This window comes from Halichoerus grypus, chromosome 11 (genome assembly GCF_964656455.1).
Source record: "Halichoerus grypus chromosome 11, mHalGry1.hap1.1, whole genome shotgun sequence".
NCBI lineage: Eukaryota > Metazoa > Chordata > Mammalia > Carnivora > Phocidae > Halichoerus > Halichoerus grypus.
Genome location: NC_135722.1, coordinates 111,535,058 through 111,679,236, shown reverse-complemented (window position 1 = coordinate 111,679,236; position 144,179 = coordinate 111,535,058). Strand labels below are relative to the sequence as shown.

Sequence of the window (144,179 nt, the reverse complement as noted above, 5' to 3'; positions counted from 1 at the left end):
CCACACATATATGGTCTTAACTTATGACACAGGAGCAGAAAATATACAATGGGGAAAGGACTGTCTCTTCAGTTAACGGTACTGGGAAAACTGGACACTAAATGCAGAAGAATGGAACTGGATCACTTTCTTACACCACACACAAAAATTTTAAATGGATGAATGACTTGAATATAAGACCTGAATCCATAGGGTCCCTGGGTGGCTCAGTCAGTTAAACATCTGCCTTCAGCTCAGGTCATAATCCTAGAGTCCCGGGATGGAGCCCCACATCGGGCTCCCTGCTCAGCGGGGATCCTGCTGCTATCTCTCTCTTTGTCAAATAAATAAATAAAATCTTAAAAAAAAAAAAAAAAAAAGACCTGAATCCATAAACCTCCTTCTTCTTTTTTTCTTTCTTAACATATATTGCATTATTTGTTTCAGAGGTACAGATCTGAGATTCAACAGTCTTGCACAATTCACAGCACTTACCAGAACACATACCCTCCCCAGTGTCCATCACCCAGTCACCCCATCCCTCCCACCCCACCCCCCACTCCAGCAACCCTCAGTTTGTTTCCTGAGATTAAGAATTCCTCGTATCAGTGAGGTCATATGATACATGTCTTTCTCTGTTTGACTTATTTCGCTCAGCATAATACCCTCCAGTTCCATCCACGTCGTTGCAAATGGCAAGATCTCATTCCTTTAGATGGCTGCATAATATTCCATTGTATATATATACCACATCTTCTCTATCCATTCATCTGTTGATGGACATCTTGGCTCTTTCCACAGTTTGGCTATTGTGGACATTGCTGCTATAAACATTGGGGTGCACGTACCCTTTCGGGTCCCTACTTTTGTATCTTTGGGGTAAATACCCAGTAGTGCAATTGCTGAATCATATGGTCAAGCTCAACTTTTAAAACGTAAAAGACTACTTTGAATCATTTTGAATCTTTCCTCTGCCCTCATTGTAACTCTTTGGATGAAAAGACTAATCAATTATGAAACATCACCTTTGACAAATGACAAGACATCATCCAAGTCTGTATCTGATGACAAAAAACCACTTAACTCTTGAACAACAGTTCAATAAACAGTTGCATAACAGTTGAATAAACACTGTTAGATGAAGGAACAAATGATATGTTAAAAACACACAAAGAGTAAATCTCATCTTCCCTTTCTAATACAAGTGATTTCCTAGGAAACAGATGTTCAAAATAAATTTGTAAGCAATAAATGAACAGAGAAAATGGGATCCACTGCAGTGTTCTACCTGCAGGGAAATTAAGTAACTCTTGCACCAAATCCAGAATGCTGAGAGCTACTCTCTGGCTCAACTAGAGGAAAGAGAAAAGCCCAGGAGGTTTTGGGTTAATGAGAGGTTTAACCTCCAATCCTGACCTGGATGTGACATTGAGCCAATTGTACCTGCTGCTTCCTCTGAACGCTGACGTCCTGTGACAAGTTTCATTATTGACTCAGATGCTGGTGTTCAAAACATCGGGTCTCGTGGAGCACAGTGCGAGCAGAGAGGTGCTGTCAGGTGGGGATGAGAAGGCACCTCCGACCTATAGTCTGCACACCTGCTTCAGTTTCTGGAAGAAGGGGAAACACATATTATTTCTTAAGTAGTAATTATCTTCATTCTAGTGTAGACCAATGACATTGTCTCTTTTGGAAAAGCGAAATTATTCTTCGAATAAACCGTCAACTCATCTGTTCCTCATGCAGCTTGAGTGGGGTCTGGTTACTGCAGCCTCCATTCCTCCACCTGGAAGACCCTCCTACACGGTGCTGACAGCCCTTGACCACCAACCCCGGAGACACAGGGCACATTGCTGAGTTGGTGGACGGCTCTCGGGGTTGTTACTGCCACACCTGTGCCTACGGGAACAGAGACCACAGCTCTCCACTGCCTCCTGAGGAACAAGCCACACTGTCACACCTTCCTGCGCCTCTCCAACTGCAGCTCACCAGTGCTTTCAGGGGCAGCAAGCTGCACTCTCACACCTTCCTGTTCTGTGGCTCACTGCCGCTCAGCACTGCCTCCAGGGGCAGGAAGCTGCATTTCATCCCTTCCACCGTCTCACACTGCAGCTCAGCACTGCCTCCATGGCAGCAAGCTGCACTGCCATGTCTTCCAGCGTCTCTAGCATTGTAGCTCACCACCGCCTCCAGTGGTGGCAAGCTGCACTGGCTCTTCCAGTGTTTCTTGGGACGTAGCTCACGACTGCTTCCATTGGTGACAATCTGCTCTGCACGTCTTCTAGTGTCTCTCTCACACAGCAGCTCACCACTGCCTCCAGTGGCGAAAAGGTGCAGCTCACGTCTTACAGCGTCTCTAGCACTGCAGGTCAATGCTGCCTCCAGTGGCGCCTGGTTGAACCGCCTCATCTTCTAGTCTCCCGCACTGCAGCTCAAAACTTCCTCCAGTGGCAGCAATCTGCACTGGCACTTCTAGCGTGACTCCCACTGCATCTCAGCACTGTCTCCACTGGCCGGATGCTGCACTGCCTCAGCTTTCAGGGTCTCTCGTGCTGCAGTTCAGCACTGCCTCCAGTGTTGTCTAGCTGCACTGCAACGTCTTCCAGCATGTCTCCCAATGCAGCCAACCACTACCTCCAGTGGCAAGAAGCTGTACTGGATGTCTTCCAGCGACTCTCGCACTGCCTCCAGTGGGGGAAAGCTGCATTGCCATGGCACCCAGTGGTAAGCCCACTGCAGCTGACCACTGCCTCCAGTGGCAGCATTCAGTACTGGCACTGCCAGCCTTGCTGGCACTTCAGCTGAGCACTACCTCCAGTGGCGGGAAGCTGCACTGCCTTGGCTTCCAGGGTCTCTCGCACTGCAGTTCAGCACTGCCTCCAGTGGAGGACAGCTGCACTGCAACGTCTTCCAGCATCTCTCACACTTCAGCTCACCCCCACCTCCAGTGGCGGCTGGCTGCACTGCCCCATCTTCCTCCATATGTCGCACTGTAGCTCACCAATGCCTCCAGTGGAGGGATGCTGCACTATCACTTCCAGTGTTTCTCCCACTGCAGCTCACGACTGCCTCCACTGGGGGTATGCTGCACTGCCACGTCTTCCACCGTCTCTCGCACTGAAGCTCGACCTTGCCTCCAAGGATATGAGAGGCAATGGCACTTCCAGCATAGCTCCTATGCAGCTCACGACTGTCTCCAGTGGACGAAAGCTGCACTGCACATCTTCCTGTGTCTCTCTCACTGCAGCTCACAACTGCCTCCAATGGTGGCAGAGTGCACTGCCCCGTCTTCCACTGTATCTCGCCCTGTAGCTCACCACTGCCTCCAGTGGCCGCAACTGCACTGTACGTCTTACAGCGTCTCTCACACTGCAGCTCACCACTGCATACAGTGGATGGAAGCTGCACTGCACATCTTCCAGCATCTCTTGCACTACAGCCCATCACTGCATCCACTGGCGGCAGGCTGCACTGCTCGGTCTTCCACAGCATCTCGCACCGCAGCTCACCTCTGCCTCCAGTGGCGGCAATTTGCACTGCACATCTTCTGGCGTCTCTCGCACTGCGGCTCACTCCTGCCTCCAGTGGCGGCTGGCTGCACTGGCACATATTCTAGCATCTCTTACACTGCACCAAACTACTGCCACCAGAGAGGGCAAGCTACACTATCATGTCTTCCATGGTCACTTGCACTGCAGCTCAGCACTGCCTCCTGTGGCGGCAAGCTGCACTGCCACGGCTTGCAGCTGCTCTCACACTGCAGCTCACCACTGCCTCCAGTGGCAGTAGGCTGCACTGTCACTTCTATGTCTCACGCACTGCAGCTCACGACTGCCTCCATTGGTGGCAACTGCACTGTACGTCTTGCAGAGTCTCTTGCACTGTAGCTCACCACTGCCTCCAGTGGCGTAAATCTGCACTGGCACGTCTTCCAGCGTTTCTGTCACTGCAGCTCACAACTTACTCCAGTGGTGGCAATCTGCACTGCATGCCTTCAGGAGTCTCTGCACTGCAGCTCACCACTGCCTCCAATGGCAGCAAGCTGCCCTGGTACTTCCAGCGTTTCTCAGAATGCACCTCATCACTGCCTCCAGTGGTGGCAAGCTGCATTGGCACATCATCCAGTGTCTCTCGCACTGCTCAGCACTCCTCCAATGGCGGAAAACTGCAGTGTCTCGTCTTCCACCTTCTCTCGCACTGCAGCTCTGCACTGCCTCCAGTGGCAGCAAGCTCTACTGAGACGTCTTCCAGCCTCTCTCTGACTGCAGCTCACCACTGCCTCCTGTGGCAGCAAACTGCACTGCCCTGTCTATCAGCGTTTCTCGCTCTGCAGCTCACCACTGCCTCCAGTGAAGGCAATATGCATTGGCAGGTCATCCAGCGTCTCTCACACTGCAGCTCACCACTGCCTCTTATGGAAGGGAGGTACACTGTCACACCTCACTGCTGTTGTGATGGATGACAGCTCACTACTGCTCCTACAGCAGCAAGCTACACTGTCACCGCTTCCTACACTGGCCGAGTGCAGCTCACCCCTGCTTCCTGTAGAGCAAGCTGCACTGGCACGTCTTCCATTGTCTCTTGCACTGCAGCTCACCACTGCCTGCAGTGGCCCCAATCTGCACTGACACGACTTCCTTTTCAGTGCCCTACTGCAGTTCACAACTGCCTCCAGTTGGGGCAAGCTGCACTGTCACTACTACCTTTCAGTGGCCGAGTGCAGCTTACCACTGCCACCTATGTCAGCAAGCTGCTCTGTCACAACTTCTGGCATCTCTCCCTACTACCTCTCACCTCCACCTCCCAATGGTGCCAAGCTGTACTGCCGCAGCTTCCTGTGTCTCTCTCAACTACAGCTCATGACTGTCTCCTGTGGCAGCAAGCTGCACAATCATGGCATCCTGCCTCTGTGGCCAACTGTAGCTCAGCACTGCCTCCTGTGGGGTTGGGGTGGGTGGGACCACAGGCCAAAGCTGCCCAGTTTGGCTGGGGTAGGTAGAACTCTGACTTAAGGCTCAACTCCTGTCTAACTTATTGTAGTGCTCTTCACAGATAAAGTGCCATTTTCTGTGAGCCCTGATGTGGGAATAGTTGAGAATTTCCATTGTGATTCCCTCTCTGACCCTTAGTATATGTAGCAAAGTTACATTTAATTTTTAAACAATGAGGGACTTCCGGTTTTCTTTTCGTTATAACTATGGCTCAATTCCCCTGTGGTCTAAGAATATAATCTAGTTAATTTCAGGTTTTTAAAATTTGTAGACCTAATTCATAGTGCAACATATCGTCTATTTGTGTACATATTCTATGACCACTTGAAAAGAACATATTCCACACTTACTATGTAATGTTCCAAATATGTCAGTTAGGTCACATTTGTTACCAATGTTTTGTCTGCTTTTTCTCTCAGATATTGAGAAAGGTGTATTAAAATCTTCAAACGTTGCTACTCTATTTAACACTGTATTGGAGAATCTACCAAGTGTTATAAGGCAAGCAAACAAAAAGTATAAGGATTGAAAGGGTGGGGAAATGTGACTATTCACAGATAATAGGCTTGTATACATAGAAAATCCAAAATAGTTTATAAATACACTAGTAGAATTAAAAATGGAATTTAGAAATTTGAGATGAATCATAGCTTAAAATTAGTTTCTGGAAGAAAATGCAGAAAATGTCAATCTTGGGGTAGGACACAAAGTGCACTGACCATTTAAAAGGATTCAGTGGTACCTCATAAAATGTGACATTTCTGCTGATCTCATGACCATTAAGAAAATGAAAAGGCAAGCCACAGAATGGGAAGATTTACAATACACACACTGACAAAGACTTGTCAACAAAGAATTCCTACACATCAACCATAAAAAGAGAGTATTTTAAAACGAATACTTCACAAAAGATTTAATGATGGCCAATAAGAACAGGAAAGGTTGCTCAACAGTTTTATTTTCTGGGAAATCCAAATTAAAACCACAATGAGATACCATCACACCCATACAAGAATGCCTAAATTAGACTGACCATAGCAAGTGTTAATGAGGATGTTGAGCAACAGGAACAGTTATATTAACCAGGGTTCTCCAGAGACAGAAAACCCAAGAAACACCTATGCAGAGTTAGAGATTCAGCTCCTGCCTGAGAGCTCCAGTTTGTGGCCTCACAGCCTGCCCTAGGGATTTCTGACTCCCAGCCATCCCCAACATTCCACAAGCCAATCCCCTGCAATGGATCTCTTAATATCTGTCTCCTAGTGGCTCCATTTCTCTGACTGACACTGCCTATAGATCTACTCACAGAATCTTGTCCCTAGAATTGAGATGAGCTGCCTAAAGAGATAGAGCACTGGCTCTTGGGTGTCTGAATTCAGTTGAGTTTGGCAGGTACTGTTCTGGGCGGGAGGGCAGAACAGGCTTTGGAACCAGGCCACCAGCCAGCTGGGTGATTTTGGACATGTCACAACTCTTCTCTAAGCCTCAGTGTTCTCATATGTAGACAGGCTTATTCACAGTCCCTGGTTCAGGAGGCCCTTGGGGTGAAGATTAAATGTGGCTGTGGCCACACAACTGCATGACACTCTGCCCAGAGCTGCCAGTTTGAATGTTTACTAAAAGTTGTGTCAGTGATCAAGTGACAGTCAACATGGTGTGATGGGAGAATAGTCAACAAGTGGGATCTCATTTAGTGCCACTCTGTCAAGGGCCTGAAAGAAGCCTGGGGGTAGCAGACATCACTCAAGGAGGTCACTGGGGGTAATGCTGGGGGCTGATTTATTGTTGACCCCTCTCCTTGAATTTACTTCTTGGAAAATATATTTCCCCATAGTCTGAACGTGTCAGGCACTGCTCAAGATGCTGAGGACATGTGGTGAAAGGTCTGATGACAGTAGACAGGAAAGGATGAACTGAGAGAGACAGCATGTCCCATGGATATGAGTGTGGGGAAGCAGGTCCAAAGTGGGGTGGTAAGGGGTCAGGTAGGTTGCACAGGAAGGTCATTTGAACCAGGCTTGGAGCCAGGGAGAAAGGCTTGGTGATAGCTAGGCAGAGAGCACTCAGAAAGGAGGGGAAGGAAATGTCCCTTGGGACTCCTGGGGGGACGGTGTCTGCAGCAGGGCCAGGAAAGACAGAGGCACAAATGCCATCAGGCAGGAAACAGACCTCAGTATTGGGGCAAGGGCCCAGAGGGGATTATCACAACTCTACATTTTTCAGCAAGCCATGGAAAATCATCAGCCTGCTGGAACAAAGGAGTGAAATTATCCAACCTACATCTTAAAGAAGGCCCTCAAGGAAGCAGGGAGACTGGTGTGAGTCCATTGCACTTAGACCTTCATGGCCAGTATCAGGGTAGTAGCATCCCAGGTTGCAGGGAGAAGTCCTCAGATTTCTGATGTATTTGATGACAAACCAAAAGAGATTTTCTTTTTTTTTTTTTTTTTTAAGATTTTTTATTTATTTGACAGAGAGAGACACAGCGAGAGAGGGAACACAAGCAGGGGGAGTGGGAGAGGGAGAAGCAGGCTACCCACGGAGCAGGGAGCCCAATGAGGGGCTCGATCCCAGGACCCTGGGACCATGACCTAAGCTGAAGGCAGACGCTTAACGACTGAGCCACCCAGGTGCCCCAAAGCAAAAGAGATTTTCATGTTGACCACTGTGGGCTCTGAAGAAGAGCAGTGTGGCATGTGTCCACGGTGTTGTTCTAGGAAACCAGAAGGATGGTGTCACACTGAGGAGATGGGAAGCCTCTGAGAGGGATTGGGTGGTGGCATGCAGCATCGTCTGGGTGAAATTTGAGATGCTCACTGGACACATAAATGTAGGCATCAATTAAACAGTCGACTAGGACTTTAGAGTTCAGGGAACCAGTGATTCCAGATAATCATTCATTTGTCCAAACCTCAGAATGTCCAGCACCAAGAGTGAACCATCGGGGTGAACCCCAGGTTATGATGGGTCAATATGGGCTCATCAGTTGTAACAAAGTTACCATCTGGGGAGGCTACATGGATCCATGAACTTAGATTTTGAACACTCATTTGCATAAAACAATGAGGTAAAGAAATTCCCTTGAGAGTTGTCAGGCAAAAGTTTGGATGACATATGCAAGACAGAGACATCTTAATGGCTCTGGCATTTAAAGTCTTCCATCAAAGGGTCTTCCCTGCCCAGTCATCTGAAGTCATGGCCCTCCAAAGATCCTTCTTCCTACCTCCCATCTCATCCATTTTCCAGTGTATATATGATGGGGTTGACCATGGGAGTGACCATGGCGTAGAAGAGAGAAATGAACTTGCCCTGATCCTGGGATTAGTTGTTGCTGGGCTGGAGGAAGGTAGAGATGGTCATGCCATAGAACAGGGAGAACACTGTGAGCTGGAACACACATGTCCCAAACACTTTCGTCTGCCCTGCAGCTGACTTGCTTCTTAGGACTGCCCTGACAATCGACCATAGGAGATGATTTAACACCACAGGAATGAAAAGAAAGATCATGCTGAAAAAGAAGATCTCTGACTCATACACATTGGTGCCAACACAGACAAGCTTGAACATCCGGGGGACCTCACAAAAGAGGTGGGTCTATTTAATTTCTCCCACAAAGTGGTAAAAGGAAGATGAGCACTGTCTCAAATGAGGAGTTGGCAAAACCAGTGGACCATGATGCAGAAGCCAGCAGGGCACAGAGACAGGGGTGCATGATCACTATGTAGTGCAGGGGCCTGAAGATAGCTGAGTAGCAGTCAAATCCCATGACCCCTAAGAGAATGCATTCTGTGCCTCCCAATCCAAGAAAGAGGAATGGATGAGCTACACAGCCACTGAAGGAAATAGAATTCTCTGCTCCCCTGAGATGAACCAGGAACTATGGAACAATGCTGGTCATGTAATACAAGTCCAGAAAGCTTAGGTCAGAAAGGAAAAAGTACATGAGATGTGGATCCAAGTGGGACAATGCAATGATGGTTGTGTTTCCCAACTAAGTGAACATATAGAAGATCAGAAGAACCAAAAAGAGGACTAACTCCAGTTGAGGCCACTCAGATAAATCTAGCATGATAAAATCAGTGAAAAAAAAAATAGCCATTTTTCTGTTCCATCCTCTGTTAGCACATGTCTCCTGTCAAGACCAAGCATTTAGGGATTTTTAAAAGATATCTTCTGTGGAATATATATACAATGGAATGTTACTCAGCCATCAAAAAGAATGAAATCTTGCCATTTGCAACAACGTGGATGGAACTAGAAGGTATTATGCTAAGCAAAGTAAGTCAGTCAGAGAAAAACAAATACCATATGATTTCACTCATAAGTAGAATTTAAGAAACAAAACAGATGAACATAGGAGAAGGAAAAATAAAGTAAAATAAAACAGAGAGGGAAGCAAACCATTAGACTCTTAACTCTAGGAAACAAACTGAGGGTTGCTGGAAGGGAGGTGGTTGGGATGAGGTAACTGGGTAATGGGCATTAAGGAGGGCACTTGAAGTAATGAGCACAAGGTAGTATATGCAACTGTTGAATCACTAAATTCTACCTTAGAAACTAATAATACAGTATATGTTAATTAAATTGAATTTAAATTAAAAATTAAGAAAAGAGAAAGGACCCTAATTAATAAAATCATGAATAAAAGAGGAGAGATCACAACTAATGCCAAAGAAATACAAACAAATTTAAGAACATATTATGAGCAACTATATGCCAAAAAATTAGGCAATCTGGAAGAAATGGATGCATTCCTAGAGACGTATAAACTACCAAAACTGAAACAAGAAGAAACAGAAAATCTGAACAGACCCATAACCAGCAAAGAAATTGAAGTAGTAATAAAAAATCTGAGTCCAGGACCAGATGGCTTCCCAGGGGAATTCTACCAAACATTTAAGGAAGAAATAATACCTATTCTACTGAAGCTGTTTCCAAAAATAGAAATAGAAGGAAAAGCTGGTGGCATCACGATTCTGGACTTCAAGCCGTATTACAAAGCTGTAATCATCAAGATACTATGGTATTGGCACAAAAACAGACACATAGATAGGTGGAACAGAATGGACCCTCAACTCTATGGGTCAACTCATCTTCGACAAAGCAGGAAAGAATATTCAATGGAAAAAAGACAGTCTCTTCAACAAGTGGTGTTAGGAAAATTGGACAGCCACATGCAGAAGAATGAAACTGGACCATTTTCTTACATCACAAAGGAAAATAAACTCAAAATGAATGAAAGAACTAAATGTGAGACAGGAGTCCATCAAAGTCCCAGAGGAGAACACAGGCAAAAACCTCTTTGATCTCAGCCACAGCAACTTCTTGCTAGACACATCTCCAAAGGCAAGGGAAACAAAAGCAAAAATGAACTATTGGGACTTCATCAAGATAAAAAGCTTTTGCACAGCAAAGGAAACAGTCAACAAAACGAAAAGGCAACAGACAGAATGGGAGAAGAGATTTGCAAATGTCTAATCAGATAAAGAGCTAGTATCTAAAATCTACAAAGAACTTATCAAACTCAACACCTAAACCACAAAAAATCCAGTCAAGAAATGGGCAAAAGACATGAACAGACACTTCTCCAAAGAAGATACACAAATGGCCAACAGACACATGAAGAAATGCTCAACATCACATCATCAGGGAAACGCAAATCAAAACCACAATGAGATACCACCTCACACCAGTCAGAATGACTAACATCAACAACACAGGAAACAACAGGTGTTGGAGAGAATGTGGAGAAAGGGGAACCCTCTTACATTGTTGGTGGGAATGCAAACTGGTATAGCCACTGTGGAGAACAGTATGGAGGTTCCTCCAAAAGTTAAAAATAGAACTACCGTATGACCCAGGAATTGCACTACTAGGTGTTTATCCAAAGGATACAAAAATACTGATTCGAAGGGACACATGCTCCTCAATGTTTATAGCAGCATTATCAACAATAGCCAAACTATGGAAAGAGACCAAATGTCCATAAACTGATGAATGGATAAAGAATACACACGCGCGCGCGCGTGCGCGTGCACAATGGAATATTACTCAGCCATCAAAAAGAATGAAATCTTGCCGTTTGTAATGACATGGATGGAACTAGAGTATATTCTGCTAAGTGAAATAAGTCAGGCAGAGAAAGACAAATATCATATGATTTCACTCATATGTAGAATTTCAGAAACAAAACAGATGAACATAGGGGAAAGGAAGGGAAACTAACATAAGATAAACACAGACATGGAGGCAAACCATAAGGGAGTCTTAACTATAGAGAACAAACTGAGGGTTTCTGGAAGGGAGGTGGGTCAGAGAATGGGCTAAATGGGTGATGGGCATTAAAGAGGGCACCTGGTGTGATGAGCCCTGGGTGTTATATACAAATGATGAATCACTAAATTCTACTCCTGAAACCAATACTATGCTATATGTTAACTAACTTGAATTTAAGTAAAATCTTGGGAGAAAAAATAAAATAATAAATAAAATAAAATAAAATAAAATAATAAATCTGTTGATATTTATGTATTTAGATGTTCCAAAGAAGTTGGGTGCATAGATATTTACAATTGCTATATTCTTTTCTTTTTAATGTTTCAAGTTTTTATTTATTTATTTTAAAGTTTTATTTATTTGAGAGAGAGAGAACAGAGGGAGAGGGAGAAGCAGACTCCCTGCTGAGCGGGGAGCCAGATGCACGGCTCAATCCCAGGACCCTGAGATCATGACCTGAGCCAAAGGCAGACACTTAACCAACTGAGCCACCCAGGCGCCCCCTCAAGTTTTTATTTAAATTCGAGTTAGTTAGCATATAACATAATATTAGTCTCAGGAGTAGAATTTAGTGATTCATTACTTACATATAACACCCAGTGTACAACTGTTACATCCTCTCATTAGATTGACCTCTTTATCATTATGAAATAACCTTTGTCTCTTGCTACAGTCTTTGTCTTAGAAGTCTATTTTGTCTAAGTATTGCTATCTTGGCTATTTTTTTTAAAACTTCAATTTTCATGGAGTATCTTTTTCAATACCTTCCTTCTCAATCTCTACATGTACTAGGTCTGAGTTTCTTGTAGGCAGCATATAGATGGATCTTTTTCATCCATTCAGTCCTGCTATGTCTTTTAATTGGAGCATTTAGACCATTTATATTTAAAGTAATTATTGACAAGTATGTACTTATGGTCACTTTGTTCATTTCTTCTGCTTGTTCTTGTAGTTTTTCTCTGTTCCTTACTGTTTCTCATATTCTCTTTTCCTGGTGACTGGTGACATTCTTTTGGGTTATGCTTGGCTTTTTTTCTCTCTGTTTTGTCTATCTGTCATGGGTTTGATTTTGTGGTGACCATGAGATTCATATGGAACATCCCAACTATACGACACTCCATATTAAGTTGCTGGTCACTTAAGTTTGAACCCATTCTAAAAGGACTTCATTTCTACTCCCCCTTCATGTTTTATGTATATGTTGTATTTTGCATATTTTTATTTTCTGAGTCCCTTAACCTAATTTTTAGATAATTGATTTTAACACATACATCTTTTAACCTTCATACTAATTGATCTACCACTTTTCCTGTATGTTTGCTTTTACTCAGTGAAATTTTTTCTTTAATAATTTTTTTACTTCTTTTTATGTTTTTTTTTTTTTTTTCTCCACTTGAAGAAGTCCCTTCAACATTTCTTTGTAAGGCCAGGTCAGTGGTGGTGAACTCCTTTAACTTTTGTTTTTCTGGGAAGCTCTTTATTTCTTGTTCAACTCTAGGGGCACCTGGGTGGCTCAGTTGGTTGCGCATCCAACTCTTCCTTTTTTAAGAGAATAAGATGTTTTATTTTATTGTATTATGTTCAGTTAACCATCATATAGTACATCATTAGTTTTTGATGTAGTGTTCAATGATTCAATAGTTGTGTATAACACTCAGTTGAGCATCCGACTCTTGATCTCAGCTCAGGACTTGATCTCAGGGTTGTGAGTTCAAGCCCCATTTTGGGCGTGGAGCCTACTTAAAAAAAAAAAAAATTCTCCTTCAATTCTAAATGACAGCCTTGCTGAATAGAGTATTCTTGGTTGTAGGGTTCTTGTTGTTGGTTTTTTTTTCCCTTTCAGCACTTTGAATACATGATGTTACTCCCTCCTCACCTGCAAGTTTATGCTGAAAATTAGCTGATAGCTGCATTGGCTTTTCCTTGCAGGCTAACCCTATCCCTAACCCTAAGCATACCATTTGCAACAGCTGGGATGGAGCTAGAGAGAATGACTCTGAGTGAAAACCTAACACTAATCCACACCATCAGCCACTCCCAGAACCTGAACCCTAAGCCTGACCCTCACCCTAACCCTCAACTCAGGCCTCTGGGGAAACTGCCACGCTCTTGGCAGAAAGACTCCTAACAGCTCAGGGGTCTTAACTCTAACCCTAGCCATAGGTCTGGCACTACCCCGCTTCAAACCCTAAGTCTGAGGAAACAGGGATTTGAGACACCTCACCAATGTCAGATGAGTCAGCCAGGAGGACAGAAGGAATCTGTACTTTAACCACCAGGATAGCGCTAGAGAGAATGATACTGAAGGAAAACCTAAACCTAACCCACATAATCAGCCTCCCCCGGAACCCAAACCATAAGCCTGACCCTCACCCTAACCCTCACCCTCCACACAGCCCTTTGGGGAACTCTCTACGCTGATGGCAGATAGGACCCTAAGATCTTTCTGGCCCTACTCAGGCCTGAATCCTAGGTCTGAGGAAGCAATAGGTTTGGAACACATGACCGACACAGGCCCCTACCAGCCCCCAGGACCCTAACCCTAAGCCTACCTGGGCCCAAACCCTAGGTCTTAGGAAAGTACAGATTTGGGACACCTGATAGACACCAGACACATCAGCCAGGGGACACCAGAAGGACTTCAGACCCCTGCATGGCCTCAGGGAGGAGGGAGCCCACACCAGGGTAACCTTTCTGAAGTAGCAGGTGGATCCTGGTAGACAGTCTGTTCCCAGTTGGACTGGCTGCCTGATGGGGTCCCCGGCCTCTCCAGCACAGGAGGCTGCCAGGTGTCCTTCTGGAGGGTAGGCCAACCATCCCTCTCAAACTTCGCTGCCGAGGCAGCCCAGAATCTTACAGCTCTGCCTTCTGGGGCAACAGGCGTGATTTTGTGAGATATGGCCTGGATTGTGCAGGCGTCAAGCATGTCTGGGAGTCAGCTCCAAGGCCGAGGTTCTGCATTCAGCTGCCCTCGTAAAGTCCAGGGCATCCAAGGACTGCGGTGGCCGTGATGCACAGTTGGCTTGCTGAGCTGGCCTCCAACTGGGCATGCGCTGATGGTCACTGCCACACCACATTGCTTGCAGGGGCTCTGGTGGGCAGCTGGGGTCAGACCAGTCCCCCAGGGGCCTGCTCAGGGGCGGGGCTCTAACTACACTCCCCTGTTTCAAGTCCAGACCTGCCCTGGGGCCAGCCCTGTCTCAGCTGGCCTCTGGCTATGCATCAGCCTTCAGCCCCTCTGCCACCCAGCCTTGATCTGCAAATTTGTTCCTGGCTGTCGAGCTGGGACCAGTCCCCCAAACATGCCCAGCCCCAGGGCGCAGAATGCTTCTCTTTCAAAATTCTTTCAAGGAGTCCCCTGAACGTGGCCACACACTGTCCCCTTGTGGAGTGGGTGCCTGATGTGACTCCCAGCTTCTAAAAGAGCAAAGGCTTTCCAAGATCTGTGCTGGGGACAGACTAGCCCCCTGACAGCCTGCTCAGGAGCCTGGGCTCAAACCTACGGTCCCTCATTTCAAGAGCAGCCTCATTTGGAGCCTGGGCTGAGACTGCACCACGGGCCTTCGCTCTCCTACCCTCTGCCTTGGCATGTGCGGCGGCGGGTCCCCAGACAGCCTGGCTCAGCCCATGCAGAGGCAGTCAGCCACCCTGTCACCCTGCAGGTTTTGACCAGTTCTCTCGTTACCTGTTGGCGTGGGGACGGTCACCCACATAAGCACAACCCAAGGGTGGGGAGAGTGCTTCATTCCCTCAAACTCTTTCAAATAAGGCAGCTTGAAACTGGCCTCAAAAAGTGTCTCTCTGCTGTGTATGCAGACTGACCCCCAGGGGCCCCGCCTGCCAAGGCTTCCAGATTCCTGCAGGTCAGCCTTCAGGGCAGAGATGGACACGTGTGAGGTTTCTGCTTGGAGTCAGGCAGATGCCTGCCGCACCCCGTCGCTGGCTACTGTGGCCCAGCCTGTCCCCACGGCTGCCCTGGTCCCTGCGTCCCTGCCCTGTGCCGCCGGCTCCCGTGCCATCCTCACTGAGTCAGCCCATCCCGTGGGGCCGGTCCTGGAGAGCCCCCCAGCGGGAGAGAGCCCCCGCCCAGAAAATCTTGCTGAGGCTCCATTTGCAATCAGGGACCATCAGTCCCCGTTCATCCCAGCTGCCTGAGGGGGTCAGGGTTTTCCCAAACATCCAACCTGTGTCCAGTGGGGGCATACACTGACCATCCCTCGCCTCCCTGTCCCGGCCAGGCAGTCCCAATTTCTCCAGCTCTGCCTTGTGGGAGCCTCTGTGTGGGCGCAGAGTCAGTCAAGCACGTCACCATGACCTGGGCCCTGGGCCCCCCCTACGGCCGCCCTGGTGCGGGTCCTGCCTGGGCTGCTAGCTCCCTTTGACCCAGTCAGCTGGCCCTGGGGTTCCAGGACTCTTCCACCCTGTGGCTGTGGGCTGACCCACGACCACCTGCGGAGGCTCCAGGCTGTAAGGACCCTACCCCCTGGAACTCTTTCAGAGCTGGCAGCCATCACTCACCCTGGAGACAGGCTGCCTGATGCATTCCCGGCCTTCTCCAGAACACGAGGCCCCCAGGGGCTGCTTCTGGCTGGCCCCCCGGTCCAGGAGCCTGGCCCCAACCGGGCAGGATCGATCCAAGTCCTAAGCGGTGACCAGTGGGCCCAGTGGTGCAGGTTCAGGCTTCAGAAAAGGCAGATGCCTTGAATCCCCCAGTAGTCGTCTCTTGGACACTGCCCTGCTCCAGGGCCCGGCTCCCTGACCTGCCCCACTGCCCGCACACGGTCAGCAGCCTAGGAGCAGGCCCCAGGCTGCAGGGGTCTGACCTAACCCACCCACCTACAGAGCTTCCAGGGTGCAGGGGGCACCCACTCTGAATGGCCTTCTGGGCTTCCTCTGACACGAAGGACGGTCGGTCCCTTTGGGGACTGGCGCTTTCTGTGGGGCCTGAGGCTGCTTCAGCAGTCAAGGCCTCTCGAGGGTGTCTCCTTAGAGGGGACCCCTGACCTCCCATGGGGCCCCATCAGGCCAGACCCCCCGCCCCAGGTCTGTCTTCAGGACAGATACACCTGTGGAGCTGGAGGTTTGGAGTTAGGCAGAACCCAGCTGCGCCCAGGGGCCTCCTTCTGTGGCTCGGGGTCTCCCGACAGCTGCCGTGTTGCAGGACCTGGGCCCCCAGCCTGTGTGTCCTGCCGGCTTGCTCTGGCCCTGTCAGGCGGCCTTGGGTAGCTCCGGGCCTGTGGGGGCCAGCGCTCACCCCCCGCAGGGCTGATGGGCCCAGTGAGCACCTGCAGCGAACATCTCCCGGCGGGGGCAGCTCTCAACAGCCATGCACACAGGCTGCTGACAGGGTGCCGGCCTTTTCCAGAATTCGGGATTCCCAGCTGATTCCTGGGGCTGGCTACCCACGGGTCAGGAGCTCCGAGCAATGTACACCGTGCTCCCCTCCAGGTAGAGGTGGTCATAGGAACAGAACGTTGTGCTCAGAACGTCTCTGCCTTTCGAGGCACCAGCCCACCGCTGTCCTGGCTAGAACTCCCACTGTGACAATAGGTTGTGCCCATCTGCAGCAGAGGACCGCCCCGACCACCCACTGTCTCCAGAAATAAGGGCACCACTAGGCCCCGGAGAGTATGTCGATCCTTCAAACGTCACCGCCTGTCTTGCTGGAGCATCGCTGTGGCCTGTGGACAGGGAGCGGGGAAATGACGGTGGAGTCTGGGCCCGTGTGTCCGACTGACGCCGTCCACCACCCGGATGGAACAAACACACCAGCAGCCAGTGCGGACAAGGCCGGGGGTGCTCCCGCACGAGCCGGGCCCTGTAACCCACTACACCGGCAGCTGGGCTGATCTACAGGGATGAACCCGACGGCTTGGATCATGGGACGCCGAGGGGCAATGATCATCAAGAAGCCCTTCCAGGGTCAAGATACGCGGAATGACATTTCGGTCCAAACCCATCGCTGTTTTCATATCCGGGATCCTACGGCTCTGAGCTCCTGGCCATCGGGCGCAGATGCCCCGGCCGAAGCATGAGGCACCTGACTCCTCAGGACATACAGCAGGGCAGGGGCACGGACAGGGTGGCCAAGGCAGTGCCTGGTGGGGTGGCGTCTTAGCATGGATGCCCGTGGCGCTTGAAGTAACAGCACGCCCTGCGTGTTCGCAACAACGCCCAAGGCAACTGCCCGAGAAACCCTGCGCCATCCAGTGGGGCCCCCCACCGGGACGAGATGGGCAAAATGATCACACTAGCCGGCCCCCTCCTCTGAGTGTGTGGTGGTTTGTGTAGACACTGCACGTGGCCTAACCCGAGCTGGCCCTGTCGCCGTGGAACTAGGCTTGCAAACATGAGGCCGCCAGAGAAGGTGAGATCAGGTGTGGGTTTGCTTACTGAACAGACCGTGATCAAAGAGACCGTGATCACATTCCAAAGATCATAATGTGCAAGATCGGGGGAAAGAACATGGCGGTGAGTGGAGGATCCGTCTTCCCTGTAACCCTCAAGCAGCAGGGTTGGTGGAAAGAAAAATGGCGTATCACTAACAGGAAAACCACCTTGGCTGGGTGGACCACAGTACTGTCCAGTTTCATACTTGGGAAGCCAAGCAGAATGGCTTGTTGCCCCACATGCCAGATGGGGAGCCCCTGCTGTCGCCCCCAGTACTGAACGGGTACAGAAGTTACGGGACAGGGCCACTGCCCTGAATCTTACCCAAGATCAGCGTGTAATGCTGCAGAGAACAGCAAGCCCCTTCACACCTCAGAAAGGAGTGTGTACTGGAATTTGCAATGGGACGTCCTGCCAGCAGATTAGCCTGGATCACTTCAACATGCTCCAGAAAAAACAAGCCATCGACCCAAACACTCTCTGAGGTGACAGCTTGAAATGGTGAAAGTCAGTCCCCACTGGGACAGTCGGCCAGCCTGATGATGGAGTCCCAGACTTCCAGGAGTCAGGGCTCCAACGGGTCTGTTATTAGATCCGAGGGGGCACCTGCACCCCAGTGTTTATGGCAGCGAAGTCCACAACAACCAAACTATGGAGCGAGCCCAGATGTCCCCTGACAGATGAATAGATAAAGAAGATGTGGTTCATGTCTACAATGGAATATTACTCACCCATCAGAAAGAATGACATATTGACATCTGCAATGACGAGGATGGAGCTAGAGGGTATGATTAAAGTGAAATAAGTCAGTCAGAGAAAGACAAATACCATAATGATTTCACTCATATGTGCAATTTAAGAAACAAAACAGAGGAGCATGGGGGAAGGAAGGGAAAAATAAAATAAGATGAAATCAGAGAGGGAGACAAACCATGAGAGACTATGGACCCCGGGAAACAGACTGCGGGGGGCTGGAGGGCGGTGGGGGGGCTGGGGTCACCAGGGGACGGGCACGAAGGAGGGTGCATGACTGAATGAGCACTGGGTGTCGTGTGCAAAGGATGAACCACTAGATTCTACCTCTGAAACTAATAGTACTCTATATGTTAATTAAATTGAATTTAAATAAAAATCTGGAAAAGGAAAAACACGTATCTGTCAGAGAAGACCACACCAGCGGGCACACAGGCCGCCCCCACTCTCCAGCATCACCTTCCAGGGTGAGGCGGGGGCTCAGACTCAGGCAGAGGCCTTGGACTGACAGGTCTGCCTTCTGGCTGACCCGACCCCGCACATGCAGGGCTCACGCACAGGCAGGAGGCAGCCAGCTGGCTCTCCCTTCGTGGCCGTGCCACCATTCCCAAACCGCCCTGAACCCCCGAGAATCTTCCGGAGGCGGCCGCTTGACTGTGGCAGCCCTCAGTCCCCATGAGGCCCGCCTGCCCGGAGTGGTCCCTGATTCAGTGCGGGGGCTCCCCAGCCAGCAGCCCCCAGCAGGTGCCCTCCGATCGGCCTTCACGGAGAATACGTGCCTCCGTGTCAACAAAGGCCTGGAAGGAGGCTGATTCCGGCCGGGCGCCCCATGTAGCCTCCTGCTGTGACCCAGCCTCTTCCTCCCGTGGCGCTGTCCCAAGCCCCCTGGCCTGAAGACAGCCCACTCTGGGCTGCAGGGGGCTCTCCAGACCCGTGGAGCTCCCGGTCTACCCCGGAGCACCTGCACGGGCAGTTTGGGGCATGCCCACAGCGGGACAGGCTTTCTGAAACCGTCGATCCAACCTGGTCACAGTCAGTTCTCGGTTGAACTGCCTGCCTGAGGGGTTCCAGGCCTCCCCGGTGTCTTTCTGGACAGTAGCTCAACCGTTCACCCACACCTCCCTGCCAGGGCCGCCCAGAAGGCTCCAGCTGCGCCTTCAGGGGAGAAATGGGTAATTGTGGGCGATGTGGCTGGGATTCTGCTGATGCCAGGCCCCAGTTCTGCATAGAACTTCCCCTTTACTGTCAAGGCCGGACTTGCAGCCACCCGCCCCCCAATATGTGCAGGGGGCCTCCCGTCACCCCACTCCCAGCCCTCAGCTTCGCCTGTCATTTCCCGTGTGGCATAGGGGAACTCAACCCTGCCTACCAGAGGGTGGACAGTGCTTACTCTCTGGGATTCTTTCCAAGCCAGCAGCTGGAAACCAGCCACACACAGACCCCTTGTGGACGGTGTAGACAGCAAAATGCCGTCTCTCACGAGAGGCAGGGACCTGGGTCAACCAATGACCGGAGCCGTTCAGATACCGCAGCTACGAGATATCGCCTGGACCCCGGACTGATATCGAGCAGAGACCCGAAACTGCTTCAATCCCTTCAAAAAGGGCAGGATCAGACTCTTCAGAACCGACCCCTCCATGTCTGAGCACTTCAAACAGGCGGCTGCCCCCGAAGGCTCTGCCCCATTATCTCCGAAGCGAGAGTCTTCCCTGCTTGAACATCAGCAGCAGTGGGTGCCCAGAGCTGACCCGGACCGAGGCCTTATCCCAGTGCACCCCACAGACTGACGTTCACTTCCGACCTCCCTGTCATGTACCCCCCCGCCCCATTATCTTGTTTGTTGTGTGGTTTGTCTCACATCCTGCTCTGTGTGCCGTGTAAGAAGCCAAATTTAATCACGTGCTGAAACGTCACTGAGTTTGGAATCCTGACCCTGCTTTGTACTTGTGATTAACTTTGCTTTAGGAATGAATAAAGCTGACATTGTGGAAAGACACCGTGCGCTCATGACAGACAGGATGCCCAAGTGGGTCACCCAGGGATCCCTCAACACCCAAGGCTCCCGGGGTCTGTGTTTGGAGGGTCACCGGACCATCCACACCGGCCTGTCCCCGCCGTGCCGACCAGATTCCATCCAGCTGTGCCATCAGGGCAAATACGCTCATTCCTGGGGTTTATTGATTAAAATGAGACAGATTCGTCCTACCCTAACCACCCACAGCCGGGGCGCCAGCCCTGGTCCCAAGTCCCTGGCTGCCCCGGGCGGTGCGGCTCCTGCCCACCCCTCCCACCGGCCAGGGGCTTGCAGGCTGCCCGCGTAGAGAACGAGGCAGAGGAAATGCAGACAAAACGAAATGTGCGGGTTAACGTGCAGCCCACTGACAAGTACTTGAGGCCGGCAAAGCATAAGCTTCCTCCAGGAACTCCGAATCGTCATGTTAATGCCTCGCTAGAGGGGAAAACAGCCTTAGCTTGACAAAAGCCTGGCCTCTGGTATCCTGAGAGTCTTCTTTAGCATTTGTTAATTCCCCCAACTCCCAAGTGTATGATCAATTGCCCCTCACAATCCCAGTGCAGCCCTTTCTGCCCCTGGGTCCTGTCCCTCGAGCTATAATAAAAACACTTTTTTGCACCAAACACGTCTCAAGAATTCTTTCTTGACCATCGGTCTGAACCCCCACTTCTCCACATCCCTGGGGCTCAGCCGATCTCAAACCACACAAACACCCTCCGGGCTAGAAGCCTTCCCTCCAAAACGTGTCTGAGGCGACAGTCAGTCCCCTCTCTGACTGGCTGCCCGCCTGATGGGGTCCTGGGCTTACGCGGAACGCAGGCTCCGGATGTCTCTCAGTGCAGGGCCCTGGTAGCCGTACGGCCCCAGCTGGCCAGGGCAGTCCACGCTCCTCCAGCTTTCCCTGCGGGTGTGAAACTGGGCACATGTGTGTTGTCTTGGGCTGGAATGAGGCAGAGGTCTTGGACCACCGTCATCCAGGCTCTCCGCACACTTAACCCTCTTCGGGGTCCCAGGCTCCCCACACCTACGTGGCTCACAGATGTGCACTAGGCTCCCCTCTACCCGTTTCTGAGAAGCCAGCTCTCAGTCTGTGCAGTCCCCGCCCTCGGGAACCACCTGGATGGGCCCCTGCAGGTACAGGTCCCACCCCAGAGACTCTTCCAGAAGCCGCAGCACTCAGTCCCCATTTACCTGCCTGCCAGGGGAGGTCCTCAGCTTCTCCACAACCAAGGCTCCCAGGGGTCTTTTGTGGGAGGGTTTCATAAGGGAAATCTGTGTCTTAGGATGACCAACAGCCAGCAAAGGAGTCCCAGCCCCTGCCCCGGGGGCTCTTCCGGGTTCTTCTCCCTGCTCTGCTTCCCGTGTGCGGGCCAATCCGGGTTCCTCTCCCTGCCCCGCTTCCCGTGGCACCAAAAGTGCCGAGTATGCAGACGTGGAAGTGTATAAATTACCCCCTTTGTTTGTGTTTGGGGCTCAGACCTTTGGAGATCACTCTCCTCTGAACCCGCCGGCATTAAATAAACCTGTCCTCCAAGATCTCTGAGTGCCGCTTGGTTCTTCTTTCGGGCGATCCAGTCCAGGTTCCCTAGCAGGTTCACCCACCAGCAGGCCCTCAGGGAGAATCTGTGTCAACTAAGACCTCCAACATGGCCAATTCCAGGTACCCCAGATAGCCTCCTCCTGTGCCCCGGCCCCTTCCTACCGCTGCCCCAGGCCCCGAGCTATCCTGAGCTGGCTGGCCTGGAGATGTGCCTTCTACCCCTCGCCAGCCCACGTTCGGCTCCAGGGGACACGCCAGCCTCTTGGAGTGCGGGTCAACCCCCGAGCCCCTGAAGGCCTCAGGGTGGAGGGAGCACACACAACCCTCATGAACGGGCAAATTGAACCTGGCTGACACGGTCGGGCTGGAGGCCTCGCCAGCAGAAGCGGCTCCCAGGGGACCCTCTCCGCCAAGGCAATCCAGACGGCTCCCGCTCTGCCTTCAGGGAGGACATGAGTGAGATGTGGGAGATGGTGTGGATTGTGCAAATGCCCTGTACGCCAGGCGCCCAGTGCCAGGCTTGGGCGCTGCCTATATTTGGCCCCTTTGAAGTCTGGGCCGGCGGACTCTGGGGCGCTCAGGCCTCCACATCCACCGTCCCGTCCGCCGGCCGTCCGCTGTCTTCTGCCCACTTGTGCAGCCGCGTTTCCATGAGGCCAGCTCTGCCTTCTTCCACCTCCTCCAGGACCGTCGCTGTCTGGCTTGCTGACCTGCAGCCCTCCGAAAGCATGTGCACTCGAGACCTGTAAATCAGCTCGCAAGAAAAGGCTGGTGTATCTTCTACTACTTCTTGCATGAAGGGTAACTTTCTCATTAACGAAGTATAAAGTCCTGAAGCAAATGAAGCTGTTCGCCCCTAAGAGGGGGTGGAAATTAACCAGGAGCTACCCAGGGCCTGCACAACGCCAACATCACAGGGGTGTGACGTCCGCCAAGAACTGGGATGTAAGCACACGGCAGATAGACTCAGCCTGATACAAACGAGCCGAGGCTTCATTTTTCCACCTTGTGGATGGTTCCTTGTGGGCAGTTCTTCTCAAGTTTGTAAAGCTCTCTAGAATGAATAAGTTAAAGTAGGCCTCGTGGAACCAGCTCGTATTAATTAAATCTGTTCTTTTTTTTTTTTTAAGATTTTATTTATTATTTTGTTCAAATATGTTTTTATTTTTCAAGGATGATAAATATGTGACATGAAGGCCGACTCCCCGTGTCGCTGGCAAGTACCGTTAATCATCCGTCATTCTTTCCTGCTGACCCAGGCTTCAGAATCCTGCCGAACACACCGCTGCAGACGCTTTGTCCCACCAGGTCAGAGAAATGTACGTGGAAACCTGAATTTGATTAGATTGTATGAGGTCTCAGAAGCGGTGGTATAAGACCACGTAGAAAAGTGATTCAAGAGGGCGCCTGGGTGGCTCAGATGGTTAAGCGTCTGCCTTCGGCTCAGGTCACGATCCCAGGGTCCTGGGATCGAGTCCCGCATCGGGCTCCCTGCTAGGCGGGGAGCCTGCTTCTCCCTCTGCCGCTGCCTCTCTCTATCTCTATCTCTCTCTCTGACTCTCATGAATAAATAAATAAAACCAAAAAAGTTAAAAAAAAAAAAGAAAGAAAAGTGATTCAAGAGACCCATCTTTTCTCTACAGCCGCTAAAATTGGCTGAATGTGGATATTTGCGGAGTCTAAGGTGTATGAGCTCATTTCATTCTTACAAAAACCCTATGCAGGTGATAATCTTAGTTTTCTTTTTTCTTATCTGTAGAATCGGTACTAAGGCCCAGAAAGGTTAAGAAACTTAGGGAAGAACACAGCTGGTAACTGTCAGAGCTGACGTTCAGGCCCACATATTCTGGCTTAGATCTTGTACCCTGAACTACCAGGCTGAAAATAACATACAGCGACTAGAAAAAGTTGGAATCATTGAAGAAGGAAGGAAGGAAGGAACGAGGGAATGAAGGAAGGAGAAACAAAACAAAATCAGTATTTATAAACATAATGTTTTTTCTAGGATCAAAACTATGCTTTGAAAAATGTATTTGACCATATATGTATATATTGGATATGCATTTTATGGATATCTATTATATACCATGACAAACTATATAGATGACTATGTGTATATATACATTCCTCTGCATATTAACAAATCATAACACCAATATGACATGTTAACAATTTTTGAAATATAAGAAAATACAAAATTTGACCTTTTCCAATTATTCCGCAGGATAGTCCATGTTCTGAAGAAGAGGGAAGGGTAAATGTCAGGTGGTGAAACCGCAGCATACTGAAAAGGTTAAGGCAGAGAAGCAGAGCGTTACGATGGTTCTTTTAGTCTGAGACATGATACTAAGTAAACTTATTTTATTCTGAAATTGTTCTTGTGATGATATGAAAGTCTATTTTCATGGACAGTGATTAGGAGAAAAATGCAGGACAGTGGAGTTCAAGACTCACCTCCCAAATGTCATCATCAAAGTTTTTTTTTTTTAAGATTTTATTTATTTATTTGACAGAGAGAGAGAGCGAGAGAGGGAACACAAGCAGGGGGAGTGGGAGAGGGAGAAGCAGGCTTCCCGCTGAGCAGGGAGCCCGATGTGGGGCTCGATCCCAGGACCCCGGGATCGTGACCTGAGCCAAAGGCAGACGCTTAACGACTGAGCCACCCAGGCACCACCAAAGTTTTTTCTAATGATTTAGAAAAAAATTCATAATGTTCTGTGCATTTCCTTGAGGACACGCCTGTCTGCCTGCTTCTACACTTTGTTCCTACTGTTCATTGGTGGACAATGACAAAAGCTACAGCTTGCAGAGTAGGCATTATGAACAGAAGAAAGGTGAAAATTTTTTAGATTCCATCTCATGGTTTTTACTTCAATATTCTAGATAACATCATACTTAGGGTATAACTATTATGAACATATGATCTCCTTAGCAGGTGTAACACCCCTTCACACTGAATAAGGTGGCTCTTCAATATGTCATTTTCACAAGAGTCTGGAAAAGCATGAATCAATACCCCTGTGATCCACTTACACTGGATAAACCGATTATCCAGCAAATGGCATAAGTGAAAAAAATAAACTATCATATAGTTGGTCAGTGTCTCTAGTTATTTTCTCAAATATACTGTTAAGTAACAAGAATTCAACTGGGTAAATCTTAAAGATCTAATTGGCTTTATGAATCAATTCACCCATCAGGCACCATCCCACCTACCAAGTAGAGGGGAGCCCCAAAGAGCTCACAAAAGGAAAGGTTTTTTTTTTTTTTTTAAAGATTTTATTTATTTATTTGACAGAGAGAGAGCACAAGTAGGCAGAGCGGCAGACAGAGGGAGAAGGAGAAGCAGGCTCCCCACTGACCAGGGAGCCCGATGGAGGGCTCGATCCCAGGACCCTGGGATCATGACCTGAGCCGAAGGCAGACGCTTAACGACTGAGCCACCCAGGCGCCCCTGAAAGGAAAGGTTTTTAAAAGTAGAATGGGAGTGGGAAAAAGGAAATCATGAGCAAAGAATCCATTGTTTTAGGAAGGTTGCCCTCGAAAGCGGGACGGAAGGAGACCATCAGTCAGTGTCCTAGGGCTGACCAGGGAATTCCCATGCTGACCCTGGAGCACCGAAAGTGCAGTTAAGTTAACAGGAAGTCTCGTGTGCTGATGTGGGGCCTCAACTAAGTGACACCATTTGGGGCCTACGGTTTTCTTTTTAACAGTGCAAAAATCGCTACAAAAACTGGTTCCAAAATAAGAGCTTTTTATAATTTGTGACCAGGTGTTACCATCAAATTCATGCTGGGAAAATGTTTGAAAAAGTGTCTGAAAACTTTTATGGCTGTAGCTATAATATACACAGAGTGAAAAAGAAAATTCAAGCAATCATTCTAATGAATCAAGAAAAAAAATATTTTGCCTTCATTCCAGTTCTTTCCGAGAGTTCATGGTGTATCTCTCAGCTTGGCTAGTCACACATAAAAGTAAAGACTTAGACTATGAGTCAAGATTTTGTACAAGAACAGATGTTTAGATGCATTTTCAACTTCCATCCATGTTAGGACGCTGGGCTGTCTGCCTACCCAACTTTGATTAACTGGCTCAGGTAGAAACTCATTAGATAGGTTTCGGGAGAACAACGCAGAGGTCTGGGCTGGGAATTCATATTCTCTTCTGCTTCTCCGGTGACTCAATCTGCTCGCTCTCCATCGAAGGGCAGAGACTCAGTCGTATAGGATCCCACCTCCAGCACCATCAGTCACGCTGCGGGGACGGCAGGTGTGACTTTCATAAACCCCACCTGGCACACGACGATGACGAAGGAGAATTTCAGAGTGAAGAAGGAGGTCCTATCTGCTTGTTAGAATCAGAACAGATGCAGTTCACACTTAACTGTGGCACCCGGAGAAACAGCTCCTCCTTGGCCTCGATGCTGGCAGACTGGGTCCAGGGACACAGAGGTGTCCTGCAGGACCAGTCAAGAGGGTCCCTGGCTGTGTGCGGGATAGAAATCATGCGTGAGCCAGCAGGAGGTGAGTGCAGAGTTTAGTGAGGGTATAGAGAGAGGGCAGGTACAGAGAGCGTCCGGGAGACTCAGAAAGGAAAGGAGAGAGTCTCGTCTTTGCTCAGGGTCTGGGGTTTTTACTGAGGATTGTGGTCTGGTGGACCTGTCCTTTCAGGCATCCACAAACTGGTCAGAACAAAGACAAGAGCCCAGGTGTCCATCCTAAGTCATTTATTCCCTGAAGCCGTGGTCTTGGCGTTGAGATGTCTCGCTCTGGATATCTGGCTCTGACGGACTGGAATACGTGTATGATAGTTTCGGCCGGTCATTCTCACCTGGTCCTTCCTTAGATCGTATCTGTCCTAGAGAATCATTAACTCCTTGTCCCTTACAAGGAGGACGTGCACTATTAGCCTTCTGAGGCCTGGGTCGAGTGGGGGTGCAGGTCCTTGCAAGAATAGAAGCAGGAAAAGGAGCAAAGAGCAGGTTTTCATGGAGTCCTTCAGTTTCCCAACCTCAGTCTGAAACTGGTAATTGGTCCAGACAGTGATTCTGTTGGTCAGTTGGTTGGTTGGTCTGTCTGGTTGACAAATACTACCATGCAGTCTTTCCACTTTAAATGTTTGGTTAGATTTTACTATTCGCATGGTGATAAGAACTATTGTCAGTTTCCATCCTGGAACAGTCCCGGATGGGTACGATGGACTGCCAAACCTGTTCTCACCAAGTCACAGCCACCGAATTTACCGTTTCCTTCTGAAGGACTTCGTGTCCCATATTCACGCCCAGCTCTTGGCCTTGCTCACACTGCCTCCACCCTTCATACACATCCCCATCTGTTGTTCTTGTTTTTTTTTAATATGCAATCCTCTCAAAGCCAGACCTCCTCTGGACCCACAGCCTCCATGAGTAACACTGCTGTCTGTCTCTGCATCAGGCAGGTTATGGAATGTAGGGTTTTCAGGTACAGCCCACTTTTCTGCACCTAGAGATTGAAATGTGAGCTTTACAAGACAACCGTGCTCCAACATCGTCTGTGGAGACCACAGGGAAGTGTGAAGCATCTGTTGTGAGGCAGGCCTGGGTTCTGTTCCTGGCTCTGACCCTCTCTGAGCAAGTTACTTAGCTTCTAAAGGCTCCAGTTTTTATGGAAGGAGCCAAGATGTCCTTCAACAGACGAATGGATAAAGAAGATGTGGTTCATATATACAAGGGAAGAGTACCCAGCCATCAGAAAGGATGAACACTTACCATTTGCATCAACGTGGATGGTACTGGAGGGGATTATGCGAGTGAAATAAGTCAGTCAGAGAAAGACAATTATCATATGGTTTCACTCATATGTAGAACATAAGGAATAGCATGGAGGACCACAGGGGAAGGGAGGGAAAACTGAACGGGAAGAAATCAGAGAGGGAGACAAACCATGAGAGACTCTGGACCCTGGGAAACAAACTGAGGGTTACAGAAGGGAGGGGGGTGGGGGGATGGGGTAGCCGGGTTATGGGCATTAAGGAGGGCACGTGATGTGATGAGCACTGGGTGTTGTAGGCAACTGATGGATCACTGACCTCTACCTCTGAAACCAATAATACATGATATGTTACTTAATTGGATTTAAATTTAAAAGAATAATAGAGGCTCCAATTTTCTCATTTCTAAAATGAGAGTCTTAACAGTGTTTACCTCAAACAGTTGTTATAAGCATAGAGTAAGCTTGAATTCAGTTCTTCATGGAAAGCACCTATCATGTGCCTGGCACACGGTAGAGGCTCAGTGAACACTGAGCAACACAACAACAGTTGTGTTAAGTCCCGTTTCTTTATTTGCTTGCAAGCTCCTTGAGGTCAGACATTCATTTTTCATTCTTCTCAGTCCCTGGGAAAGTTTTAAGCAGACAGTAGTAGGTTCTGGTAATTCATCGGCTATGCCTAGTAGAATCATACTGAATTTGGATTATTTCTCAGCTTCGGCGTAAGGAGCATGGCAGAGAGTAAAACTAGGCCTGGACCTACAAACACAGGGACTTGGTTTTGTTCAGTGGGAGCAGGTTTGCCAGGAGGCGTGACTGTGGCCTTGGCCCTCACGGAGGACCCGCGTGGTCACAGACGTCACTGGGCTGCCCTCCTTATGGAGCCCCAGCCTCCAGAAAGCACCAAATCTGAGAAGAGAAATACGACAAACAGAACAAGTTGGATCAATACATTTCAACCAAGGAATCACTTTATTTTTAAAGGTTAGGCTGACTGCAACATGAATACAGGATTTACAGCCAACGGTCTTGAGACTCACGGAGGGTAGTCACGCTCAGGACCATCTTTGACAGACAATATGCCTTTAATTAAGCTCTTGTTGCCATTTTTAAAGCCTTTCTTAACATAACGGTTGGTTTCTCTTTTCATGTCCAAATCGAAAAGAAATTAGAAAAGGGGCCAACTCAGCTGCACTTTGAGGAGAATCCACTGACTTGAGGACATATTGATTTGGCAGAGTCACGGGACAGCACCTGATGGTGGTGTTTTTACTGGGAGAGCCAGAATCATGCCTGTTGCACTTCCTAAAACCTGTATCTCGTCAGGCCAGCCCGACCTAAAGACACTGGGGAATCTGAGTATGTTTTCTTGATTCTCTGGAGTCGAGCCCATTTGCGGCCAGAGCGCCCCTTGGCACGGAGGGCAACGTCTTGCTCGGCACGCTACACAGACTTTGTGGATGTTGGGTTATTTTAATGTGCTGACAGAGCCTTTGGTAGGAGGTTGGTTTTTACAACTTCTGATTCAAATATTATCACAAAACATTTGAAAGCACACCTTTACTGTATTACCAAGTAACTTCTCAATAAACAATACACACAAATACAAAATCACTGAATATAAAATCTCAGATGTATTTTCTGATCTGGTTACATAAAGCTTCTTTGATTTAAATTTAGCCAAAGTTGGGGTTAACTAGACTTTTGTGACCATTTTATCTCTAGAATGAAGTTAAAAATTTGTATTTGAAGCCTCCCTTTATTGAGTTTAAAGCAACACTTCCCGTTAATGCCCAGCGTCATTTAAATGTTGGCAGTTTGTCAGGTCGAACAGATGAATGTTCATTTCTCTCTGTGTTGTTTTAGATATTGCGTCAAATCATCAGTAAGAACACCCGCAAATGCGTACAAATGCAGATTCCTGTTCGATATATTTTGACAGGAGGGGAGAACATACTGGAGTGACAGGTAAGTATTTGCAAGTTCCCTCCACACTTCTTTTTCTTTATACTCGACGCCAAATGTGGGAATTCCCCTGTAAATGCCCTCAGAAATGGCACAAAACTATGCTATCATTGGACCAAATCACCGCAATCATTTGTGACTTTGATACTTCTCCAATAAAGGGTTCTTATTTGGTCAATAATCTTTAAGTCACAGTAAAAAAAAAAAAAAAAGAAACCATAAGATAAGAGGTTTCGAGAGTCTGTATTGGCTGCAAAAGAAAACAGGACAAGCATCTCATACGCACTCATGTGTGAGCGCAGAAACACACATGCGCATGCACACAAACTAAACCATGTTTCCGGAGCTCAGTAGAGGAAGCACTTTTTCACTGTTAAGTGTAACATTTTCAGTGAGATGAGTCAGGAAGTTCAGGAAAGATTCAATCGCATTTTGCACAGATATTACCAATCATAGTCTGTGGGGGCCAAGCAGAGTAGATGATTAAACAGCATTCTCCAAATAGCCATAGATCACCTTTCCCTAGGTTTCAGGGCTGGAAGTCACCATCAGGGGACCCATAAAGCAGGCAAGAAGTTACCTGAAGTGACCTTCAAGAGAAATGCTGCACGGAGAGTGTCCCCAAGCAGACACGACACAGAATCACATCATCACAATAGTTATACCCAAGAAGGCAGTTATAAAAACAAGTGTCAAACAACCAGGCACAATTCCCATCATAATCTGCAAACTTTAGCCTGAACAATGAAATTCAATGACCAAAAATATTAAATATTAGGGTTTCGGATGATGGGATGATCCAAGTTATCTTTGGACATTTTCTTGTTTAAAAGGTGGTCACACTGTCACTTAAAAAAATAAATTGGAAGATAATATGGCTTCAAGTGGACAAATAAATACGATTTTTAAAGGAAGTCTTTGCATTATCTATTGCTTTCCTCTTGATTTGGTTCCATTGATAATTTCTCCTCAAGTTTTCTAATAAGTTCTGCTAGGTCTTCTGAATTCTGAGTTTTTTCTTCAAGGAGTTCATAGCGGAGGCTTGAGATGTCCTGTTTAATTTCCTTCAGTTCCCCTTTGAAAAACAAGAATGATAGGGAGTCAACTGTAAATACAGATGCAGAGAAACTAGGGATGCTGAAACAGAATGAAACCAGTCCTAATTCCACACACATCTGTCGTTTGAATCCTTTCAAAGGAAACTTCCTAATGGGGCAGGTTTCTATTTCCTCAGCTAAGCTTTTGGTGAATGAAAAGATTATAGAGAAAGAATGGTAATGCATGTCCCAAAGTAAAAAGGAGGCACTAGTGGCGCATGTCTGTAGGAGCCGGGGGCAGCAGCCTTCTCCTCCCAAGCCCTTCCTCCTCCCTCCCAGGTGCCCCCAGAAGCGAGGGTTACTTCCGTAGCAAGTGCCGTCTGCCCTGGCTGTGGAGAATGAGCCCATGTCCCCACACTCTTCACACTGACGGCTGGGGGACCTTGTCCTCTTCCCCCTGGAGGGTCGCTCTCCCACCCCATTCCCTCCAGCTTCCCTGCAGCTCGGCCTCAGGCCCCACACCCTCACCCATCCCCGTTCGACTCACCTTCATTCACTTCGTCACTCTCTCTATCTACCTGGGCTTGTAGTACGTATCTTTTAATGAGCCTCTTCATAATTTTCTAGACCAAGAAAGGAGAAATCCACCTCAGTTTTATGTTTATGACAAATCTCTCATTTGTAATAAGTGAGTCTTTCCTTCCTCAGGACTTCAGAAGTGATCCCTAACAAAGATTCAGATGATTTATCTGGCAGGGAATGCATACTATCACCAGATTATTAAAGCAATTTTTACATTACTGGAGCTAATGACTCAGAGATTAATTCCTGAGAAAAGAATAGTTTTAGAGCAAACATCTACTCCTTGATGTTCATTGCTTGTACTTTATTTGCAGAGTATTAGAGAAAAACACAGCCTTTCAGTTGGGGAGGTTAAAGGTGTGGATAATACCGCATGTGGAAACTGGAAATTAAGCAAATACACACTCATTTACGTTCTTTGACCTCCCTTACCAAGAAATGTAATCAGTTTTGGTTTTATATTTGCTAGTAATTCAGGAATGGCTAGTTTCAGTGTAACAAAGTTTCTCCGGTGAGAATGTTGCATTCACCCTACACGTTTCATGAAGAGTAGCAGGCTCAGTACCGTGGGCCGGAAGTCCTGGGTGGATCCACGGTTAAGCCAAATATGACTCTCTAAACCCCAAATTAAATGGTGGACAGGAAAATATCACTTTCAAGAACTTATTCTAAGGATGTAATTGGGGGCATGGACAAGTATGTTGATAGTAGTACTACTTATTTTTTTAAAAGATTTTATTCATTTCTTTGAGACAAAGAGAGCGCAAATGAGAGAGCACAAGCCAGGGAGGGGGGCGGCAGAGAGAGAGGGAGAAGCAGGCCCCCTGCGGAGCAGGGAGCCCGATGCGGGGCTCGATCCCAGGACCCCGAGATCATGACCTGAGCCGAAGGCAGACGCTTAATGACTGAGCCACCCAGGCGCCCCATTAGTACTACTTATAATAGTAGAAAAAACCCTTCAATGTCCATCAATAGGAAATTATTTTAATAAATTATCATATATTTGTACAAAGGAATACTATATATCCATTAAAATTAATATGAATATATGTTTTGTGACGTGAAAAACTGTTATTTATTCTCATTTATATAATATTACATATACATGTAAATAATATTGAATTATATGTAAAATTATACATATACATATAAATCACCTGGCAGAAAGTAAGTAGTCCTTAAATCTCAGTGGTAGGGTCTGAGGTACATTTTACTCTCTTCTGTTATGTTTTTTCGTGAGAATAGACTCTTTACAATGAACATGTAGACTCTAAGCTCTGAGATGCCAAGACTTCATCTATTTTATTTACTTACGTATCTCCAGTACTTAGCATATATGTGAATTCATACATTATTTTGATATTGAGAAAAACAACATAATAGGTTATTTTCATTTAAAGAATCACATAGTTTGGGATTTTAAATATTACAAATAATTAGCCTTAGTTCTTTAAGAAAAATATCATGCTTACCTGATATTGTCTGGGAGGATTATTGAAACTGTTTAACTGGAAATCTTCTGAGCTCCTCACACTTGATTGTTTACTATGCCCAAGCTGTAATTTGAAAAGAATTAGAAATTCTTCTTTTTCTTTTAAATAATGTGATGATATTTATTAGTTACATATAGGAATTTATTCATTACATATGTACATTTTCATTTAATTTGCTTGACAGTCTGTCTTCCAAGATAAATCACAGGTGCCTGAATGTGCTCAGCCTCTTGATGGCTATTCAAGGCTGTCTGAGGAGCCTCCTCGACTTCATGACGATCAATCGTGTTGCCATGAGAATGACACTTTACCCTTACCACAGGTACGTCTCTGATAGAGGGAGAGGCAAACGAGCTGAGAAAGTAATGGTGGTGATCTCAGAAGTCCATTGATAAGGGAGCATCAGGCCAGCAGAAATGACCACAGCATCCACACCTGCAGTAGGGTGTGATGGGGGTCCCGGGGTAACACCAGGGTAAGACTTTGTTCAGATGCCAAGAAGTAACTAATGACTGTATTTGAATTTCAGGATCTGCATAGTATCACATTTGGGCAGTACTTTTCAAAAAATCTATTTGCTTGAACAGGCAATTAACAAAGATCTAAAGCAATCTGTAATAAAGGTTGTAAAGGACCATATTACAATGCTAAGAGAATGATTAAAGAAACTATGGCATTTTGTAAAAAGAAAAACTGGTTTTAAAAAGAAATAAGTAGGAGAACCTGAGCAAAACACAGCAGCTCCATTTTTTTTTTTTTTTTTTTGCTTGTTTTCGGCTGCACAACTATTTTGCAGAGGACAAGAAACTCCAAGACCATCTTCAAAGACAGGCATGGTTTATATTTCCCAATGACATCTAAGTTGCTCTAAGTAAAGCTCATTGAGAACTAAATCCTTAACTTCAATGCTTTGATGTTTTAAATGGCCACATGCTGAAATAAAGTAGCTCGGCACACATTCACCCACTGAACAGGTACACACTGACTGAGTGTTTATAGGTAGATGCTGTGCTATAGGGTCTGGGTATTCAATGGAGAACAAAACAGTTATGATCTAGCCAAGTTATAATAATAGAAAAACATATAGTAAGGCTGGTAAGGCCCATAAAGCGCAATATGCAATTCTGAAAATATTCTGTAGACAGCACGCCTTTCCCCGTAGCTGTTTTTGCTTTCCTTTCGACCTCTCTAAAAGTGTCAGCAAAATATCCATATTCTTTTACTTTATATTCACTTCAAAAAACATGAAGATATAATTATATCATTGGCCAAATTAAGCAAAGAGAGGCAGCATGGGTTCTCTGAACGAGCTCCTGACATAAAGCTGAAGGCTGAACTCGCTCTGTCACAGGCTGCTGGGGAGTGGCAGAAGACACGCCAGAACTTTCTGCGCTCGATCCGACAAGAAAGGGAGTCAGGGGACACCTGTGCTCCTTCAAGTCCTACTGATCTATGAATTCATGAAATGAACGCAAACTTCAACTATATTTTTAGTAATGTAATTTTTAATATTTATTTTTAAAAATGTAGTTATTCTCTTATTTTTTTTAAGATTTTATTTATTTATTTGAGACAGAGAGAATGAGAGAGAGAGCACATGAGAGGGGGGAGGGTCAGAGGGAGAAGCAGGCTCCTTGCTGAGCAGGGAGCCCGATGCGGGACTTGATCCAGGGACTCCAGGATCATGACCTGAGCCGAAGGCAGTCGCTTAACCAACTGAGCCACCCAGGCGCCCTATTCCCTTATTTTTATGATGATACAGTTCTTCCTGGTTTTCACTGTGATTTACGCCGTAAGGGCATCATCATGAAATGGGATGACTAGATTCAAGCTCAGTTTCATCCCCCACTGGTTGTGATAAAGCATGGAGGGTGAGGACAGGTTCCTAGAGGAAAAGGATCCAGACAGGGGGACTCTTGGTGCATCATGCCTCTGATTTATTTACCACCTATTCATGAATGCACAGCTTCATGATTGCAAATCATTTCTTCTTTCGTTGGAGGCCATTAGTACATCCAAAAGGTGTTCATGGAAACAGGAAAGTGAAAAATTATGTTTCTTTGGGATTTTTTTGAAGATGTATGTGTGGACCTTAAAACTCAATATGCCAACCATCCCCAATTAAGGCAGCTCACAACACTGCATGCCTATAGAGATCATCTTTTTTTTGGTGGGGGGGGTGGGGCATGCTTAAAAGTGTATTAACATCACCGAGGCCCTCGTTCATTTACTCTTTTCTAATTTAAGGCCTTTGTGTTTGCTGTTCCCAGTTCCTGAAACACCCTTTGCCTGGCTGGCTGATTTGCTCTGCCTCACTCTTTGGGATTTAGCTTCAAACATAAGCTCCTCAGAGAGCCTTTTCCTGCCCACCCCATGAAAAAGAGATCTTGAGCAAGCTACGACTTCTGTATCCTTTACAATGTTTCACAACTGACAGTTACTTTATTCACTGGCTTGTCTACATCCTGCTAGGCTCTAATGAAGGAGGGATTTTGTTTACCTCATCCCAGTGTCCCCAGAGCAAGCACCGCCCGACAGAGGGCAAGTGCTGAAAAAGCAGTGGATGGTGAAAGCAAGAAGAGCTTCTGGGTCCCTGACGGGCCCACTCGCTTTCTAGACCCCTTGCTCTACAAGACAAGTACAATCCAGGTTCATAAACCAGGGGGTGGCAGCTCAGCAACAAGGTAAAGATACATCTGAAACACGAAGAATGAATTTAGGGCAGGAGGCTGGTGCCCTACCCTGGACGGCTTGGAAGAGGTAAGAGTGGTAGCAAAGCCAGAAAGTGGTATTCTGTTCACCGGAGAATGTGTATGCTTGTAGATTTTCCAGAGTGTAGATGTCAAGGTGTCCGTGACCACAGCTACCGTGCATTCATACGGTTTCAGCACGACACACAGCGTCCCGCCCCCACCCCCCCAACAGGGCATGCACTCCACGGGCAGAGTCCGGAGTTTCTCAACTGCAACAGTTCTGACACTCTGGGCTGGATGATTCTTCATTGTGGAGGCTTCCTGTGCCTCGTAGAATGTTTAGCAGCATCCCCGGCCTCTACCCGCTAGATGCCTGTAACAGCTCCCCTCTCTGGTTGCAACAGCCACAGTGTCCCCAGGAATTACGAATGCATCCTGAGGCGCTGGTAGTGAGGGATCCAGACCACCCCTGGCTGGGAACCACGGGTGGCATTCAATGGTCTATGACTAAGCAGTTACAAATTCATTCGGATCGTTTTTATGTGACTAGCTCTTCTCTAAACCTGAAATATGAAATTGGATGCAAATATAACAAAAAATTCTAATCAGTGTCTAACACATAGATATTTAACACATAGGTATCTATCTAACACATAGGTATTTAATAAATATGTGTCAGACGATTCTAGGAAAGAAATCGTACATGGGGAGAAACTCCCTCGCGGTGCCGGGAAGCTGCATGACCCCCTGGGGGCAGGACGCGGCGTCTACAGCTACCCAAGGAGCTGCTGCCTATTCTCTGCATTTATACCCAGTTCCTGCCTTCTTCATGCTTTCTTTCGCCCCTTTCCCAGGAGTTAGCTTGATGCAAGCATTTAGCCTGAGGACGGGAACGAGGCGAGGAGCTCAAACCGTGCAGACACCCTGTGCCGTCGGCAGGGATGCAGATAGGAGACAGCGCGCCCGTGCGTCGGTGCTTCCGGAGCTCCTGCTCCAGAATCCAGTAGATGTGAATTCGATTCTGGCTCCGTCATTTGTCTGAAATGCGACTCTGCGCCAGGAACTTCAGCCCTATATCCTCAGGTTGCTAATGCATAAAACGGGGGAAATAGTTTTCCCTCCCTCCTCGTGGTAATTCAAGAGATAAGTTGTGTAGAACACACAGCTGGTACACAGCCAGTGCTCGACGAGGCTAACAGCCAGCACGGCTGTGGGAGGTAAGTATCCCCTACCCACTGTGTGGGCTCACGCCTGCTTCACGCACGGCTGTGGGAGGTAAGTATCCCCTACCCACTGTGTGGGCTCACGCCTGCTTCACGCACGGCTGTGGGAGGTAAGTATCTCCTACCCACTGTGTGGGCTCACGCCTGCTTCACGCACGGCTGTGGGAGGTAAGTATCTCCTACCCACTGTGTGGGCTCACGCCTGCTTCACGCACGGCTGTGGGAGGTAAATATCCCCTACCCACTGTGTGGGCTCACGCCTGCTTCACGCACGGCTGTGGGAGGTAAGTATCCCCTACCCACTGTGTGGGCTCACGCCTGCTTCACGCACGGCTGTGGGAGGTAAGTATCCCCTACCCACTGTGTGGGCTCACGCCTGCTTCACGCACGGCTGTGGGAGGTAAGTATCCCCTACCCACTGTGTGGGCTCACGCCTGCTTCACGCACGGCTGTGGGAGGTAAGTATCTCCTACCCACTGTGTGGGCTCACGCCTGCTTCACGCACGGCTGTGGGAGGTAAGTATCCCCTACCCACTGTGTGGGCTCACGCCTGCTTCACGCACGGCTGTGGGAGGTAAGTATCCCCTACCCACTGTGTGGGCTCACGCCTGCTTCACGCACGGCTGTGGGAGGTAAGTATCTCCTACCCACTGTGTGGGCTCACGCCTGCTTCACGCACGGCTGTGGGAGGTAAGTATCCCCTACCCACTGTGTGGGCTCACGCCTGCTTCACGCACGGCTGTGGGAGGTAAGTATCCCCTACCCACTGTGTGGGCTCACGCCTGCTTCACGCACGGCTGTGGGAGGTAAGTATCTCCTACCCACTGTGTGGGCTCACGCCTGCTTCACGCTGAATACTGCTGTGGACGGACGTGTCCGTGACAGTCATTCAGGGAATGGAGGGTTCTGTGATCCCACCCCAGATGGTGTTAGAATATGCGACCTCCTTATTAGAATACACACTGCCAACCAAGCCCACCGCCACAGATTTTAACTCAATATGCCCGGAGAAGGGGATTGGGACTTTGTGCAAAATCAAGTGGAGACGCCGCCCTGGAGCAGCGATGATTGATTAGACAGCCTCTGACCTAATCAGTTCCCAGATATATAACTAATAAACATGACCTCCACATCTCACTCAACCCAGAGCCGAGTGGACAGAAAATGCAGCAATAACGTGTGTGCTCCTCATCGGTCTACCGTGTCGGGCGCGCAGGCCGTTCTCAAACCGGCCAGTTGGGCGTGATCTTTCCTGGAGCTTGCAGAGAGCCGTTCTCCAAGAAGTAATTTGGCACTTTCAGTTTACGCAGGGCATGCAGGACGGCGGAACTGACTTTAACTACGCCACCTTTTCAGACTGAGTCTGAAAAGCTAATGCTAGCAGCCACCCAACTCAGTGACCTTCAGAGCTGCAGGGCATCATCCAAGGTAACAGCATTATTACGTGGCTCATCCTCCTGATTTCCGTGGCGGGTCTGCAGAGCTGTGAAGACAGTACTCATGAGCCTGACCTCGGTAACCCTCAAGGGGTCAGAGAGAAGATCCAAGTGAAATGGAAACCTGACTGTTTCAGACGTAGACCTTATGGAAAAGAAAGCAAAGCCACGCACACTGGGTAAGGAAGAATGAACTATGAGGGTTTTTCTTAGTACCTGTTAGGGCCAAGCACGTCCCAGTGGGAGTCCCTCTCAGTAACAACAGGCAAAATCGATTAGAAATATAAATGGTTGCTTTAAAAAGCATTCTCCCAGGAATGCAGTTGATGTATCAAGCAAAAGCAAGGTATGTGTCCCAAGTTTTGTTCATCACAAGCTTACACGGCCAGGGCAAGTAAAGGAGATAGTTGTGTTACTTTGGTCCTCTGGGAATCAAATGCCAAGACCAAGTTAGAAGTATGAGCTGTACCCAGAATCATGCCTCTGAGAGACAACGGGGAGTAGGAGCAGGGGAGGCAGAGAAAGCTTCCAGAACCTGAGGCTTGGCTCACCCGTGAAAGCGCGGAGGGCAAGAAGACTCAGAAAGTCAGCCAAGCCAACAGGGAGCTGAGCACAAAGACGGCCCCAGGACGGGTCCTGCGGGAAATGCCTGGGACCTAGAGTGTGGCTACCGTGGGAAAGCTGGGGGACCCCAAAGGCACTAGAGGCTGTCTGCTGATCACATTCCTTGAAAGAAGATATGAGCAGCACATCTCCACAATGGCACAACAAAAAAACACACCAAAGGGTCTCAGGATGGTTCAACTGACATTAGAATTGACATTTCATTGATTCACAACTGGGGTCAGATACACAGGCTCAATATTGCTCTTAAAGACTTTATTTTAATCCAGGATTAAAATAGGTGGTATTGGAAACTGTCAGGTGATCCAACCCTCTTTAAAAGATATAAAATGCAGGGCGCCTGGGTGGCTCTGTTGGTTGGGCATCTGACTCTTGGTTTTGGCTCAGGTTGTGATCTCGGGGTTGTGGGATTGAGCCCCACGTCGGGCTCCGTGCTCAGCACGGGATCTGCTTGGATTCTCCGTCCTGGCACGCCCCACTGCCCCCCACCCACATGCACATGCTCTCTCTTTCTCTCTAAAATAAATAAATAAATCTTTTTACCAAAGGATATAAAATGCATTTTTCAGACGATTAGAATAAATTTTAATTTTCTACATTTTTGGAGAAATTACAAAGAAAATAGAGTTATTTGATTTCTGAGATACTATAGTTTCTATCATAAAGGAAAACAGAAATTTTTATTCCCTTGAATTTTTCTCATATTTTGCAATGATTTGTTCTCATGCATGCATCATCCGTTCAGCACAAGTATGTCTGTCATTCACAAAGCATCACCGAATCCTCCCAACAATCCTGTGTGATGGGTTCACAACTTGGCCCTCCCTACTTTACAGATGAGGAAAGTAAGGCTTGGGAAGCACATTGAATTACTGCTGTGGGGCGGGAGGTGAGATGAGATCCCAATCTTCCCAGTACTTAGATCGATACTGTATCAATACTTCCTAGCATTCTGGTTTTGTTGGGGGAGGTAACGGACTTAGCTTGAAAACAAAGCAAAATGGCCTCTGACCTGGACTCCTCGTCCGGTCTGACAAGCGGCTGTGATGGGAGACATGAAGCTGTCATCTGGGTCTGACTACAGCAAACCCCGGAGAATCACGGAGCCTCCACCCTGGCAACAGTCCTGCAGGGCCTAAGTCTGAGGACTTCAACAAGAGAGGGACACACAGCTGTCTCGTTTAAACCTCCGCGATGCTTTTATTATGTGCAGCTGAACGCAAGTCCTACTGGACACCCCGCCCTTCCCCTAATGATTTCATCGATAATGCCCCTTGGTGACAGCCTGTATTGTGCCCCCACCGTGCACACGAGGAGGAAGCAAACGTCCTCATGGTTGGGATTGCTGCCGCCCATGGTAGGGGCTAACGCACCTGCAGGGCCCACTGCTCCTTATGAGCTGCACTGACTACAGTGGGCACTGATTTCCCCAACCAGCCGCTACGGGTGCGTCCTGGGCACCTGCATTGCTGTGGGGACCCCAGTCATATGCCCCCTCAGTCCCCGATGAGTTCCTCTACCCTTTTAATTCTTCCTTCCTATATTTCATTACCCATAAGTACCCAGAAATATATGTCTAATATCTGCCTTAAATTTATATGCAATTCTTAAATATATACACGGATTATTTTCACCTCTCAATAACAGACTCTTTGAGGCATTATTAAAATCGTTAACTTCTCTTGTGAGTCTATTACCTGTTTCTTGAAATTGCTTCTGAACATTTGTCCTTTTCTCTGAAAACATAAGCCTGGTCATATGCATGACTTCGTATTTTCAAATGTGATCTCACCTGTTTTTTGTCAAGTGGTAATTTTGAAAGGTCTTCGTGACTTCCCAAAATTCCGAATTTCTTTTCTTCATTTCTCTTTTAAAAATAGATAGGAAACAAATAATAAAACTAAAAACAGACAGTAAAATGAATACAACTGCAAATTCTACATTTAGAATTACAAAAACAATTTCATTCTTTTTTCCATATTTTATTTTATTTTTTTTAAAGATTTTATTTATTTATTTGACAGAGAGAGACACAGCGAGAGAGGGAACACAAGCAGGGGGAGTGGGAGAGGGAGAAGCAGGCTTCCCGCTGAGCAGGGAGCCCGACGCGGGGCTCGATCCCAGGACCCTGAGATCATGACCTGAGCCGAAGGCAGACGCTTAACGACTGAGCCACCCAGGTGCCCCTCTTTTTTCCATATTTTAAAAGCCACCTGGGTCTAATTCTATAGCAAGGTTCAAGAAGAGAAACATGTTCTTACTGGATTCTTCCCATTGGTAAGCACTTAGAAACTTCATCTGGACACTAAGTTCCCTCAGTTGCAGTTTTTTGTTTTTTTTTTAAGATTTATATATTTATGGGTGTGGAGGGAGAGGGAGAGGGAAAGAATCTCAAGCAGACTCCCCATTGAGTGCAGAGCCTGACCCAGGACTCAATCTCATGACCCTGAGATCATGACCTGAGCCGAAACCTAGAGTCAGATGTTCAGACGACTGAACGCCCCTCAGGTTGCAGTTCTAATTAGACCTGTAAATGTCACACTTAAAAGTAAAGTGAGAGAAATTCCTGCCATCAACTCACTGAGTTCTAGAAGTTAGACACTGGAAGATTAAGAGGGTAATTAAAATGGTGTATTTTTCCAAAAATTTCACACAAATAGTATAATAATAACTACATTTAAAGAGGGCTTTATAATTCTCAAAGCCCTTTTACATATTTATTTGATTTTTTTTTATATGTAGATATAAATTCCCATAGTACACTTGGAGAAACTGAAGCTCAGAGAGCTTATTATTTACTTGAGAACCCCAAGTGGTGAGTGGCAAAACAGAGCAGAAATTAGAATGTTTCTCTTTTCTCTCAGTGATAGAATCTTAGAATTCCAAGAAACTTTTACAATCATTTGGCTCAACTGCCCACTAGCTGTAGGAAGATCTTCTAAAAACTCCTAATATTGGTCATCCAGCATTTATTGATTGCTTGCAATGATGGGGAACTCACTACTTCACAAGACAGCCCCCTCTGTTGGATAGATCTTGTTATGACAAGTTTGTTTTTACACAGAACTAAAACTGAACTATTTGCAACTTTTGCCCATTTCCTCTCTTCCTGTTTTTGAAGAGACAAAAAGAAAAAAAAAAAAACAAGTATACACCCTAGTCAAAATTGGGAGTTCTAAAGATATTTACCTTGTTCCCCTTCAATCCTCCTTCTTTGGATGTAACAGCCAGATCCTTCCATTCCCCATCATATGACACCTTATCCACACCTGTCCCCACGCTGGCCCTTCTCCTCTGAATGAATCTATCTCAATGTTCCCCTGGGTGTAGAGGACAGCCCTCACCCCGTACACACTTCTACACAACATCCCACCTGTGCCTGAAACACTTCTGAACATCCTACCTGCTCATCTACACGCTGAATGTCTTTCTTTTATGGCTTCTTGATATCACACTGCCACATGGGGTAACTGTTTCTGGTTAATACCCTTCGATCTTTCTTTCTTGAACTACTTAATGCCAAGCCTAGTCTCCCATATTACATGCGAGTAATTGATTTCTGAAGTTTTCAATGTAGAAGAGTCTGTCAAAGTCCCCCACATCATCATCGGCTACTGATGCTTCACCATGCTGTGTGAACTGAAGGGGGGGCGGGGGGGCCTGAAGCCACAAGAGCAAACATGGCGCCCACTACAGGTGATACTTTATTATAGTTACAGGTCATGAATTTTTCCTACATTCTTTTAAGTAGGAAATTTCCAGTAAGCTCCTGCTAAACAGACACAAGCCAAAGGACCATGCTGATTTGGGAATGACTGGACATGTCATCATGGACCACTTCTTTTTAAAAGGATGTAGTACCATGGTTTTAATGATCATAATGTTTAAAAATATAATTTTAAATTATCAAGTCAAATTACCTTGTTCATCTCTGCATCCTCCTGGAAACCTTTCTTATGGCCCTGGAACATCTCAGAAATCCATTTTTTAAGTCTCAGTAAGAGATAAAACAGGGACTTTGGACTTGGCACCAGGTTGAAAGGAACAGGTAGAGTTCTTCCCTCCTCAAAGTAGGAAAACCAAAGTTTGGCCCTTGCAAATTTCCATTCCACATCAGCATCATCCTATACAGACACACATGACAGTTGAACAAAGAGAGGCATAAACAGAATCACCCAGATTCTTCTAACACCGTGTAGCTAGAGCTTGCAAACACTCTCAGACCCCAAAGACCAGTCCAAGATTTTTCTTAAATGTTAAAGTTCTACTCACTCTTTCCAAAATCTGAAATTTTACCAGACTTACAGAACGAAAGATCTCAAAATGTGCATGTGTTTATAAATACTCTGAAAGATATAAATGTATTTTTCTACATTCTAAAAAACACCATGAAAAATTATTCACTCTTTTGTTCTGCAGGAGATCATAAATTTGATTAATCTGTTCTGCAGGAGATCATAAATTTGACCAAAATTTCTGGAATAAAAACTTATTCTATCATGCTAAATTTGGGAAAGGGTCAATTTTGAACAGCACTACGAAAAGGATTTGGAGACTAGTCGTATTTATAAGCAATAATTTTTTTAAATAAAATATAAATTCAACCTGACATAGTATTTCTACTGTTTTTTTTTTACATAATGAGTTGGACAACATTTCTCCAAGCAAAGAGTTAATATTTTCTAGATTACTGGCCAGACAAGTATATAAAACAGGCAAAGAACAAATGAGGAAAAGGAGGGGCGCCTGGGTGGCTCAGTCGTTAAGCGTCTGCCTTCGGCTCAGGTCATGGTCCCAGGGTCCTGGGATCGAGCCCCACATCGGGCTCCCCGCTCAGCGGGAAGCCTGCTTCTCTCTCTCCCACTCCCCCTGATTGTGTTCCCTCTCTCGCTGTGTCTCTATCAAATAAATAAATAAAATCTTTAAAAAAAAAAATAAAAAAAAAAAAAAAAATGAGGAAAAGGAGAATGTACTTTCACCACATTGCTGAGTTGATGCCTGGAATAAGTTAAAACATGTAGTCACAGAGCATACAAATGTATAGAAATTATACCTCAATTTCCTGGAAGGAACTGTTGATCATTGCAATTAGCATATTGAGCAAAACAATGACCATTGTGACATTATAGACTCCATAAAGAACATAACCAATGTTTTCAATGAATTTGTGATTATAGTTGATGACCACTGACTTCACTTCAGAAAGTCCAAAGATAGCCCAGAACAGTGTCTTAAAACTCTCCTCCACTCTGGGGAAAAATAAAGAGATAGTACAGTATATAAATGACAATAATCCCAGAATAAAAGTGAGTTGATTTAGTGTCTTTGTGAATCACCAGATATTCATGACAAAATTCTTTACTTCTCTGAACCTGTTTTCTGTACTATGGGTACAATAATTTTTATTTCCCAGATGGTTGCAGGGATGAAGCACTCAGCTCAATATCTGGCACATAATAAGGACTTAAAAAATGCTATTAACATAACTTCATAACCACAGATAGCAACGTTTAAGCAATCCATAGCCTTGGCAATGGAAATGTTAAATGTATTAATAAATAAAAATAATACAGTTTGTTAGAGTCCTATTAGGTTTCCTGCTTATCTATACTTCTACTCGTGTCCAATAAGTAGATAATAATAGTGTGTGTCTTAAGGAAAATATGACAGTATAAACAAAGACATTACTACCAAAATCACTGACAAGTCTTGGGTGGGAATGTCAATGCTTTATGCGTAATTATTGACCAAAGCGAAGCCCCCCGGCTTAACCAAGCTGGTGTCATCTCTCTGATAAACTGCACTGACAAGACTATGGCTAATAATAGGTCACATTTCAGTTGGCGCTTCTCATTGTAACACAGACGACCTAACATTTGAGTAATCGATTCTAAGCATACGTTATAAGAGTGCAGGGGCTAGAGTCCGGGACAAGGGCTGAGGTCCCGGCTTTTCCATAGGCTAGCGGCTATGCAACATTCAGCATATTATTTAACTTTTCTGAGCTTCAGTTTCTTCTTTTTGTGAAACAGAGATAATGAAATGATGTGAGTGAGGTATTTTACCAGAGTAACTGGCGCTAAAAATGTTAGTTATTAACGACTTAGTATTAGGAAGGTGCCTACATTTTCGAGTTTTTCCAATTCATTTAAAAATTCTCTCACTGGAGATGAAGTCTTCGCCAAAACATCACCCACCCCAAGGACACCTATGAACGCTGTTAAGCTAACATTTAGTTAATCTGCAATCTCTACCATCAGAACATCTGAGATCACATACGTTGTGAAAGCTTCATTTTGTTTTGCACCAATGTAGTAGGAGTAGAGGTTGAACATCCCAATCATGAAGGCCACGAACACCATGATGAATATGACCATGAACTTGAAGATGTCCTTCACTGTTCTCCCAAGCGATATCTGCAGAGGTCCAAAGCTTTCGTTGGCTGGTAAAATATAAGCTATTCTTGAGAAACTCAGAACTACAGCAATTGCATAAAGACCTTCAGATATGATTTGAGGATCAGAGGGGTCCCACTTGATCCTGGCTAGGAAAGAGGAAAGACAAGAGTTATCATGAGTTTCTGTAAGTTGTTTACTTAGGTAACTTCTTTTCTGCTAAAGAAATATAATTACATTAGCAATCAAATGTCTGTTGGAAATTTGATCTTTAAGGGTTGAGTATATTGAAGCTTCTGAATTAGAAGAAAATGACCCTCCTGATTTGCTGGTAATTTTCCATAAGAATATAGCATAATGGTTAAGAGTTCAAACTAGGGACTTGGTATCTGCAAAAATTCGTGTGTGTGTGTGTGTGTGTGTGTGTGTGTGTGTGTGTGTAAAAACTGGTACAGATTAACTTCTCTTATTTTTATTTTCCCATCTTTAAAAATGAGATACTACCGCTCCTCCCTCTCTCATCTACTTGAAAATTCAATAGGCCAACATATACTTGGTGCGTAGAACATGTCAGCACTACACAAAGGGTAGCATTTATCATTGAACCTTAAACTTATAATTCCACTGTAATGTAATCTGGGGTTTGCAAAATCCTGGCAGTTATTTCAACGTACTAGAAGTAATTCTTATTGGTCGCTCAAAAATGTCCATTTTTCGCATAAAAATGTAGCAAGTATTCATTTTTTCATTTTTCTGGCATTATTATATTAGGTCATCAAAACCCAATTAAGAAACCATTATGAAGAAAAATGCAAAACGATGTGTAAGAGAGAGGAAAAATAGGATTATATTTGCTTATTTGCTGGGACGTGAAATCAGGAAGGGATACAAGAGACTAGTAAAAGCAGTTTCCTGTTTTATAGTAAGTCTATGAGTACAATGCATAGATAGATAGCTGTGACTTTTTAAAATTCTGTGTATTGAAGAAGTGTTAACCATTAAAATAAATATTTAAAAATGCTAATAAAGATATCTCTATGTGATACAGCCAATAAACCCACAGAGATGTCAGCCGAACATTAACGGATTTCTTACCAGGGCATTTGAAATGAGTATTGAAAAGGGGATCTATCGTCCCCACTTCAGGGTTCTTCAAGGAGGGACTTCCCCTAAGCACCCACTGAATCTGTTTGCATCCTGATTCCCCTTCCTCCTGGGGGGTGGAAAGCCTCCTCTGGTTGCTACCCTGGGAGGGTGGATAACTGAGTATACTGGGCTCAGCTCCGTCCTCCTTTTCCTGAGAATCTCATCTGCTCCTCCATGAAGGCATCTCACACCATCTCATACTGGCCACCCTGTCCACCACTGTCTGGAGACCCGAGGACACATCTGCCTCATCTGGGGGGGACTGTACTGAGCCCACTGGCTAAGAGACTAGCTCATCCACCCTGAACTTGATCAGCTTTCTGTTTCGCATCGAGTTCAAAGCCTGGTTGGGGAACAGTGGTGTGACTTACGAGGAGCCATCCGGGTTTCCAACTGGTCCCTTGTGGTCACATAGTTTAGTACCTCAAATGGAAGTGACACTCAAACGTGTGCTGTCTTCAGCAGACACAAAGAAAATCAATCTAAGACATACGACAGGCATTCTCAACGGCAGTTTGCCAACTGGTCCAAGAGAGAAAAATGACAGGATTCTTGTGATTCAGAGGTTTCCAGCCAGGAGAAAGACCACAGGTAGGAGCAGGGAGTCTGCTTCTTCAGACACAGATGCTCCTGAAGAAGCCAGTAATTCTGTGAGATCTGAGTAGTAACCAAACTCTGACTGACTCTCTTTTATCGGGAAACTCTGCATTTTTATTAACTTACATTGTGCAGTACAGACTCACCCAAATTGTAATACTTCACGTTGTCTCCCAATGTGACCTTGGTCAAGTCCTTCAGAGTATCATTTGCATCAATGATGCGCTGGGCTTTGGAAGCATGCCAAAATGCCATGAATCTTGCAATGAATGATGCCGCAAAGATCGCTAACATACCAAAATCAAGCATATTCCACAACTCAAACAAGTATTCCTTGGGGCCTTCCGTCCAAATTTCTTTACATTCGGCCCATATCATGCCTGCATTGGAAAGGGGTTAAAATGGTGCAATTCAATTTCATTCCAGCTTTAGCTCATCAATAAAACAAAATCAGTTTGAAAGGTTTCAGCCTGAGATTTAAATCCCTTCAAAATCTGGCCACACCCCACCCATCCAACCCTAACTCCCATGTCCCCGCAGATCTGAGGCCAGCCATAGCAGTGGATCCTGGAAGGCAATCTGACAAAGCTTGAGAGGGCTCAAACAACAATCTTTATTTTTTTATTTCTTAAGTAGTCTCTACGCGCAGCGTGGAGCCCAACTCGGGGCTTGAACTCACAACCTTGAGATCAAGACCTGAGCTGATGTCAAGCGTTGGATGTTTCACCGACAGGGCCACCCAGGCACCCCATCAAACGACAATCTTTAATCCATTGATTCTATACATAGAAGTATATTTAAAAGATGTTCAGGGGCACCTGGCAGGTAAGGTATGGTGACTCCCTGCTCTGCGGGCAGCCTGCTTCTCCCTCTGCCCCTCCCCTAGCTCGTGCTCTCTCTCTCCCTCTCAAATAAATAAAATCTTAAAAAAATAAAAAACACCTGAGCAGGACACTTAACTGACTGAGCCGCCCAAGCGCCCCTAAAAGTAACATGAACTCTTAATGAAAAGTTTAATAATAATCATAATTATCTGAAATTTATTAAACATACCCTATGTGCCAAGCACTGTGTTACGTACTTTATATATACTAAAACATATAAATAAAACTTTGTATATACTTTAAATATAGAAAAACCAGCATGTAGGTGGTTAGTTTAACGAGATAAAGCCAATGTCCAAATGATTGTTCTTATTTTAAATCAAATGCTCACAGTGAAATGTAATTTATTTCTCATAGTTCTATGGTATCTGGTAAATGTCAATTAAATTAGAAAAGAAATAGTGACAAATCAAGCTCTCCTTTCTCTAAGGTGATGCAGTGTTGTGCGTTCCAGTATTTAGTGGACATCGTCACCTGAAAATCCCATTTTCAGGCCCTTCAAAGCCAACCACAACCCAGACCCACCATGCTCTTGGTGCCAAGCAGGAATGTCCCTCTGTCCCCCCACCAGAGAAGCGCAGCCACCACCCAGTGATCCCAGGTGGAGTCCACACTGCCCCCCCTGTGTGCGCAGTGAACTCCCAGCCCCGCTTCCTCGAGGCCTGAGTCCCCGCCCTCACCCGACTTGGTTGGGAGGAGGCCATGGTCCTCTCTCAGCCTCCAGACTTACCCACCTCTCAGCTGCTGTCACCTCGCTAAGATGTGGTGGCACCCCGTCCCCAATGCTGAAAGCCACCATCGGCCATCTCGCCACCCCGCCTACCACCACCCCTGCCTTCGAAGGCACCTGCGCTCTAGCCAGAGCTCAGCTCCAGACATGCACCTGCACTCCAGCAGAGCCCCCCTCCGGACATGCACCTACACTCCAGCGGAGCCTGCCTCCGGACATGCACCTGCATACAAGCAGGGCCCCACCTCCTGACATGCACCTGTGCCCCAGCGGGGGGGGAGGGGCACCTCCAGACATGCACCTATGCTCCAGCGGAGCCCGCCTCCGGACATGCACCTGCATACAAGCAGGGACCCACCACCTGACATGCACCTGTGCCCCAGCGGGGGGGTAGGGGCACCTCCAGACATGCACCTATGCTCCAGCGGGGCCCTCCTCCGGACATGCGCCTGTTCTCCAGCAGGCCCACCACCTGACATGCACCTGCATACAAGCAGGGCCCCACCTCCTGACATGCACCTGCGCCCCAGCAGGGCCCACCACCTGACATTTCAGGTGTGCCAGGGGCCGTCCTAGCTCCACAGCTTTGCACGCAATGTTTCCAGGCCTTGTAGTGTCCTTAGTCCCCAAACACTCAGTCGGGTGACACTGCCTTCGCTCCAAAGTCTTAGATGGAAGCTGCTATGCAGGGAGGCCTTCTCTGCCCTTCCTACATCCCACCTCACTCAGACTTAGATACCCAACCTGTGTATGTTCATATTATCCTAATAACGCCTCAATTATAGTATTTGTCACATAGGTTTCAGCCATCGATTTACGTATTGACCTGACCCCCACACTTAACTTCCTTCCCTGCAAGGGCTCTGTCTCATTCACCTGGGTACCCTCCTTACCTAACAAAGGCACCACCTAACTACTGAATTTATTTGTTCATAAACATCCGATTGAAATACCTTTCTCATTTGCATTATACTTAACAACAAGCCATGTGTATGATTGATTCCAAAGACAAAGAGTGCAGTAGTTAAGCATTCTCTCTGCTTCGCTTACTTTGTGGGGGATCTAAAGCAAACACTATAAAGTAGATGTTAGTGTCATGTTACAGATTACAGAACTGTGCGATCTGATGTATGTAAAGTGCTTTGAACAGTTCTGTACATAATAGCTGTTCAATAAATGTGAGTGACTATTAGCTCAGTTCCTACTAAGTCTCAACATAAAATCATGTGGTTGTTTTTAAATCTGAAGTCCCAGCTCTCCCAAAATATGAATAGCATTACTTCGTCACTGGCCAGATTTGATCAATACTATCCTACTGTTTTCTTCCAGGTTTTTCTTGGAAACTTAAAAAGCACGTGGTGTGTGAGAGGACTGTGCCCCTGATAATGAACTCAAGATAACCACGCATTAAAAACACGAAGAAAATCCTGGTGTGTGGTGCACTGCAGCGTGGGGGATTCATCTGTGTACCCGATGTGTGAAGGAACCAGCCTTGGTTGGTCCAGCTGCGAATGTCACACACACACACACAAAGGATGACAGAATATCAGTCTTTACCTATTACCCAGGATATAATGAGCATCTCCATCCACGAGAAGCAGGAGGTTTTCATCCTGAACAGCTGTTTTGCATTATCTGTGCTGGTTTCATTAGGAAGGAGTTTGGTGCCTTCAAATCTGTCAGCTGCGTTCATGACTAGCAGTCCCAGAAAAATGGTAAAGGACGCAGCGTGTGCTACAAACTTCATGAATGGTCCTCGCATAATCTTCCCCATCTGCCACAATACACACCGAAAGAAAATCTTAACTTTGTTTCGTACACTTTGCCAAACACACATGCACATGCACAAGAATAAATGTGTATTCCAACGTTCTCCTAAGATAATTATGTATATTTATATAACTGATGAAAGAATAACAATTCTTCACGCCATTTGAAAATGTTAGTCACACCCCTCATCGACATACGCTGATATTCTGGATTTATAATTCAATCAGCTCACTCCTCTGTTAAATGATACTTAAGTTCTTAAAATATTATATAACACTGACAAGATAATATTTTACGACAAAAGGCAGAGCATAGTATCATCATTATTCATAAACACCGAACTGCTTTAGTGAGGATAAAGTATCGAAGAAGCAGCGGTAAAGGTCTGGAGCAGAATCGACTTTGCACTGGTCCGTATCCGCCTGTCTGCTCTCCTCCCGGCGTCTGTCAGTGACGCGGGCGCACGTGAGGCTGGGTGCTGGGTGTCCTGCTGACCAGGGAAGCAGCCTGAGCACCACGATCCCGACAGCAGGCAGGTCCCATGAAGTACTCGGAGCCCTGTCCTGGAACGACGTTGGATTTAAAGCCCAACATGTTAACTTCAGGTTCCAGGTTCATTCCCTCATGAGCTGAGTGGCAGTGAGTAAAAGTCTTAAATGATGTGAAAATCAGGTTCTTCATGTGAAACACGCAGGCAGTCAGAGCTCCTGTCTCCTACAGTGCAGGATGAGTATCCGTGTGAGATGCACGAATCCTCGGTGGGCAGAGGGGCGGTACGTGTCCGGGATGAGTCTCAAGGGCTCTGCGCCTCCCCTGAAATGCTGAATGACTCAGTATGTATGTGCAGTTTCTCTTAGAAGACCGCTCAACACATTCAACAGATTCTCAATTGAATGTATTATAACAGAAAAATGTGTCAACTAGTACCACCACCACCTAGCCAGCACTCGTATGTGCCAGGTGTCACTTCCGTGCTTTACTCTGGCCACTCATGTCACCATGGCAACAGTCTGAGGGCAGGTGCCGCTCAGATGCCCATGTAGACAATGAAAAGTCTGAGACAGGGAGATCCGGAAACTGGCCTAGACGTCACCCAGCTCAGAAGTGGTGGACCTGGGGTCTAAAAGCAGGTATTCCCATTTCACAGTTAATGCTTCTGTGTGGTTTACAAACAACTGCTTATTTTTTCATTAAAGTACAGAGCTATGTCAATTTTTCGAGAAAAAAAAGGTTCTTCTACTGAAAAAAGCTAAATGCTATAATGGAAGGGATGTGATCATTGTTCTCTGTTCCTACAAGCCTTACTTGTCTATATGTTTTTCAAAATCATAAAAGTTAAAGCTGAAATAAATCATACAGTTCAGTCTCTTCTCTCTTCTTTTTAAAAAGATTTTCTCTATTTGAGAGAAAGAGCACGAGAGAGCGAGAGCGTGTGAGTGAGGATGAGCAGGGGTGGGGGGCCAGAGGGAGAAGCAGACTTCCCGCGGAGCAGGGAGCCCGATGCGGGGCTCGATCCCAGGACCCTGAGATCATGACCTGAGCTAAAGGCAGACGCGCGACTGAGCCACCCAGGCGCCCTAGTCTCTTCTCTCGGTACTGAGAATCTTACGCCAGGCAGAATATCAGGATGCATGCGTGCTCGGGTATCTATCTACCTCTGTCTAGATCTAGCTAGCCAGCTTTAAGACAATGGATCCACAGAATTAGATACACTTAGATATACTGCAGAGCCAACCCACAGTTACTTCATAAAAATCAGCTGTAAAAATGTCTAAAAATCATACTTCCGTAAGAATGCTCATTAGATTGAATCAAAGAGTATATTTTGTTTGTGTTTTTAAAGATCCTGTTTAAACAGAACTCTCAAGTAATCAAATAAGGGTGAAGCAAAAACAAATGGGTGACGGGGTAGGTTTGATTTTCTTTTGCCTCTTTTCCTGAACTACGTTTCTGTAAAAATATGAATATATTAAAAAAGTTCGGGATAAAAATGGGGTAGAGAACAAAGCTGCCCACAGTGGGGCGGGCCGCAGGTCAGAGAGCTCTGGGACGTGAGCTCAACTGTCCTAGATACGCATGAAGTCAGCGTCCTGCCTTCGGGGCAGAGCGTGCGATTCCTGCCTCCCTCCTCCTCTGGGGTGTGGCCCTTCTTGGTTTGATTCAGAAAGGGGAGAGGAGAATCAAACCAGGCATCTTTGCTGCTTATGAAACGTGCCAGTTTAAATGCAAAAAAAAGCAAAAAAACAAACAAACAAGAATTTGGTTAGCAGGAAACTAAAATGATGTGTTTGGATATTCATAACCCTCTATTTCTTTTCATTTTTTTAAAGATTTATTTATTTATTTTAGAGAGAGAGTGCAAGTGGGGGGGGAAGGGAGAGAATCACAAGCAGACTCCCCACTAAGTGTGGAGCCCCATACGGGGCTCAATCTCACGACCCTGAGATCATGACCTGAGCAGAAACCAAGAGTCTGACACCCGACTAAGCCACCCAGGCGCCCCCGTACCTCTATTTCTTACTACAAATCATTAAGCATTGTTTCCCTTTAAGCTAACAGAGATTCTGGCACTATTCAGTGGACTTTAGGAATTGAATTATCCATTTTAGTAAAATCTGTCATCTATATATGCTCAGCTGTAAATAAATTTATTAAAAAAAAAAAACTGTAAAGAAGGGGACTTACCAATTGAATAAGGTGAATAATTGATGCACCTGACAAATTTTTGAGGTTAAGTATTGAAAGAAATATTTGGTTTTGGATATTATATATTATACTTTCTTCAAGTATTTATTGATGACTAAATACCTAACTGCCAAATACCAATAGGAACAGAAAAGGTTGAAGCAATCTCTGACCTATTTTGCTTACCATAATACCCTCTAGTTCTATCCACATCGTTGCAAATGGCAAGAGTTCGTTCTTTCTTTTTTTTTATTTTTGAAGATTTTATTCATTTGAGAGACAGACAGACAGAGAGAGAGCACAAGCAGGGGGAGAGGCAGAGGCAGAGGGAGAAGCAGACTCCCCACTGAGCAGGGAGCCCGATGTGGGACTCAATCCCAGGACCCCGGGATCATGACCTGAGCTGAAGGCAGACGCTTAACCAACTGAGCCACCCAGATGCCCCAAGATTTCATTCTTTCTGATGGCTGAGTAATATTCCATTGTAAGTAAGACAAGTCAGAGAAAGACAAATACCATATGATCTCACTCATATGTGGAATTTAAGAAATAAAACAGATGAATATAGGGGAAGGGAAGGAAAAATAAGATGAAAACAGAGAGGGAGGCAAACCATGAGAGACTCTTAACTCTAGGAAACAAACTGAGGGTTGCTGGAGGGGAGGTGGGTGGGGGGAAGGGGTAACTGGGGGATGGGCATTAAGGAGGGCACGTGATGTAATGAGCACTGGGTGTTATATGCAACTGATGAATCACTAAATTCTACCCCTGAAACTAATAATATACTATAACAAGTTTGAAGCTAGCTTAAGCTAAAATGATCTGAAGTCACGACATGACCTATTTTTATTGTAATGAACATAAAATATATTTGGGTTATGGTGAAAAAAGAAAACAAGTAAAGAAAAAACTTTCTGCAAGAAGAAAGCAGACTTGAGGAAAGAAAACCAACTTTACATGGACAGAGACTCCGTCAAGGTGCACAAGCCTGTGATCTGATCTGGCTTAACTCTCATGGATATGTTGGAAACTTCTTAGTCTTCAAAGTAGTATTTTTTTTTTTTTAAGTAGGTTCCACACCCAGTGTGGAGCTCAGCGCAGGCCTTGAACTCACAACCTTGAGATCATGACCTGAGCTGAAATCCAGAGTCAGATGCTTAACCAACTGAGCCACCCAGGCGCCCCTAGTATTTAAAATAGTATTTTAAATAAAAGCATTAATATAGCTTAAGCAAATATTCCCCCATAACCTGTAAATAATGTTTATGTTCATTGCTAAGGGAAAAACGGTGAAAACCGACTTTACCATCATACTTCAAAGGTAAATAACAGGCAGTAAAATAGATTTTAGATAAAAAAAAAATACCTTGACAGCGTCCTTTTAATTTGATTATTTGCCTCAGGGTTCATAAATGGGATGGAAAACAGATGCCAGAAAAGAAACATGACCAGGGAAGAAGAAATAGTAAAGGAAATCAGGTTAATGAGGATTCAATCAAAATCTAAGAAACTCTAAGGACTGCCAAAAATAGTCTCTTGTCGAAACACCAGCATTCTGGGAGGCATCATGCGTTTGAACGCACTGGACGTGGAGAAGGACAATCATTCAGTTCGGAAAGATACTACGGTTTAACTGATCACAGAGTAATCAGGAATCAGAGGGTAATTCAGAACAGCCCCGCCCCCGCTCACGCAGTTCAGCTGCAATCTCTGGACGCTCGGGAAATGTAAGGGACGAAGAGAACACCCACATACACGGATGTGGCCCGTGGGGCAGCAAGGATAATTCAGAATTTCTGTTTCAAAGTGAAATCTGTCATGCCTATGACAAAGGCAGGAAAAGGAAAATTATAACTTTCCAGAAGATCTATGCTACTAACTTCTCATTCTAGTAAATCTCACTCTTTTCATCATTTATGTTTTACTTATAAAAGCTCAATTTGGGGGCCTTACATGTTTTAAGGGAAATGACAGGTTTTACCCTCAGGGAAAACTACTCAGTTTCCAGCAGCTCGCATCATCGTACTGGGAGGAATTCTGTAGGTCCCTCTATACGGGAAGCCCGGCACCAACTGTCACCAGGACCCACTTAGAAAGGTCCCTTCAAGCTGACGCATCAAATATGTGACAAAGTAATAAGAAGACAACATGTTGGTCATGGAGACACAGGTGTTTGTCTCCACCTACTACAGGTGTTTGAAGATGAGCCCACACGTGTCAAGAACAGCGAGGATTCGTCTGGCATTTCTACACAGCACGTGGATGGTGTGGCAGAGATCTTAGCCATAGAGCTGTAGAATTATTTCAGTCTGACTCTCAGAGCTGAGACTGAGCCATTCCAGAAATGTGGCTTCAAAAACATGAAGAATAAGACTGTTGTCAGAATCCTGTGCCTGTTCCCGAAACGACAGGTCAACTGTATTCCAGACTGAATTGTCACACTCAGGAAAGGCGGGTCCATTCGAACATATGATTTCCACCAAAGTCTGGGCAGATGGGTTTTGCTGTCCGGTTACAGTGTATTCTGTCCCTAAAATAAGTATTCTTCACTGACACAAGCATCACATTAGAGTTTACCTGATTGTTCTTTACTTGAAATAAGATTTATCTGGTCAGGTTAAGCCAAAATAAATACAAGAAAAAGAACTTTCATCTCAAACTTTGCCAAAGGAGGAATAAAAGACAAAAAAAAATTTGTCTTTTAGGATTATATTTGAAATATCTGCTCAATGCACACTATGACCTCATTAAAATTTATAGATATATATGAATAGACACACCTACAGAGGGGATGGAAAGAAATATACTGAACAGTAACTCGGTACCCTTTCTCAACTCAGCAGTGGTGGTATTATGGGTTAATTTTCTATCCATTTTCCCCCTCTATTTCCTATAGCAAATAGATGTTATTTTTGTAATATTAAAAATAATAATATGATTTCAGCCCAGCTGTGGCTTCCATGAAATTTTCATGCGGGAGTTAGAATTCTCCCTGCTCAGCTGGCTCGGACCTACACAGCTGGACAGACTTCGGGGGGACGGCGCACGGGCAGGCTTCACAGATGTACCTTGCTGCACGGAGCAAACCAGTAGATGAGAGCCAGGAAGGGCAATCCGACAGCCACCCCGAGGACCACCAGAAACTTCACCGCCATCGTTTGCTGCCGTAGACCGGACAGGTTCTCGTACCAGATGGACAGAAGCTGCTGCTGACAGTTTGGATGAGCTACAAACTAGCAGGGAAGCAACAGATCATTTAATAGTTTCATTAGAGAAAAGTTCAGAAACTCCTTCCTTGTGTTCTAGTATTTTGCTCTGTGGTCCCTGACAAAAAATATTGTTAGAGAAAGAACAAACATAAAACATCCAGTTGACAGGCATCAAGCAAGACGGCAGGAGGTTCTAACACATATCATATAAATTTGAAGATTCCAATTTATCAAACTCTTCCTTTATGACTAATGGGCTTTCTTTGAAAGCATAGAAAAATTTCTGAAATTTAATATTATAAAAAGGTTCATCAATGCTTTGCACAAGGACTCATATGTTTTTTTTCCATCTTGAAAGAGTGATGTAAACATCCTACTGGCCCAGATATTTAAATACTTTTAAAAAGCACGCCACCTTTTCTGCAGACCTACAATGCTACACCTACTTATTCCCATTTGTATATGGGCCCATTTCTGGACTGCCTATTCTATTCCATTGATATATTTTCATTCCTGTGCCATAAACTCTTTCAATTAAGAAAACTTTATAATTAAATTCTACCTGGTTTTTTTTTTCAAAATTTTCTATTCTCGCATATTTACTTTTTATAAATGAATGTCACATATGACAGAGGGCAACATTATTTGATAGACAAAAAGCAACAATGTGAAATAAAAATTGATAAAAAATATTGAAAGGTTAGATAAAGGGACTACCAGTGCTTAAGGATGGTTAACCTTGAAGATAATTAAAACATGATACAATGTATATCTTCTCAGAATGGTAAGATTTAATAACACGCATTTTGAGTAGAAAAAAATAAGCCCTCTGATACACTGTTGGCATGTATATAAACTGGTACACTTTTTCTGAAGGGAAACTTGGCAAATATTTTGAATTAACAAAAACCTGAAAAAAATTAACTCTTTTTTTTTTTTTTTAAGATTTTTTAAATTTATTTATTTGACAGAGAGAGATAGTGAGAGAGGGAACACAAGCTGGGGGAGTGGGAGAGGGAGAAGCAGGCTTCCTGCAGAGCAGGGAGCCCAATGCGGGGCTCGATCCCAGGACCCCGGGATCATGATCTGAGCCGAAGGCAGACGCTTAACGACTAAGCCACCCAGGCGCCCAAAAAATTAACTCTTAAATAGTAAGCAGATTAAATGAAATAATAATATAACAACACAGCCTTTGAAAAGATGAGATGGATGCTTATTTACTGAAATGTGAAGATGTTCAAGATATAAATTTGTGGAGAGGAATATAATAGTGATTAACTACTCTCCATTAAGAACTGGGAATATAGGGGCGCCTGGGTGGCTCAGTCGGTTAAGCATCTGCCTTCGGCTCAGGTCATGATCCCAGGGTCCTGGGATCGAGCCCCACATCGGGCTCCCTGCTCTGCGGGAAGCCTGCTTCTCCCTCTCCCACTCCCCTGCTTGTGTTCCCTCTCTCACTGTGTCTCTCCCTGTCACATAAATAAATAAAATCTTTAAAAAAAAAAAAAGAACTGGGAATATAGAAGGGCACCTGGCGGGCTCAGTCCCTAGACGTGCGATTCTTAATCTTGGGGCTATGAGTTCATCCCACGTTGGGTGTAGAAATTACTTAAAAGTAAAATCTTAGGGGTGCCTGGGTGGCTCAGTCATTAAGTATCTGCCTTCTGCTCAGGTCATGATCCCAGGGTCCTGGGATGGAGCCCCGCATCGAGCTCCCTGCTCTGCGGGAAGCCTGCTTCTCCCTCTCCCACTCCCCCTGCTTGTGTTCCCTCTCTCGCTGTGTCTCTCTCTATCAAATAAATAAATAAAACCTTTTTAAAAAAGTAATATCTTAAAAAAAAAAAGAATTGGGAAGAGAAAAAGTGGGCACGTCTATACTGCTTGAAAACTTACCGTAAGCATATATGACTTTTATTAGACTATTTTATTATATAATAAAAAAGTCTACATAGACTTTTTTTTATAGAACCCATCCTTAAAAACTGTTTTTATAAAGATACCTAACCTAAGAAAGCAATCACGAATGGGGACATTCTGTGAAGACAGAGATGGAAAGTATTCCACAAATAGTGTTGTTAGAGGGGTCTGAGGGCTCAGGTCCCGAGCAGGAACACATCAACAAATGGGAAATGGCACTGGATCTCAAACACTGATGTTCCTCCCCTATAACCAATACCTTATAATCTGGACACACGCTGTCATTTTTATATCATTAGTTAGGGAAAGGAAAGCGACAATCACGGCATAAACAAGTCTAGATTTCAAAGACTGGCATGTCGAGTAGATTAAAATGACTCACAGCTAGGCTCTTGGGATTGCTGAGAGAACCTGCCTTGTGCACCTGTGTATTAGAAAAAGCCAGCTCAAGCTAATCATGGAAGCCCTTCATCCTTACATGGCACCAAGAAAAATGGAAATAATGCAAATGGGGCTTCAAGCCTGACCTTACTTTTTTTACTTCATATTTAATGGCTAGTTTTAGACGGCTTAGATTTGGACGACCGTGATCTCCCCCACTGTGGCACACTTCAACATCCCCATTCAGGATGGCCTCCACTTCTTCAGTATTTCTGCACAGATCAAGGAGTCCAACAACAAAATCTTTGCACTGCATTGACAGTTTTTTGTAGTCATTCTAGGAAAGACAAAGCAAAGGAAAAATCAATAACAGAGAAGTACTACGCTTACTATGCTACGCAGTGAGATTTATCAGTGACTTGATGGTTTGTAGAGAAAACAAACAGAAAAATACTCTCTTCTGGTTTACTGTTCTTTTAATGTGCTTTAATTGCTGTTCTGCTGAGGGATTTCTGAAATATCTTAGCACCATAAAGATTTTCTCCATATCCAAAGAAAGGAGATTTGTCTAAAACATAATCAAAGCTAACAAAAAGTCATGTAACCTGCCAAACTCACATGTGGGTTCAGGAAAAATACAAAGTAAGCAACTTTCCCTCAGCCTGATCATGGTACTTTGCATACATAGTATTTCTTATGTTCATGGTTTCATCAGTAAGCACATAACCCACATATGATAGATCTTTTGGAAGATCTTGTAAACTATGTTGGTAAACTTGAGAAACACAGGACATTTGGAGAGGTTTCAGAGAAAAGCAAACATGTCATTTATCTATTTAATAAATCACTATTGAGGAACTTTATGTACCAAAATCAGGGTCAAAAGAGAAGATCTAATATAAAGCCTGAAAACCAAGATTCTTCTCTTTGGAGAAAAGAAAATTTAAGAAAATGTTTTTGTTATAATTTATTGCTGATGACCTAATATTATGTTGGGAAGATTAGGAAGTGTAAATCATAGTCATCAAAAATTTACATCTTGAAAACAACTCAACATTACTATTCATCAGAGAATCCAAGTCAAAACCACAATGAGATACCACCTTACATCTGTGAGAATGGCTAAAATAAAAAAGATAAGAAATAACATGCTGCCAAGATTATAGAAAAAAGGGAACTTGCATGTACTGTCGGTGGGAATATAAATTGGTACAGATGCTATGGAAAACAGTCTGAAGGCTCCTCAAAAAATTAAGGGGCACCTGGTGGCTTAGTGGGTTAAGCGAGAGACTCTTGGTTTCGGCTCAGGTCGTGATCTCAGGGTCTTGGGATTGAGCCCCTTGTCAGGCTCTGTGCTCAACGAGGGGATCTGCTTGAGGTTCTCTCCCTCTCCCTATGCCCCTCCCCCTGCTCTAGCACACATGCACATGCCCCCCTGCCCCCGGCCTCTCTCACATAAATCTTTCCAAAAAATTCAAAGTAGAAATACCATAGGATATAGTAATGCCACTACTGGATATTTACCCAAAGAAAAGTGGATACACTAATTTGAAAAGATACATGCACCCCTTGTTTATTGCAGCATTATTTACAACAGCCAAGATATGGAGGCGGTCTAAGTGCCCAATGACAGGTGAATGGATGAGGAAGAAGTGGTATATACACACAATGGAATATTACTCCACCGTGAAAAAGAGTGAGATCTTGCCATTTGCAACAACAGGGATGGACCTAGAGGGTATTATGGTAAATGAAATAAGTCAGACAGTGAAAGACAAATACTGTATGATTTCACTCAAATATGAAATTTAAGAAACAAAACAAAGCAGAAACAGACCCATAAATAGAGAACAGAGGGATGATTGCCAGAGAGGCAGGGGGCTGGGCAAAATGGATGGAGGGGAGTGGAGGTCAGGCTTTCAGTTATGGAATGAACGGTTCACGGGATTAAAAGCACAGCACAGGGAATACAGTCAGTGGTCTTGTAATAGTGTTGTGTGGTGACACACGACACCAAAACATACAGACTTGTTGAATCACTGGGCTGTACACCTGAAACTAATGGGACACTGCGTGTCAACCACATTTCAGTTAAAAAAACTCTAACTTATATATACCAGGCATTAATATCTTCATTCAGGTCTTTCTAATACTTCCTCCCTGGTTTTTCTCTTCCATTGAAATGAGGCCATTTATAGCCCAACGTTAATCAAGAAAACCTACAAACTCGAGTCTGTTGCATTGCAAATGGATTCCATTATGTCCTGTAATCTTCATAGTCATCTTGCTTAGTTTGGTTAAATAGTGTGGTTAAATAATGTGTCCAATGCAGACACTTGGTATCAAAATCAGGCTTTAAATCCAGCTCTATTTGGCCCCAAACTCTTTGCCTTTAAGAATTATGCCACTTTGTCTCTTCTTTGTAGAATGCTTTTCTTTTTTTTTTAAAGATTTTATTTATTTATTTGACAGAGAGAGAGAGCACACAAGCAGGTGGAGTGGCAGAGGGAGAAGCAGCCTCCCCGAGGAGCAGGGAGCCCGACGCAGGGCCGATCCCAGGACCCGGGGATCATGACCTGAGCAGAAGGCAGACACTTCACCAACTGAGCCACCCAGGCGCCCCGTAGAATGTTTTTCTATTTTGATCTTTGAAGACCTGGGAAGCAGGTAGGGCCAATACTATTCCCATTTTGCACATCAAAAATCTAAGGTCCCCTGAGGTCACACAGCCTGAGCGGCAGATTACTCTTGGAGACACAGCTTTGCTAGTTGTCTCCTCCATCCTGAAACCACTGGTGTGCTTGGATGGAAATACCCCTAGAAAGAATCAGGAGAGGAAGACGCTGGACTACGAGTGGCTCTGGATGTTAGTCAGTAAGGTGATATTTGGGGGAAGTCTATAAGTATGAAGCACCTACTTGGGCTCCTCTCTGTAAATCACGCCAAGTGGCCTTCCATTACAGGTTAGTGACGTCTACACAGGCGACCCTTGCTAACTCAGGTGCAAACAGGTTCTCTAAGGGCAACTTGACAAAACACATTATGCTTAACTGAGAACAGCTCACGCTACTTCCAAACTGTCTATCTGGTCAGATAGTATGCACAGTCACAAGGAAACAGCTTGACCCTTTTCATGCAATAGTCAATTAGGGTCCTGGGGAAGATCATGAAGTCTGCAAGCGGGTATGTTCCCCAGGTTCACTATCCAGTAGAGTGGCTACGGGCTGGGGCTTTTACACGTAAATATCCCTGTAATCCAATCACAGATCTTCCATTGTTTAGTCTTGTGATCTCAGATAGGTTAAAACCATTCTGTGAGGTAGGTGCTGTTATTATTTCCATTTTACGAATGAGAAAACTGAGGTTTAGTGAGATTAAACAAGTTTACACTGCATGTGCAAAGTACAGCCTTGCAAGAGACAGTGAGGCTGGTGGGTTAATTCTGGGCCGCACCACACATTAGTAAATTAGAAGTGAGTGTTTGCCTGACAGCCTCTGAGCTGGAGAGAGATGACAGACGGCGGAGATCGGGCTGGGAATCCGGGCTTTCATCCCCTCTGGGGCAGCACAAGCATGCAGACCAAGTGGCATGTGGCAGTTCTCTCCACGTACCCTTTATAGAAACACTCCCCAACGTTCCTTCTGAGTGACGACCTCTTTCGAAGCTACAAACTTCTGTTTTTGCTGTTACCTTGTTCTGAAGTAGCTCTTCCCTCCTCGGCATCCCCGAATCCTATGCGTTCTGCCCTAAGCCGCTAACAGGCCATCGTACCTGTAACTTCCCTGAGAACTAATCCGAACTGAACGCTGCTCTCTCTGGACTTGCAGAGCTCATGCAGTGCTTTCTCTCTGTAGCGTACCTACTTCTGGGTGCATGTGTCCCCCGGTCACACCATGACTTCCTTCCGCTCACTCGTCTTTCTGGCCTCAACAGCACCTCCCGCTGTGCTCTGAACCCAGACATGGTCCCACGGGAGATGGAACCCAGCTCTGGAGTACAGCACACCCAGATTCTGATCCCAGCTCCGCCAACTACCAGTCGTTGGTCTTGGGCCTTAATCACCTTTCTATGCCTCCATCTCATCATCTGAAAAGCAACTAGTATCTTCTCAAGGCTGTGATGAGAATTAGACATAACAAAGGTAAAGCGTCTACAGTAGAGCATCTCTAAATGGTAGTGATCACAAGTTTTACTACATTTCATTATAACAGAGCTTGTTCAGAAAACACATAGTTATTTCCAACCACAGTGACTAACTGAGCACCCAATGGAAGCTTACAAATACCCTGGACTCCAGCTCTGGGGAGTGAAGCCCTCACGTCCAGGACCTACCTTGAACTCCTTCTCAATGTTGGCCAACACCGCCAGCTCGTTGCTCAGCTCTAAAGCGGTCATGACGGGGTCCTCGCTAGACAGGGACAGGTACGCTGGACTTGCCAGGCCCTTGTAGGCATTAATCCTCGATCTGGAGTGACTGAAGGAGTCGTGCTTCTGTTTCTGGTTGCACTCACTGCACTTGCAGAAGTAATCGTGAGGCCGTTCAATCCGAGCGCCTTTCCGCAAGAGGGTGTGCACGATTTCGTATTCCTGGCAGTGGGCAGCCAGAATGATGGGCGTCACATCGTGAGAGAACCGTGTCCCGTCTTCATCATAGGCATAAAAGTCGTCTTGCTGGAGTTCAGACTGGCTGGGGCTGGTGGCTAGCCTCTTGCCTTCTGCAAAAGCTGGATGACTGAGAATGGCTTCCACAATCCGAACGTAACCTTTACTAATAGCGAGAAGCAAGGCGTCCCCAACACGAGACAGGTTTTCTTTCTTGAGAAGCAGTTCTGTGATTTCCAGATGCTCATTGGCCACTGCCAACTGCAGGGCATTCTGGCCCATGTAATCCACACAGTTGACATTCAGCGAGAGACATTCTTCTAACATCTTCCTCACCACCGGGATGTTGCCATATTCAGCAGCATCTAAAAAACGTTCCTCCTCAGCAGATAAGCTTGTTGAGCGATCATTAAACATGTATGCTGGTCCCCGGTTAGCTAACCTTCTCCCCTTCTCGCGGAGAATCGTCTGCCGCCGGTGGGCCAGCCTATTGTCGGTGTCTCGGCTGTAATAAAATAGAAAGATTGGGAACAAATCCTATTAAGAGCATTTTACTGTGCCAAATGACCTGCCATTCATCTAATGCAACCCTCAAGTACATTAGATGTTGTCTCATCGTCTCTAGACCAACTACAATATAAATGAAGATGCGTTTATTTGTTAATGGATTCCAAGAGCTTCTCCTTTAAGAAAGCCAAGCACTTTGCAGATTTTAATGTTTCCATTTGGGGTGGAGACTCTGGCAATTCCCACAATCTCTCTGTGCCATTCACATCGGGATTAATAGGTGTGTTTCAATCACAGAGGGTAAGGCCCAGGAAAACCAATGGTGAGAAAAGCAAACTTTTCTGCCCTTACAAATCTTATAGTCTTGGGAGAAATTGGGAATCAGCACAGTGCCTTGTTATCAGCTGTTTGTCATGATAAACCCAGAGCAGGGTCATCTAGCAATGCTTCCAGGAGAAAGTTATAGGCTAAACACGGAAGGATGAGTAGGACTCAGGCGAGGGTGTGTTGGGAGTGTGGGACAGAGGTTGGGTGCAGGTAGAGAGCTTCTCCAGAGGAGGGATCAACCAAATGCTACAGCACAGGTTTCATTAATAGGACCTGGACTCTACAAGGTGTAAAAATCACTGGAAATGAGAACAGGGTGATTAAGGCGTAGGTGGAAAAGAACACTTCTGTGATGGAGACAGTGTTCAAGGAGGTGGCTAGACTTCAACGTAAGCCTTCAGTGTGGGATACGAGAAAGTGATGCCTTCTTTTCCTTATTGATTTATAACTTTATGTCTTAAAGTTTAAGGCTCAATCCTTATCACTATCACCAACCAGAGACTCAAATGGGCAATTCCCTGCAGAACAAGGAAGGGCCATGTTAGGAAGGTGAGGGGCTGAAGAGAAGGAAAAAGGTGTGATTGATGATAGATGTAATAGATGTTTCCTCTCTTTATAAATGTTTATAGAGCCATCCCTCAAAAGACTGTCACAAATTTCCCAGTAGGAAGAGAACTTCGGGACTTAAAGTCCAAAGACCCCATAAACGATCCTCCTCTCCAAGGGGCCTAATTATCTTTTTCTATGAGTCCTTATCCATCTCGATACCAAATCTCTTGTCTATCGTAGTGTGGTGGCCAAAGAAGTAGCAAGACGTCAGCAACTCAGAAATGGATTATGGTTCTCTAAGGAGCTCAAAAAGTATGCTGCCATTTTCACCAGTGTTTTCCATAGACTCGCTCAACACTAAGCCCTTCAGCCATCCATGGTCTCTTCAAAAGTAACCAAGCCGATGTTTTATTAAAGAGACAACTTCGTAAATTTAAAAAATGATGTCCAGGGGGGCGCGTGGTGGCTCAGTCAGTTAAGCATCTGACTCTTGATTTTGGCTCAGGTCATGATCTCAGAGTTGTGAGACTGAGCTCTGCATCAAGCTCTATGCTCCTCACTGAGGAGCACATCCCTCTCCCTCTGCTCCCCACCCCCCGTTCTCTCTCTCTAAAGTAAATAAATAAAATCTTTAAAAATAAAAAAATAAAAATAAATTAAAAATGATGTCAAGGGCCAATGGCTAGACATATGCCACAATTCCAGTAATTTTTAAAGTGGGTCTTTACGTTAAAAATAGAGCTACTCTGTGACCCAGCAATTGCATTGTTAGGTATTTACCCCAAAGATACAGATGTAGTGAAAAGAAGGGACACCTGCACCCCAGTGTTCATAGCAGCAATGTCCACAACAGCCAAACTGTGGAAGGAGTCGAGATGTCCTTCAACAGATGAATGAATAAAGAAGATGTGGTTCATATATACAATGGAATATTACTCAGCCATCAGAAAGGATGAATACCTACCATTTGCATCAACATGGATGGAACTGGAGGGGATTATGCTAAGTGAAATAAGTCAAGCAGAGAAAGACAATTATCATATGGTTTCACTCATATGTGGAACATAAGGAATAGCATGGAGGACCATAGGGCATAGGGGAAGGGAGGGAAAACTGAACGGGAAGAAATCAGAGGGAGAGACAAGCCATGAGAGACTATGGACCCCGGGAAACAAACTGAGGGTTTTAGAGGGGAAGGGGGTGGGGGGATGGGGTAGTGAGGTGATGGGTATTAAGGAGGGCACATGATGTGATGAGCACGGGGTGTTATAAGCAACTAATGAATCATTGAACACTACAACAAAAACTTATGATGTACTATATGCTGGCTAACTGAACGTAAATAAAAATAAATAAATAAAAATAAATAAATAAAAATAAAACTACACTAGTGTAAGATTGAGATTTGGCTTTTCCGTTCGAGAGACAAAGTTTTCTTGGATTATTGGTCTGTTTTTGATAAGAAATTATAAACAAAGTTTCTTCTTTCTTTTATCTACCCAGAAAGCCAAAGTTTCTGTATTTTTGTCTTTATCAGGTCTTTGATCACTTATGAAAGTTAAAATTTCTCATTATTAAAGGGGCTAAGTTTTGCTAACAACTATATAACTTTCTGTAGAAACTCTTATTGCCACCTTGGGTAAATAGAGAACTAAATATTAAGCTGTGTAATGATCTAGGCATGTGCTTTAAACCCTTCTGAGGTTTTTAACAAACTTCCCAAGATTTGATATAATTGAAGTCATTTTGGCTAATTAGGCTTGTTTATTTGGTATGTTAAGTTACATGAGAAACATTGTCAAACCAATGATAAATGTTGAGTTATACTGTATGGGTAAATGCTATGTGTGTTCCAGAAAGTACATGAAATTTCTAAAGTTTTCATGTATCGTGATATAAGGTCATCTCTTGACATTCTAATTACTGAAGTGTTGTGTATCACAGATACACCTGGGTTTTCTAGTCAACTGCATTGTAATGAACTCAGATCTTTAAAAAAAAAAAAGTGGGTCTTTAGATACTGTATAAGGAACCTTTGTTAAGTAATAAGGGAATTATTTCTACATTTTGATTTCTTTAGCTATTGCTTTGTTTTCAATTCCATTTTTAGTTTTATCAAAGTTATGCATGTGCACAATTTAAGGACTCTATAAGCGTGTTATAAAAAAACAGCAACCCTCTGTTCTTCATTTTCCCCTCTCCCTGATCCACAGAGGCAATATTATCAACTATTTTAGCTGATTATTTTATAATTTCAATCCTTATATCCATATAACTTAGTAATATTGTGATTTCTGATTTTCCAAGTTTGTCATTATCTGTAGACTTCCCACCAAAGCTGAGCATTTATCTCACTTTCACAATCTCCCTCCCCTCGCACACACACCCACATGGACACACATAAACACACTTCACGGCCCCTGTTATTCCATAGTTACAGCGTAAGTCTTGCCAGGTAACTATGATGCTCGGATAATGCGGGGCTAGTCCCGGCCGTGACAAGCAGCACACCATGGTGTCTTTCCTCACTTCCCCCTGTGTCCTGAAATCCAGTAGTTAAAAATTCTCTTTCCGTATTCATACACTTCATGTTCTGTGTACTTATGACTAATTCAACAAAACTCTACTCTCCTTCAATCTGTATCTTCTTTAAACTCATCCAACATACTATGTGTTTTTTGAATTTTAGCTTCTTGAAGAATATCTGCTAACCTATACCCGGATGCAGTCTAGACTCGAATGTATGTTGTCTTTGGATCTTCCTTTTGGCATCCTCCCAAGGATTCTCTTCGCTTTGCTTTTGTGTTGGGTTCTTTGAGTACTGTATCCCAGAACCTCCTCTCAGTTCTGCCCATGCTCCAGGAGCTGACTGCGAAAGTACGCATGGGAGGCAGACTTCTTCAGATGTTGCATGTCTAAAAATGACTTTGTATTATCAACAATCTTATTGGTAGTTTGGCTAGGTAGAGAATTCTAGGTTGACAATAACTTTGAAAGAATTGTTCTGTTAGATTCTAGTTTTTGCAGTTGTTATTGGGAAATATGATTCTGGATAGTCTCTTTGCCTCTGCTACCCTAAAATTACATAATTTTTTATTAGAGGGAATCTCTTTCCCTCCAAGGTTCTGTGCACCCAGTAAATCTTTTCATCTGGAAACATGTGGCCTTTTCTTAGAAATATTTTTTATTTTTCTGAGAAATATTTTTGACTCATGTCCCTGATAATTTTGTTTCTGGCTGTCAGTGTTGTTTCTAGGACTCCTTTTGGATGCTGGACATTCTGGGATTACTATTTAATTTTCTTATTTTTTCTTTCTGATTTTCCAGTTAATTCTGTATTTTTTTTGTTTGGTTGGTTTTGTGTTTTCTTTTTTTGTTTTTGTTTTTTGCATTATACTCTGGACATTTTTTTTTTAATTTTCTTTTATTATGTTATGTTAATCACCATACATTACATCATTAGTTTTTGATGTAGTGTTCCATGATTCATTGTTTGCGTATAACACCCAGTGCTCCATTCAGTACGTGCCCTCCTTAATACCCATCACCAGGCTAACCCATCCCCCCACCCCCCTCCCCTCTAGAACCCTCAGTTTGTTTTTCAGAGTCCATCATCTCTCATGGTTCATCTCCCCCTCCGCTTTCCCCCCCTTCATTTTTCCCTTCCTGCTATCTTCTTCTTTTTTTTTAACATATAATGTATGATTTGTTTCAGAGGTACAGGTCTGTGGTTCATCAGTTTTACACAATTCACAGACTCTGGACATTTCTTTAACTTTATCCTCTAATATGTGTTTTGAAAGTTTTTCTCTGCTATTATGTTTTTAATTCTCATCTTTTTGTTCTTTATAACACCTTTGCTGCTTTCAAAGACACATTATCTTCTCTTATCGAAATCCAGAGACATTAGTAATAAAGACTCTACACAGATCAGAACAATTCAGAGAATTTACTCCTCCTACGCTGCTTTTTATTTTTTTATTTATTAATTAATTTTTAAAGATTTTATTTATTTATTTGAGAGAGAGAGAGCAGGAGTGGGGGTGGGGAGGGACAGAGGGAGAAGGAGAAGCAGACTCCCCACTGGGTGGGAGCCTGACACGGGGCTCGATCCCAGGACCCCGAGATCATGACCCAAGCCAAAGGCAGATGCTTAACCGCTTAACTGACTCAGCCACCCTGGCGCCCCTATACTGATTTTCAATGAATATTTTGTACTCTGTATTTTATATCAGAGTTTTTCCTCAAAAAGCTGGTGATCCTTAGTAGATATTCTTTTCCATTAAAAAAATAAGTATTAATTCCAATGTCTTTCTTAAAAGAGTGCAATTTTCCCTCAGAAGAATTTGTTAATGTCGGTATTGGCAAAAGGTGATTCTTGGAGGTGAGTTTTTAGTATAGCGGCATTATTTCTGAGTTAACAGAATGTATGAGGTAGAACTGCGAAGAGGTCACCGAGACTTGTCACAAAGCAGCCATCCATCACCTTCCTTCTGAGATTCTGAAGCCCCGCCCCTTCTCTCTGTCACTCTTCTGGCTTCTAAGAACCCCCTCCAGTCCTGCCTCCCCACATATTGCCCCCTTAGCTGCTGCTGTGAGCCAGAGGAACGTCAAACCTGAGGGGGAGGGGAAGCGTCTGCTGAACATGAGCAATGTGCTGAAAAAGAAAAACTAAAATCAAAGGAGAAAAGAGCTAAGATGAGGGGATTTATAAAAGTGAGATGAAAGTACTGGGAGTGAGGATGTGGGGGAAAAGTTCTCATGCTATTAAAACAAAACCAAAAAAGCACAAAATGGACACAAATTAGTACCAATTACCAAAAGACCAAGAACCAAGTCTGTTTTGTTCTTTTTCTTCTATAAGAATGGGTGAAATAATTACTCCAGCCCATGTCACAGGACCTTTCCAGGGTCAACTGAAATTACAAATGTGGAAAGTGCCTAACTTTGGGCTTCATTGTTTTTTTACAGCCACAGGAATATGCATTTCTATGAACAAGAAGACCACAACTTTATCAGTTCTCAGCCTTACTCAAGTGGAAAACCCATGGAAAAGTAAGGACTGCAATGCAGATTGAGTGACTTGTCTTTTTAAAGAAAGAAAAATTATTATCAGTAACTTTACTCATATCTCAATTTTTAATCTGGTTTCCAGAGTTTTATTCATTCACATAACACCTCTAAATTTACACTGAGTTAGAGTTGTGACATCTTTAATTCTAAAATTTTAAAATACCAATTTATGACTTGAATGCCTGTTTATCTGAATAAATGGCAGGTTCAACCCTGGCAAGCCACTATTCCTAAGGATATGTCCCGTTTTCCTTCTGGACTATTATGACTTTCATACCTATAGATTCCGTTCTTTTGAGGAAACAGCAAAAACATTTCCACAGAGAATGCTTCCTTCAGTTTTAAAGCATCTCCTCGTTGCAAGCACTAACATTAATCCATTGGAGTGACATACATGTCAGATACGTTTTTATGAAAAGGCCTGGATTTTCATCATCTCTTGGGCACTCTGTCGACAGGGGAGACCAATACAGAACGCTGAGAGAGGCATTTGAGGTTGCTTTGAGGAAGATGACCACTGCACACACAAGGCAGGCAGTCCTCCTTGCAGGGGCGGTGAGATAAAGGGAGGGCTGCCAGCAAGGTGACCAAACAAGATGCATACTTTGCTGCCTCGGACTCCCTGAACTGTAGCCTGAAAAGGCTCTATGTATGGTATTTTGTCACAAGTGGTCTTGCTTAATCCCTGCCTTTCAAATGCAAAAGCAAAATGTGTAAAACAACTTCTCAAGGAATACACATTTTAAGACTTTCAAGAAAGATGTTCAATGCTGCTGGATTATATTACCCCTCTGAGAATGGGTTTTCTAAGGCTGTATTGTAGAACTGTACATTAACTGCAAAGAAACCTAGTAAAACCATCTACTAGAAAGAGGAATAACCACCCAAAGCAATATATCAGCAAAAGAGATATTTTCGTTCCAGCTAAAGGGCACATTTTTGCCAAGTCAGTTCTTCTATTTAAGAAAAATATTTATTAAGAATTTCTCTTCATCCATTTAGTCATATGTAGCATGACTGGATGCTTACTAACCTACATTTTCATGTCTGTATTTTTTAAAAATTTGTTTTATCACAATACATAAATACCAGTTCTAGGAAGGAAAGTAATGAGCCACTGCCCCCTTGGTACTCAAATATTGATTAGGTCATGAAAATCAACAGTTTTTACATACCTCATTTTCCTGATTCTTTTTGCTGGCGAAATATTGCCTGTTACCCCAGATAGTGAGAGATGGAATAATCCATCTCTATTGAAAATGCCGGCAATGCAAATTAGCTTCTGAGTCGACTGGACTGTGTGCTTTGAGCCCAGAGCATGTGTAGTAATTCCTCTATTTTCTGTTCAAGTATAATGTGCTCTTACCAAATGGAACTGCTCTTATACAAACTAAGCTTTATATTAAGTACGTAGCTTAACTTTTTATTTTTTTTGCTTCAAAAACCCTTGAAATTTTAAAATTAAAGCACAATTCTACTCAAGCAGACATGTGAAAAATGTAAGTGGCGTGTAACTATCCATGCAGCATGGAAGAGCCACCATAGTGGACAGTCAGATGTAAGCCAGAAGGTGAAAATGAAGGGAATTCCAGAGCATATGTTTTATTATCTGCACAATTATCCATGGGAAAAATTAGACTTGAGTACTTAGAGATTAACAGTCAACACAACTAGCAATTTTGCAACCACTTTAGGAGGATGAAGGATAAAAGTACTTTTATTCTAATTTTATAACCATGACACTGTGTTTACGTTGTCTGCTTCCTCCCTGGCCAAACACACCCCTGGCTGCCCCTTCAGGGTTGAGGAGCAGTAAACAATGAGAGTGGTTTTCTCTGTCCCAGGAGAGCAAGGATTGTTTGGCCTTATTCACCAGGAGATCCCCAGTGCTTAGAAGAAAGGCACATTGCTGGGGCGCCTGGGTGGCTCAGTCGTTAAGCGTCTGCCTTCGGCTCAGGTCATGATCCCAGGGTCCTGGGATCGAGTCCCACATCGGGCTCCCTGCTCGGCGGGAAGCCCGCTTCTCCCTCTCCTGCTCCCCCTGCTTGTGTTCCTGCTCTCTCTGTCTCTCTCTGTCAAATAAATAAATAAAATCTTTAAAAAAAAAAAAAAAAAAAAAGAAGAAAGGCACATTGCAAAATATTAAAGGAATAAAGTTCAAAGCCTGGAGCCCATTTGTTCCCATTAAGCCAACAGCAAATACAACCCTACAAACGAAAACAGAGGTTGAGCCTCAGTGTGTCCTGCTGCATGTTTAACGCGGCATATTCCTTTCAAATTAGCATAAAGCTTAATAGGGACAGAGGAAATTGAAAGGCATATCTTTTTAATGGCATCCTTGTGACTTGCCTCAATCCAGAAGTGGAGATTTTCTTGTCCTTTCCTGTCACCTTTCCTGCTCTCTCCTCCTGTCCTTCACACCCCACACAGAGCATAACCACCCATGTTCACAATGTATTACCAAATCCTGTGACTTCCAGAGGGATTTTGAGAGAGCAAGTCTTGATTTTGACTCAATCAGCTTCCATTTTCCCCCAGGAGGCGTCTCATCCCATCCAACACTGTCCTTCTGGGTGATCAGTCACACGAATCACACGAATGTGTCACACGAGTCACTTGAATCACATGAATGTGTCACACGAGTCACTCGAATCACACGAATGTGTCACACGAGTCACTCAAATCACACGATATGTCACGAGTCACGAATGTGTCACACGAATCACATGAATGTGTCACACAAGTCACACAAATGTGTCACAAGTCACACAAATGTGTCACGAGTCACATGAATCACACGAATGTGTCGCACGAATCACTCGAATCACATGAATGTGTCACACAAGTCACACGAATGTGTCACACAAATCACTCGAATCACACAAATGTGTCACACAAGTCACACGAATGTGTCACGAGTCACACGAATGTCACACGAGTCACACAAATGTGTCACGAGTCACACAAATCACACGAATGTGTCACGAGTCACACAAATCACATGAATGTGTCACATGAACGTGTCACATGAATCACATGAACGTGTCGCACGAGTCACACGAATGTGTCACACGAGTCACTCGAATCACACGAATGTGTCACGAGTCACACGAATCACACGAATGTGTTACACGAATCACACGAATGTCACACAAGTCACACGAATGTGTCACACGAATGTGTCACACGAATCACATGAATGTGTCACGAGTCACACCGCTGCCGAGTCCGACGAGTGACAGCTGATGCCCGAACTGTTTGTCACTTTCGTTGGGAGCCAGCATGTCTTGTGTATGTTACATATTTTTTCTTTATTTTTATCACCAATTGATATTTTGCTTTTATAAATTAGAAACCTGACCCTGTGAGAGGATGAAAACAGGAGTAAATAATGAAACAGTTACAGATTCTTTATAAAATAACTAAGTCTGAAATGTCAGTTTCTTGTGAGCCTCCAGTTTGTGGGTTATTTTGAAACGTTCTTCAGTAGCTCTCTGGGCACATGCATCTATTTTGATCTATTTTAATAGAGTACTCTCAAGAATACTAAAAAGTTTATGTGTAATACAAGCAAAATATATCCCAATTACCTCATCAAAAAAAGAGGTTTAAATGGTTTGCTTCTATTAACAGAAACTGTCAAAGGGCTGCACATACACAAACCTATTCCTTTTTTTAAAGATTTTATTTATTTATTTGAGAGAGAGAGAGCCCAAGCCGGGAGAGAGGCAGAGGGAGAGGGACACGCAGACTCCCTGTCAAGCAGGGAGCCCAGTGCGGGACTCGATCCCAGGACCCTGGGATCATGACCTGAGCCGAAAGCAGAAGCCTAACGACTGAGCCACCCAGGCGCCCCACAAAAACCTATTCTCACATTCCTCAAATAACCACTGTGTAAGACAGATTCCAGGCAGGAAAAAAATAGCATACTTAAATTGGGGGAATCTGAGGAGCTGAATGAGGAGACCCTAGGAATGTGTGGGCAGGAATTATGGAAATCCAACATGGCGCTATGCTTTACCCCGGTCCAGGACAGTGCTGGCTTAGTCCGGAAGGAGCATAAGGATGAAGGGTCACTGCAAGTTAGACAGCTAACTGTAAGGTGAGGGCCCATCACAGAGTTTCTGATCTTCGGTAAGGGCAACAACCAACCCTCAAGGAGAGAGCTGGGGAACTGGTCCCTTGACCTCAGTCTCCAGCCCTCTGTTATCCCACAGGGGCCTCCCATGGGCTGCTCCCAACTCAGCCTGGGGACAAAGGAGCCCATGGATGCCTCCCACAGTCTGCGTTGATGCCCAGCCCCCACAGGCTGAGGACGGTGGGCGCGGTGGAGAGCGTACCTGGAGGGCCAAGCCCACATCACCCAGCGCACGCTCTGAGAGAGACCCTGACCTCGCCATGATTTTCGCCCTCAGAAACTGCTGCTGAAAACGTGTGCACAGAGATGGCAAGTGTAGATTTTTATTATGAATCACAGATGCATCAGCTCTCATCTCTCTGAGCTTATCTTCCCTTCCATACGCTGTCAGGAAAAACACCCACATTGAACTCCAGGCAGTTATCTTTAAAAATGAGCCTGTGACTAAGGTTTGTCCACCTGCATTTAAGTCAGTCCTCACATGAGGCTCAGCACGAGTCACTCTGACGCTGAGCGTGAGGAGGGAAGTAATGTGATGTCACAGAAGCACTTGGAATTGTTGGAACTGTGTGTCCAGCACACACTGAAGCTGCTGACCAGTGGAGCTGGCAGAGCAAAGACACGGGCTTCAGTAAGCGGCATGGACACGCTCCCAGCCTCTCCCACAGGGGCCAGGTGACCCAAGCCTGGCACGCACGCGGCAGCGAACACACAGAGGGAAAGATGACTGGACGACACAGCCCACGGTCACCTCGTTCAGAAGCCACACTTATGGAATGCCTTTCCTTGCTGATGGGGGATGATTTTAGACACAGCCCTCAGACCTCACATGCACCAACACGATCCTAACAGTTCGTTCATTCATTCATTCATCAGCTCAAATCGTTACAGTACCAGACACTGTGCTAGGCACATGGGACATGTGACATGAGAGACGGCAGGGACAGACACTCAAGGTAGCACAGAAAAGAGCGCAGTCAACAAAACACTACAGGAAAATGACTATTATTAAAGGAAGGGTACTGTGTACTCTATAACTTAACAACAAGTAGTTCTCAACTCAGTCTGTGCGTCAGGGAGAAGTCAGCAGAGGGGAGGGAGGAGGGCAAGAAGCTGTTGGGGCAGACAGAACCGTACTTGTCTATGCCAGGAGTCCAGAGGAAAGGGCAAGATGTCCATTACAGCTGGAAGGCACCGGGGTTCCGTCCCCCAAGGACTTTCTGACTCCTGGCTCAGCTGAACTAAAGGGGGAGAGGCTCAGGATTCGAAGCTGGGCTGTGGGTTCCATTGGGGTTCTCAGTTCAGCACTTAGGACTTATACCTCAGGGAGGAAGGTGAACATTTAGGTAACTCCCCAGGAGCTAAGGATTCCAATTTAGAAGATTCAAGCTTCAGAACCCAAGGGTTTGGTCTCCAGCTCAAGGAGTTCTGTTCTGAGGGGTTTGGAGCTTGCATCATTTGCAGTCCCAAGTTTAGAAAAATTAAGGACAAATTCAGGGTTGCTGAGGACAGAGTTCTTGGGGATCTGGACTTGAGGCAACTCTGGGAAGCCTTCGAGATACTGGAAGAACACAGCGTTGAAGAAGGACTGGCTTTATCGGGATCCCTGACTCTGCGCCTTGCTCCGGGTTCGTCTCTCCAAGCTGCAGATTCCGTGGCTGGAACGTGGGTGGGTGAGGGCGTGGACCAGGTAAGATCTTGCAGGGTTACTGTGCAATTCGTGATTTGTGAACTTAGGCTGTAGGTAATGGATTATCATCTATGACGGACTTTCAATGTCCTCAATCGTTATTGTTGAGTGCTTTCCCGTTCTGAAGGAGTTCTGAATAAACAAGATGACCTCTTACAATCTCTACCGTGGGCCCGAAACAGACTGACTTTTCTTTCTCTGTGCACCAACGGGCTAGAAAGGCATTTTTATTGCCTTAGTATATTTTTAATCTTCGGTGTACTCTGTGCTCCAGCCTCGCTAGCCCTGTTCTCCTGTTTTCGGCTTCCCTCATCATTCCCCGACGGCATGGACGTGTGCTCCTAAAACCTGGACTCACCTTCATATTACAGTGCCCAAATGCCTTATGAATCTGCAAATGAGTGAATAATGGAAAAGAAGTAGGAAAAGAAAAGTGAGTGGAGAGCATCGTGTTTTTTCACATTTTTTAGTTGCTCAAACGATGTTATTCCCTATTAAGAACCTACTTTTAGTATACCCTTAGAATGTCACTCATCAATAACCAACACAAAGTACCTCTGCCCCCAGTACTTGTCTATGCCTTTATTTATGAAGTAAGTGACTGTTCACAAGGCTCCTGCTTCATTCAGCCAGCCGAGCGGAAGGCGCACAGACCGCTCTGCAGATGTAACCGTATCTGCTTCACTTCCTATAAAATGCCAGCCTATTCATTTAAGGTTTCTCCTGACAGAAGCAAGTAATTGAATCAATAACACACCCGTTTTCAGATCATGGATCTGTGGGAATAAAGGAATTTAATACCTGAAAAGAGGATGCTCATAAGACTAAATCAACCAATTTTTACACACTCACTTGATACAACCAAGATCTTCCAATAACCTACAGGGGCAGGTGCCTTTGGCACAGCAAGTAAGTGTTAGAGAATATCCTAAGTTGTAAATGTTGCCCAATGACCTTCAAAACTAATCCGTATTCTAATGCTCTGTCCATCATACCATTCTTACCATCATAATGTCACACATTTTTAAGCTACACAATTTTTTTCCTCATCCTGTGACCAAATTCATAAATTTTCATCAAGTACCCCAGATTCACAGCAGTTAAAATCACAGACGCCAGAGTAACGAGACACAGATTCAGGCTCTATTCTGGCCATGTGCTGGCTCCGGCTTCCTCCAAAATAAGAATGATAATGATCCCATTTCACAGGATTGGTGGGAGGGTGACAATGTTGTGGAAAATGTTATTTATAGCCCTGGCATAAACCTACCTGCTCTACAAGTCTTAATCTTCTAATAAATGTATGCAATACTCACTGTTCTCACTGACGTAAGGAGAGCGTAAGCCATTTACTACTTGATAATTGTAAATGCACAATACATAGTTTTGTTATTATTGTACAGTATTTTCAAGTAATTTCTACTTACGGTAAACTGAAATATACTTACCCACCTTCAGTAAAATCAAACAGGCCAATTTGGTAGAGTTTGGTTTTTAGCACACTAATTGTGTTGAGTTACCTGTAAGCTCATTATATACTTACCCCTCGTGTTTTAGTTTTAAACGTAAAACTATCCAATAAACTCTTATGAACATGGGTATTATATTAATTTCAATAGAACTGTGAGGATGAGAACCGACATTTACTAAAGGTTTACTACATTCCAGTCACTTGATCAATGTTATTTTGTCTACTTTTCACTGTAGTTGGTGAAGTTGGCTTTATGTATAAAGTGTTGTTATTCTGTTTTAATACAGCTGAAAACAGCTAAGATGGAGTACTCTTAAAAAGAATGGAGTCCTCTACAAGACCTAGAGCTAGTTATAATACACAGAAAACTCTTAAATTCATACTAAACAAGAAGTGGTAAAGCAGGATGTCTACCTGGGTTCACAGACATCGTATTTCATTTTTTAAATCTTATTCTTATTTTGTGAAACATAGAGCTATAATTTTAATAATAAAAATAACACCATTTAAACTTCCCCCCATCCCCCCACCTAAGAATTTGTCACTGATTCCCCCGGAAAAGCTCTGTGTGCTCATTCTGAATTATTACTTGCCTCTATGCTTCGGCAAGCAGCTGCTACAACACTTTATTTTTATAGCTTTTCCATCTTTGCATGCCCTAAACGATAGACATTAGTTTGGGAAAAGTAGATATTTAGCACAAACCCACCCGAAGAAGAAAAGGGAAGGACCGGCACCGTTGGAGGAGAGCTCCTATAGTAAGACGGGCAGAGGGATGTGTGCCTCACCGCGTACCCCCACTTGGAGAGCTTCTAGGGCCCCTGCGGGCTAGTCAGCATTGACCCCGAGTAAGTCCTGGGAAGCACGGGCCCCCCGGAGCTGCTGCTCTGGACCCTGTCACAGAGATCGAGGTCAAGGAAATCCCCTTAGAGGGAAGAGGGGTCTCACCCTTTTTTCTACTCTTCCATAATAATGCTTTTAGGAGCAAGGTTGTTAGCCAAGGTCTTTTGCCTTATCTCCTTTCTTATCTGTATTTTTAAAAACCAATTTCACAAAAACAGAACACTGAATTACACTGCAAGCTACATAGTGTGAGGGACCACCGTAGCTAGAAAGCCACCACTTACACTGAGCCAAGAATGGGGCGCGTCTCCTTCCACCTGCACCTCTACTCAGCCGTTCGGGGCTAGTCAGTGAGCCTGGATTTAAAACGGGATTTTCAAGGCGGCTGGAGCTGTGACAGCTGTAGGACTTCCCTAAAGGAAGGTGAAAAGGAGGACCACTGACACCACTGGTTTGACAAGACACGAAGCAAACTAGCTGACTAGCTCTTCAGAGGCTTCGGAATCACATGCACAAACAAGCAAGGCTCCACTTTTCTAGGGAAAAGTTATGCTTGTCTTACCCTCCTTCTTTTAGGGTAAAAATGAACTTCAGTCCCTGTCAACGCAACTCACACCATTTTTATGAACTGCATTATATCGATATGCTAGTAAGGTTTAAAATTGAGAACCTGGCGCACTGTTCCGCTCTCCTCTGCACATCCCACTCTGCGATTCCTTATCGACGCTGTGAGTCGTTGGGTGGATGTAGTCACGTCAATGTGGGAGCACAGGATATGTATCTACATGGCTTCCACTTTATCCACCAGGGAAATAACGGTAGAACCCAGACTAAAATGACAGATGAGCACTTAGAAATGATCTCTTCCAACTTTCTCACTTTTCAAGGACCTGCCTTCAGATTTTTGAGAAGAGGAAATGTGTAAAAATTATTTTTTAATTATATAAATACTTTCTACGTGAGGAAACTAAGACCCCAGGTACTTGCCCAATACTGAGCATCCACTTTTAACCCTAAACTATTGAGGCATGTTCATCCCAAGACACTATTACCTTAAAATAAATTAGTTATTTAAAGGAAATTAGTTTCTGGTCCTGTTAAGAGAGATTTTCTCAGGATGAAAATCAATTATTTTTTTTTTTTAAGTGCAGAGCCTGATATGGGGCTTGACCTCATCACCCTGAAATCAAGACCTGAGCTGAGATCAAGATTCAGAGACTTAAGCACCTGAGCCACCCAGGCGCCCAGGATATCAAATTTAAGAAACAACGTTTTATTTCCTAGATATTCCCATGGCTGATGTTAAGTTCATTCCCATTTAGATTATAGCCAGAGAAAAGCAGACTTGGCCTCAGTAAAAGCTTGGTCGGGTCTGTATTCGTCAGCTCTTAGCTGAGGGCCAGGGTAGTGACACAAACCATGAGTATACTCGCCCAAAGACACGACCGTACCCTCGACCAACTGGGTAGACCAGATGTTCAGCAACAGTGCACCTGCAGGACAAGCACCATCTACCTTCTCTGTCAATGCTTCTCTCGCTCTGAAAGCAATCTCTAAGGGCCATTCTGGTTAATGTAATTTTGATTCTTTCTTTATTTTAAATAGTGGAACATTTACCTTCATGGACACTAAGCTGAACAACTTGAAGTCAGGTGAGAACTTGCGAAAAAATTCTACATTATGATGTTTTCTCCAAAACCTGCTTCTTTGATCTTGCTCCCCATCTCATTTAATGGCATTCCCATCTTCTAATTACTCAGGAAATAAAAAAAATCCTGGTGGCATCCTTCACTTATTTCTCTCTTTGATACCCCAAAAGCTTTTAACAGGAAATCCTGTCAACTGTACCTTAACATGAACCCAGGGTCTGAGTACCTCTTGCTCCCACTCTGGTTGAGGCCATATTACCTAGATGGCTGCAATCATCTCCCACCCGGCTTTTGTTCCCTCCACAGAATTCTTCTCACCATAGCAGTCAGAATAGTACTTTTAAAACACCGTTCATATTCTGTCACCTCTCATCCTAAAACCCTACAATGGCTCCCTGTCTCAAAACAGAAGCCATCTCTACTATGACCCATGAGGCCCCACACATTCTGACCCGGGACTGGTTCTCTGTACTGACCCTGTATTGGATGCACCCCACTCCATCCTTCTGCTCCAGCCACACTGGCCTCCTTCCTTCTCCTTGAAGCACCAAGCACACTTGTGTGTTTGCACCCCCTCTACCTTCTTCCTGGAAGATCTTCCCCTGATACCTGTGAACACATCCCCAACACCTTCAAGTCTGCACCAAAAAGACACCTGCTCACTGAGGCCTTCCCTCATGATGACTGAAAGTAAAGCCCTAATCTTTAACATTTCAATCTCCACTACTGCTTTGCCCCCATCTTGCTGCATAACATCTATGCTTTGCCTCTTTGTCGTGTATTATCTGTCTCTCTCACAAGAAGTGGCTCTGTGAAGGCATCCTATATATCTCCCAGTGCATTCTTGATCCTGGAGAGGGGCCTGCACAGCGAGTTCCCAGGAAACTCTGTCTGAAGGAAAGCAGGCACAGGGATGGCCCGAATTCACCGCCTGTAAGGAAATGAGTGTTTCTTCGGTGCCAGCATTACACAAAGTTTTTTGAGGAGATCAGTAAAATCTATAAAGCTCTCCCAGGTTAGCAACACAAAAGACAGGAAGTACAAATTACTAATGCCAAGAATGAGAGAGGCATCATTACAGACTCTACAGGCATTAAAAGGATGGTAGCATATGATAGATACCTTATACCTATAAATTTCACAGCTTGCATTAGCAAAAACATTTTTATTATTTTATTTTTTAAGAGTAAATTTATTTTAAAAAAATTTTATTATTAATTTTCATTTGAGAGAGAGAGAGAGCACACGAGCAAGGAGGGGGAGAGGGAGAGGGAGAATCTTAAGCAAGCTCCAGCTCAGCAAGGAGCCCAACGTGGGGCTCAATCTCCCGACCCTGAGATCATGACCAAAGCCAAAATCAAGAGTCAAATGCTTAACCAACTGAGCCACCCAGGCGCCCTGCATGACGCATGAATTTTTAAAAATTGGTAAACTGGGCTTCGTCAAAATGAAAAACTTTCACTTTTTGAAAGACACTGTTAAAAGAATAAAAAAAAAAAGCCACAGTTTGGAGAAAATGTTTGTAAATCATGTATCTGATAAAGGATTTATATCCAGAATATATAAAGAGCGTACAATATTCAATAATAAAAATCTAATAAAAAAAGGCAAAAAGAACCAAATAAAAATAAGCAAAACTTTGACAGACACTTCACCAAAACATAAATATGGATGACAAATAAGCAGAGGAAAATGCTCCATATTATTAGCCAAGAAAGAGATGCAAATGATGACCTCCATAAGATATACTGCATGCCTATTAGAATGGCCAAAACTAACAAGAATAATTGTACCATGCTCCAGTGAGGATGCAGGACAACTGGAACTTTTTTCTGTTCCTATTTTAAATTATTATTACTGTGCAAAATTTCTGGTCCAGTAGCACTGTCTTCCGGGAGTGCTGCAGAGCTCAGACTGTCGTGGATTGTTGGCTGCTCAGGCGGCAGTAGATGGGGTTGTGGTTTTGGTTACCTGCCGTATTCCAAGACAGAACCTTTTTCCCTCTTGCTTCTTTTCTCTTTCACTACCCAGTAGCCAAAAGGCACTTCTCACTTCATTTTTGCCTTTCTCCCTCGAACGTGTGTCCTTTGAAGAATACTCTTTCCAACCATGCATCCTTCTAAGTCCTTTCTCTGCAGTCTGTGCTCTGACCTACTGGACAGATTTTTTTTTTTAGTATTTTTCAGACGGAGGGTCAGCTTAGCCCCTTCTGGCTGTAGTTTTAGATCAACCCCAGTTTATTCACCAGTTTTCTTCTAAAGTTTTTCTTCTCCATCCTTTCCCGCAGTTTTTCTCGCTCTGTCCTTGCTTGTCCTTGTGTTCACAGGCCAGGATGGAGGGGAGCGGGGCAGGAGGATGCGTGATCTTGCCTTAGGATCTAGTAGGTTCTCCTTTTCCTTCTTGGGGTTATTTTCAACTCTGGTCACCCCTGTTGTAGGGGTCACGGGCAGGCTGCCCCAAGATGGGCCACCTTTGCAGGCACACGATTTAGAGTAAAAGCAATCCAAACCCAGCAGATTCAGGAAAAGCTCTTTAACTCCCCCTCAACTGCCTTTTGGTACCAGGAAGAGAGCTATTCACAGAGAGTCTGCTCCACCTAAGAAACTCATCTGCATCACAGCGCAACCTGGTTGTTCCAAACATCTCCTCTCACCTTCCTGCTAATGGGCTTCCTCCCCTGTGTGTCCTCCAACCCGACCCCTCTCCTGAGCTCACTGAAGCTTCAGGTTGCCTCATTGTCTTTGGAATTCCATGTCCCTGTGGCCTCCCTGTTCGCAGGTCTATAGGTGTGATTCTTCTCCTGTTAATCTGTCTCCTGTCAATTTGATTGTACGTCTGGCCAGAAGGACCACAGGGCAGAGAAAGGTCCTCCTGCCCAACAGTGTCTGCAGGTTACGCCACAGACATGGTTTCTGTGGGTTTATTTGCCCCTTCTTCTTCTGTCTTGTCTCGAGGATACCACAGAAGACTGGAGGCTGGACATTTGCCACTATCTCCCACTGCCTGGAATTTTCTATTCTTCTTTCTCATGAAACATTTTAAATCAGTCATACCAGAACTAACGCATTCTAGGAGAGACAGACTAAACCATTTCAGTGGTTCTACATTTGAGATAAAAAATACATCTAATCACAACTCAAATACTCTGCTGCACTTGCAATGATCATTTAAGGCACGTGCATGTGGGTAGAAAAGAAAGTCATTTAAAATTTTTCTAATGTTGCACCAAAAGATTAAGAATGGATAGAGCGATTCTATGTGAAATTTTCTAACCCTTCCATGTCATTTGAGGAAAATATTCTTTCCTCTCTTATTTCTCCCTGTGTTCCTTTGTCATTTTAAAATTATAATGGCTGTTAATTTGGGAGGGATCTCTCCCAGCAGAAGGGCTTTGTGCTTGCCAAAGTCAACAGAGATTACTTACTGCTAGCCTGTTGCCTTTCTCCAAATGATTCATTAGCATTCCTCCTTCTAAAAGCAGCCTCTCATGCATACTTCTTGTAGCGGCCACCTTTGGGCAGACAGGCTTGAGTGATGGAAAGGAGAGAGGCCCATGGCGACCGCCGGGCTGAACGCGTCTGATGACCCACCTCAGAATATACACAGGCCCTAACCAGCCAACGGGTTACTGACAACGAGGCACAGTTACCTACCTTCCCGCTTTAAAAACAGACCCTATGTGGTATGTGGTATGATCTGTGTGTACACAGTGCTATATATATATATGTATATATATATGTATGTATGTATATATACTATCCTTATAAAATACAATAAAATTTGACAGCAGTGGTCATCTATGGGTAGGTGGTAGAATTTCCTACAGTGCTGTTTGGTTTTTTTAAAATAGGAGATCCAGAATTTTAATGGCATGTTTGCCTGAAAAGAATTTCTTTATTTTATTATTTAATAAAGAATGTGTATATTTAGTGTGTTTAGGGTATATGACATGATGATTTGACATACACACTGAAATGATTACTACAATCAGGTTAATTAACTTAACGCATCTACTCACATAGTCACATTCCCTCCTTTGAGTTGAGAGTACATGAAATCTACTCTCTTAGCAAATTTCTGTATTGCGGGATAGAAGCCTAAAAATGTTCACCTGTGGCCCAGAAAGCTGACCGAGAGCCTGCCTAGCTTTGGTAAGGATCAATTAAGTGCTGATCGCTACATTCTTAAAGGCTCTCATCGATGAGGAAAACAAACACAGAAGAAAAACTAAATATCCTACTCCCTGCAGCCCACTGACAAGTCCTTGAAAGAGGCAGAGAGACCTTCCTCCAGGGACTCAGCTGCCTCATTAATACTTGGCTGAGGGCAAAAGTCAATCCTAGCCCAACTCCCAGGATCCTGTAAGTCTACTTTAACATATAAAAATTCCATTGGAAACATCATTTATCTCTAAACCCCCCAAGATACGTGTTGGCAATCATCCCCCAAGCATATGACCCACCGATACACATCTGAAGGGTCTCACGACTCAGGTTTTATTAGACGGTAATAAATGACCCTTTCCCAACAACAGCTAGCCCCCTCAAGGTCCTGGAAACCTTGTTTCCAAATTCCTTGAGACTTACGTTATCCCTAACCCCCTCCCAACTTGAAAGTACAAAAAGGGTCACTCTTCATGACCCCGTGCTACCCCTTCTGCCCATGGGTCCTGTCCCTGTGCTTTAATAAAACCACCTTTTTGTACCAAAGACATCTCAAGAATTCTTTCTTGGCCGTCAGCTTCGAACCCTAACGTCTGTCCTACATCATGACTGCCTGCACATCTCACTGATAGTTAATATCAAACTGAATGATAAGGACCAGAGAAATCGTGCAAAAGTAGTTTTACAAGTAGAAACTCGAAGAAGAAATTTATGATCTAAGACTCTCTTGCACGTCCCCTCCCCCTCGAGCACTCAGCATGTCAGCACCAGCTTCACACAGCAAAAGTGCATCTCCTTCTACCCACGGGTCCTGGCCCTGCACTCCTTAAACAAACTTACTCAGTTGTACCGTAAAAGGTCTCGGGAACTCTTTCACAAGAGTATCAGTGCAGTGTTATTAACTATCATCATTACACTCTCCATTAGAGGTCTAGACTTACTAGTCCTACACAACTCAGTTTTGTGCCCTGACCCACATCTCCCCCTCCCCCCACCTCCCTGGCCCCGGTAATCACCATTCTACTTTCCGCTTCTGCATATTCAACTTTGTTAGATTCCACATAAAAGTGAGATCAGCCTATACTACTTTTTAAATAATTTTTCGTTGATACAAAAAAAACACCTAAATCATTCACTTTCCAATTATCTCTCACTTTCTAACCTTTAGAAATACATATGCAACCATGAAGTCTTACTGCCTTGATTAAAACAGGCAACTACTTTAAGTAGAGATTTAAAAGGAATTGTTAAAAAGATGAAAATATGTAAAAATCTAGTGTCTGATTTTTGTATAACCATGGAAGAAACAAGCACAATGAAGTTAAACGTCTCAAAGTAATGATGTTTTTGGAACAAACACAATGGTTGTTAGTATATCCCTTGCCATGGTAAAGCACGTTGGCCTTGGAGTCAGATGGAATTTGAATGATATTCCAGATTTGTGACTTATTGAGTATGTGATCCTGAGTGAGTAACTTAATCTCTGAGATGAACAAATTCTCTGAGAATGGGGAATAAGAATACTAACCTGGTAAGTGTGTTTGAATGAGTAGGAACAATTTTAAAATGGCCCACGGCAAGATGCTTTTTAGCCCTAGAATTTTTGGAATTTGGTGATGGAATGGAAAGGAGGAGGCAGACTGGGGCACCTGGATGGCTCGATCGGTTGAGCGTCCAACTCTTGGACTCTTGGTTTTGGCTCCAGTCTTGATCTCAGGGTCCTGGGATCGAGCCCCTCGACTGGCTCTGCACTTAGTGGGGTGTCTGCTTGGGATTCTCTCTCTCCCTCTGTCCCTCCCCCTGCTCCTGCACGCTATCTAAGTAAGTAAATAAATACAATCTTTAAAAAATAAAAAGAGGAGGCAGAGAGAAGAGACTAGGATGACACTCGTATTTCCGGCTTAGAGGAACGGATCTGAACGGAGACCTACAGTAAGGATATGAACTAGCCCGGTAAAGGTTCCGTAAGGGGAAAGAGGATGTTCTGCATGCCCCAAAGGCAGAAGATAAGCAAGAACATGACAGACCTTCGGAACTCAAGGTAGTTTGATATGCCTTGAGGGTCACGTGCTGCAGGAGAGCTAGAAATTGAGCCGGGAGGAAAATGGCAGTGCAAGGGGGGACGATCCTTTGAATTATACCACAATGTCTGGACTTCATCCTGAGGGTGATGTGGTGACACAGAGAGCATCCACATCAGGTCTGGAGCGGAGAGGAGCAAGGGAAGGAGCCAAATGACCAGGTAGGAGCTAGGGGGCCAGACAGGGGTGGCCTGTACTAGGGTAGCGGGAATGGGGACTGAGGCAGGCGTCAGGAAAGCCTTCCCTGCCTCCCTGGGCGGGGCGGTTGCTCCAGAGCCTGTGGGCTGCCTCCCCCACTCGCCAGCTGCCTCCCCTGCTCGGTGCTCATCACCATGTGTTTCAATCATGTGGGGAATGGAAGCTCCAAGGCGACGAGAACCATGTCCTGTGTCCAGCCCCTCACACAATTTCTGGCATGTGCAGTGCTCAAAACATGGGCGTGAGTAAAGTGTGAACATGAATGTCTCTTCTGCTCTGTGTGGGTCCTTTTAACAATGACCACTCCGGGGTGATGCAGACACCTCTATCAATGCAACTCTTTCCTCCAGAGGACAGAGGACCACCATCATCCTCACAAAAGTTCTGAGTGCTAATCTCCATGGGGAATTGTATTAAACACTGACCATTAAATTAACTATGGTATATTTTCTGCCCTTAGAAGGTTATATATAAGCTATATATTTTTTTAACTGTCAAAAAATATTTCTGTATATTTTAGTGTTCTTTTTCCTTTTTAAAATCAGGACCAATATAACTAGAGTTATTTTTAACTGAGCGGACTTTTCTAGGTGTATGATTCCTAAATTGCCTCTTTGTTTTTATATGTAAATATCTTCTAGGATTTTCTAAATATCAAAAGATGATTTAATTAAATAGGCTGAGCTTCCAAAATACAGGGAATGCATTTTTTAAAAAGTATAACGGATTAGATCCTGTTTCTAATGAGTTATACTATTCACTGTACACATAAACACTGAAGAAATGTAGAAGGCTACAATTTCAAGACATCGTATAGGTACAAGGCTGTGGGGTCTCTCGTAAGCGGTACTAACCCTGGATAAGGCAACATAAGGGCGATTTCAGTTAAGTCAGGAATAAAAATTATTCTTTTTTTTTATTTCCTGCAATACATGTACTTCCTGCTGAAATCTGCACTTCCCCTGAAAATGCTAAATGGGGTTTCTGGATTTTGCAAGGCTCTGTTGAATCATCGCCTCTGAATCTTGGTTGAACATGTTTTCACCAATTTGAAAAACAACACTTGAAACCACTATATTCAATTAAAATTCAAGCCTCTAGACACTTAAAAAATTTATGAAGCAGTCTTTTGCTTTGATCATTTTATACCCATAATGATTGAACTGAGCAAGTGTTCTTATGTAACACTGAGGGAAAACAGGAATTTCACGATTTCCATTTTTATGACAGAGCCCCAGTACTATTAACCTAATAGACAACATGCCTTCATTAAGTGGGGTGTGTATGAGGATGTGTGTGCTTGTGATGTCTAATTATTTTCATTGGACACCTTGCCGCTTTCATGAGAACAATGGTGCACAATTTGAAACTGATTACCCAACTTCATGAAATTATTTACAAAAGGATATGTTTTAAAATGAAGTAGCTAAATAGTTACTCCTTTTAAGTTGTTTTTAGTATTCCGTTCAAATTACTGCCACCCCAAATCCTTTCTGGAATGCAATGGAGTAGAAACTATTTTTATCAGTGTCTAAATATCTATAACTATAGCGAGATTTATATCTATTTGACTAAATAAATTTGTTACATGTATTATTCTTTATGATTTTAGGCACGCGTGATGGAAAAGGTAAAATTCAGAGTAATGGAAACATTTACACAGTATTAGACCCTGAGATACGGACATGGACGTGTGTCCACCGTGTACGATCTGCCAATACAATGCAGATCACAAGGCAGCAGGTGCAAATTTACGAATATGATCTTACTATGAAATACTTTGGTTAAAAATTATCTTTAAAATGCAAATAATACCTCAGAGTGCTGCTGGCCTCTATATTACCTGGGTAAAACGTTACAGAGAGCTGTTTAGCTTGGCATTTGGCACGCATCAAATACAATAAGAGCTATTATCACTGTTTCATTATTGTATTGCTGTTGGTATTAACTCTCACATGTAGTCTGTTTTCTCTTATCCCAGAAATCTACGGGGATGCTGGACCATTGCCTTTGCTGTGGGGTGCTTTCTTAGCCTATGCATTTTAGAATACACACACACACACACACACACACATATACATATATATAAATAAACACACTTAGGGGCAACAGGGACAGGTCAGGTCCTAAACCTCCCGTACCTTGGACCCCGGGCACACGTATCCAAAGCTCGGAAGCTCAACCTCCAGAGCCTCTCACGGGGAGGGACTCTGGTAAGCTTATGTTCAGAATTTTGTATATTCTTTAAACAGAGCCCTTAAAATTATATCAGCATCAGGCCCCACAAGGCCTAGATCGGCTCCTGGCTGAAGCTACATTCAGTTCGGCTACTTGGAAACTAGAAATCAGACACCATGCATCCCTGTGCCCAAGGCTGCCTCCCACCACTCTGAGGAGCTCTTACTTTGTTTTATAAACTCCGGGGCCAACCTGAGTTTGAGGCAGAACTTCTCTCCATAAAAGCTGTTCTTCCTCCCTCCTTGTTTGCTAGATTCCTGGGCGCTAGACGCTAGGTGCCCATCGGGAAGCTTCCAGCCCATCTAGTGCAGGCGGCTGCACAGCTCTTCGTGAGAGTCCCTGCAGACGAGACATTTTCTCCCTCCCTCGCGTCTGGTGCTGCACTTGGCCCTCGCTCGCTCCCTTTCATTCTAGTATCACCCGCGCTGCCACCCATGCTCAGGGTCGTGCCAAGAGTCAAACCACCTTACCCTAAAATGGACAAATCATCTACACTTACAGTTCCATAATGTCAAGGAAGGTTAAAAAAAAAGAAAATAGGTAGCCGAATAATACGACAGGCAAAAGATCAATAACTCTACACGTTCTTGATCTAGTTGAAGGGAAGATTAAATAAAAACCGACATACTTTAAAAATAAAGGTGCATTTAGCCAGAGAAGGCTCACAGCTCTTTAACACACCCACTTCACGGCAGAGTGACTTTGTAATCCAATGTGATTTCTCAGAAGTTAAAACAATGGTTTATTAGGAAATCCTGACTTGCACACCAGGAACCACGTACTGTTCACACATAGCTATAAAATTTATGTGAGAAAAGAAACATATAAATCATCTGGGGTGCCAGAGCAATTAAGAAATGTAGAATAACATATTAAAGAGGGGTTCAGAACTTTCCAGAATGCTCAGAAGTAAGATGTTCTGGTTAATTTATTTTTGTGGTTAACTTAGTGACTAGCCCAAGAATTTATTCATTTTGTTTTTTGCTTTAACCTCTGTTATTGGAAGTCTTCATAAAAGATTTTATCGACTTTTGTGCCAAGATGATTAAATCCATTTTTTTTCATAACTTGGGACTGCAGAGGACTATAGGGTCATTATTATTCTGAACAACCTCAAATATAGAAAATGTAGTAAACTGGGCTAACTCTGGGATATGACTTAGTGGTTTTCTTTACATTTAGTAAATTTAATGATAATAGACTTTTTTTTTTCCCATGTGGTTTGCCTAGTCTGTTAAAAGCAGAACATAAAAGCATTACTAACTAATGGAGGGTCCTAGTTAACCAGCTTTTACTGTGGTTAGAAGTTAGGATGGGAAGAATGAAATATTTTGCAAGTAAATTAAATGACCTGCCTTAAAAAAGTTGAGAGGCAGATTAATGACTATGAATGTGGAAATCTCCTATAAATAATATTCCCGTAAATATAAAGTAGGTGACATCACACTTGGTTTTAATAACTGCGAAGATTAGAAGAAGGAAGGTAGCAGACTTTTTTACACCCCAGTCCTACTTAGACCTCATTCCCTTATCCATTCAGTAAGTGCTCTGTGACAGGAAATGGGGATCATGTGGGAAGTAGGTAGGCAGGTTTCTCTCTTCGAGGAACTTCCATGTCAGCGGGAAGACTGGCATCAAAAATGTAATTACCAGCGCTCAGTGCTCCCCAGAAGCTCTGGAGCCACACACTCAGGCCATGTCTCTGGTCCGGGGTTGAGATCTGGCAAGTGTTTCTGGAGAAAGTGGCGCTTCAGTGGAAACCAGATGGCAAGATACGGCAGGAGGAAGAGAACGCACCGTAGAGGAGAACACTGTTAATGTGATGGCCCTAAGCCGCTGCCTGTGTGGGGAGCCCGGAGAAGCCGGGTCGGGCTGGAGGACCAGAAAGCGGGAAGAAGCACGCTGGCCCTCAGGGCTCACAACTCAGCCTGGGCTGCATTCTCCCCTGCAAGGTTCCAGGAAGCCACCGATGCGTTCAGCCACGGAGCGCGTGCACTCGTGTGTCTTACAGACACCACCCTGCCCTCTGACGCTGGGAGGGAGGTGCAGGGAGACCCATCAGGGGACGACTGCAGTGCCCAGGCGAGAGCCGCCACTCTGTGAGGACAGAGAGGACAGGGTGCACGTGGACACTTCCCCCAGAGGCAGAATCGGTAGGATCTGCAGACTGACGGGCTGTGAGGAGTGAGGAACTGGGACGGAAGGGGTCTGGACTGAACCCAGGGCTATGGTGGTGTCGCCCACACGTGCACACCTGGGACTTGGGGGGACATCATGCAGTTGCTGAGCGTCACCTCCTTCGGGAAATCTTCTAAGATAATGTTCTTTTATATCTATACATAATCGCATGTCCATTCCCATGTATATTCATTTACTTCATCCCCCTACATATGTGACTGTCTCAAAAGGACGAATACTGATGGAACTGTCACCTCTATCTCCCCTGGAATGTGGATTTTTGTTCTTTATTTGATTTTTGGCCTATGTGCTTTTCCTTCTCCCTCTATTTTTTGGCAGTTGGACCATATTCTGTGTGAGCGTACGACCATATTCTACACGCTCCCTGTGAATACCCTGCAATCTGAGCTCCAGAAATAAGGATTCATGGAATGCCTCTGCTGATGATCCTCTGTTCACTCGGGACTCAGGAGCACATTCCCTGAAAGCTCCCTCAGACAGAGGTCTTGGGAACCACGTCCCTGAGCTCTGGTATGTTGTTCACAGTTTGTCTGTACCCCTTATGTCTGAAGGTGAGTTTGCTGAACAGAAAATCCCTGGCTAGCGTTTCTTTCCAGGACCCCACTTTCTCTTAGCATCAAATACTGTTGTCAGGAAAGGCCTGACAATAACCTGATTTTCTGCCCCTAAGGAATCACTGGCCAGTTTCGCCTAGAAGCCAAATCGGTGTTTTCTTTAAAGTGCTGTCGTTTTACCAGAACGTAGCTTGACATCAGTCATTCTGGGCTGATAGTCTTAGGTACTCATTGTGCTTTCAATATATAATTTCAAATACACTCAAAAAGCTTTCTTGAGTTACTGTTGTTCAGACTCTTTTCTGGTCTCTGGACCCATTCTTAATTTTTCCAGAGACCTCCATTATCTTTATGTTGAATTGTGTATTCTTCATGTTTGTGTGACTTTCTAATCCTTTAAATCACCTTCTTCTCTCTCTTATACTCAGTGTATTGTCTTATTCCGCCTTTTGCGTCCCTTAAACCATGCTCTGTTGTGTTTATTTCTTGTGCTACACTTTTTTTTTATTTCTGAAACCTCAGTTTTATGAATTTTTCTCATTCTGTTGAATACTGTTCTTCCACATCCTATATCATCTTTTAGTTTGTTTTTGAAAAAAGGCCATGTGATGCTTTTCTGTTGCCTGTTTTACCTGAATTTATTTTCTCTGAACTTTTAGGAGGAAGCAGAGTTCGGGAAAACTTTCCTAATGTCACAGAGCTCCCTCTTCTGTTGTTTTTGATCATCAGCTTGCTTCCGGAGATTTCGGAGCTCTGTGCCCCTCCCAGACTGGGGGAGGCTGAGTGGTCCCCCAAAGATGTCTGCATCCTAATCCCCGGAACCTGTGAATAGGTGTGTTATGTAGCAAAATGGACTCTGCAGATATAAGGAAGTTCATCAACCATAAAACAAAACACAAGGAGAGATCCCAGATTATCCACGTAAACCCAATCTAGTCACATGAGCCCTTAAAAGCAGAGGACCTTCTCCAGCTGGAGGAAGGAGTTGAGGTAGAACCAGAGAGGAGAGAGACAGGAGATGTGAGTAGGACTCAACCCACATGAGGAGATGAAGACGGCCACCCACCAGAGAAGGCTTGTAGGCTCTAGCGATGGAGAGCAAGCTTCAGAACAGATGCGTAGGAAATGGGGCCCTCGGTCCTACAACCACAAGCACCGAGCCCTGCCATTGACCTGAATGGACAGGGAAGTGCATCCTTCTAGAATCTTCCAGTAAGAGCCCAGACGGCTGATACCCTGGCATCAGACTCGGGACAGAGAACCGGCTGAGACCATTCAGAATGCTGAACTACAAACTGTGAGATAATATATTTCTGTTGTTTTAAGCTACTAAATCTGTGGCAATCTTTTACAGTAGTTAATGAAAACAAACACACCCACTTCCTTCTAAGGGGCTTTATTATTTAGAGCAGTTTTCGGTTCACAGAAATGTTGAGCAGAAGGTACAGAGATTTCCTGTGGGTCCCCTGCCCCGCTCACCGACGGCCTCTTCTATTATCAACACCCTCCACCCGAGGGTGCCTTTCTTAGACCAGGTGACCCTCCACCAACACATCATTATCCCCCAGAGACCCCAGTTCACATTAGAGTTCACGCCTGCTCTGGTTCCTCTTAGGAGTTTGGACAAGTGTATAACGACATGCATCCATCAATACACGGTCATACACAACAGTTTCACTGGCCAAGAGAGTCTCTGTGCTCCGCGCATCCCTCCCTCCCCTCTACTCTCTGGGAACCACTGATCCTTTTAGTGTCCCCATCGTTTTGTCTTTTCCAAGATGTCACGTACCTGGAGCTGACGGCTGAAGCCTTTTCGGATCAGCGTCTTTCACTTAGTGATATGCATTTAAGTCTTTTCATGGCTCGCCCACTCTGTTTGAACCCGCTCTTTCTCTTCTCTGTCCTCTTTAGCACGTTTAGTTTTAACTCCAGTCTTCATTGTGAGGTCTCGTCCCAGAAAGCAGCTCTAAAGCCTCTGTTTTGAGATTTCACGGGGTCTGGACTGCTCCGGCGTGTGGGAGTTCCCGCCAGCCCCTGCACCGCGCTGCTGAGCGAGCAAACCGCCCCAGGCTCAGCCGCAGGCTGCCGGCCCCTGAGCACCTCAGCTCCTCGCAGCCACACCAAGTGTCCCTGTGCCTTCTGCAGGACAGACGCTGGTCCCTAGCCGTGGCCCATCAGCCTGCCAGTCTGTGGTTTGTGGAGATACTTTATCACCAGTTTTATTGTGAATGCGGTTCATCAGTTTTTGGTTTTGCTAAATAGTTGCCTTGGTTGTTTATATGTGGGAATTATAATTGGGAATCCTTTAAAAGGATGCTTCTGGGGGCACCTGGGGGGCTCAGTTGTAAAGCATCTGCCCTCGGCTCAGGTCATGATCCCGGGGGTCCTGGGATTGAGCCCCGCATCGGGCTCCCTGCTCAGCGGGAAGCCTGCTTCTCCCCCTCCCCTTCCCCCTCCCTCCTGCCTGTTCTCGCTGTCTCAAATAAATAATTTTAAAACCTTTAAAAAATAGAATGATGCTTCTTCTGTTGTCACCATCTTCCCAGAATCCTGGCCCTAATCTAGCCACACTTTTGAAAAATTGCTTGTAAAATTATTCTTAAAAATTAGGCCACATTTCAGTCACCAAATGGCAGCTTCTCTCGTAAAGAAATTTAGTGTTAAGTTTCTCTATAAAGTTACTTAAAATGTATTGAGCTATGTCCCAGGACACCCACCTTATGAATCTGGGGTGTTGCGAAGTGAGGCCACATCCACACTGCAGATGAGGTGCGTCTACCCCGAGAAGCGAGCAGGTGGCCAATGCAACAACCATTCACGGCTGATCCTGGAAGTTTCAGTGGGATCGTATACTTCTGTTCTGTGATTAATTATAGATTTGAAACACGAAATCATTTTTAAAGCCTCCAGTTATGTCAAAATACAGCAAGGAATTGAGTGAGTTATATAAGAAGAAGTTATATAAGAAGAAGATGAAAAACTACTCAAAACTTCAGTCCCTCTTAGCAATGAGCAATGCATCCATGTAAAAGTGCTGATTTTCTAGGAAATGTTGAAACAATTATCTGCAGTGGAAATGAGGCAGCACCATGGGGTAGACACACAGAAGACCGCCTGGGGCCTCCACTCTCTGGCTGAGATGGGGCGGCTATCAGCAGACTAAGAGCAGATGCGGACACAGAAAACAGTGCAAGGTCTAAAGAATAATTTGAGAACTAAGTAGATTTAGGGTCTCGGGGCAGTTATCTTTTAAATTTTTATTATTCTTAAAGACATGAAGGAAAGGCAAGACAAGGTATTCTTTACAGTACATATACATATATTTAAAGATTTTATTCATTTATTTGAGACAGAGAGAGCGCAAACGAGAGAGCACAAGCGGGGGAGGGGCAGAGGCAGAGGGAGAAGCTGAGCAGGGAGCCTGACTCGGGGCTCGATCCCAGGACCCTGAGATCATGACCTGAGCTGAAGGCAGACGCTTAACCGACTGAGCCACCCAGATGCCCCTACAATACATATATTTAATTTTTTTTATCATATGCATATTTTCCCAAGATTATGTAGTGTTAAATGTTCACAGTTATCACCCATGCTTGGAGTATACTGAAATTCATTCTTGTTTAACTGTGTTGCCCTATGTAAAAATGACAGGAGCAGGCTGCAAGGATGGATAGGATGAGGGAATTCTTCATCTCTGATGAGGGCTCCACGCATGCCTACTTTTGCCAAGAACTGCAAAACACCTTGGAAGATGTTGGGCTGGAGGATGCCTCTTCCAACTGCCACGCAGTGCTGGAGAAAATCAGCAATACTCTATTAGTATTCTCAGTAATTTAAGACCTAAAAGCTCAGAGTGTGTTCACATACATGCATGTTTAGCATTGTTGATGACAATGCGTTCTCAAGTGGCCAAGAGGAAGGACTTTAACCAGAACTCCTCCAAGCAGGAACCACCCTATAGTTTCTATTATCTTAAAATATATAATGTGCCTGAAAGTCTGAAGTATCTGGAAATAGCAGGCAAATTTTGGACAATTCGGATTGGGATCTGCAATGTCAAATCTAAAATGTTAATGGTAAAGTGGCTGGTGGTTGCTCTATTAGAAGACAGATCCCTAGATAGTCTTAAAATAACTGAAATTAGAACCATAGCTGTATTTAGTTTATTGCTTGTCTCCAGTCTCTAGTGTCTTGGTCTCTAGTGTCTTGACCACTGTAATCCAAGGACATAATCAGCTGGGATAGAGACTCAGAAGTGCAGGGTCTGTTGGGCATCTGTCCGTGACACTCATATAAATAGGTAATAAATTAACACTGCAATCAATCATAAGTAGGATGCCAACTAAACCTCTTGACTGAAAAAAATGTAACTTGGTCACTTCATTTGGTCCCACTGATGAAGACAGTGACCTAAAATGAAAATCTAAAAATATATCCTGCTGGGACAGATCTAGCTCTGTTGGTTAGTTTTGCAAGTTTGTCTTGTATAAATACTGATTTCAACTGGCTGATAATCACTATTAAAACTAGCAGTTTTAAAACCAAACCAATCAGAAACCAAATGATGACTGTATCATGATTTTTACCTTCAGTGAGTGTTTCATTACCTAAAATTTACACTCTGTATCATGAGTGCTAAAAAGCCACATTACTCAGAAAAACACAAAACAAAACTGAAGAGAAAATAGTGTCAACTAAAAAGTAAAAATACTTTGCTGTTGAGGCCAATAAATAGTCTAAACAAATTTTGAACAAATCTTTATAGCTATACTTATATAAGCCTAGCTTTATGCTTAGTGAATGTGATTTATGTGTAATTACAAATGACTTTTAAAAAGGAAATAAAAGATGAACATGGATTCACATGGTATAGACATGGTATGGACAATGTAAGAGAAAAATCTTTAGAAGAAAACATGAGAAAATCTTTGTGACTTTAAATTAGACAAAGATTTCTTAACATGAAACCATCGAAGAATTGATAAGCTATACATCATCAAAATTAAAAACCTCTGCTCTTTTACAGACACTCAGAAAGTGGACAAACTTCACACAGGGAAAAAATATTGACAAAAAAATATGTGATCAAGAACTTGTGTCCAGGGGCGCCTGGGTGGCTCAGTGGTTAAGCATCTGCCTTCACCTCAGGTCATGATCCCAGAGTCTTGGGATCGAGCCCTGCATCAGGCTCCCTGCTCAGCGGGAAGCCTGCTTCTCCCTCTCCCACTCCCCCTGTTTGTGTTCCCTCTCTTGCTGTGTCTCTGTCAAAAAAAAATAAAAAATCCTTAAAAAAAAAAGAACTTGTGTCCAGAACATATAAAAAACTCAGTAAGACAAGTTCTCCAAAAAATGGACAAAAGATTTAGAAGACACTACAACAAGGTAAATATACAAAAGGCCAATATGTGCATGAAAAAAAGCTCAACCTAATTAATCATGAAATGGGTAATTAAAAAGACTGACAATACCAAGTTTGTCAAAAGTGTGGAGCACCTGGAAATTACATACTGCTGCTGGGAATGCAAAATTGTACAGCCATTTGGAAAAGCACTTTGGCAGTTTCTTGTAAGGTTAAGGTTACATGTACCCACTGACCCAGCAATCCTACTCCAAGATAAATGAGCACAAATACTAACATAAGTGTGTATATGCAAATGTCCATAGCAACTCTACTCACAATCAAGAAAACCTGGAAACAACTCATTAACTGATGATTAAATAAGCAAATTATGGCAGATTCATCCAATGAAATGCTACTCATCAATAATAAAAATTAACGAACTATTGAGACATGCAATAACATGGATCCACCTCGAAAATTTTCTGTTGAACTAAAGAAGCCAGAAACAAAAAGTATGTGTGATTCCATTTGTATGATATCCTAGAAAAGGTAAAATTAGAGGGACAAAAAATAGGTCAGTGATTACAAGGGCATGGGTCAAGAGAGGTAAGTGACTGTCAAGAGACAAGAGGGAAATTTTGAAGTGATGAAATGTTCTATATCCTGATTTTGTTGGTAATTAATGACTGCATGCTTTTGCTGAAACTCACCGAACCATATGCTTAGGGTGAATTTTGTTGTATGTAATTTCTAACTCAATAAAACTTTTTCAAAAATTAGATTTCATGCCAACCAAATCATTGAGATCCTTTAAAATGCTGTGGGAATTTACTTTGTTCAAATCTTGTTGTCAATGAACACATAGCCAATGAACCACACACAGTCATTTTCAACAAATGACATGTTTAGACTTAAGATGAGCAATGTTTGAAGGAAAGTCAAATTATTAGCTCGTCTAAACCCCACACATCAATATCCAGTGCCAAAAAGTAATATAGAAAGCAGATATTTGCCTAGTGGTCTTCAGATTACTTGATACTTTTTGAACTTTTCAAGGAATGGAGTGGGAGCACCAGCAGTCTGTTTTATGTAGAAACTCTGTCCTATCAGCGTATCTTGGGAATTTGTTGGGTTTGATTTGTGAAGATCACCTAGTCCTTTAGGTAGGTGACTCCTATAAGAGTTTGCTTCTGAATGAGAAATAGGTCTGTATTAGTGTTTATTCACACCCACATCACGTATGTGTGCCCATAATATTGCCGCCATATTTGAAGAAAAAAATCGATACGTTCACAAGGCACACGACCTCTGCTAATAATCCATAAAATAGCTTTCTCGACACATCACATGGAATAGTCTGCCTGGGTGTTTCAAATGCTGGTCTGATGCTCTGTTAACTCTCACAGAGTCTCCTGGTGAAGATCAAACACACATCTAGCCTCAGCCCCAGCACGTTTCCTAGAGCTCAGCTAACACATTATGAGTGTTTCGCCAACACTCAACGTTGATGATGACGATCACTTTCTTCTTCCCACAACCACTACCTCTCTCCATTTGCCTAATTCTATTGAGATCACTGTATTTTTCATATCAGGTGCTAAACACAGGCAGGAGTGTATCCTGCGGCATGCCTGGTACTGTCTGGTTTTCACATAGAGGGTCCCTCCATTTATTTGTTTTGCCTGTGACCATCGGCTTGGTCCATGCAGTGAAGAGAGCAATAAAGGAGAAAGTAAAGATAGATTATCTGAATTCATCCAGGAAGTAGAAAAGTGATGGATCTGGCAGCACATCGTAGAATTCTGTATACTCGTGCTGAGAACATGAAGATAGCAACGGTGGAGACTTCAAGGGAACGTGTAGGCCCCTCGATAACAAGGTATTGCATAAATACGTGTATAAATGAATGAATAAGCAAATAAAGTGTCCAGAGACACCGCACTTTGAATCCCAGCTTTTCAACTTAGTACCTAAAAATATGGGCAAGCTACTTAGCCTTTCTGAACCTCGTGGGTTTTTTTTTTTTTTTTTTTATTTACAAGATGGCAATAATATTACTTACTCTGCAAAACTGATTTGAAGATTAGATATGATGTATATAAAGCATCTAGCACATCATTTGGGAAGTAGTGAATTTTCAAAAAAGTCAAGTGCAACTGCAGGAAAAAAATGTTTGATAAAATTCAACATCTATTTATGATTTAAAAAAAAAAAAGTCTCTTCCCAAACTAGGAATAGATGGGAACTTAGTCTGACAAAACATGGCTATAAAAAACCAGGAAATGCAAAGGGTCAAGTGTAGCTGAGAAACTTAAAGAAAAAGAGCAAGCTGCAAAGACCTGCCCTATCAGATAAGACTAATAAGTATAAGGCTTTGGTATGAAAGAAAGTATAATATTGACCTAGTTGTGGAAAAACAGACCAAAAGAACAGAATAAAGTAGTATTGACAGACCTATGGAAATTTTGTACAGATAAAGTTTTTGGAGAAAAAGTAAAATTTCAATAAATGATGCTGGGAATATTGTTTTTTTTTTTAATTAAAAAAATTTTTACCCCTACCTAACACAAACAATCCCAGGTAGAAAATTGACCTAAATAGGAAAAACAAAACTACAAGGCTTTTAGAAGAGAGTATAGGAAAAAAATGGTCATAACCTCTGGGTAAGGAAGGGTTTCTTTTTTTTTTTTTTTTAAAGATTTTATTTATTTATGTGACAGACACAGAGAGAGAGGGAACACAAGCAGGGGGAGTGGGAGAGGGAGAAGCAGGCTTCCCGTGGAGCAGGGAGCCCGATGCGGGGCTTGATCCCAGGACCCTGAGATCATGACCTGAGCCGAAGGCAGACGCTTAACGACTGAGCCACCCAGGCGCCCCAGGAAGGGTTTCTTAATAACACAAAAAGTACTAACCATAGGGGCACCTGAGTGGCTCAGTCAGTTGGCGTCTGACTTGATTTCAGCTCAGGTCATGATCTCAGGGTCCCAGGATCGAGCCCTGCGTAGGGCTCCAAGTTGAGCAGGGAGTTTGCTTCTCCCTCTCCCTCTGCAGCTCCCCCTGCTCATGCTCTCTCTCTCAAATAAATATATCTTTAAAAAAAAAGTACCAACCATAAAGGAAACGTTTATTAAACAATGTACATTATATTTAAGAACTTATTTTCATTAAAATAAAGTAAATAAAGGGCAAACCACAGAGTAGGAAAATATAACTGCAAGACATAACCAACAAAGCAGCGTAGTAAAGGAACTCCTCTAAAGCAATTTGAAAAAAATAGGCAGGCAGGAGCCCCTGGGTGGCTCAGTCGTTCAGCGTCTGCCTTCGGCTCAGGTCATGATCTCAGGGTCCTGGGATGGAGCCCCGCATCGGGCTCCCTGCTCGGCGGGAGGCTTGCTTCTCCCTCTCCCACTCCCCCTGCTTGTGTTCCCTCTCTCATGGTGTCTCTCTCTGTCAAATAAATAAATAAAATCTTTTTTAAAAATGAAAAAAATAGGCAGGCTAATAGAAAAGAAGAAGAGTAAAAAACCTTGACCAGGCGCTTAATAAAAAAAGGGTCTTATCAGTGGGCAATCGATGTGTGAGAAATGTGCCCAACCTCTGTAGAATCAAAGGAAATAAAGTGGCAAAGCAACACCACTGAACTTCCATCACATTTGCAAATACTAAGGCATCTAAAGGATTTGTTATGGGTTCAATTCTGCCCCCCACCAGATCTATGCTGAATGCTAACCCCCAGTACTTCAGAATGTGACCTTATTTGGAGACAGAGTCTTTACAAAGGTAATCAAGGTAAAATGTGGTCCTCAGGGTGGGCTCTAATTGTGATGACTGGGGTCCTCATAGAAAGGGGATATTTGGACCTAGAGACACACACAGGCACACAAGGAGGAGACAGCCGTCTACAAGCCAAGGAGAGAGGTCTGGGAGGGGTGATCTCAGACCCTGCCCTTCAGAACTCTAAAGTAGTACGTCTCCATCGTTACGCCCCCCGTGTATGGTATTCTGTTACAGCAGCCCTGATTAATGCCATTTTCGGGAACGTAGAAGTATAGTTAGGAGCAGGATTCTCATACTGTTGAGTGAAATATAAACTAGTATGTAAACTAGTATAACCACTAGTTTTGCACTGTCTGGTTAGGGTTGGAGATATATCTATCCCAGGTCCCAGTAATTCCACTCCTAGGTACGCACCCCAGAAAAGGGCTGTCCAAGAGAACTTTCTGGAGTGACAAATATTCTGTAATTGGTGTTGCCCAGTACTACAGCTACTAGTCAGATGTGTCTACTGAATACTTGAGACAGGGCTAGCACAACTGAGGGACTGAGGTTTGGATTTCATTTAATCTTATTAATTTAAACATAGTCATTGTCTAGTGCCTGCCATAGTTGACAGGGCTTACAGCAACTCAAATACACATGCACCAAGACAGGCACATAGGAAAGCTTAGAGCAGCATGAGAAGGATCCAAACCTAGAAACCACACATGTACCGATAATAGTACAATGGGATACCATACAGTAATGAAAATGAATGAACTAGAACTACATACCACACTGATGAATCCCAAAATTATAAGTGAAAAATTAGGCTAAAAAGAAAAGAATATAAATGGCACAATCCATTTACAGAAACTTCAAACAGTATATTGTTTAAGGATAAATACTTAGGTTGTACAAAGAAAAACCAAGAAATGATCATCCCAAGAGTCAGACTGGAAGGAAGCCCATGGAAGGGGGTCTTCTGGGTTTTGGCAATGTGTGCCTTGACCTTGGCATTGGTTACATGGAGCTCATTCTACAGTTATTATTTAAACTGTACATGTATATTTTATTTACGTTTCTGTATGTGTGCTAGGTCAGGTCTCTCTATAAAGCACGAGGGCAAAAATAAAGTTATTATCATTACTTTTTTGTTGTTTTTAATTACCTTTGCTTTTTTTCATAAACACAAGAAATCTACATACATGAAACCATAGTTAGATATTTTCAGTAGAAATTCAAATCCTCACATTCTTTAATGTATGTGAAATCTTCAATTTTAAGGCAATCCAATGACTCTTACCTGACCCCCTTGGCCCTAACCCCTGGATTAACCAATGTTGGCCGTCTGGAAAACAAATGCACTGATGCTCCCAGCACACTGAATGCTTGTGGCCAATGTACACTTCTGCTCCAACAGCTCAATAAAAACCAGCTATGTGTGTTTACTAATAGGGATGTAAAGTGAGATTTTTCAGTTCTATGAAGAGTAATTTGGATACTTTGGTAAGAATTGATAAGGATGAGTCTATTAAGAAAAAATGCTCTATCATTAGATGGAGTAAAGCAATTCTAAAGAAGGAAAATCATAAAAATCTAGAAGAATTCTATACTCAGATTGTTTTGGAGGAGTTTTTAACTTCTCATTCTATGTGCACAAAACTGATATTGTAAATAAAAAATGATGTATTTTAGTGTGGCTGACAGGAGAAAGACCTGAGGTACCAATTAGTGACTCCAAATCTTAAATATGTTCAAGGTACAACCTTGATGCTAAATCAAAATACTGGTGAATCAATCCTAATTTATGTTTTAACTTAAAGTGTTAAGTTATGGGTAAGGCATTTTTCATAAGTCTCTGCTTCAATTCATTCTTCTAATCAAACTATTAGCTACTGTCCCAATAGGGTCAGATAAGGGGGCATTTATGGTATTTTCAACAGGTTCATGTAGGAAAAAGGTGCAAGAGTTAGACACTGGAAGTGTGGTTTTAAAAAAACTCCCCCCAGATAGCAGTTTTCAAAACTCCTGTACAGACCTAGGGCCTCCATCCTCTTAACCCTACACTTTCCCCACTAACTCTAACAAGGATTCTTTACTCACTACTCAACTAAACACCTTTTATCACGGTCGCTACTGGCATCTATTGAAAATTCAAAAGGGGGCGCCTGGGTGGCTCACCGGTTAAGTGTCCATCTCTTGATTTCTGTTCAGGTCATGATCGCAGGGTCATGAGATAAAGCCCTGTGTTGGGCCCCATGCTGGGTGTGGAAAGTGGGCACCCTTGTCTTGTTCCTGATCTTAAAGGAAAAGTTTTTAGCTTTTCACTACAGAATATGACGTTACTGCAGGCTTATCTCATATGGCCTGTATTATGTTGAGGTACATTCTTTCTATATATAATTTGTTTAAAGTTTTTTATCATGAATGGATGTTGAGTTTTGTCAGATACTTTTTCTTTGTCTATTGAGATGATCATATGATTTTTATCCTTCACTTTGTTTATGTGATGTATTACATTTATTGATTTGCATGTATTGAACCATCTTTGCATCCTAGGGATTAATCCAACTTGATCATGGCATATGCTCTTTTCAATGTGCTGTTGAACTCAATTTGTTAATATTTTGCTGAAAATTTCTACATCAATGTTCATCAAGGGTTTGGCTTGTGATTCTTTTTTCCTTGTAGTATCCTTGTCTGGCTTTGGTATCAGGATAATGCAGCCTCAACATATGAATTTGGAAGTGTTCTTTCATCTTTAATTTTTTGGAAGCGTTTGAGAAAGAGTGGTATCAATTCTTTTTTAAATAGATAGAATTCTTTTTTAAATTGATAGAATTCACCCAGAATTTGATAGAATTCACTAGAAGCCCTCTAGTCCTGCACTTTTCTTCATTAAGAGATTTTGGATTACTATTTACAAAGAACAAAATACTTAGGAATAAATTTAACCAGGGAGGCGAAAGAGCTACACACTGAAAACCATAGAACATTAATGAAAGAAACTGAAGATGACACAAGTAAGTAAAAAGATATCCTGTGTTTATGGATTAGATGATTGATTATTAAAATGCCCATATTACCCAAAGTAATCTATGGATTTCAGTACAATCCCCTCCAAAATTCCAATAGCATTTTATAGAGAAACAGAAAAAACAATCCTAAAATTCAAACAGAACCACAAATGACCCCAAATTGCCAAAGCAATCTTAAGCAAGAAGAATAAAGTTGAAGGTATCACACTTCCTGTAATCAAAACAATATGGTATTGGAACAAAAAACAAATACATAGATCAGTGGAAAACAGAGACCACCAAATAAACCCATCATATATGATCATCTAATTTTCAAGAGAGGTGCCAAGACTACACAATGGGGGAAAGACAGTCTCTTCCATAAATGGTGTTGGGGAAACTGGACGTTCACATACAAAAGAATGGAACTGGGCCCTTATCTTATACCATATACAAAAATAAAATCAAAGTGAATTAAAGACTTAAACATGAGACCTGAAACCATAAAACTCCTGGGAGAAAACATAGGGGGAAATCTCCCTGACATTGATCTTGGCAATAATTTTTTGGATCTGACACGAAAAGTACAGGAAACAAAAACAAAAATATACAGTGGGAGTATGTCAAACTAAAACTTTCTGCACAGTAAAGAATCAGCAAAATGAAAGGTAACCTATGGAATGGGAGAAAATATTTGCAAACCATGTATTTGATAAAGGGTTAATATCCATAATATATAAGGAACTCTTAATAGCAAAAAAAAAAAAGAAAAAAACCAAAAAAAAAAAAAACTGATTTAAAAGTGGGTAAAAAACTTGAATAGAAACTTTTCCAAAGTAAATATACAAATGGCCAACATGTCTATGAAAAGATGCTCAACATCATTAATTAACAGGGAAATGCAAATCAAAACCATAATAAGGTATCACCTTCTACCTTAGAATGGCTATGATCAAAAGTCAAAAGTTAACAGAATTCTCAAGGCTGTGGAGAAAAGGGAACCCTCCTACCTTGTTGATGGGAATAAAAAATGGTGCAGCTATTATGGAAATTAGTATGGTGGTTCCTCAAAACATTAAATTAGAATTATCATAGGATCCAGCAATGCTACTTCTGGGTATACAGCCAAAGGAAATAAAATCAGGATCTTGAACAGATATCTGCAGCCTCAGGCACCTCGCAGCACTATTCACAATAGCCCAAAAATGGAAACAACCTAAATGTCCATTGATGAATGCATGGGTAAAGAAAATTTGATATATGTATGATTTTATTCAGCCTTAAAAATAACCCTGCCATTTGTGACATGGTTAAATCTTGAGCGTATTATGCTAAGTAAACTAAGTCAGACACAGAAAGACAAAGTGCATGATCTCACTTGTATGTGAAAAATATTTTATAAAAAACAAACAAACAAAAAACACCCTGAACTCATAGTAAAGACAGTAGAATGGTAGTTTACCAGAGGCTACAGTATGGGGGTGGGGGGTTGGAGGTGGAGGACGAGGACTTAAAAAAAAAAAAGGAAGTAGCAACAGGGTTACCAGGGACTGGGGAAAGAGGCTCATGGGAGTTATTGTGCAAAGCGTACAGGGATCAGTTCTGCAAGTTGCAAAGAGTTCTGGAGGTGGACGGTGGTGATGGTTGCACAAAGTCAGTGTACTTAACACCATTGAACTGTACACCTGAAAATGTTTAAAATTAAGTTTTATTTTATATGCATTTTACCATAATGCATAAATTAAAAAGTTAATATTTAAGTTAAAGAAATAAAAAAGTTAAAATATTTACAAAAGAAATTATGTGGGGGGAAATTATGTGAGGCAAATAAGTCAACTATATGGAAAAATAATTATTTGTATAATTTGTATTTCATATTATATCATATAGCTAAGGAAATGTGAATAAAATATTCATGTATTTTATTTAGTGAACTAAATAAAAACAAACCCAAGAAAAGAGGCATTCAATATTTATCATATCTGTATTATAATTAAAAACCTGAGTGAGATAGAAGGGACCATAATGAAATGACATAATGAAACAAACATTTTAAATGTTTATAATAAAATAATTTCAATTAAAAGAAAGTGGCTGAGAGAAAAACACTACATTGAGTAAGACAGCAAAGGGTTAGGGCACTGTATTTTGAAAAGGGCTTATATAAAATTGTGAGGAAAATTTTATGGCCCTAATAGATAAATAGTCAAAGTTCATGGAAATATATCTCATATAATATAAAATATAATTAGTAAAGTAACACATGGAAAAATATTCAATCAACTAATAACTAAATAAATGCAAATTAAAAATAGTAAGAGGATTATTTTTCATACAATAAATTAGCAGCAGTATAAAGAATGACATCACCAAAACTGTATTATACTGAAGTGAAATTTATATCTGCCCTTTTTTGCTGATGACACAGAAACTGGAATAGCCTTTATGAAAAGTAATAATATGGTTTAAGAATCATGAAAATATTTATATTAAGTTTTTGTGCTTCAGAAATTCTACTTCTAATTTAGTCTAAAAAAGAATCTAAAGTACATTAAAAATATATGTAAGATATTTTTGGCAACACTTATATAAGAACAAAAATTTAGAATCATAACTTACACGTCTGACAATAAGTAAATTATTAATCATATAATTAATTCCTCAGAAAGTTCCTGAATATAATTTTATGTGACTTTTAACATGATTATCATAAAGAATACATATCACACATGTGAAAAAACAGGTATGATATTCTACTATATTTAAAAAGATACAGAGACACATACTATAAAATCATGCATATATATGGATGAGTACAAGAAGGTAACTGAAAGAAATACAATTCGATTTGCTAGAGTTCAGATGTATTGATACCTTTTTCCTTAATTTTGATTTCTGTTGTTGCTGTTACGAAAATCTTTGTGCAACCAATAATATTTCCCATAACCCTAAAACACAGCATAGTGTTTTTTAAGAGCAAAAAGGAAAAAGAAATTTTAATTTCAATGGCAAAACTTATATTATTTATCATAAGCATAAATAAAGAAGGACAAAGGGCAGTCGAATACATCATTGTTTATGTGTAAATGTTTCTCAGACATTGATACATCATAAAATATAAACAGATTAAGTTAAAAAATATGTGATGCGTGGACAGCAGGTGGTATAGCCTCTCTACGTTTGGAAAAATGTGCTCTGACCAAATGTAGTACTTCTTAATACTCCATGTTGCTGCATTTCATTGTTATTTAAAAAATAATATCATCTACTTAATTATATGTTCATTAGGTTCACTTAATAGTGTCATGGGATAAAAGATTATTCCTATATTTTATTGGATTGTAATATTTACAATAAATTAAAATGTGATTTAAAAATGAAACCTCTAATTTTGGAGCAGCATTAACCAAAGTTAAAACAATCATTTCCATTAAGAGTAGTTATATGACTATAGGTATGTAAGTATTTAGGGCAACGTAGTCATTATCCACAGTCTGGTGTGCTTGGAGAAAATGCTGAAAATCAGAAAATATCTTCTCCATATAAAAACATATTTTCAAGTCAACATTTCTATAAATAAACAATTCAGCTTCAAACTTCCTGGAAATGAGTATTTCGCATTTAATCAGTAAACACATTCCGGGAAACTACAGAATGAATTAAAAGGACTAAATGAATATCATGGATTGACCCTCAGTAAGCACAACGTACTTGAAAGCACTAAAGAGTAAACCGGCTTTACGGCCAATTTAAGGTGACAATCTTAATAACAAAGTCTTTATATAAACAGTTTGTCAAAAAGAAAGCCAAACATATTAGATTTGACCATTCGAACTGTTTTTCTTTTTTGCATAATTTCCCTTTTAAAAAAAAATAAGTAAATGCATCAAACTAAAAAGCTTCTACACAGCAAAGGATATCTTCAAAGAAATGATAAAGCAACCTACTGAATGGGAGAAATATTGATAAGGGGTTAATATCTAAAATGTATAAAGAACCCATACAACTCAATAGGAAAAAAAAACCCAAACAATCCAATTAAAAATGGGCAGATCCAAATAGAAATTTGTCAAAGACATACAGACGACCAACTAGTATATGAAAAGATACTCAAGATCACTAATTATCAGGGAAATGCAAACCCAAACCACAATGAGATACCACCTCCCAGCTGGTAAAATGGCCAATATAAAAAAATAATAATAATAAGGAACAGGAAGTGCTGGAGAGGATGAGGAGAAAAGGAAACCCTCATGGACTGCTGGTGGGAAAGCAAATTGTTTGCAGTTACTGTGGAAGGTAGTGTGCAGGTTCCTCAAAAAATTAAACATAGGATTACCATTTGATCCAGTAATTCCACTGGAGGATATGTATGGGAGGGAGATGAAAATCACTGTCTTGAGGAGCCATCTGCACCCCCACGTTCACCGCACTTTACAATAGCCAAGGTATAGAAACAACCTAATTGCCCATGGATGGATGAATGGATAAAGAAAATGCAGGAGAGAGAGATAGGCAGAAATACAATGCCATAGTATTCATCCATAAAAAGGAAGGAAATCCTGCCATTTGCAACAACATGGATGGACCTTGAGGGCATCATGTTAAGTGAAATAAATCAGATACAGAAAAGCAAAGACTCCATGATCTCACTTATATGTGGAATCCAAAAAAAGAAGGAAAACAAACTCTCACAGATACAGAGAACAAATTCGTGGTTTGGTGGTGGGGGTGGGCAAAATGGGTAAAGGGGATCAAAGGTACAAACTTCCAGTTATAAGATAAATAAGCCGTGGGCATATAATGTAGAGCATGGAGACTGTATACATATTCTAAATAATATATATAACTATATGCAATAATACTGCATTGCATACTTGAATGTTGCTAAAAGAATAGATGTTAAAATTGCTCATCACAAGAAAAATAATTTTTGTAATATGTATGGTAGTGGATGTTAACTAGACTTATTGTGGTGATTATTTTACTGTATATACAAATAGAGTCATTATATTGTACACCTGAAACTAACATAATGCTATGTCAACTATACCTCAAAATAAAAGTAAACTGAGTTCAAAGGAAGACCAAAAAAAGTCATGTTATTTAAATCACTCTTCCAAGAAATAACATTTAGAAATACCTGATTTATCATTTTCAAACCTAAGGTAAATTGCTCTTACTACTTACTCATACAGTTGGAATCTGCAATTTTTTCCCGGTAGTTATAATTTTTATCTATTCATTTATTTTTAAGATTTTATTTATTTATTTGAGAGAGAGAAAGAGCAAGCGAGTGGCAGGGAGGGGGGAGGGAGAGGGAGAAGCAGACTCCCCACGGGGCAGGGAGCCTGAAGCGGGACTCGATCCCAGGACCCTGAGATCATAACCTGAGCCGGAGCCAGACGCTTAACCTACTGAGCCACCCAGCGCCCCTATAAATAATTTTTAAATCAATTTTCCCCCAATATATGGTTTCTACCAATTACTGACTCAAAAAGACTCCTGAAATCCAATTCACAGATGGATCTACAACTTCTACACACCTGTGTTCAAGGCAATGTCTGTCCTCTGTTTCAAACTATAATCTCAAGGATGTCTGTCCAGTAGAGCCTTGGAAGACAGACAGGTCTCTCTGCAGAGCATGGGGCAGGCATGACGACTGCCCACTCATCTCCCCAGGTCAGCGTCCCTCTCCTGCAGGGCAGCTCACCGAGGGCAGCACCGCCTCGTCCTTTCACGTCTCCCTGTGGAAACTGGGGCCTGGGGCACAGATCCGAAGATGAGAACACACAGCGTCTGTTATCACTCTGACAAGAAACTGCCTTTACCTCCGACCCAGGCTTGTAGCCTCGACCAGTATCCACGGAACTGTGACAGGCTAGCTTATAAGTTTGCAAGGGAAGTAAAACCTCAAGCTCTAGACAGTTCTGAACATCCCCATAAGATCATATAATTTACTTGTAATTTATAAATTATTTGCAGAACCTATAAAGTGATGATTTTTCTTTAAGTGAGGCCAGGACCACTGAGGGCACATCTTCACTTGTGCAGCAGGTACTCGGCTCCCACCCCGGCTGTAAGAGATACAAGAAATAGATGACGCAGAGAAATCCACATAACCCATTTTTGAAACAATGACCTATTTTTGGAAAAATAATAACAAAGCCACATGAGGCAGGATTTTCTAATCATCCGAAATCACATGGTTCTAAATATTCTTACCACCTTCTGTCTCAGTAATTTATACATCAAGAATCAAGACGGTCCAGGAAGCATCTTGGACCAAATAATAAAATTTTGGTCAATCCATTCTGACACAAAACAGAAACCAAAGAGGTTGGCCAGAAACTTTTAAGTTTTGCTTCTGAGACATATGTTTCTTCTTTCCAATTTATGTTTGTTTATGTGTTACCCCAAGCAAGAAGAGAACAGTGCTTGATACTCCAACAACAAATTCTAAAAGAAATTCAGTCTTAGCTATCAGGTTACCTAATTTTAAAAATCTAACTAGATTATAAATGTCTCAAACTGTGCATATTTCCTCCACAACTCCTATGTTATTATATTTCTGTAGTACTGAGTATCTGTCTTACCCCAGTAGACAAGGATCAGGTCTCACTCTGGGTCCTGGGCAGTGCCTAGAATAAGTATGTACAAATGCTACGGTGTGAACATGAATGCTGGTTACAACACAAATAGTTTACCCAGTGTGCCTTTTTCTGTCTCAAGTGCCAAAAATGAAATTAAAATATCAGAACCAGGAAATTGTTCTTTGCTTCAAAAATAGAAAAGAAACTGAGTTGTATTTGGTTACTGTGAAAAGAGAAGTCTAAAGTGTGGGTTTGCAGAAATTCAGGAAGTAGGGTATTAATGGGAAGTCAGATAGGAGCTCTAGGGGAGGGGGAACCAAAGTCCCTTCTTCCTATGTCTGCCTCAGCAGCTGATGCTCAAAACCATGAGCCTGAACTCGTCCTATCCGATTACTCTAGAATGGAAACAGGTCTCATGCAGAAACATTAGTGTCCCCTGAGCTCTTCTGGATAACCTCCCCACAGCTGCCCACCCTGAGACCAGCTTTTGTTTCCCCCAACCAGGCTTTGTAATCCTCTCCCTAAATCCTAATCCTTATTATAGCTCATATCCTATTTCAAACTGGATGAATAAAAAATAATTAAGATGACACTACAAGCTGAATCCAAATATTACTACCAGTCAATTCCTGTCGCCTTGCCCACCCATCAGATCAGATCCTTTTGGATGCAGATGTCAGCCCAAACCAAGTGATACCAGTCTCACGCCCTTGGGCGTTATGATCCAGAATGCTGATCAATACCTCAGAACCCACCTAAAGCATGTTCCTAATAGTTTCCAGCCTCTTTTCCTTCTTGGCAGCGCAGCACATACTGTAACAGGTCCACTAAGAATTATAAAATATTCTACTAAATGTGGATGAGAAAGCTCCTCTATTATATTCACAACTCTCTCGGTTTCCATAGTGAGTGCCAGAAGATAAATGCACCTGCACGTCATCCTCTCCACACAAATTCACTTACTATTTGTCATGCTCCAGAGGGCAAGCCCGTGGCAAGAGGGTGTACACACTGGAAAACAAGACACTTGGGAAAAAGCAGCATTTTGGGAATACCTGTTCGGTACTAGATACTGTTGTAAGTGTTCATAGTTTGAGCATCTTCCATGCTTGGTTTAAATACTGTACTGGGGCATACATAACGCACATGGAAATACAGAAACAGGCATGCTGAACTCGGCCTGGGTTGCCGCTGAATTCACAGGGAGGTCACTTTACTGCACGGATAGGATGCAAAGCGGGTCTGTAGGTAATGAGGGAGGAAGAATCAGCATTCTGGGCGGACGGACCGCTGTATACAATGGGAAGGATGCCTGAGATGGTACCCTGTATCACTTCAACAGGAGAACTGAAAGTGGAAATTCTTCCTTTCTACGTGTGTGTGTGTGTGTGTGTGTGTGTGTGTGTGTGTGTTTCTTTAAGGGGTCAGTTTCAGAGAAGCTGGACAGAAAAGCTGTGATTTGCATATATTCATATTTTTAAACTTTTATTTGCATGTATATTATGCTTAGTCTATTACTTAGGCGCCTGAGCCTATCCAAAAGGTGAGCAACGTGGAAAACTAACTATTAAGAGAATAAGCAAAGGCTGAGTGTGCGGGGATCCTGCATGTTTCCCTTGCCTGTATGACCCTGTGTATAGAATATGTATGAATTGGGAATATGGTGAACTCCCTGGCTCCACAGAGAGACGCCGGCCTGCACCGTACCCTCCGGCGCCCAGGGCCAGCCAGGCAATCCGAGGGGGCAAGTTCTCAGCTCACTGCATCCCTTTCTCTGCTTTACCCAGTGAGGGAAAATTTTTTTTTAATTTTTTTATTATTATGTTAATCCCCATACATTACATCATTAGTTTTAGATGTAGTGTTCCATGATTCATTGTTTGTGCATAACACCCAGTGCTCCATGCAGAACGTGCCCTCCTCAATACCCATCACCAGGCTAACCCATCCTCCCACCCCCTTCCCCTCTAGAACCCTCAGTTTGTTTTTCAGAGTCCATCATCTCTCATGGTTCTTCTCCCCCTCCGATTTCCCCATCTTCATTCTTCCCCTCCTGCTACATTCTTCTTTTTTTTTTCTTTCTTAACCTATATTGCATTATTTGTTTCAGAGGTACAGATCTGAGATTCAACAGTCTTGCACAATTCACAGCGCTTACCAGAGCACATACCCTCCCCAGTGTCCATGACCCAGTCACCCCATCCCTCCCACCCCACCCCCCACTCCAGCAACCCTCAGTTTGTTTCCTGAGATAAAGAATTAGTGAGGGAAAAATTTTAAATAAAAGTGAAATACAGCCAATCTACCAAATTCCTTATTACTTAGAAAAGAAAGTTATTGCAAACACCAGGCTCACACAGACAGTAGCTGGTGCAGCCCTCAGAGCTGGATGCTCCCCCAGTAGACCTGGGCCCTACTTCCCCACCCTGCCTTATCCTCCCCTTGGGTGTGGACACGGAGCTGCCCTGCTCCCTCCATCTCCAGGCTCCTCACACTTGTCTGGGTTCTGTATGTCAGACTCTAAATCAGGCCACAAAGTTCCCTCCCAGTGTCGGGCCGCTCCAGGCTGTATGTACTTCTTGGTACTACTGTGCATGATTTTCGGCGCTGGGCCAGCGTAGCCTGGAAGCCACGAGCCCTGCCTGTGTGCCGACCCCCCAGGAGGCCACGGGGCTCAGCAGACAACGGGAGGGCTCAGGCGTGACAGTCCTCCCCTGTGACGTGCTATGGATGCGGAAGTCACGTTCCCTAGGCCATCCCACAGCTCCCTCTCCTGCAGGTGAAATCAGCCTTCATTTCAGGCTTGGTGCTAACCGGCCAGAGAGCCTGTGGGAGGCTCCATCCTACTCTTTCTGTTCCAAACACCTCTCTTCTCAACACTGCCCCGTGGTATCCTGCTCTTTCCCCACGCTGAAACAGACCTTCCTTTTACTCCATTATTTTAAAAAGGCCTCCTCTTGGCTCCCCATTACCTCTTCCTGTCTAGGAAGGGTCCTGTGTGCCCAGTTTCTTTGCTCGTGGCCTGAGCTTGGGAAGAGATGGAGTTGGTATTTTCCCATCATAATCCTTGATGTGAACCATGGACTTCCCCCCAATTAGGAGCCCCGGAGCATACAGCAAGACCCAAGGGCATAAAAGCTATGGATAAACACATTACATCTTTCTGGAAGACGTGCTGATGGAAAAGTTATTTTATTTTCAGATGATCATGGGAACAGTATAGAACAAGATGCAAACTTTTAATGTAAAACAGATGTCAAAGATTGTTTGAGTTTGTGGTGGGCTGTACCCGTTTTCATGAGAACCAGTCATTTTTTCCTGTGGTCAGAGATATAAAATGTGGAGAACCTTATGAAAATACAATTTTATTTATAAAATTTTGAGGAGCACAATGTCAGCCATTCCCTCGGGAGTGTTTCTCCATGAAGTTACCCCCATAGACTTTAAGACTTAATACTTTAAACTTTTAAACCTTGAAAACCATGATACATCATGGTGGTATCTCCAACTAAAGGTAAACTTTGGTTGGTTGGTTGGTTCTGTTGTTAACAGAATTTCTTAGTAATCTGAAATAACTATCATTGCAGCATTTTTTCAGAACTTATTTTTCCAATGGCTGAAAGCATCTATTATCTATTAATAGCTGGACATGCTGTGGAAAAATACTGTCAGCCCAAGATGAGAAATAGAAATTAAAACTTTTATGACACCAAGATGATAACCTTCTTCTTTTCGGAGGGGGTTGGGGAATGGAGTAGTGAGTTTCATCATGGCAGTATATTACTGAGCCAAGTGCCTTCAATCTCTAATTAGGGTTTCTTGGAAACTGACCTTTTATTCATTCTAAATCCTTGAAACCTGTCAGTCTGGGAGTTAGATTTGGTCCATAGTCCTTTTGGACTTCTTTGAGTTTTAAAAATCAGAATATTTCACATATAAAATCTTACTTCTGGCTTCTTTTAAGAAATCAGAGGATTTAGAAACACTGGCCCCTCGTGCCTCATGGTGACCACTGACCAGGGCGAAGTGGGGACGGCCATTTTAAAGCAGGGCATCCTCGAAAAGCCATCATGTCCCTAATTTACATCAGACTTGCTTTACTTGCTTTCATCACTTGCCTAGGAATTAGAGTCGGCAAGACTGATGCATTGGACCACCCTTCCAAGCATCAGGCTTTTCAAATAGTGTGTATGACATACGGCTCTGCAACCAACAAGTGTATTACTAAGCCCTGTGCCCCAAAGCTCCACGCAGCAGACGCAGAAGCAACCAGGGGGACACATCTGCTCTGAGTGGGATGAGAGCCCCGGGGACCAGCAGCACCAGCCCGGGGTGCAGGGGAGGCTGGGGAAGCGCTCTCCGAAGGGCTGTGCCCCACCAAAAAGGAGACCAGCCTAAGGCAGGCAGAGGGAAGAGGAAGAGGCATCCGCATGTTTGTTGTAGGACCAGGAGGAAGATGAGGGCTGATGCTGGAAAGGGGAGTCAGCCTGTGGATGCTGGTTTGCTGAGCTGCCCCCCAGCGAGGCTCAGCTTGTCCCTGAGTGTCATCACCGAGCATCCACATAAGGGGCCTCACAGCTCATTACCAGGTCAGATAGCGTGAACGCTTCTGTTATCTACGCTGGATTTAAAATCTAAAATGCATTGCACACATGTGTCCTTTTTAAAGTTATGTTCAGAATCGTCAATTTAAGTTTCTTAAAAAAAAAAAGGATTTTATGTTTAAGTAATCTCTACACCCAGCATGCGGCTTGAACTCACAACCCCGAAGTCAAGAGTCACACGCTCTTCCAACTGAGCCAGCCAGGTGCCCCCAATTTAGGCCTCTTTTGATGACTCAAGGGTCCCATTACCAATGTCAATCATTACACCATGCTGCCAATAAAATATCAGTGCTGTTAGTGGGTTTGCAGATTATGAGACTTTCCTCCTATACTAATAATATTCTGTTTGAGTAACTCATCTTTTTAGATATATATATAAAATTGTTAGGCAAATTGATAGCAACTGACATAGAGATAAATTCTGAAGTACTGTCTCCCCTTATTTGTTGTTTCTGATGAGCTAAATGGGAGGATCAAACCCATTAGAAACATATGCAGTAAGTCTGGTATTTAGCTTTATAATTGCATGCATTAGCTTCATGCCAACTCTTTAATTTTCTCAGAAGCCTGTTCCCCACGAACTTTCTAAATTTGCTTTAGCCTTCATGCAGACTCTTGAGTATGTCCCCGGACTGCGGCTGTCATCATTGTTGTCCTTCTGCTCTACATCCGATCGGGATGTCACAAGGGAGAGAAGCTCCTTAGGCTGGAGGCGGACGGAACAGGCTGCGTTCCACACAAGCCCCTCCATTCTCTCTCTCTCTCTCAACAAAACACCTGAAAATGTGTATCAGTACTGGGATTCCAGGGATTACCTTTAATGCCCTACAATTCAATTTCTAAGAAAGCAAAATCCTTGGATATTTTGGTCCTTTCACACTTATTAATGAATTGCTTGGTACATTCCTCACAAATGCATAAAATGCACTGTAGCATCACAAAAAAAAATGGTTTCAAATTGCCAGGATGAGTGAAGTGAACCTGTGGTAAAATAAATACCTTGTGATACTAAAAATCCAAACCTGCTTTGACCGTGAGTGCTTCCTAATTCTGCTTTCTCTACCTTCTCTAATCCTCCTGACACTGGGTAGCTCAGGTCACAGAAGGGAAGAGAAAGAAAGATAAGGGATTAAAAAGAAACGTTGTAACTAAAGAAAGAAGTGTGAAGAGGGAGATAAGAAGCTAGGGGAATCACCCCATTTCAACAGGACTCGCAAGGATGTGAATAAGCTGTTACATATTTAGTACCTACCAATGTGGGGCAGTCCCTACATTCGAGAAGCTTATGGCTTCACCCTGAGTCCCAGAATGTTGGCAGGGTAAATCCCTCTGCAAATCACACTTTACAATTCCCTCCCTATTCTCTTTCCTTTTCACTCCTTTCACGACATGAAAATGCTTCCTTCTGTATTACCTGAAATTTTAAAGTGGCTTTGGTTTTGTCCCAGATACTCCTGGGCGGGGGGGTCAGGTGTGGGTCCATCACAGGCAGGGAGAGGATGGGCTGAGATGTGCTGAGCATCGGGCAGCTCAGAGGGAAAAAAGTAAAAAACAAAAACAAGCTGTGCCTTCTGGATATTTTATGATAAAAGACCCAGAATACTCTCTAAGTGGCTGTGAAAAGAGCACACAGATAAAAACCTAAGGAAAAAATATATACTTTGTGTGCACACTTAGTTTTATTATAACAAAGCAACTTGTGTCCTTCTAATGTTTCAAACTGAGCATCATCTCTCCTTTCCAGTTAAACAAAAAGAAAATTTAAAAATAAGCAGGAAAAAAATTAAATAGAGAATTCAATTCCAAGTAAGATCATATAGGTTCTGCTGAGTCTCGCATCATGAGGTAGGGCTCAAGTCATCATTAGGAGAGAATTTCACTTTAAAAGTATCATCTTAAAAAAAAAAAACAAAATAAAAGGCTCATCTTACACTGTTAAACCCCACCTCAGGGTAATAGTGAGGTTTAAATGAGTTAATACGTGCAAAACGCTTAGGATAGTGCCTGGCACATAGTTTAAGTTCCTTATTAACATTTCCTCTGCCAGCAGTCTGGGAAACTAACCTGTATAAAGGGTTAGACCAGCATTGACCAGTATGGTAGCCTCTAGCCACAAGCAGCAATTTAACTTTTAATTCAAATTAACTACAATTAAATAAAGCTAAACAGTCAGTTCCTCAGTTGCACCAGCCAACTTCAGGTGCTGGATATCAGTGGCTGTTGTACCGGACACAGCAGACACGGAGCACCTCCACCACTGCGGGAAGTGCTACTGCACAGTGCTATTCAGAAACCGATCAACGGAGGTCACCTGGGCGGCTGTCAGTTAAGCATCCGACTCTTGGTTTCAGCTCAAATTGTGAACTCAGGGTCGTGAGTTCGAGCCCCACGTCAGGCTCTGTGCTCAGGCAAGGGAGCCTGCTTGAGATTCTCTCCCTCTCCCTTACACCCTTTCATGCTCTCTCACTCTCTCTGACTCTAAAATAAATAAATCTTTTTAAAAAAATTTTAAAAACCTGGTGATGGTGATGGTGGTAATGATGGTGATGGTGGTGTTGTGGTGAAGGTGGTGATGGTGGTGAGGGTGGTGGTGGTGATGATGGTGGTGGTGAAGATGGTGATGGTGGTGATGATGGTGATGGTGGTGGTGATGGGGTGATGGTGGTGATGATAATGGTGATGGTGGTGGTGATGGTGGTGATGGTGATGATGATGATGGTGATGATGGTGATGGTGGTGGTGGTGGTGATGATGGTGGTGATTGTGGTGATGATGATGATGATAGTGAAGGTGGTGAGGATGATGATGATGGTGATGATAGTGATAATGGTGGTGATGGTGGTGATGGTGATGATGGTGATGGTGATAACGGTGATAATGGTGGTGATGATGATGGTGATGGTGGTGATGATGGTGATGGTGGTGAAGGTGGTGATGATGGTGATGGTGATAACGGTGATAATGGTGGTGATGATGATGGTGATGGTGGTGAAGGTGGTGATGATGGTGATGGTGATAACGGTGATAATGGTGGTGATGATGATGGTGATGATGATGACAACAGAGACCTCAAGGGATGGAATGAGGACAAGAACGTGTTGAGTCATGCACTTGTTAAATACTGAGAGATGGCTTCCTCAGGACCAGATGCTGTATCAAGTGCTGAGGATACTGTGAATGTTCAAGTGTCTGTTTGTCCCATGTGCTCACAGGATGGGGTGGGGCTGCTGTGTCAGGAAAATCAATTTCAAGGAGACTTCAAGGGTGAGTAGATTTTAGGTAGGAAATATCACAGAATTTTAAAGCTGTCGGTCTCCATGACTAAAATCTAGACTCCATAAACCAAGACACCAAGGTTGTTCACCATTTTTATTTCCTGTTCCTTGTACACGGTTTACTGCATAATAGGTGCTCCCCACACATTTGCTGAATGAATGAATTTGCAAAGTCAAATATGAATGGAGTGAAGATGGTCAGGATGAAAATTCTAGAAATGAGGCTGGAGGGAGGAGGAAAGAGAAGGCAGGATATGGAGAAAGACCAGTGATTCTGGGAAAATGGAGTGAGCAGAGCACAGCGCAAGGAGGTGAGTGTGGAGAGGACAGAGCAAAGGTGAGCGCAGATCTGCGTTTTCTTCCTTTTGCCTAAGAATGGTCCAACTAGTTTCATATTAAGTATTTTTCCTCTTTGTTCCATTTTCTACTTGCACATTCAGAATGAAGAAAGGATGGCCTGGGAGAGAGCAGGGTTATATGTTTGCTGCACGGAGCTACAGAAATGGATGCACACATTGCAAAAATCCAAAGAACTTGCTCCCCGCCTCCCATAAAAATCTAATGTGAGGGAAAGTTAGTGGCTCAGGCTATGCTAACATCCTCTGCTGTTAATTTGTTTTCTGACCTGACCCGCACACACCTAAGGTAGCCTACAATATCTTCTTAGGATTGTTGCGTAATTATTTGATATTAGAAACAATGATGCTTTGAACATTCCTGTATGTATATCCTGGGGCACATCAGTAAGAACTTCTCATGGGTGGTGGCTCTCAAATTTTAACACATACTAGAAAAGAATCACCTGGAGAACTAAACACTAAGCTCACTAAGCTTAGGAAACACTAAGATGTTAAAACACAGGTTGCACATGAGAAACGATGGGCTCTGAGAAACAAACTGAGGGTTCTAGAGGGGAGGGGGGTGGGGGGATGGGTTAGCCTGGTGATGGGTATTAAAGAGGGCACGTTCTGCATGGAGCACTGGGTGTTATACACAAACAATGTACCATGGACCACTACATCAAAAACTAATGATGTAATGTATGGGGATTAACATAACAATAAAAAAATTTTTAAAAAACACAGGTTGCAGGTTGCTGTGCTTATAAGTGGAATCTTCAAAACAAAACAAAACCAACTTAAAGATACAGAGAACAGACTGGTGGTTGCCAGAGGTGGGGGGTGGGCAAAATGGGTGAAGGTGGTCAAAAGTACAAACGTGGCAGTTATAAAACAGCTAAGTCCTGGGGATGTGATATACAGCAAGATGACTGCTGCCAGTAACACTACTGTATATCTGAAAGTTGCTAAGAGAGTAGATCTTAAAAGCTCTCAGAAGAGAAGTTTGTAACGATGTGTGGCCCTGGATGTTAACTAGACTTACTGTGGTCATCGTTTTGTAATATATGCATATATTGAATCATTACGCTGTAGCTGAAACTAATATAATGCTATATGTCAATTATATCTCAAAAATAAAATTTTGTAAACAAAACTTGAGAAAACTAGGATTTACATATTGCAATTCAATGCAAGTGAATAAAATTAAAACATCAATTATTGTAAATAATTTTTCCACACACAAAAACTCCTCTCAGGCATTGGTAAACCTCAGGCAACACATTTATTCAGTCATTTATTCAAAACATGTTTGATTGTCTTCTATGAGACAGGTGTTATTTTAGGCACTAGGAATAGAGTGGAAAGTGACTCCCAAGTCCATCCGTTCATTAAGATTACACACTACAGGGATACAAGGGGAAAAGTCCAGTAAACAAACACCAGGATTTCAGATAACAGAGACACGTACTTTTCAGTCCAGAGACTATTTCCTTCTCTGCTCTCTCTAACCCCATCTTCCTCACAGCAAAGGACACTCTTTCCCCTTGCTCACTGTCCAAGAGCAGAAGCAGGGGCTATTTTCCTTTGTCCACAGCCAGAGACACCACCATGTTCTCCAATTTCTGATACCAGCTGACCGCTCCTTTTAAAATCAGGCAATGAATCCACAAATGTTTCCTGAGCACTAGTATTTCCTCAGAATGAATCTCTGTCTGGGCAGAGAAGGGAAAAGTAAGAACCCAGAGAACACACAATAGCCAAGTAGGCCAACGCTGACGTGCACTCAGCAAGCACCTGCTCGACAACTCCTCTTACCCTTCAGCACTGGCTAAGTGGAACACTTGAACGGTAAGAGAACACAGAGGGAGGAAGCCAGAAGCTCGCCACCAGGAGGACCAATCTCGTAGGCAAGGCAAGACCATATTTATTCAATCAAAAGCTACCCCATTTTTTTGCATTTTAAAATCTTTAAAATTGGATTTTATCTTACAATGATGATGCCTTCAATTCGGTGAAATATAGCAATGACAGACCAAAGTAGCATCTGAGAACTGTGGCGAACTTATAGCATGAAAACCATGGTCCAAAGTCAGGCTGTGCATTTACATACACACACATACACACACACACACACGTGTGCACGTGGCTGGACTCCACCCTCAGAGTTTCTGATGCAGTCATTCTGGATATCTAGAAAGTTCCCCAGTGATCCTGGGCTCATACTCGGGGAAGTCAGGCTCTAGGGCAGCTGTCTTTAACTTGAAGGACCCACACCCTTGGAGCACTCAATGACTTTGCAACAGGTACAAAGACCAGAAGAGTTTTACTAAAATCTATTTTCAAATTATCCATATCCACATGCACTTTCCTAAAACCTCCCCTAGATTTCCCTTAGAACACGTCTGCAGTCCATCAGTCCATTTGTCACACTGATTCTCCCCTCCCACCTCCATTCAATCTCCTTCCTCTTCACAGAGGGAAGCAGAGCCCTCATGCAGCCTAGCACAGCCTTAAACATGAAACAAATGTCCCAGAGTTCAAACGAAGCCTCCTTTAATCAGGGCACCCAAAGCTGCCCTGTCCACCTTTTTAAAGGATACATTTCTGATCATTAGTATACTAACAAAAAAAATAAAGTATTACTGAGCAAAGTGTGTGAGGTTTTGATTAAAAAAAAAAATCTGAAATCTGGAGCTAAAATGTCTAGGATCTAATCCTGAACCCACTATTAGTTGTGAAAACTCGAGAAAGCTACTTAATCTCCCTGTGCCTCAAACTCCTCAAGTGTAAACTGCAGACAAGAACAAGTTCTGTTTAAGAACACTGTGAGCATGAAATAAGTTAATATATGTACAGTAATTACAATTGTACATGGCACGTAGGAAATGCTCTATGGATTAGTTGTTATTGTTGTAATTATTAATTTTAAAAATTCAGAAGAAACTTTTAATTTTAAAATTTTATATAGGTTTTTTCTTGCTTCAGAAAACTTTTATAAGGTCACCAATAAAAAGCCTTTAAGAAAAAAATATGTGTGACATATTATGTGTGACAGTTATTTGAAAACACAATTTCAAGTAAAAGGAAGAAAGTAAATATGTTAAAGAAGAACTTGTGTATTTTTAAATTAATGGTTATGAATTTTACATTGCTAGCATTTAGCTTTAATGAGGTACATTTTAAAAGCACTGGATCCATCCTATTTACAAATGTTGATTTCCGCAATATATTGGCAATTACATCCTTTGCAACTATTTAACCCTATAATGAAAAATTTCAGATGGTACCTTAAAGATGTGCAGTAGCATATATTTTTTAACATTCTTTTAGAAAAACCAATGTGAATATCATCAAGACCACTGCTTTAGGAGAGTAAAAGTGTCCAGTTTTAAGGTATTCTCATCATCACCTTTACCAAGTTTTACCCAATTTTTTTCTAACAAGACTGCTCCTTTGGTATATATTCCCAGCAGCAGGGTACAGGGCTTCAGTGATCAATATCATCCTAGATATTTGATAGTATCAAGCTCATTTAGGTTTTTGCCAATTTAGTGGATTTCAAATGATATATCTTTGTGACTGTTTTGTTTTCCAGATTACTGATAAGACTGAGGATGATTGTTGGTCATTTGTGTTTCTGCTGCTGTGAGAAAGCTATGTATCTTTGCCCATCTTTTAGGGAATTTATAAATTTTCAGTATTTTATAAGTGGTCAGTTTCTTTTTCCAGTCTGTAGTCTGTCCTTCCTTTCTTGTTATGATACATTTTGATAAACAGAGTTTCTTAATTTTTATGAATTAAATTTGTCAATTTTATAATTTATGCTTTGTGATTTTTGTGTGTCATAAGAATCCTTTCCTACCCCAAAGTCATTAAAAATTTTAAAGAAACCATAGATGTTTTGCCCCTTAAAATTCATCTGTAATGGATTTTTGTGTAGGATGTGAGGTAGAGATCCAATATCTGGGTTTTTTGCCCATATGGATATACAATTTCCTTAACACCATTCAATAAAAAATGTTTTTTTCCTCACTGATTTGCCCAGCCACCTCTTTCTTATAAATTTGATTCAATTAGTCTATTACAGCAATATCACACTGGCTTAATTAATTTTATAACCTTATAATGTATTCTGATATTTGGTAAGACAAGTCCCTCTAGATGATTCTTCTTCACAAGTGTACTGACTATAATTTGGTTGTCTGCACATCTGTGTAAATCCCAGAATCAAGGCTGGCCAGTTAGCTCAGCTAGTTAGAGTGTAGTGGTAATAAACCTCAGAATCAACTTGCCAGTCTTCCAGAGAGGAAACACAGAAGTTTGTTCCAAATGAATGAATAGGACAGGTCATGGCCAGAGATCTAAGTGAAATAGATATGAATAATATGCCTGATAGAGAATTTAAAGTAATAATCATAAGGGTACTCACTGGACTTGAGAAAAGATTAGAAGGCATGAGTGAGACCCATAACACAGAGATAAGGAATAACATAGCAGAGACAAAGGGCTCAATAAATGAAAAGAGAAACACGCATGATGAAATGAACAGCAGGCTGGAAGAAGCAGAGGAACAAATTAATGACAGAGTAATGGAAAGTAATGAAGCTGAACAAAAGAGAGAAAAAGAATTACACAAAATTAGAATAGACTTAGGGAACTCAGTGATTCCATCAAATGTAGTAAGATTCATATTACAGGAGTCCCAGAAGAAGAAGAGAGAAAAGAGGGCAGAAAATTATTTGAATAATAGCTAAAAACTTCCCTAATCTGGGAAGGAAACAGATGTTCAGATGCAGGAGGCAGAAAGAACTCCCATAAAATCAACAAAAGCAGATCTACACCAAGACATATTGTGATTAAATTGGCAAAATACAGTGATAAAGAAAAAAATTTTAAAGCAGCAAGACAAAGGAAGACAGTAATTTATAAGGGAAAACCCATAATGCTATCAGCAGATTTTTCAGCAGAAGCTTTCCAAGACAGAAGGAAAAGGCATGATATATTCAATGTGCTGAAAGGGAAATGTCTGCAACCAAGAATATTCCATCCAGTAAGGCTGTCATTCAGAATAGAAGATAAAGAGTTTCTCAGACAAACAAAAACTAAAGGAGTTCATGATCATAAACCAGCCCTACAAGAAATAATAAAGGGGACTCTGGAAAGGAAAGACCAAAAGTGAAAGTATAAAGTTAGGAAACACATAGGGAGTAAAAGTGAACATTTCTGTAAGAAATCAGTCAAGGGACTCACAAAATGAAAGGAAATGAAATATAACAACATATAACTAAAATGTGGGGAGGAGAAGAGTAAAGAATGGGTTCAAACTTAAACCACCATCAAGTTAATACAGACTGCTATATGAAGAACAGGTTCTATGCAAACTTAATGGTAACCACACATCAAAAACCACTAATAAACACCCAATAAATAAGAGAAAGGAATCCAAATCTATCACTAAAGAAAATCAGTAAACCACGAAAGAGAGAAAGACAAGAAAGGATCAAAGAAAATCTCCAGAAACAACCACAAAACAAATAATAAAATGACAATAAATACATATCTATCAATAATTACTTTGAATGTAGATGTACTAAATTCTCCAATCAAAAGACATAGGGTGACAGAATGGATAAGAAGACAAGACCCATCTATGTGCTGCCTATAAGAGACTCATTTCAGACCTAAAGATACCTACAGGTTGAAAGTGAGGGGATGGAGAAACATCTATCATGCAAATGAAAGTCAAAAGAAAGCCAGAATAGCAATACTTATATCGGACAAAATTGACTTTAAAACAAAGACTGTCATAGGAGACAAGGATGGACACTATATGATAATAAAGGGGACAATCCATCAAGAAGATGTAACAATTGTAAATATTTATGCACTCAACATAGGAACACCCAAATACATAAAACAGTAACAAACATAAAGGAACTACTTGATAGTAATACAATAATAATAGGGGACTTTGATACCCTCCCCCCACAGCAATAGACAGATCATCTAAACAGAAAATCAACAAGAAAACAATGGCTTTGAATGACACACTGAACCAGATGGATTTAACAGATATGTTCACAACATTCCATCCTAAAACAGCACAATACACATCTTTTTCAAGTGCACATGGAACATTTTCCAGACTAGATCACATATTAGCTCACAAAACAAGCCTCAACAAATTTAAGAAGATTGAAGTCACTCCATGCATCTTTTCTGACCACAATGATATGAAACTAGATGTCAACCACAAGAAAAAAATCTGGAAAGACCACAAACACATCGAGAATATATAACATGCTACTAAACAATGAATGGGTTGGCAAGGAAATAAAAGAAGAAATAAAAAATTACATGGGAACAAATGAAAATCAAAACATGACAGTCTAAAACCTTTGGGATGCAGCAAAAGCAGTTCAAAGACGGAAGTTTATAGCAATATAAATCTAACTCAAGAAGCAAGAAAAATCTTGGGCACCTGGGTGGCTCAGTCGTTAAGCGCCTGCCTTCAGCTCAGGTCATGATCCCAGGGTCCTGGGATCGAGCCCCGCATCGGGCTCCCTGCTCCGCGGGAAGCCTGTTTCTCCCTCTCCCACTCCCCCCGCTTGTGTTCCCTCTCTCACTGTGTCTCTCTCTGTCAAATAAATAAAATCTTTAAAAAAAAAAAAAAAAAAAAGAAGCAAGAAAAATCTCAAACAACCTAAGTTTACACCTATAGGAGCTAGAAAAAGAACAACAAATAAAGCCAGCAGAAGGAGGAAAATAATGAAGATTAGAGCAGAAATAAATGAGAGAGAAACTAAAAAAACCAATAGAACAGATAAATGAAACCAGGAACTGGTTCTTCAAAAAAATCAATAAAATTGATAACCCTCTATCCAGTCTTATCAAGAAAAAAGTCCAGAGCCAAATGTTTTCACAGGCAAATTTAAACATTTAAAGAAGAGTTAATACCTATTCTTCTCAAACCATTCCAAAATTATTCCAAAGCATAGAAAAGGAAGGAAAACTTCCAAATTCATTCTATGAGGCCAGCATTACCCTGATACCAAACCAGACAAAGACCCCACTAAAAAAGAGAACTACAGGCCAATATCCCTGATGAACACAGATGCAAAAATTCTCAACAAAATAATAGCAAACCGAATTCAACAATACATTAAAAACATCATTCACCACGATCAAGTGGGATTTATTCCTGGGATGCAAGTGTGGTTCAATATTCACAAATCAATCAATGTGGTACATCATATCAATAAGACAAAGGATAAGAACCATAAAATCATTTCAATAGATGCAGAAAACGCATTTGACAAAGTACAACATCCATTCATGATTAAAAAAACCCTCAATAAAGTAAGCTTAGAGGGAACATACCTCAACATAATAAAGGGCCATCTATGAAAAACCCACCACTGACATCATCCTCCATGGTGAAAAACTAAGAGCTTTTCCCCCCAAGGTCAGGAAGGAGACAGAGATGTCCACTCTCACCACTCTTATTCAAAAGAGTACTGAAAGTCCTAGCCACAGCAATCAGACAACAACAACAAAAAATCAAAGGCATCCAGATCAGTAAGGAAGAAGTCAAAATATCACTATTTACAGAAGACATGATCCTATAACCCTAAAGACTCCACCAAAATCCTGCTGGAACTGATAAATGAATTCAGTAAGGTTGCAGGATACAAAAATCAGTGTACAGAAATCTGTTTCATTTCTATACACCAATAATGAAGCAGCAGAAGGAGAAATTACAAAAACAATCCCATTTACAGTTGCACAGTTGCACCAAAAACAATAAGATACCTAGGAATAAACCTAACCAAAGAGTGAAAGACCAGTACTCTGAAACATATAAAACACTGATGGAGGAATTTGAAGATGACACAAAAAAGTGAAAAGACATTCCATGCTCATGTATTGGAAGAACAAATATTGTTAAAATGTCTATATTACCCAAAGCATTCTACATTAATGCAATCCCTATCAAAATACCAAAGTAGTTTTCACAGAACTAAAATAAACAATTCTACCATTTGTATGGAACCACAAAAGACCATGAATAGCCAAAGCAATCATGAAAAAGAAAAGCAAAGCTGGAGGCATCACAACACCAGACTTCAAGTTATATTACAAAGCTGTAGTAACCAAAACAGTATGGTACTGGCACAAAAATAGACACACAGATCAATAGAATGGAATAGAAAACCCAAAAATAAAACCACAACTATATGGTCAACTAATCTTCAACAAAGCAGGAAAGAATATCCAATGGGGAAAAGATAGTCTCTTCAACAAATGGTGTTGGGAAAACTGGACAGCTACATGAAAAAGAATGGAACAGGACCACTTTCTCACACCATACACAAAATAAAATCAAAATGGATTGAAGACCTAAATGTGAGACATGAAACCATTAAATCCTAGAAGAAAACACAAGCAGTAATCTCTCTGACATCGGCCATAGCAATTTTTTTCTAGATATGTCTCCTAAGGCAAGGAAAACAAAAGCAAAAATGAGCTATTGAGACTACGTCAAAATAAAAAGCTTCTGCACAGCAAAGGAAACAATCAACAAAACTGAAAGGCAGCCTACTGAATGGGAGAAGATATTTGCAAATGACACACCCTATAAAAGGTTAGTATCCAAAATAATAAAAAACTTACAAAACTCAACCTCCAAAAACCACATAATCCAATTAGAAAATGGGTAGAAGACATGAACAGCTATTTCTTTCTTTTTTTTTTTTTTTTAAGATTTTATTTATTTATTTGAGAGAGAGAATGAGATAGAGCATGAGAGGGGGGAGGGACAGAGGGAGAAGCAGACTCCCCGCCGAGCAGGGAGCCCGATGTGGGACTCGATCCCAGGACTCCAGGATCATGACCTGAGCCGAAGGCAGTCGCTTAACCAACTGAGCCACCCAGGCGCCCATGAACAGCTATTTCTCCAAACAAGACATCCAGATGACCAACAGGCACATGAAAAGATGCTCAACATCATAATTTTGTAGTGGTCCTCTATCTCCCTACTAATGGCTTTTCCTTTAAAGCATTTTTTTTCTTCCAATTTAGTGTACCTACCCATATTTCTCTTTGTGTTTGCCAGATATATCTTTTTTCCTCTCTTGATGCCCAGTTCTTCCATTTCCTTACATTTTTGGATATGTCTCACAATTAAACGAAAAATAGCTGGATTAAGAAAAATCTATTTTATAAATCTGTTATTTCCCCCCTTGGTGAATTTTGTCAGTTAAATTTATTATCTTAACTGATACATAGGGACTTGTTTTTACCATCTTATTTTTTGCTTTGAATTTACCCTGCTTCCTTTTCTAGGCTTCTTTTTCCCCAGTTCTTTGTCTATTTTCCTCTTTCTATTTTCCCTCCACTGGTTGGTAGAGTTCTACACTCTGTTTCTAGGCTTATATATTCTTGTACAAGTTGCCTTTGAAAATTTACAGCATAGAGTTACAGCATCACCCCTCCCAAGCAACATCACTCAGAATTTTAAGTCTGATAACTCCCTCCCAGCTTACATGATACTGTTGAGCATTTTAGTTCTGTCCTTTAAACCCACAGATTAGAATTACTGTTATAGGAGAATGGTTACTTAAGGTTATCTACGTATGTATCCCATATTGCTCCCACTCCTTTGCTACCTCAGACCACCCTCCCAGGGAAATTTTCCAGTCTAGTACAGACTGTCCCTGACTGATGATGGCTCTGCGTACACTTGTTGGACTTTATGACAGTGCGAAAACGATACACATTCAGTAGAAACCGTACATTGAATGTTGAATTTTGATACTTTTTTTCCAGGACTAGCGGCATGTGGTCAAATACTATCTCACTGTTTACAAGAGCATTTTCAAGGAGTCTGTCCGAATCTGGCTCCAGCGCCTCACCCCTGTGTGTGGACCTCTCCGTACTTATCGTCACAGACATGCTGTAGCTTCACTGTGCCTCCATCTCTAATCAGTTCTGAAGATGCCGCCAGTATTTGTCAGCAATTTCCTCATCTATTCTCTGCGTTCCTTGTGGAAGGGGTTGGAATATTCAGAATGTCTCTCCAATCCAGCCTCGCCATCTGCTAGCCTCTCTTACAGATTACACTCTCCTTCTGCATTCTGAGAGGCTTCTTGGTTTCCTACCTTCTAGGGCACAGGTCACTTCTCTCCCATACAAGCAACTCTCCTTCAGGACGGACACGGTCTTCCACACTTTCATCCATTGATCTTTTTATCTCCAACAACACATATTTTTTAATTTATGAAAGTTGTATTGTTTTTGTTGGGTTTTTTTTCAACATGCTTGCTCATCTTGGACAATTTCTTTTGCTTGTTCACTTGTAGGATTCCATCTTTATTTCTTGACGTAATTCATACAGAGTCATTTTCCATTCTTATCATTAATCCTTATACAAATTCTTTGGGGGATTTATAGCTCATATGTGGTTTCTGCTGACTCCCACTTATGATGGCTATTTTCTTCTGTAAGATGAATTAAATAAATACCCACTCACAACCAAGGATCACCAATTTGTAGAGAACCTAGGGGACCAGTGATAATTGAAGAGTCTCAGGTCCAAGGCGGTCTCCTGAACCTGATTTCAAGAATCCTGCCTTTCACGAGAGCTCACTGCTCTGCGGCTCCGCTAGCCTCGGTCCTGTGTATGTGTAAAGACAGAGGCTGGGGGCTTACTCTCCTCACTTCCTGCAAGCACAGAAACACAAATTGTATTATGCAGAATCTAGTCATTTTGTAATAGGATGACTGCCAAGATAATCTATTCTACTACATCACTGGAGGCAGAATTTCAAAAAAGTCTTCAAAACCTCATAATATTCAGAAAAAGAAATCCAGCTAAGTGATAATAAGCTTATTTAATAAGAAAATTTTTACCCTTTGGGAAATTTTATCCCATAAAATCTTGGGTGATCTAAAGAACAAACTACTCCATATTTTCTGAAATTACAGATAATCCAAATCAGGAAGAAGGTCAAGAAGATAGAAATAAAATTCTTTTGTCCTCTAGTTTAAATCTAAAATTACTGCATCATACTTTTATTTATGAAATAAACTAGGAAGATCATTTTTCTCATTCTTTTTCATAAAACACTACATTACTTTCCTGACATTGTATCAAGCATAACATATAGATACATCATTTATTCTCCTAAAATATATCAATAGTACCTGGTATATAGTAGTATTTGATGAGAACTTACTGAATTAAAATATAATATTTCCCAACTTATCTGATAATATCTGATCATTGGATCCTAGGTAGAAAAATGAATGTTTAAATCTCATAGCTTTGTTCTTGGATAAATACATAGTAATGGTTTTCTTGATTTAAATTAGGTTTAGTTCCTAACTCTGGTTTTCATAGTGAATCTAAAGTACCTGAAACAATAGAATTCCAAAATTCTGGGGAATTTTTTTTTTTTTTTTTTTTTTAAAGATTTTATTTATTTATTTGAGAGAGAGAGAATGAGAGAGAGAGAGAACACATGAGAGGGGATAGGGTCAGAGGACGAAGCAGACTCCCTGCCAAGCAGTGAGCCCGATGCGGGACTCGATCCAGGGACTCCAGGATCATGACCTGAGCCGAAGGCAGTCGCTTAACCAACTGAGCCACCCAGGCGCCCTTGGGGAATTTTTTTAACGTTATTCCTAGGCAATCCTCCTAGTAATTCTGATTTAGTTGGACTTTCGTAATTCTTCGGGACTCTATATTTTTAAAAAACAATCCAGGGGATTCTGATATATAGCCAGATTTGCAAACCAGGTCCTCATCCTCTGGTACATATGTTTAAACAAGAGGCTGCTAATATATTCTCTGTGTTTACATCACATAATGTGCAACACCCTTCCTTTAGTAAATACCTCTCACTATAATGTTCTAGTGAGAGTGTCTCTGACTCTTGCAAGAGAAGGGAGTGAAGATAGCTGCTAAGCCCCTCTGGGTGTAAGGGGGATTGTAAAACAATTTGAAAATAATTGATCCAATCTTTAGAAGACAGATTGTAATGAAAATCAACTAGATGACTCTGACTTCTGAAGGTTTGCCCAGGCATGACTCAGTCCAAATCAAAGTTATCAATATATTATCAATAATACGCAACTTTCAGACCATTTTCACTTAACCATGACTTTCTCATTTTCTTGATTTTAACTTGAATTACTTCATTCAAGTACTTAAGACTTTCCTAGATATAAAGAGTTTTGGTCTTGGGAAGTTCAGTTTTATAAAATTGTTTCCATTTAACTTATATAAAAATTCAAGTAACTGGGCGCCTGGGTGGCTCAGATGGTTAAGCGTCTGCCTTCGGCTCAGGTCATGATCCCAGGGTCCTGGGATCGAGTCCCGCATCGGGCTCTCTGCTCCTTGGGAGCCTGCTTCTCCCTCTGCATCTCTCTCTCTCTGTCTCTCATGAATAAATAAATAAAATCTTAAAAAAAAAAAAAAATTCAAGTAACTTTCCTCTCACCATTTTAGTAAAAACAAAAAAGACAAATCCCCCTGGGTGTTTTGTCAAAACAATGTAAAAAAAAAAAAGAAAGAAATCGTTTATATTAATATTTTTTGTTTGTAGGATTATTAAAAATATTTAACAAGCACTATTTTAGGGCTCAAGCGTATACCACAACGCTCTTAGAATTCATCAAATGACCTGAACTGCAGGAACATAAAACTCCAATATTGCAGTGTTTCTGAAAAAGCTAAGAGGAAAACATGGTACTTTAGCAGCAGAACCTAGCAACACCATGTGAGTCCCAGAGAGAAAAGAATTTTAGAGATAAGGCCAACCCACTGAAATCACTTTGTCTAAAAGAAACATCGATTCATTCATTCAACAAACATCTCATGAGTCCCCAGTCACTGTTTACAGGCTAGGTCCCTGTCCTCAGGGAGGTGCCATTCACACGGAGGGAAAGAAGTACAGACAAGGAGGGTCGAAAACAAACAAGCAAGCTCACAAATAGGAGCTCACATAACCTGTCAACTATGAGCTCAAGTTCTGGTTCAGATGCTTGAGGAACATAAAATGGGAAGTTACCTTACGTTTTTGAAACCTCTGCTTCCTCATTTACAGATGGAAATCACAGAAACTACCACACAGGTTTGCTGGGAGGATCAAATAATATAAATAAAGCAAAAGATTGTCATAGTCCTATCTGTGTTTTAACATCAGCTAGAGAATAAAGTTCAAAGCCTGTAAATTCTGGACAGACCAGAAAGGATGTCCTTAGCCCTATAATCTTTCCTGTCCCATCTTCTCTCTCATTTTCCCTAACTCTAGCACACAGGACACTAGGAACTGTTAATAAAACAGGCTAGCTCCCTATAATTGCAGAGTCATTTTAATTGCCTAGCACCAACAGCTTTTGGTCTATCATGGACTCTTTGAGTTCTTTAAGGAAATGCTGTGTCACCATCGTTCTTTTTGGCACCGAGGACAAGTTCGTGTGGGAAAACATGGGCATTGAAGATTCTGAGTTGAAAAGTGACTCAGAAAAATCCATTTCTGGATGTGAAGGAACTTGGGGAATACTTTAACCAAGTTTATTTTGTTTAGATTTCCTTTTTTCATATGTGCATAAAAGTCTCATACAACCCAAATCTCTATCTAATTAAGTATAAAGAGCTGTTTCAGTAGATACAAAACAAAAATCTAAAGTATAGTTTAATCGATAGGATTTTTTTGCTTCTCTTTTCAACGCATAGAAAACATCAGGGCAGGCTACACAACTGATAGAACTTTAGATTCAATGAAACATGGTGTTTGTGGTTCCCAAATATGACACCTGGCACATCAAAGGAGTTAAATAAGTATTTGTTGAAAGAAATTAATGCATTCTGCAAAATGGAATACAGTGTCTGGCCCTGAATGTCCCTCCAAGAAAAGATGTTCTGCAGAAAACCTTCCCCTGGGATTCTCACCGTGCCGAGGGATGTGCATCTCACCACTGCCCGCCACCCCTCAACCTATTCATTGCAAAATTCTTGTCCAAAAGAGCTTAACATAGTAACAATAAAAACTAGTTTTATTGGTTACAGTTTAACTGCCTAAAAGAATTTCAAAAAGAGCTTTAGAGACATGTCGCTTCTAATTCTTATTATAACTCCCAAGATGCTTTTGTTGGTAATTCCCACGAAGAGATCTCTTCTCAATTTTGTGCGAGGGTTTTGTGCTACAAACCAGAGCTACTGGAATTTAAAGATGAAACATGTCTTGAGTAGACAGTGAGTCTTAACGTGCCTATCCACACTGTAATTTCTTCTGGCAATATACACTTCCAGATGACTACCACGTAAGATGCTTTAAAAAACTATGCAGATCGCGCCATGACATCTGCATTTCACTACCTGGTACATCACTGCACAGAAGTGACTTCATCCCCATGACAGACAGAAATGAAGAATAAAAGAAAGCTTCCTTTTTTGTAACCTCTGCGGAGTCCTACTCACCTTCTGGATTGTTTGGTAAAATTAGTAAGTCATCTACAGATTAGTTAGCTTTGGTACATTCATAATTTTCCTTTGGTGAAAAAGACTGGCAGTTTTTCAAAACCTAGCTTCCCTGTTCATCTGGTTAAGCGATAACGTGAAGTCTTCTACTCCTTCCTGTCTTCCTTCCTTCTGTCAACTCCTAAGCGTGTAATCTTTAGCAAGTCACTTAACCTCTCTGCTGTGGTATTCTTTCTCTTTCTTATCAGTAAAATGGGGATTATAAAAGTGCATACCCCATAGGCTTGCTGAGTATGAAGTCACTTAATACCTACGAGGCACTTAGAAGAGTCTCCCACATAGAAGCTGCTAAAGCCCATAACAAATCCAGCCACCGTTTCCATTATTGCTGCACATGATCAAATAAGGTCAACAGAAATGAATCAATCAATAAATTAATAAATTAGTGAAAGACGAAGTGGAATATAAAGCTCGATCCTCAGAGATGATGATTTCAGTAGAAAGAGAAGGTAGAGGCAAAGCATACTGATTATGCTCTTCGTAACCTTCCTTCCTGTCTTGTCCACTCACCCCGAGTATAACTTGATATAATGAGCACAGGACAGCACTCTTGCTTCAGTAGATCAGAGCCAACCTGTGCTGTCTCAAGTCCCTATGAAAAGACAGAGAAGAAATGATGCATGTGCTCTCCAAGGGCACGAGCCGCCACGTATCCAGCTGCGGGGGCTGCTGAGTAGGGGCTGTGTGCAGCCTCCCAGCCCAAGAACTCGCTCGCTGCGTCACTGCCCCAACACTGCTGAATTTCAGCATTGCCATTTATAAATTGGACATTACGAACAGCCCAGTGGCCACTCTGAAGAGCAAACTACATTTGAATGACAGGTAGAAAAGGTCCGGCTACAAGGTAGGTATTCAAAACTGTTAGTCGCCCAAATATATATAAATATTTTCAAGAAACTCCCAGTAAAGGGTAAGTAGCTCAGTTAACATCACTTCTCCTTGTCCTGGCTGAGTTACCTGAATTAGGTAGGGAACAATTATGCTGCAATCATCTATGTTGTTTGGGAATCTGTAACATTCATTTCTCTATGCTTGTTGCAAACAGACCTTCTGTAAGAAATGTGATTCAATCAATTCCAAAGGCTTAAGAGTCTTGAACAGCACACCAATTTTAGACGCCAAAGTTTAACTGAAATTTGGCGTATAGATGAACCCTTCTCCCTGTACTGAAAGTCCCAGAAGATTCTTAAACAAAGAGCAATCAGAAATGGTAATTTCATCCAACTGGATCCAATTATATTTAGCATATTTTATAAAAGAGGGAGAAAAATAAGAATGGACTCAAAATGTTTTCTCTTTATGATTTACTCTCTAGGAGGTGAAGATGAATTGCCTTATGAAGTTACTTCTTGTAACACAAGGAACATAACTGTCTAGAAAAAAAAATGCAATGTCTTCCTAGAGATAAACATTCTGTTACAAATATGGGCCTTTCAGCACATCTACCAGTAACTCCACAACCTGCAAAGATCACCCCCTAAAAAAAGTGTTCATGATAATAATTTGTTATCAGCAGATGCTGAGTACTTCAAGCCAGGGGAGGTTTGGAAACAAAATGGGTAGTTTCTGTCGTGCAGAACAGACCTCCAAAGAAGAGACCCACCGTAAATCCAAGAGACTGGGGCAGATGTTGATTCATAAATGAAGAAGGGGAAGCAAATGCAAAGGTGGTTTTTACATTTGCTTTTCCGCTACTAGCAGCTTCCAAACTGCAAACCCTTAATCAAAGTCCAGGTCTTTGCTTCATGGTTATAGATACTATTTTTTCAAAGGTCGTAATGGATACTAAGGTCCTCTCTGACATCTAAACTACGACATACAAATGCCTTTTTGTCCATATTCATATTTAAAGAGATCCTATCAGCAATGGAACACCGACTTTGTATAAAACATTAATAATTTCTTTTATGTAAAAGAAAAACCACAGCGCTTACAAGCTACACATTATGTAACAGGTATCAAGATACATTGTGAGTACATTTCCATTGTATATATTTTTATTTTAGAACTTATTCAAGTCACTCGTATCTTGGTTCATTTTAAATATCTCCCCTTGTCTTTAATGTTCTGCAATTTCAACATATGTTTAAAGGGGTTTAGTTTTCTGGTTTGCACTAATATTGTTGTACTTCATAAACATGAGAATTCACCATCTCTGGAAAATCATCACCCATTATCTATTCAAACATTGTGTCTCTCTTGTTGTCTGTGTTCTCTCCTTCTGGGGCTCCTATCTTCTTGTTCCAGAACTCAATAATATTCATATTTTTCATTTACTTATGTCTATGCACTCTGGGTATTATCATCAATTATGCTATGATTAATCTGCATTTTAACCCTCCCATTGAGTTATTTCAAAATTTTATTTTTCATTTATAGATTTTTCTGTCTTTAAAAAATTAGTCTTTTATTTTCTTGGGGTCTGATTTGTTATATATTGTCGACATTTTATACATGCCCATTTTACATTCTCTTTCATGTTGTTCTATTATGTCAAGTGTTTAAGTTTAAAAACTGCTGTTGTGTCTTCTGCTGACTCTCCCCAGGGATTATATCATCTGCTCACTCTCATTCGTGATTGATCATTTCCTTGTGCGTCCGGTCATGTATTAGAGTGAGCATTTCTTCAGCGGGCTTGCTGTTTCCTTGAAAATCCTTGGCAGTCTAGATGATTGGTACTATCGCTTAGGGATGGCTTTGTGCTTTACTCTTCGAGGATCCCCAAGGGTATTTTCTGACATGAAGATTTCTAGGTCAGAAAGTGGTGTAAAAAACAAGTGCAAAAACAAAAACTCACATGACACAGGAGCAAAGAATACAATTCTTAGCCAAGGATTTCTTTTTCTCTTACTAATTGGGTTTCTTATTCTCACTCATTGCTGGTGGTATTTTTCCAGCCTAACTTTTCATTAAAGGAAAGGTCCTGGTTTTACGCAGGGGGCAGGCATGTCTTAGTCCCAGCTCCATGGCTCATCTGGAACCAAGGCCTTAGCGTCATCTGTCCCATGCAGACGTTCGACTCCAACCACCGTGTTCACGCAAATGCATAACCCACGAAGCAGCCACAGCTCAGTTCAACACAGGCTATACTCACTTTTAATTGCTTTGCTTCGGGCACATGGTAATAATCCCTTTTCACTGATTCACTGATTGCAAAATTAGTTAATGTTTTGAAATCATTTTAAATATTTTATCCAGTTTTACGAGGTATCTGTAACCATAATTTTTTTTTTAGATTATCTCAGTCTACCGCATTGCAAGAGCTTAATCAATTAGTCCTTCCCAAGCAGAAGGCTGATGGAACTGTATTTCAGATCTTGAGTAGTTAGAAACCCTCCATATTATTTTTTACATCCAGGATTCTTCCCCATGTTCAAAAGTAAATAGACTAGAGACAAACTTTTAACTTCTAAGTGAAGTAACTCTCTGACATACCTCCTGGACCCGGGGAGGACTTAGACCATTTCTTGCTAATCACCATCACCAACTGATCAAAAGAGAGTGTTTTAACTGATTTCTGACTAAAAGTAGGAAAGAGAGAGAAAGGGAATCTTTTTTTTTCCTAAACACTATTTCGAATGTTACCACTTAAACACTATTAAGGCCTGAATATATGCAACTGCTCTCAAGAAGATTTGCCACAATTTTCAGTAGTAAAAGCCCCATGATATAAACAACATAAAAATCTTTCCACATACGAAAACTACGAAACAGAATTTTTTAGCAAAAGTTACAGAATTTATCCCACAGAAATGACAACTTGCAATAATTTGTGATCTCCTAAGGGAAAAATCTCAATGATTTGAGAAAATGGTGATGTCCACATCTCCAGTGTGCCACTTCCACAAGTAATTCACCTCCCACTCTAGGAAAATAGATGACATTGCTTACATCACAAGTCAAAAGCGTAAGGAAGGGCTTTTTTGTACTCTACCAGAAGGAAGGGATTTTCTTCAGTTCCATCTCGTACATCATAGGTGTGAAGTACTGTTGTTGACTGGTCTAAACACTGTACTTAATTATTCAACTGGAAAAAATAAAAAACCTCACCAGAGTAAGCAGAATGAAAACTAACTACAGAATCTTATGGAAATAATAGATTTAGACAAAACAAACTCTTATTCTGGAATATGGTTCATCCTGTAATTAATTATAGTATCTTTGACATGATACAGGGGTGTTCATTATGAACTGAAGCACATTAAAATATTTCTGTCATCTCTCTGCTGTCCTGGTCTACACATTTAGAATGGTCTGAGATTCCTGAAGTAAGAGAGGAGAATGCTTATTCTTTAGAGAGCAGGTAATGTTAAGAAGTGGATAAATCAATAAGGCGGTGGGTCACATTCGAAGAAAGCACTGGGAAAAGTTTACAGGACAATTTCGAATTATTACTTCACTTAGTCTCTCTCACTCCTAATTTACAAACACAAGTTTTTAAAATCAAAATTATTTTTCTCACAGACACAGTAACAAATTATAGGACGATCAGTTGAAAAAAATTTTAAATTTTCTCTACAGGACAGCCTGATTGTTAAAAAGCTTTTTAAAGTTGCTTAAGTAGCTGCAGGTGACATTATCAAATACCTAACCCTCAGGCTTAGCGGGTCTCAAGTCTAAGCCAAAAAAAAAAAAAAATTCACTTATGTTTTAAACATATACCCTCAAAGCACGATTGAAAATAGCTGTATTCAGAATATCCAGGATTGATTTGTTTTTCTTCCCGTCTGTTGTTCTTGGCATGTACCTCCTTGCTCCTCAGGGTGTGGTCCGTGGACTAGCATCATCTCAGAGATCATTAGATACACAGACTCTTGGGCTGCACCTGGGCCCTGCTGCATCAGAATCTGCATTTTAACAAGATTCCCGGGTAATTTGTCCGCCCATTAAGGTTTGAGAAGCACTGTGCTATAAGACATAGAAATATTTTCTAATTCAATGTCAAGTACGAGATTCTTTTGTGGATGATGAAAATGTCATGGAATTAGACAGTGATGATTTTTTCACACCTCTGTGGATATATTAACTACTGATATGTACAATGTAAATGGATGAACTCTATGGTATGTGATATATATCTTAATTTTTGAGAAAGAAAGAAAATAGTAAATACTTTCCAATTGTACAGCACAAAGATGAATGGAACCAGTTCCAACTTTTTTCTATCTTGGGAAAAAATTAGATGCACCATTTCCTGGGGCTCGCCTCTTCCTGAGAAAGGGAACACACCAGTCCTTGACGCTGGGCAGACCTGACCAAGGGTTTGCAGGAGCCGGCAGGGGGGATGGAGTGGGGAGCTGAGCGTCCCCAGCACCCCCACCACGTACTCTAGAGCTGCTTACCGAACTGCTGCTGAGATCTGCTTTCCTCGGGAAACCGCGTGCGGAAGGAACGTCAGGAACCCACACTACCCAATCGAGGGAAGTGACAAAGAGGCAGAGAGGCTGTCCGCCAGCCGCCCCTGAGCTCCCCGGCGTGTGCGGGATGGAAGGCTTCTCACTCATTCCACCCCCTGCCCGCCCCCGCCAACCCCCAACCTCCCTCGCAGAAAACCCCCTCCAGATTCTTAAATAAAATCCCGTAGTCGCTCTGGGTTCCCCGCAAACGCCCTCGACCCCCTCGCCTCCACAACGGACGAGTCTCCCGCCCCGCACCCCCTGGGCGCCCTCGGGGAACGCCTGGCGCTCAGGGTGGGAAAGCCTCCCGCGCTTCCCTGTCCCCGACCTAACCCGGCGACCTGGGGGCCGGGCGTGCCGGGCAAGCTCGCGCCTCCACTGACACCTGCGAACTTGTGCGGGGTCTGGCAGCGGGAGGGCCCGAGCGCGCCCGGCCGAGGGCAGGGGCAGCAGCGCGCGCGGACGCGGGGCGCGCCGGGGACCCTGAGCCGGGTAGCCTCTCTCCCTTAGACCCCGAGTCTCGCGGCCCAGCCCGTGCCTTCGGCGCAGTGCCAAGGGGTCTGAGCAGACGGGGAGCTGCTGGGGCTCGAGACCGACACCTGCCCCTCCTTCGCGGAGTCGGTACCCCGAGGTCACGCTCTCCCGAGCCAACATACCCGTGTGTGCTCACCAGGGACAAAACCTAGACGCGCGCGCCCCTCCGCTCGCTCGGGGCCCAACCCAGGCTCGCACGGCCCAGGGAGGGACACGCGTGTCCGGACGCGCGCGGCCCCGGCTCCCCCCTCCCGCCGGCACCCCCCGCCCGCGGCGCCCGCACTCACAGGCAGGGGTAGTAGCCGTAGGCCGGCCGCGGGGGCTGAGGGCAGCAGTCGTCTCCGGGCTCCGAGTCCAAGAGCAGGTAGTCCTGGCTCTCGTTGCGCCGCGCGCCGGCTCCGGCCGCCCGCCGGGGAGAGCCGCCCCTGCGGGGCGCGAACACCGGGCTCTGGTTCATGGCGCGAGCGCCCGGCCGGCGGAGGGCCGGCTCTCGGGGCAGGCACGTCGGCTGGCCCGGCGGGCCGGTGCGCAGAGACGGCGCGCGCAGGGGCCCGCCACCCCCGTCCGACTGGCCGCCCGCAGACCCGCGCCCCGGGCACCGAGTTGAGGCGGGGGTTGCGGACGTCCGCGGTTCCGAGCTCTGCGAGCGGCTCCCAGGCCGGCCGGGGGAGAAGTCAGCACTCAGGGGGTCACCAGGGGACCTGGCCCGAGCGCGTCCGGCGAGGGGACCCCGCGGGGAGGGGGCCGGGGCTCCGGGGCGGAGCGAGTGCGGGCGGGGCGGCGGGCGCAGCGGCGCGGGCGAGCGCAGAGCGGGGCACCCGGCTGAGTTGCCGCGTCCACCGAGGCTCCGGCCTCGCTCCCCCCGGCCTCCCCCGCGTCCTCCGGGGGTCCCCACCTTTAAAGGGATCTGAACCGGCCCCCAGAAGTCAGCCGGTCTGGTCGCCGCCACTTTCGGGGCCGGGATAACCCTGAACTAGGCGGAGCCACACGCGCGCGCTCCTTCCTTCTTTCCTTTCTTTGCTTTTCCCTTTTCTCTTTTCTTTTCTCTTCTTTCCTTCTTTTTTCTTTCCTTTCTTCTTTCTTTGATTCTTTGATCCTTCCTTCCCCTCCCTCTTCCTTCCTTCCCTTTTCTTTCTTTCTCCCCCCCCCCCAAGTCTGCTCATTTGGAAATCACACAAATTGAGAACTTTCTAGGAAGGTTCCTTTAAGATTCTTGAAGAACCAAAGAAACCTGTTTTGGTTTTGTCTGTTTTAAAGGCCAAGAGACTCTCCAGACTGTCTTCATTTTCTTAGGGCATTTTCTCTCCCACTCCCAACCCCTTAAGTTATTGTTAACACTTTACTTTAAAATGAGCAACGTTGTATGTTCCCAACACCAGATGTTCCCAGTTCCTGAGCAAACCAACAAAAATAGGCATTTTCTGATGATGCGACAAAGAGGCCAGCAACCTGCTTACTTCAGAGAAAACCTTTCCTTCCATCACTGCAAATGATGAAATTATTTCTCTGCCAGATGTTTCCTACATTTCTAAACCGTTTTTAATTTTAAGATTTAGTTTTAAATTCTGACTTAATCTTCACAGATGTGAGAACTTAAAACTTCTCAGCAAGGATGAATCAGTATAGTAGTTCAAGAAGTAGTTAATTAGGAATCCATTGATTCATTTATTCAATAAATATTTAATCAATGCCAACTGTGTACCAAGCACCATTTTAGGATTCAGAGGCAAATTAGCCTGATAAGGGCCCTGTCTGCCTTCACAGGGCTTTCAGGGAAGAAAGGGAGACAGAGAATAAACAAGCAAATGAAAAGTATCAGACACAAAGGCCACAATGAAAATAACAGTGATGTGATAGTAACTGGGGACTATTTCAGGTTAGGTGGTTAAAAGAGGCCTCTCCAAGGAGGTGCTGGTTAAGTGAAGAGAGAGGGTGAGGAGCCAGACATGAAAAGATCTGAAGCCCATTACAGTTGGAGTGAAGAGAGCCAGATGGTCTGAAATTCTGAAGTAAAGATACCTTCGCTTCCCATGAACAGGTGAGCAATGAAATGGATGTTGGAAGTGTGAGCACAAGCAATCAACTTGATAGAGGGTAAAAAGAGATCACAAATTTAGAGGTTTTGAGTTTGCCAGCACACTAGGAGCTAAAGCTCAAGAGGGTGGGAACCACTGCACCCTGAGAGCCTAGCTCTGTATGTGGCGCAGGTATGTGGGATGGATGGATGGATGGATGAAGTATAGACCAAAAAAATACGGAAACACTCTAGACCACCAAAAGTACGTTTACTCTGAAAAACCTCAGTCATTCTTAAGTGTGTTGTTCCTGATTTAAGAATCTCCTTTTTTTGATTTCTCAACATCTGGAGCCATGATTTAAAGTTTTTATTTTCTGGTAATTACACATAGCAATAAGATACTCTGCTTGAAATGTGTTTGTTCATGGCAAATGCTATCTGTGAGAACGCAACACCTTTGTTGCTTGAATGAATTAGTTAATGTTTAATCTAAACAGCACCAAGGTAATCTGTTTAGAAACATGAAGTGCAGGAAACAATTTAGTGGGGGAAGTAATATCCAAATGTTTTCGACTTGACTCAAATTCTATGAGTCAAAGCAAAGTTGGAAAAGACTGATGGTGTTAGTTGAAGTGTTAGTCTTTAACTTAAAAAACAAAAATTGAGACATAATTACTTTGTTGTTCTAGTTTGTTGAGCTGTTTGTGCCTTTTCTCATCACACGGTTTTTCATACTCAGGTAGCAACCTTCACACTGAAAGAGTTATTACAGTAAACTGATGATGTGACATCAGTTTATCATTTTGCAACATAAGACATGTTTTCCTCTATTACCTGACATACAGTTGGTACTGGACGAGTAAACCCCATCTCTCCCCAGAGGCAGGAGTTTATGAAGAAGCACAAAGAGGATCAGGTTGGAGTCTGAAAGCCTGGGTTCTTGCTTTAGCCATTCCCCTAACAGAAAGTTTGTGATTTCAGACAGCACCTTTAATCTCCTGCTTCATTTATTCATTGGTAAGTGATAATTACTGAGGGCCCCTCCGTCTCTTTCTGCATTGTATGCTTATCTACGAAGTTTCATCTCTTCAATTATGTTTAAAAACACAGTAGAACAGAAGACAACTTCTCAAACTAGTAACATGTCTTAATCAAGTCCAGCAGTGTTGAGTGGATGTGGACCAAAGAAGACGGAAATCCTGGTTCTCACAGAGGTGGAGTGTCACGTAATCTCACGTTCCGCGCGCTCCTGTCATCTGTTTAAGGTATTGAGATGAAACAGAACACTCTGCTTTAACTCCAAGACTCAGGCATGAAGGTGGGCTTTGTTCTCTATGGGATGGGAGGGACACCTTACTATACACATCTGCACAGTTTGATTGATTATTGGTTAATTTTACAAAAACTGGTATAATTATTATAACAGTATTTTGAAAAGTCAAGTGAGGCAAAATGAATAAGAAAAGGGTTGCCCTCTAGAAGGTCTCAGGCTAGGAGCCCAAAGGCAAAGAAAACAAAGTGACCGCCAGCCTCAGGGACAGAGTTTGGGAAAACCCTGTGAGACGCTGACTCAGGAAGACACTAAGAAGGTGCCGCGTAGAAGACCGGGGCAGCTGCTGTTGCTGATGGGAAACCACGGACACAAGAGCTTTTCTGGGAAACGCAGTTTGGGTTAGTTGGCCGACAGCTATAGATAATAGTTGAGTCAGGAAACCATCTGGATAATTTAAAGCCCCTGAGTCCTGACTCCTAACTCACGAAGACTCCACAGGGGAAAAACAAGAACACCCCACAAGCATCAGAAGGCCTGAGCGTCTCTCAGTGAAGGTCTGTGTAGATTAAGGTTTGAGGCAGATAGTTGGCAGGCGCTACATCTCTGAGCCTCCGTATCGGAATTTTTAAAGTAGTGAGGTTGTAATAAGTACATTTACTATCTCTGTTACAGCTAAAACTTTATTAGGTTAAACATTAGAAACATTATGTGAAACATTAGCCACCTATTTTAATTTTTGCTGTAACTTGAGCTTAATAGACATCCAGCATCCTAACATTATTATATGGGTATTTTGTGTAAGCACTGGGATTACATGGCTTCATTTAGGACAGGTCATGTTGGACTAAATTAACTTCTCTTTTGGTAGAGTGATTAGAATGCTTTCAGTAAACTATTGACCAAGGGCATCGTGTAATATATTTGACAGCAAGATTAACAAGTATGGACTGGGTAATAGAGGAGTTGGAGGTCGGCTGAGAATACTGCTCAGTTATGGGGTGCTGTCACCCAGGCTCAGTAAATCCAGACATATAAAGAATGGACAGAGCTGCCATTATACATATTTTCCTATCACTGGAGGTATTCAAATACAGCCTGGACCTCAATTTTCTACATATGCTGTAAAGTGAATGAATATTAACTGTGGTAAATTCAATGAACACCAAGATCCTTTAAGAAAAAGTACAAAATTCAAAAATTAACTATCTCCAGGGATCCAAAATGCACAGTTGATAAAAATCAATATTCCTAATGTATGTTTTTTAAAAAACTTAGTAAACTAAGAATAACAGACACATCATTACTATGGTGAAGAATACCTATTTCAAATAAAACCAACATGGAGAAATACCAAAGATGATTCCACTGATATAAGGAATAAGATAAAGGTGTCACTATACATTACTATTACTCATGAACTAAGAACTTCTACAATAAGCTAAATAAAACATGATAAATAAGAGGAAAAGTCTGAAAAAGAATCTAAATCTATTAGTTGACAGATGACATAATTCTTTACTGTAAAAAAATTAGATTTTTAACTGAAATTACTAAACCAAAGAGTAAGAAATGTGTTTGGAACAATGTTAGAGTATAAAGGTAAACAGAAAATTCCGTAGTTTTCCTGTATGTTAGCAATAGCCAGTCAAAATAAAGTCTACAAAATATAAAATAAATTGAAGTAAATTTAACCAAGAACTGTAAAACCCATATAAAGAAAATTATAAACTTAAAATGAGTCAAAGTCTACACAAATTATAGTTTGATAGTTTGATGAGACTGGTGTTAAATGTATAATTTGGGTATAATGTATTTTCTTTTTTAAAAGACTTTGTCAGAGAGAGAGAGAGAGCACAAGCAGGGGGAGCAGCAGAGGGAGGAGAAGCAGGCTTCCCGCAGAGCAGGGAGCCCGATGTGATACTCGATCCCAGGACCCTGGGATCATGACCTGAGCCTAAGGCAGACGCCCAACCATCTGAGCCACCCAGGCGTACCTAGAATGTAGTATTTTCAATATTGTCTTCCCCTATAGGGACAGGTTTTCTCTATTATTTATTTTTTCTAAGAATAAATGTGACAAAAGCAAGTAAATTCATTTTTAGAAAGCAGTGAAAGGAACTTGCTCTATAAAACATTAAATGATTTAGTAAAACCACAATAAATAGATGGATATTCACAAAATAGAAACATTAAAAGAATATAATAGAAAGTTCAGTCAGAGGTTTAAGGATATAAAAGATTTTATGGTAGGATAAAGGACATATCTTAACTCACTGGAGGAAATGAAGTCATACTGAATAAAGGGAAGAAGGTAAGAGATTTCGGTCTCCACCTTAGCCATAAAATAAATGCAATGCATTAGGAAATTGAATAATCTTTTTTTTTTTTAAGATTTTGCCCATTTATTTGAGAGAGAGAATGGGAGCATGGGGCGGGGAGGGCCAGAGAGAGAAGCAGGCTCCCCACTGAGCAGGGAGCCCAACGCAGGACTCCGGGACTCAACCCTGGAACTCCGGGATCACTCCAGGATCACGACCCAAGCCAAAGGCAGTAGCCCAACCAACTGAGTCACCCAGGCGCCCCAACTGAATGTAATCTTAGAAACCATAAAACCTCTAGAGAAAGATTCAGGTGAACTTTATTTTTTTAATGTGTAATCTTCAGGTGGATAATGCCATTCTAAGCATTCACCAAAAGCTGAAACAATAAAGAAAAAGACTTACAGGATTGACTAATAAAAGCAA

At 43.0% G+C, this 144,179-nt stretch overlaps 1 protein-coding gene across 2 annotated transcripts; it reads right to left on the bottom strand.

Annotated features, from left to right (window-relative positions):
- Positions 1-28,643: 28,643 nt before the first annotated feature.
- TRPC6 (transient receptor potential cation channel subfamily C member 6) lies at positions 28,644-138,823 on the bottom strand. 2 transcript variants are annotated; one of them, XM_036115890.2, is made up of 13 exons: positions 138,433-138,822; positions 62,791-63,565; positions 58,609-58,794; positions 56,019-56,183; positions 50,053-50,269; positions 47,028-47,261; positions 45,023-45,287; positions 43,797-43,992; positions 42,664-42,867; positions 40,536-40,610; positions 32,747-32,830; positions 31,240-31,315; positions 28,644-30,730 (listed from the first exon to the last, which is right to left on the bottom strand). In XM_036115890.2, exons 1-13 carry the CDS (start codon positions 138,600-138,602, stop codon positions 30,579-30,581), a joined length of 2,799 nt encoding a protein of 932 aa, XP_035971783.1. In that variant the 5' UTR covers positions 138,603-138,822; the 3' UTR covers positions 28,644-30,578. The 2 variants fall into 2 exon arrangements, with proteins under 2 accessions (XP_035971783.1, XP_035971784.1); XM_036115891.2 differs by lacking the exon at positions 40,536-40,610 and having other exon boundaries at positions 138,433-138,823.
- Positions 138,824-144,179: the final 5,356 nt, after the last annotated feature.

Coding starts and splice junctions, on each gene's coding strand:
- TRPC6 (XM_036115890.2), bottom strand. CDS start 138,602: ATGAACCAGAGCCCGGTGTTCGCGCCCCGCAGGGGCGGCTCTCCCCGG. Junction 32,831..40,535: donor TACCACTTGACAAAAAACAG/GTGAGATCACAT, acceptor TTCAAATTACAG/CTTGGGCATAGTAAACAATC. Junction 30,731..31,239: donor GAGTGACGAAGTGAATGAAG/GTGAGTCGAACG, acceptor TGTTTTTCAAAG/GGGAACTGAAGGAAATTAAA.